Source organism: Xyrauchen texanus, chromosome 27 (assembly GCF_025860055.1).
Source record: "Xyrauchen texanus isolate HMW12.3.18 chromosome 27, RBS_HiC_50CHRs, whole genome shotgun sequence".
NCBI lineage: Eukaryota > Metazoa > Chordata > Actinopteri > Cypriniformes > Catostomidae > Xyrauchen > Xyrauchen texanus.
In genome coordinates this window covers 1595755-1709552 of record NC_068302.1, presented here as the reverse complement: position 1 = coordinate 1709552, position 113798 = coordinate 1595755, and the positions used below count along the sequence as shown (strand labels likewise).

At 39.0% G+C, this 113798-nt stretch overlaps 2 protein-coding genes across 5 annotated transcripts; both read right to left on the bottom strand.

The window, feature by feature from the left end:
- Window positions 1-3364: 3364 nt before the first annotated feature.
- Window positions 3365-43224, bottom strand: LOC127620637 (interleukin-17 receptor E-like). The gene is made up of 17 exons (XM_052093836.1): window positions 43061-43224; window positions 20897-20912; window positions 16461-16547; window positions 15948-16039; window positions 14313-14402; window positions 14112-14229; window positions 13837-13985; window positions 10183-10251; window positions 9990-10056; window positions 7600-7781; window positions 6761-6808; window positions 6634-6676; window positions 6394-6548; window positions 5436-5504; window positions 5286-5337; window positions 5089-5196; window positions 3365-4965 (listed from the first exon to the last, which is right to left on the bottom strand). The coding sequence occupies exons 1-17, from the start codon at window positions 43160-43162 to the stop codon at window positions 4097-4099; spliced, it is 2316 nt and encodes a 771-aa protein (XP_051949796.1). The 5' UTR covers window positions 43163-43224; the 3' UTR covers window positions 3365-4096.
- Window positions 43225-50684: 7460 nt separating this feature from the next.
- Window positions 50685-112321, bottom strand: LOC127620633 (peregrin-like). 4 transcript variants are annotated; one of them, XM_052093823.1, is made up of 16 exons: window positions 112183-112321; window positions 109842-110605; window positions 107699-107888; window positions 103222-103509; window positions 93415-93929; window positions 77750-77924; window positions 77533-77664; window positions 72817-72945; window positions 67345-67678; window positions 66582-66863; window positions 65984-66256; window positions 64964-65111; window positions 63118-63245; window positions 62882-62997; window positions 61740-61894; window positions 50685-52561 (listed from the first exon to the last, which is right to left on the bottom strand). In XM_052093823.1, exons 2-16 carry the CDS (start codon window positions 110558-110560, stop codon window positions 52378-52380), a joined length of 3768 nt encoding a protein of 1255 aa, XP_051949783.1. In that variant the 5' UTR covers window positions 110561-110605; window positions 112183-112321; the 3' UTR covers window positions 50685-52377. The 4 variants fall into 4 exon arrangements, with proteins under 4 accessions (XP_051949783.1, XP_051949784.1, XP_051949785.1 ...); XM_052093824.1 differs by having other exon boundaries at window positions 62882-62994; XM_052093825.1 differs by having other exon boundaries at window positions 63133-63245.
- Window positions 112322-113798: the final 1477 nt, after the last annotated feature.

Sequence of the window (113798 nt, the reverse complement as noted above, 5' to 3'; positions counted from 1 at the left end):
AGTGAATAAAACACACAGTTGATGTAGTGTCTTGTGTTCATTTCACCAGGGAACTGCAGCTAAACATGGAACATGGCATGTAGAAGTCAGTTTACAAAAATGTAGTTATAGTAACATTCATTCTATGAGACTAGGTTGTTTTTAAAAGAGTAACTTGAGTGTAGTTGAAGTTGAGTAGCTTGTAGCTTCGGAAGATACAGTTTTCCAACACTGATCTGGAATGCCTTGAATACAGACACACGGAATGACACAAAAATAGTCCCAGTGCTGTTATACTAAATATTAACACTCTTGGAACATTTCCTGGCTAATCACATTTGAGTACAAGAACTAACTATTGTATAAAGATACAGATATACATGCATGCATCCATTCAGTGCTTGAAATTGTTGGATACTATTTACCATGGAGCCCTTAGGTTCATCACAAACTTTAGAGCACTTACCCATCATTGCTCTCTGTATGATCGTGTTGGTTGGTCAGCATTGTCCACCCGTAGGCATAATCACTGGCATATTCTTATTTATAAAGGTATTCTTGGTCTGCTTCCCCCATACCTTCAATCTTATATTAAAAAGAAAGGCACAGGACGATATTGTCTTCGTTCTGAGGACTTATTGTTGTTGTCCGTCCCTCATGTCCGGACTGTAATGGGAAAAGGGTCATTTATGTATGCGGCCCCAGCGCATGGAATCAACTGCAAAATGTCTTAAATCTTCAGGAACCAGTTTCACTGGCTGCTTTTAACTTACTTTTAAATGATATAGAGGCTACACATACTGGCTGTAGTTGTTATGATTAATTATTTGGATGATCCTTGCTTCTATGTTTTATGTTTATGCTATATGTTATATGTTTTTTTTTTTTTTATGTCTGCAACTTTGTTATTTGTGCTGCTGCCTGTCTTGGCCAGGACACTCTTGGAAAAGAGATTTTTAATCTCAACGAGTTTTCTTCTGGTTAAATAAAGGTATATATATATATATAGAATATCCACCATGGAAATGTAAAGGAATATTACTATGTTTTACAGTAGAAGTAAGAGTTAGTCTGTTGCAGTCACTGAAGAAGTCTCTGTTCAAACAAAACATGGGAGTTTAATGTCTGGCCATTTGTTGTGTGTGGCTGAATGAAGTTTTTGGATATTTTGCATAATCTCAAGCTTCGCATTATCTGCATGATCGCTCTAAAGGGCAGGTGCCATAATGCTCTGCGAGCATGTGTAATGTGAGTTATCTAAAAGAAAGCCAGGCCATTAAAAAAAGAAAAAACTGTTCAGTAACATGTCACATAGCAGTTGTGCACCAAACATTTATGATTGCAACATACATAGCTGTAGGGGCAAAATAGCTTTCTGTCAGCAGGACGAGTATACACACCCATACATACTGTGAACCGCTTCAAATCACTGAGTTTGAATGAGCTTGAAATTAGCGCATCATGATTTCTCGTATCTCTCAAATATGGGCTGAATTCTGTTAGGGAACACATAAAAAAAGTTTTCTTCCCGTCTCATGGAGACATTTGCATACATTTTACTGTGGTAAAATGTTTATTGGTCTAAGCTGGTTCCTGATTGTTAAAAAAAAAAAAAAAAGAGCTAACTGAAAAATATAACACCATTATGCACAGATGAAAACACTTTTACATATAACATTTTTATTTGTTTGACATATATGTCTGCTAGAAAACAACTGTATGTAGGTTATAATACAGTTTTTGTAAAGATATAAATCTGGTTTCATTTGATGGTGTGTGGTCAAATAAAATCAGTGTATAAATTAGAATTTGAACATTTCTACCACAGTATTGTGGAATACTTGCTTCTGATTGGTTGACAAATGTTCCAGCTGCTCAATATCAGAAGTGGCGTAACTACAAGCAGTCCAGTGTGTGATGGAGAAGAAATTGGGCGATGAACATAACTGAGAGGAAAGTTCTTTGTTAACTTTTGCTACTTAAAAGCTGCATAAAAAAATGACCTGTCAAAATGCACATTAAAGTCCCCATGAATTAAAAATTTACCATACTTAATTTGTTTGCCTAAATTGATCGTTTTGTGGTGAACAATTCATCCATGCAAGTCAATCCACACAAAAAAATGTTTTGGCTTCGTAATCTTTAATCAAAATCTGAAAATTCCCCGCCCCTCTGCATTAGAGGACCTTGCCTGATGACGTAGGTTGGACGGTTTAGGTGTCTCCTTAACATCCGTAACCACGCCCCTCCAACTGACAGTAGACAGGCTGCCTGTGTGTTTGCGAGCTTTGACAGCGTGTGAAAGGAGAGATGGCGAGGAGGTGCATTTTTGGTTGTGACACTCACGAAACACTTTTTACCATTCGAACCCTCCGCATGTAACGGCTCAAACATGTAAGGTCTGATTCCCCCATGACGAAATGATCCTCCGTGTGTTCCTGTTCTTCATCTTCCTCCTCCTCCTGCTGCAGGAAGGGGACTGCTGGCGGTGTTTCAGGCGGCGAGTAATCCTCAACAACCGATTGTAAACTTGCGTTAAGATCTGCCCCCATTTCTGAATGAAATACCTACTTTTTTAGATCCAATCAGGTGCTAGTTGGAAAAAAAAGCCACGCCCACTATTTTGCCTCATTTAGTATTCCGTTTCCCTCGGAAATACGTCACAACACTGGAGAAAAGTCGTTTGCAACTTCCGGTTCACGGGGACTTTAAGGTGATGGAAACAGTTTATTTGCAAAACAATGATGTGTTTTGACCATTCATGCACTTGTATGAGTGTGTGATGGCTTGATGTGACTGACCCAATGAAAGGTTCCACGTTGGCACACAATTCTTGAAGCATAGTCCTTGACATTTGGAAGTGTTTAACCCACAGCTGGTCCTCATAATCCACCAGAACAGTTTTGAGACAGGCGTTCCCTGGTATACAGAGGCAGGCGGTGTATGGGCATATCCACCATTTCAGGTCTCATTATATGAGATATTGTGCTCTATTTTCATTAGTGCACAAAGCGCTACACACAGCGACCGTGTGCAACATCTCATCCAATTTTCGCTAATTCTAAGTGCACATTTTCGTGTAAGCGCAAAGCGCAACTGGGTGTGGGTGGTAGTGTTTGCGTTACTGTGGGTGTATTGTATGTAAATTAAGTGGTGATAAGCACAATTTGCTATTTTTCTGATAAATAGGTCATAACAGGCCTCATATCTCATCGCAGAGTTCAAATTCAGTTCCTATATTTGCAGTTTGGAGTTTTCACCAGCAGGTGGTAATAAAGTTCAAACTCTTAAAATAAAGTGGAACATCAAATGATGTCAATGATGATCACTGATGTATCCTTATAGAACAAATAATTATGAGATTTGTGTTAAACTAACTTATGGTCATAGTTTATTTTTCAATTATACATCACATTTTCTGGCAAGAACATACGCTGATATGAGTTAAAACACTGGAGACCAGAAAACTTCTGTTGTGAATCGTGAAAAACGTCCACATTCAGGAAAATAATGTGAAATAATTTACACTCTGCTGTTCCTTAATGCATTTGGTCATTTTTTGTCAATTGTGTGGTACAGTATAGCTGTTATAGGTACAAATACAAGTCCACTCATGCAAACTGTCATATATATATATATATATATATATATACATACATACACACACATATACATATACACATACACATATACATATACACACACACACACACACACACTTCAGAATATTTACATATATTATTCTGCTGATTTTTGTTTTGTCCTTTTTGAAGCTTGGCAGTAAAAATGAATGACACATTTATGTCCACTTTGAAATGTATGGAAAACATTAGCTCAGCTTTCTACATAATACCTCCTTCACAGAAGATATAAAGCCATTCGGGTTTGGAACGACCTGTGGTGAGTTAATGATGACCAAATTGTCATTTTTGGGTGAACCATTCCTTTATACCCAAACTCCTCCTCCAACCAAACCTGGTTTCCTGCGAGTCATTTTCAGGGAATTCTGTGCTTTAAAAATATTAAATTAGAAATGTTTACATATATTATTAAAATTAGAATTGGCTTCAGTTTACTCAATTTTAAGGAGCAGGCCGTTTGATGTTGCTGCCCCCTGTTAGACACATTTCAACTCGCCAGTTGTGGATAAACTCGTTTGTCGTTTCTTATGCTTCAGTGTCTTTCCTTTTGTGCCGCTCTTTAATTTCCGTGAGAACTTCGGAATGATCTTTGAGCTCCGCCTGCCTGGCACAGGCAGTCCCACCTCAAGTCTGGGCGCGAGCTGGCGTGACGCTAAGAATGACCGTGCTTTTGACACAAGACATGACCAGCATCGCCAACTTCCTTTTGTTTTTCCCATTCCATCTATCGAGCTGCCTAGGTCGTGTATTAAAGAGGGCAGATTTCTCGGGAGACAGTATTTTCGGATACATCTCAGATGCTTTGGGATGTCACTGTTATTGTTAAGACCCTGGAAACAAACCAATCCAAATCCCCGGCCGTGATCGCCGCTGTGTATTCCCGCCCAAAGACAGGCCAGGGCGGCGTTGAACACGGGAGCGGTGATGGAAGTAGTAAGTTGTCGTTGCTCCATCCATTCTTCATCGTAGCACATCTTCTCGTCTTCACAGAGATCATCAACACCATCATTCATGCTGGCCTTACAGAGTTTGGACGCGCAATTTCCCAACGCTACAGAATCATTCTTTCGCCATCTCAGATAGGACTGATTGGCATCAGGGCTCCAGGCGATCAGGACGACACCGCCTGCTTTCTGCACGGCATGACACTGACCGCACAGCCACGGCACGGGTCCCAGCTGAGCCAGAGAGGCCTGAGATCGACACTGCACCCACTGCGCCAGCCTTACGTCCATGAACAGCTCCTCCTGCAGGCCGGATGCCAAAGAACACACGGAAGTAACGTGGGCGGTATTGTCAGACGAGCACACAAGCAGCACGGGTCTCCTTTCAGCAGAGCGCCACACTGTAGAAAAGCAAAGACAGACTTTCATTTTTCTAATGACTTTATTCTCACTAACAGGGTCAGAAATGTACCAGGACTAGTTGCAAAAATGCCACCAAAATGGATTATTTAGCCTGATCTCACCTGATGTGCTTCTTTTGAGCAGGTAGCATGTGATGCAGACCAGCACTGTCACTGTGACCATGAGGGTGAACGCAGCACCAATGATGAGCCCCCATCTCCTGTGAGTGTCTGTGAAGAGTTAAGAGTTCAAAGTGAGTATGTGTGTGTTTATGATCATCTATCAGCAAACTCTTATGATTACAAAACTCTCCACTTACAATCAGGACAAATGATTCGTCTGCCATGGAGGAATGGATCCAAGCGCCACACCTACAGACAGATAGTCAACAAACAAACAAACAAACAAACATGTGACGAACGCATTCAGACAGACATGAAACAGGTAATGAATGCATCTCTCTTGTTACCTGTACACACAGTTCTGATGAGAGGAAGGGAAACAGCACGCGCAACTCAGACTCTGTGGCGCCCCCGTCCTGAGAACAGTGGTATAAAAACATAATTATACAAATGCAAGTTGTGCCTGAGTTTACATTTCTTTACTAAACAAAAAACTATATATATATATATATATATATATATATATCAACCACTGCCCATATATATATATATATATATGTATGTATATATATATATATATATGTATGTAGACATCAGGCAGTTATTGACTCAGAAGGTCAGGGGTTCAAGCCCCAGCACCAGGCCAAGATGTCACATGTTGGGCCCTTGAGCAAGGCACTTAACTCCAGGTTGCTCCGGGGGGATTGTCCCTGTAATAACTGCACTGTAAGTCGCTTTGGATAAAAGCGTCTGCCAAATGCATAAATGTAAATGTAAATATATGATATGATTTAACATGAAATGGAGTGAACACAAGTGTCCAGCACACATGAGAACTCCTTCAATATGGTTTCAAAAGTGTCTCAGGATGAAGCAACTCATGAAGTTGCTTAAGAGAATGATCAGAGTGTGCAGAGCTGCAATCTACACGGACAAGCTCAAATATTGATTGAACATTTGTTTTAGTCACTGCATTTCCATTAATTCATTTGTGCAATGTGTTACTGTGAATGAAACCAACGACACAACCCTCTAATCTCACACAAATATGGAGGTAAAAGAATCCATTTTGAACTACACTAAACTCTTTTACAATGTAGTTTTATTTTCATTTGAGCAGCCCAGCCAGCCCAACACAGCAACACTGGCTCAACAAATAGCCTGAGTTTGGAGAATGTTTGGGAAACCATTACTTTAGCTAGTGTATTAATATACTGTATGTTGCCAGTGTCCATATGAATGCATGCGAGTATTCAATGCGTTTTCGCCAATGAAAAGACCTTGGACAAGAACAACACTACTAACCACTCGGCATGAGATGACTGGTCCATCAGACACACACTGGTCTCGGTCTCTGACACACAGCTGAGCAGCAAAAGAAGCTGTGGTGGTAGAGGTGAGTCGAACATGCAGATGCAGAGATCCAGGAACAACCATCACACTCCATTCAGACTTTCCATCTGAGAAAACCACAGCAAATTACAGTCAGAGAGCAAGATAGCAACAGTAGCGTTACTCATGACGTTGCATTCTGTACAGTCTTACCTGACACAAAGGGGCAGAAGACTTGACTGCCATTAAGAGAAAACTGTAAAGCAAACAAATACACATGGAAAATGCAGAACACATTTTTCTGTCAGTGTCTATTAATGTGTGTTTGGGTGTGTATTACCTTTACACACATCTGAGGGTGTTTATCAACAGCAGACACATTATATTTCTGTTGAAAAAGCAGAGAACAATTTGTTATCTTTAAATAGCAGATTGTCACACTATTCTAACCATTTCTGCTTTATTTAGTGTGTATACTGTGTGCCGAACGTACATTTCCAACCAAAATCTTGTTCTTGACTCATTATTGTGTTAAGAAGTTTTTACAGTGAAAAAACAAACAAAAAAAACCCCACCAAAAACGCAAAAAACAAGTTTTTCACTTACAACAAAGTAACAAAGGTACCTGCACTGACAAGCCACAATATTAAAACCACTGACAGGTGAAGTGAATAACATTGATTATCGTTACAATGGCACCTGTCAATGGGTGGGATATATTAGGCAGCAAGTGAACAGTTAGATCTGGTGTTGGACAGTATGTTTTAGTTCAAACTGTAGTCACGATGCATCTTTATCATCTCGTCTTCATTATCTTTGACACTGACAAAAAAACTTTATCAACAAACATTTTCATCAGCAATTAGTTGACGAGATTAACACTGTTGCATACTGATTCACATACCATAGTAGTGAGTATACAGTATATTCTGCACAGTATGCAGTGTGTGTGTGTGGTGAGCTAACATTTCATTCTAATATTGCAAATACATCATCTCAGTTCATCACCTACCAGTGGTTCTCAATTTATTTTGGTCATGTCAAAACTTGTGTGGAAAGCTGCATGCGCAGGACATGCTATGGTGGCAGGGGAAATATAAATAAGGTAGAAGAAAAGGTGGAGGAAAAGAAATTGCAGACGGGTCAGTCTTCTGCACCCTCTAAGAACCACTGACCTACCAGATGCTGTGTGCTGTACAGGGTGGAGTTGGGGGCGGGGACACAGTAAGAGCTCCGCTGCTCATGAATAAGCCAGCACAGGGAGACAGAGGGATTTGACCGCTCGGAGGGGCAGACAGGCTTCCAAAGCAGAAAAGTGCCGATAACTCTTGCTGAACTCGAAGACAAGATTTCACCTGCCTCTGCAAGAGTCGGACAGAGATTAGAGGGCTGATCAAACGCACAATTAAAAAATACACTATATGGCACAAACTAGACCAACACTGACAAAGGCACATCACACGTTCCTCTCTGGGGAACCGATCTAATCTGAGAAAGAAATAAAAAATTAGGCTCTGTCCACAGTGGCGGAGCGAGGGGGAGCTACCCCATTGGCCACCCCACTCGCAATTGCTGTTTTCGAAATTTCTTTGGTCATTTTTTGGCACAATTTAGTTTTTTAGAGTTGAAATCATCTCTGTACAAACTTGACATATGCGCACACCAAGGTTGCCACACCTCTCCGTCCCAGGTGTCATTGTACCCCCCAACAGTCTGATGATACAAATATTCTGCCCGAACATTTCTGTGCCACCACAGACTGGTAGCTTGCCCCTGCCTGGTCACCCCTTTGAAAAACTCCTGGCTCCACCCCTGTCTGTCCCAAAACTTTGTGACCTTGCTATCTACTGCCAACATAGGCAAGTAACATCTAAGGCAGCATCCAAACTGAAGTGGAACCTCATAAATAGGCCTACATGAAATCTGTGCTGGCAGAAAACTGCAGATTTTGAACACACGTAATTCAAAATTTGGGTTATTCTGTCACCTCAACCAGAGGTCCCTGACTTAATTTATTTATTTTACTGGTAAAAGATGATGAAAAAAGCCAAAATATGAAATGCCATGGATCAATATTTACGGAGTAATCCATTATTATGAAGAGGGGAGTAAAAATGATAATTTTTGTCTGTGATTTTGGAATAAAACTACAGGTGAACAAAATACCCTTAGAAAGGTGTCAGCGTCATGATTTTATTCTCTTTACATCTATTACTATAATCAGTTGACTTCAGCACCTCTTGTTGCATTATATGCCAATGGTGTGAGTCCAAAAATGGGATAAAACACATTATTTTGTGTTGTTTTTCAAAACTTGGAGTGTCAATAACTCCAGAAGTATTAAAGATATCTTAATATACTTTTAGATTGTGGTTCAGAACTAACTTTTCTTTTTTAAGGCCCAATATAGTTAAATCACCAAGATATGGGGCTCTCGATGTGGCTACATCCGTAAATTGTTACATTTCACCCATTTTAGTAAAAACACCCTACCTATCGCTATGTAAAAATAAACTGATGACGCAGCCCATTTTAAGTTTATTTTCTGACCTGTAGCTTTGCTCAAAAATCGTATGTGAAAATTGTCATTTTGACCCCTCTTCAGAAAAAAGTATTAACAGAAAAACATTTTCAGCCATTCCTGCAATTTGATTTAATCTATGCATTCTGAAATGTTCTTTTATTTATTTGTTAATTTGTATAGGGACAGTACAAAAACTTGAATTCATCACAAACACTAACAAAGATGCATTGTACATCGAGATATAGCACATATAGCTAATTTGCATTTCAGGTCCCTAGACAGGCTTTTTAAAATAAAAAACGACATAAATCAAGCATTGTAAACTAATCGTATACAAAAATAAATAAATAGCTAAACCAATATTAAGACAGATTTTATGTCTTTTATTGATTTTATTTCAGATGGTAGCATGTTCCAGAGTAGGGAACCCTTCACAGAAAAAGCGCTTTACCCTGGAGTTGTTTTGCGATTGTCAACCCTACACTTACCATCGGGGTTGGGAGGGTTACTTTTGAAATGTATTCCACTACAGATTACAGAATACATGCTGTAAAATGTCATTTGTAATGTATTCCGTTAGATTACTCAAGGTCAGTAACGTATTGTAAATACTTTGGATAGAAACTCTTTTTCTGATGTTAAAGTGAGGTGGGTATTTTGAAGCCATTGAGATACTGTATTCTCTCCTGGTTGGGATTTAAAATCTCAGCTGCCTTTGCTGGTGACATAGCTGATGTATAAAAAATGGTGTTGTCAGCATAAAGCTGACACTTAATATCTGGGCAGCAAATAACAAGCAATGGACTTAAAATTTAACCTTGGGTTATTCCTAGTTTATTGTTAATAAAAGATGATTTTTTTCTGCTCAATGATTGCCTCATCCATGACAGACAAATACAAAGTTATCTTAGAAGGCTACAGATAGACACACACACATAGCAAAGATTGGTAGAAGAAATTTATGATAAACACATTTGTGAAAGAATTTCAGATAGAAACCATCATGCCAACATGCCAACTATATAAACACACATGATTTACTCACGTGGCACTATGGTCTCTTTTAAGGGACAAACTGTGTTTCTTCTTCTGTCAATTCCTGTAAACCACAGCTGTGAATACACAATAATCCATGCTATACATTACTGAGTCAGCGAGAAGTTCATGAAGAATCTGTAGTGCAGTAAAATGATGTAGTAATGGATGTAATTGATAAAGAGTTTGGATGAAGTGCACACCTGCACACAGACACATGGAACCAGGTGAGAGATGTTCAGATTAACTATCGGGTTATCCTTCGGGTCAATCTGAAACACAAACACTTTTTGAGAGTCACAGCTGAAAGAGCTTTATTGCCACGTGTGATCCCGTAAACAAGGAATTTTTTGGGGGGTTATAGGAGAAACAAGCAAGAGTATACAGAATATAAAACAAGGTAAGAGTATAAATAGACATACAAATAAAAAGGATATATATAACATAGAATGCCGTATGTACATGCGCAAGTGGTAATATATGCGCACGGTAGTGGTACGTACAGTTATTTAATAAAATAGGAGTGAATTTACATGAGGTTATGTATTTAAATAATTGCACTATGGGGGAGTCCTGAAGGCAGTTTCATTGTTCATGAGGAAAATGGCCTTCGGGTAAAAACGGTTTTGTGCCTGGTTGTTCTAGCGCTGTGTGCTCTTTATGGCTGGCCAGAGGGCACCAGTTCAAAAAGGGAGTGGGCAGGGTGTGTGGGGTTCAAAGTGATTCTAATTGCACATTTCCACACTCTGAAGTCCACTATCATCTCCACTCTTTTGAGCGTGTTTAGCTCAAGTTTGTTGTGACAGCACCAGACAGCCAGCTGTTCAAACACCTGTCTGTATGCAGACTCGTCACCATCGCGGATGAGGTCAATGGCTGTGGTGTCATCTGAAAACTTCAGTAGATTTACAGAGGGGTCCTTTGCAGTGCAATCATTGGTTTACAGGAAGAGTAGTAGAGAGAGAAAGCATTCCTGAGGAGCACCATTGGTAATAGTGAGGCTCCCGGATGTGATTTTTCCCAGTCTAACTAGCTACTGCCTATCTGTCAGAAAGCTGTTGATCCACTGACAGATTGTGGTTGGCATGGAGAGTTGGGTCAGTTTGGTTGAGAGAAGATCAGGCATGATGGTATTGAAGGTTGGACTGAAGACCACAAATAGGATCCTTGCACAAGTCCCAGGTATGTCGAGGTGTTGCAGGATGTAATACAGTCTTGTTTTGACAGCATCATCCACAGACCTGTTTGCTCGGTAAGCAAACTGTAGGGGGTCTAGCAGGCCTAGACGTGAGAGCAACAGGTCTGTAGTCATTAAGTCCTGTGATTTTGGTTTTTTTGGGGACCGGAATGATGGAGGAGGCTTTTACCTACTCTGATTTCCTTGGTGAGTTTCTGGCCTGGTTGTACAATATTTTAACCCACTTCTTTAAGCATTTTCTTTGGCATGACGAAGCTATCGGAGTTTTCCTGCAAACCATGATTTATCACTATTGAATGATAAAAATGTCCTAGCAAGGATGCACACATTCTCACAGAAAATGATATATGATGTCACATTATCTATGAGCTTGTCCAGGTCTGTGGCTCCAGCTTCAAAAACACTCCAATCAGTGCTGTCAAAACAGGCATGTAGTTCCAGCTCTCATTCATTAGTACATCTTTACAGTCTTTACTACAGGCTTAGCTGATTTAATTTCTGCATGTAGTTCAGGAGAAGATGAACCAGACAGTGATCTGAGAATCCTAAAGCTGCACGTGTAACAGAGTGATAAGCATCCTTACAGTGGTGTAGCAGTCGTCAATTGCATTTCTTTCTCTGGTGGGGCATGTGATGTGTTGTTTGTATTTTGGAAGTTAACGGGTGCGGTTAGCTTTATTAAAATCTTTGATAATTTAAAAAGTCATATATTCATCTATGCAAACTATGTGCATCTAGAGCGAAACTGTGCATGGGTGAATCTCACAAAAACATGTCAATGTCATATATTAAACCAAAATCAAAGAAAGAAAAAAATTATAATATATATATATATATATATATATACACACACACACCACAGTTAGTTCCGGTCCTCGAATCTGTTTGGACGAGAGACATTTCATGAGTACTGATGGTGTGACAGCATAAGCACTCCGTTGCTTCACTGTGTGTATCACTCTGCTTGTGTTCGTGCTGTTCTAAACTAAAGTGTAAGCGTAGTGCAAATGTGTAATGAGTTACCACCTTTTTTTTTTTAATTACACATGTTAGCCAGGAGGTGGTGGCAAAAGATCATTTTTGTGTGTAATATGAGCCAGTTGGTGATGTAAAGTGAATCCGTTATTCATTGTTTACATAGAATAGCGCTTCCATACTGGATACATGCTGTTTAAAATGGCGGAGGATATCGCTGTTTCTATAGTGATTGACTTTTGCGCACCGGCTGACCTTCAGAAAGCTGTAAGCATCTCTGATTGGGTGTGGCAACAGGTGATCGCACACGCTCCATTTCCTCTCTCTCTCTCTCTCACACACACACACACACACACACACACACACACACATCCGTCTATCCTTGTTTATCCAATGATGTGTTAGAAACAGCAGAAGCCGTGATACTATTTCTGAAGTGAACATTTTGAATTATTAATGGAGGTTTGGAAGCATCATTTGTTTTGAACCAGCAATGGCAGATTCTGATCGGTCACGTAATAAAGCAGTTCCATGCACAAATGCGTTTTTATGACTGTACTCCTAATTTTTAAAAATGTATTTAATGAAATGTTGTATATAAGCAATATCACACTAGCAATCGTGCTATATGGCCCTACATCGTGCTATATGGCCCTACATCGGCACTCGGCCTGTGGCCTTGTGCCTGTGGCCGAATTACAGCAGTGCTGATGTAGGGCCATATCGCACTCTTAAATATATTGCACACAGAAAATGAAGACCACAATTGTGACAGTATTTTGATGAAAAACACATTCCCCTCACATTTTTATGCATCCAGATGCTCTCATTATTGTCAATTATCATTACTGTACTGTTTTTACAGACATGATCTAAACCAGCCTAAAGGTAGCACAACAAATACTCTCAAATCAGAAAAAAGCTCACACACTTACTAAGTACTCCAAAAAATATATCATTAATAAGTAACTGTGGTTAATGTTTTGAAACGTTAACTACATGGTTACTTACTAGGGGCAAATTCCCAAAGAGGCTAGCCCCTATTGTATCGTTAGTCATATTATAATTATTCTGGCTGGTAGTCTATGGCAACTCTATAAACCATCCATTGGAAAATTATAACATTTGGCACACTTCTAGGGATGGGCATGAATAGCCCCAATATCAGATTTGGAGTGTCTAGATCATACTCTATAGCGCCAACACCAGTTAAAAAATAAAATTTTCTTTTGCATGTATCTTTTGAACCATGTGTCCTAGAGACACAATACCGACGTTTACGGTTTAAACATTTCACGTCCTTCAAACTTTGTCTGATTTATTCAAACGATGGCTTAAAATAATCTCAACACGAGCTACACAGGACTGACCAGAAATAATTTTAATTTGTGCTACCATTCAGAAAGTTAACAAGGTCGATGTGAAAATGGATATGAGGCTGTATATCTCAGCAATGGTTTGTCCTATTGAAACTAAATTTGGTATGCTTCATCAAGACAATGATTCAAGGTAACAAGTTTGATGACAGTGCCACATATGGGTCAAGAAATGTCAAAATTGGATATTTTTGCCCATCATTTTTGAACCATTTGTCCTAAAATTATGAGTTTGCCATTTTTGAACTTCATTATCATTCTTTATGAAGTCTAAACGCACACAAACAAACATGCATATATTCACCCACCTGATTAGAATAGATTGATTCACACTCTCCATATAAATGCATGTAACACAGGCTGATCTTCACAATGAGGTCTGTTTCCAACGTAACAATGAATCGTTTAGCATGTTTATCCACTGTGACACTGAATTCAGGCATTAGGTCTTCATTGTCTGGTTAAAGACATAGTCAAAACACACATAATACAGCAACTTTTAATTTTTTACTGCCTGCATTTTTAATTTAATGCAAACTCTGGGCATTTTTGGAGTATAAGAGCAAGTGAGAGAGATAGATACCTGTTTTGATGAGCTCTATATTATAAGATGCACTGATAAGCATATCATTGTTGCTGTAAACAGACACGCTGAACTCAGAGCCAGACTGAGCCAGGAAACAATCATAATGCAGGATCCACTAGAGAGAAACAGTATGATTGTAAAAAGACTGCACTCGCAGTACAGTGTAACACACATAAAGGAACACAAGTGCTCACTCACATATGTCTGATTGGATGTCGTGGTCGTATCGTGTGTCTGAACATTAACTTTGTGAGGCTGAAACAACAGCTCCCCATTAGTGCTGTTCCACTGGAGAGGAAGAAAATATAATCATTATTATAAAATGTGTAGTTATTCTGAACAGAAGACTGACTGAATGAGCCGCATTCAAAGCTGTTAAATATCAATAAACACACAACTGTTGATTCACGTGATGCCATGCAAGGTTCGGACGTTTGAATGGCGAGCTCTGCACACTTTGCTATTTTTAATACATTTATGTCATAAACCTGTGAGATTCGATACACACTGATCCTTAACTGTTCTAGGAGGACAATATGTAAAAGAATTGCCTAGAGAATTTAGAGGTGTTGCCACATATGGAGAAAAAGAAATCATATAGTTGGTGCTTTAATGTATACCTTTTGCAAAATCCTGAAAGGTGGAGGAGTTTGGAGGAAGGTGGAGTTTTGGCTATTCAGGGCAACAGTCATACTTTGCGTTGGGGGATAAAGCAGGGAAGCTTTTGGCTTGATATATAAAGCAGAGTGTCTTTTTCTATCATTCCCTCTACCATGAAATCTGCTGGTGGGGAAATATTTACCTTGGACATAGACATTAATAATGCTTTTAAAGAAATCTATCTTGATCTCTATAGTTCCATGTCTTCGTCTACTGATGAAGATATTAGACACTTTGTGGCACCATTAGATCTCCCAAAAACTGATGACTGAGCAAAACAATTCTCTTTATTCTGAGATAAACTTGGAGGAGCTTGGCAAGGTAATTAATGCCTTTCCCACAGGCAAGGCTCTGGGGCCAGACGGCTTTGCCACTGAATTGTTTAGATCTTGTGCTTGAACTGGCTCCACTTTTTTAGAAGTTTATAAGGAATCATTAAAGAATAGGAAAGCTTCTGCCAACCATGACACAAGACCAGATCAGTCTGATTCTTAAAAAGGACAAAGCTTTGGCTCTGACAGCATACTGCCCAGCAACGGCTTTTCTGCCAGGCGCCATGTATAGAATTTTAAAATACCCACCTCACTTTAACATCAGAAAAAGAGTTTCTATCCAAAGTATTTACAATACGTTACTGACCTTGAGTAATCTAACGGAATACATTACAAATGACATTTTACAGCATGTATTCTGTAATCTGTATTTTTTTGTTATGTTTATTTATTTTATGAATGGAATCAAAACAAATTCTGAATAACAATAAACACTCACCTGTGATCAAACATTCTATATTAATGTGACAAGTCTTGTTTGACAACTGAAAAACAGCCTACAGAAATTGTTTATTTTGATCATTAAGATTAGTGCATTTAACTATTTATTGAAAATGTTTGTCTTCACTTCTTATTTAATGCTAGTTGCTTAACAGTCATTGTAAAAATTGAGTCAGAAAAATTAAGTTAGTTTTGAGAAAAACAAGAACAGCATTTGTTTCCAGATTGTCTAATTCAATGACATTTACACATTTTGAAGAGTGACCGGAACATCCAAATACTTTTTGTTTTTAATACAACTGTCACAACACATATTCCGAAGTAGATTTAGAGACCTGTGATGAAACAAAGCATACTTCTTTATTGTTCTGAAAGAAAGGTCGGTACACTACAACCATACCAAAAGAGATCCGTTTCTGTTCCAGATTAGAAGTGTGTGGGAGTCAACCGTTTCTGTGTCACTGAAGTCTATCTTCAGGCCTTCATTATCCACTACAAAACACAAATAATTCAAGAAATATTTCACCTAAAAATGATTTCACAAAGGAGAAATTTCTAAAAATGCATCTACTTATTGCTTTTTTTTATTGGGGAAGAGAGCTTTTAACTTCAAATAGGACACAAAATCAATGTTAAAGTGCTCAATACAACTTGCATTCTATACTAAAAGTAATTCAAGCTTGGGGTAAGAAACAGAAGATTTAAGTTGTTATTCACTGTAAATCTGGACATCTGCCCTAGCTATACTTGGCACATTTGTGTTTCAAGGAAGAAAGAAAGTCAAACGGTTCAGAAAAACATGAGTGTGAGTCAATGATGACAGAAAATTCATTTCTGGGAACTATTTCTTGAACTTTAGTTCTGAATGTGTTGTCGTCATCAGTGATGTGGTTCATTGTGATCTTATACTTACGCAGAGGTTCCACAGAAAGCTGCATGCTGACACACGCATCCTGTCCATGTAGAGCTGTGAAGAGTTTCAGCTGAGGCAGGTGGTGCTCTTTCATGCCAACATACAAGAAACATACAAACAAACAAATAGCAAATAATTTATACATGATAATGATCTGCATTGGTCATATATCTGATTGATTTTTATCTCTGCTCTGCTGAATTTCAACGTAAATTAAATGTGCGGATCTATATAAAGTGGCAATGAAAGAGAAATCCAAATTTAAGTCAACATGAAACAGTATTCTCAACCTATTTTACTTCCATAATGTGATTATGTGAAGTGGATATTCATTAAGAAAAAAAAAATGTAGGCCAAGACTTGGTTTTACCCATAAAGGACTGATTGGATGGTAAAAAGCGAGCATTCTGTGGGGTTTTGAACCCACACAATGCAACGGAGTAAAATTAGACTGTTACAAATGCTTAGAATGCATTTGTTTCAGTTAATAAAGGTGGTACTTTAGTGACCTAGAATTTAAACACAATACAACTCTTACTTTGATCAATGAATTAATTACAACTCGCATGTATATTTGTTCTCTTGGAGCTGGGCTAAATGAGCAAGCGTTAGCCCTCTAACAATTGCTAGTTAAAGTATTCAACTCATAGTTGATAATTTTTTTGTAGTGAAGAAATACATAAATGAAAGCCAAAATATGAAATGCCATTGATCAATATTTATGGAGTTATCCTTTATTTTGTAGAGGGGAGTCAATATGACAATTTTCATCTATGATTTTGAAACAAAAATACAAGTCAAATCACAACTGTAGAAAGGTGTCAGCATCATGATTTTATTTTTGATAAGTAGATATACAGTGCATTTGTAATGTATTCAGACCCCTTCATTTTCTTCATATTTTATGTTGCAGCCTTACGGTACAGGAGCAGCACGCGCTATAGTGCTTTCAAATATGCTGCGTTTGCAGTGCGCTACTGACAGTTTCTGTGTGCCACAAAATCAAAAATGTGTAAGTAATTTTGATTTTAAATCCAAACGTTAACTTTGACATTGTTCAAGACATTGAAACAGTATGAAAATTAATTTTAATCATTGTGATATTTTGTTTTACATGTAGTTCGAGTTGTTGACAGAAGAAAATCATATATGATGGCATTTTGCAACTTTTGGGACTATAATCATACTTTTTTGTTTTTCTTGACCCTGTAATTTAGTAACTGTAGAACACATTAACTGTAAATATGCGTATATGATTAAATTATTACAGTTTCTTGACAATCTATGTCTATTTTAATGTGAACAATGTGCTGCCACTTTAATTCAGTGCGGTGCAGCACAGCAAAAATAGACTCGGTCCGTAAACCATCGCTGCACTGCTGTATACGCACCGCAACTGGAACGGATCGACGGACTGCATCCGCGTACAGTGTAAAAGCTCTAACCTGTTAACAGGGTACGGAAAAAAATACGCACCGCATACGCACCACATACGCACTGCAAACGGAGTATGTGTGAAACGGGCATTATGCTAAAATGCTTTAAATTATTAAAAAATGTTCACATCAATCTACACTTCCTACCCCATAATGACAAAGCAAAAGCCAGATCATTGATAACTTTGCAAATTCATTAAAAAGAACAAAAATGTATATCACACATACAAACATATTCAGACCCTTTGCTATGATACTTGAAATTTAGCTCAGGTGCATCCCATTTCTCTGGATCATCTTTGAGATGTTTCTATACTTTGATTGGAGTCCACCGGTGACAAATTCAATTGGTTGGACATGATTTGAAAAGGCACACACCAGTCTATATAAGGTCTCACAGCTGAAAATGCATATCAGAGCAAAAACCAAGCCATGAGGTCAAAGGAACTGCCTGCAGAGCCCAGAGACCGGATTGTGTCGAGGCACAGATCTGGCGAAGGTTACACAAGAATTTTGGCTGAATTGAATGTTCCCAAGAGCACAGTGGCCTCCATAATTCTTAAATGTAAGAATTTTGGAACAACCGGGACTCTTAGAGCTGGCCGACTGGCCAAACTGAGCAATCGGGGGAGAAGGACCTTGGTAAGAGGGGTAACCAAGAACCTGATGGTCACTCTGGTTGAGCTCCAGAGATCACGTGTGGAGATGGGAGAAACTTACAGAAGGTCAACCATCCACCGATCTGGGCTTTATGGCAGAGTGTCCAGACAGAAGCCTCTCCTCAGTGCAAGACACACAAAAAAGCACATGAAAGACTCTCAGACTGTGAGAAACAAGATTCTCTGGTCTGATGAAACTGTTTGGCCACAATTCCAAGTGTCATGTCTGGAGGAAACTGGGCACCTCTCATCACCTGCGCAATACCAACCCAACGGTGAAGCATGGTGGTGACATGCTGTATGGGTGTTTTTCAGCAGCAGGTACTGGGGGACTGGTCAGGATTGAAGGAAAGCTGAACACTGCAAAATAAAAGAGATATCCTTAATGAAAACCTGGTCCAGAGCAATCAGGACCTCAGGACAATGACCCTAAGCACACAGCCAAGACAACACAAGAGTGGCTTTGGGAAAACTCTGAATGTACTTGAGTGGCCCAGCCAGAGCCCGGACATCAACCCAATCGAACATCTCTGGAGAAACCTGAAAATGGCTGTCCACTGATGGTCCCCATCCAACCTGACAGAGCTTGAGAGCATCTGCAGACAAGAATGGCAGAAAATCGCCAAATCCAGCTGTGCAATGCTTGTCGCATCATACCCAAAAAGACTTGAGGTTGTGATCGCTGCCAAACGTGCTTCAACTAAGTACTGAGATAAGTCTCTGAATATTTGTGTCAATGTGATATTTTAGTTATTTCTTTTTAATAAATTGGAAAAGTTATCAAAAAGGGGCAGGACACTTTCGCTTGTGTTGTTTTTCCAAAGTTGGAGTGCCTATAACTCCAGAAGTATTAAAGATATCTTCATAAACTTTTTGTTTCTCATTCAGAACAAACTTACCTTTTTGTATTTAAATTTTTAAAGCCCTATTTACAATGGTCGAAAACCAAATGTGGTCACATGGTGTGAAGTAGAGATTTTGCTATATTGTGTATATCGCGATACGTAAATATCCATGTGTGCTGCGTGTGTGTGTGTGTATTGATCAGAGGGCAGGACATCACGTGAGACTGACAGAATTGAAGAAACATGGAGAGTTTTTATGGCATTAAAACTATTTTGGCAGCTATCCAAGTAAATTCAATGACAATCATCCTGCGTTCAGCTTGTCATAAGCGCTTAATATGCTTCATTTCTGACACGTGCATCTGTGTTTAATGTGTGTCGTGCGCACCATCTCTGGAGCATGCAAGTGCACGTGAATCCAACAGGCTTCCTGATATTTACAGGAGAGCGCAAAGCGGAATCACTCACGCAACTCGATCTTTTTTGACAGAAATAACCCGAAAAAACATGACCACAGAATAGGACAGTAATCAGGATAGTAAACCATAAATGAAAATTCAGTCATTGTTTACTCACCTATGTATTATAACTGATAATATGATTTTCTTTCTTTTCTGAACACAAAGGGAGAAATTGTGAAAGAAATTTGTGCTCAGTGATGTCATACAATGGCAGTTTATGGTGACTACCTCTTCAAGCTTCAAAAGAATGCAAAAGTATAATTCAGAAGTGAATTATTAATATAAATTATTGTATGTGACTCATGCCTTTTTCTGAAGGAATATGATTAGGAAACAAACCTAAATCTAATGTATTATTTTGACTGACCGTTGATCCGCTGTGTGTATTCATGACAGGGCACAAGAGCAACAGTTCACGCAGCCCCCACTCTCGAGATGGGGGTTCATGTGAAAACTAGTTCTGTTTATCTAAAAACAGATCCGCAACAGTGACAACAGAAAACAACACAGCTGCATACAAAACTGAGAACAGAACGTACTAAACATGTCTGAAGAGTTTGAAGTCAAAGAATGAATGCATTTCTATGCCCAGCCTTATTTTTATCATGCAGACTCATGAACGCGCAAAGGAGATCAACAGACAGTGAATATTTGCACTAAATAATATATTAGATTTCGGTTTGTTTCACACCAAACCTTATTATATGCTTTCATAACATTTCTAATCATGAGTCTCATGGAAAAATGTATTCAACTTCTTGCATCCTTTTGAAGCTTGAAGAGGTGGTCTTCATAAACTGTCATTGAATGACATCACTGAACACAACATTTATTCATAATTTCTCCCTTTGTGTTAAGAACAAGAAACAAAGTCAACAAAGTCAAATAGGGTTATAACAACATGAAGTAAACAATGATTGAATTTTCATAACAACAACTAAAATCTATATGGGGGAAATTTCTGGAATTTGTTTGATTTGACATGGAATAACACTATTACAGTTTGATGAAATGGTGTATTGTATAATAACTTACCAGCGCCACAACGTTCCTTTAGATAGAACAAAGGGAGAGAAAGAGAGAGATTTTTTTAGCTCATGTTAAAACAATATGATACTTGAGCATTGCTTTAATAGAAAGTAATTTATGTATTACATTACTTATTAGAATGTAATAACAATGCATGTAATGCTAACCTAATCTTGAAAATGTTCATACAGTGTTTTCCTATGTAATGCATGTTTCTCCTATTTCATTTTTTTAAATGAATTAATAATAACAATAATATAAAGCATAATAAAATGTTAACTGTGCTTAACTATAGTAGCAATATACTGTATAGAGTGACAACATATATATATTGTAAACAAATAGGCATGGCTAAAAGGCATTTTTATGTCTTACCCTATAGTATTTAAACCCTTTTGAGGTGAATCAGATCTTGCTCAACCAGGAAGGGCAGATCATTTTCAGAAAGGTAATTTTCATAACATATATTAAGCAATTTATTGACTGACTCTCAGCTGAATGTATATTAATGATTCAGAACGTTCACCATTTACCATTTTATTTTACATTCTAATCTACACTCCATAATGATGCAACAAGAACAAGATTTTTGATAACTTTGCTAAATTATTTAAAAGAAAATACTGAAATCGCATTTACATACAGTTGTAGTCAGACGTTTTACATACACTTAGGTTGAAGTCATTAAAAAAAAAAAAATGAACTACTCCACAGACAAGTTTTGCAAAAAAAAAAAAAACATGACAAGTAATTTTTCCAACAATTTTTTACAGATTGTTTCATTTTTAATAGAATATAATCACAATTCCAGTGGGTCAGAAGTTTACATACAAGAAGTTAACTGTGCCTTCAAGCAGTTTGGAAAATTATGTCTTTAGACAATTAGCTTCTGATAGGAGGTGTACTGAATTGGAAGTGTACTTGTAGATGTATTTTAAGGCCTACCTTCAAACTCAGTGCCTCTTTGCTTGACATCATAGGAAATTCTAAAGAAATCAGTAAAGACCTCTGAAAAAAAATGTGGGGCTCCTCAAGTCTGGTTCATCCTTGGGAGCAATTTTCAAATGACTGAAGGTACCACATTCATCTGTACAAACAATCGTACACAAGTATAAACACAATAGGACCACACGGCCATCATACGGCCCAGGAAGGTGACACATTCGGTCTCCTAGAGATGAATGTAGTTTAGTGCGAAAAGTGCAAATCAATCCCAGAACAACAGCAAAGGACCTTGTGAATATGCTGGAGGAACAAGCTTTATACATATAAATATTTTTTTCTAAGATACTTTAGACAAGAATCTATATCCACAGTAAAATTAGTCCTATATCGACATAACCTAAAAGGCTGCTCAGCAAGGAAGCCAATGCTCCAAAACCACCATAAAAAGCGAGACTACGGTTTGCAATTGCACAGATCTTACTTTTTGAAAAATAATTATCTGGTCTCATGAAACAAAAATGTAACTTTTTGGCCATAATGACCCTCATTATTTTTGGAGGAAAAAGGGTGAGGCTTGCAAGCCGAAGAACACCATCCCAACCGTGAAGCATGGGGGTGGCAGCATCATGTTGTGGGGGTGCTTTGCTGCAAGAGGGACTGGTGCACTTCACAAAATAGATGGCATTATGAAGAAGGAAAATTATGCTGATAAGCAACATCACAAGACATAAGCCAGGAAGTTAAAGCTCGGTTACAAATGGGTCTTCCAAATGGACAATGTCCACAAGCATATCTCCAATGTTGTGGCAAAATGACTTTAGGACAACAAAGTCAAGATATTGGAGTGGCCATCACAAAGCCCTGACCTCAATCTGACAGAACATTTGTGGGCAGAACTGAAAAAGCGTGTACAAGCAAGATCTCAGCTACACCAGTTCTGTCAGGAGGAATGGGCAAAAATTCCAGCAACTTATTGTGAGAAGCTTGTGGAAGGCTACCCACAACATCTGACCCAAGTTAAACCATTTAAAAGGCAATAATACCAAATACTAACAAATTGTATGTAAACTTCTGACCCACTGGAAATGTGATGAAAAAAATAAAAGCTGAAATAAATAATTCTCTCTATATTATTCTGACATTTCACATTATTAAAATATAGTAGTGATCCTAACTGACCTAAGACAAAGAAAGTTTTCTACGATTAAATTTCAGGAATTGTGAAAAACAGAGTTTAAATGTATTTGACTAAGATGTATGTAAACTTCTGACTTCAACTATAAGTATTCAGACCCTTAACTCAGTACTTAGTTGAAGCATCTTTGGCAGCAATTACAGCCTAAAGTATTTTTGGGTATGATGTGACAAGTTTTGCACACCTGGATTTGGGGATTTTCTGCCATCCTTCTTTGCAGATCATTTCAAGCTCTGTCAGGTTGGATGGGGACCATCGGTGGACAGTCATTTTAAGGTCTCTGCAGAGATGTTCGACTGGGTTCAAGTCGGGGCTCTGGCTGGGCCACTCAAGTACATTCACAGAGTTGTCCCCAATCTCTCTTGCGTTGTCTTGGCTGTGTTCTTAGGGTCATTGTCCTGTTGGAAGTTGATCATTCAGTACAGTCTGAGGTCCTGAGCGCTCTGGACAGGTTTTCATTAAGGATAACTCTGTATTTTGCTGCGCTCATCTTTCCTTCAATCCTAATAGTCCCCCTGTCCCTGCCGCTGAAAAACACCCATACAGCATGATACTACCACCACCATGCTTCACTACTGGGATGGTATTACGCAGGTTATGAGCATTGCCTGGTTTACTACAGACATGATGCTTGAAATTGAGGCCAAACAGTTCAACCTTTGCTTCAACAGACCAGAGTATCTTGTTTCTCACAATCTGAGAGTCCTTTAGGCGCTTTTTTTATGTGTCTTACACTGAGGAGAGACTTCCGTCTGCCGTAAAGCCCAGATCGGTGGAGTGTTGCAGTGTTGGTTGTCCCTCTGCAAGTTAATCTCATCTCCACACATGATCTCTGTAGGTCAACCAGAGTGACAATCAGGTTCTTGGTCACCTCTCTTACCAAGGCCCTTCTCCCCTGATTGCTCAGCGTAGTCAAGCAGCTAGCTCTAGGAAGAGTCCTGGTTGTTCCAAAATTCTTCCACTCAACAATTGTGGAGGCCACTATGCTCTTGCGAACCTTCAATGCAGCTGAAATTTTTTGTAGACTTCCCCAGACTTGTGCCTTAACTCAATCCTGTCTCTGAGCTCTACAGGCAGTTCCTTGGTTTTTGCTCTGATATGCACAAGTGAATGCCTTTCCAAACCATGTCCAATCAAATGAATTTGCCACAGGTGGACTCAAATCAAAGTGTAGAAACATCTCAAAGATGATCCAGAGAAATAGGATGACCCTGAGCTAAATTTCAAGTGTCATAGCAAAGGGTCTGAATACTTACATCAATATGATGTTGGTTTTTCTTTTTAATAAATTTGCAAGGTTATCAAAAATCTGGTTTTGCTTTGCCATTATGGAGTATTAAAAATCTAGTATAAAACAGATCAAGTTCATAGAAATCTATATAAACTCAGCAAAAAAGAAACTTCCCTTTTTCAGGACACTGTACTTTAAAGAATTTTTTAAAAATCCAAATAACTTCACAGATCTTTATTGTAAAGGGTTTAAACAATGTTTTCCATGCTTCTTCAATGAACCACCAATAAACAAGCACCTGTGGAACGGTCATTAAGACACTAACAGCTTATAGGCGGTGGGCCGGACCTCGAAATTATGAATTTAATACTTACCTCACAGCTGTGTAAGTCTTTTTTTGCTGAGGTCATGTAATAAAATCGTATAAGTACTACAGACATTGTTTCCAACTTTGTTGTTTGCACATTTGACGCAAAATGTCCTTACAAACTCTTACTTTTTTAAACCGGCAAATAAGCAGGAGTACTAATCATAACGTTAGAAAACCTCCCGTTTCCTTGACAACCAATGTAAATAATGAACACAGATGACCAGGAAGCTGCGTTCTTGAAATTACAATTTTGCTGTAAATCATTAAAAATGTAAATTTAGTTCTGTAGTTCAGTAATACTGAGGTAAAAATGAGGTGTTTTATCCATTTAGCCTCAAATGTAAAAAGCCCTCTGTAACCCCCCTTTCCAAGACAAGTTGGGCAAAGATTGTTCAATGTACAAATTTATGGGTGAACCTGCAAACCACAGAGAGTACAGTAGCTGAAAAAGCCGTATTGGCATTTAACTGAAATTCGAAGACGTCCAAGATGTGCCGGCTAATGTTGGATTTCACAGAGAATGCTACATGCTCTTCACCAACAAAGAACACATAAGAAGAGCACGTAAGAAGATAGAAAATGCAGCTAACAACAGTGAAGGTTTGTATCAAATGTATAATTTTTATATAAAACGTTTCATTTATATACATTTAACCCCTTACTAGTCAGCCGCAATTTTGGCAAGTGATGCATTCATGACATCCCCAAAATAAAAAGGTTGCTGCTCAGAAGTCATTCTGAATATACACATAACCAACATATATTTAGAAAGCCAACCCTTGAGAGTTTACATTTCAAGACTCAAAATTAACCAGACTGTTATTAATATTGAGATATGTAAGCTCAAACATAGAAACAAAAACAACAAATATAAAGAATATATTAATAAAATGTATAAAAATATTATGTGAATTTAGGATTGCAACTTATAACCACAACTAAAACATGGGGATTTTTTAAAGACAATCATCCCGCATATCCTATTCAATATTCTATAATAAAATAAACTTATCGAATATTCGAAAATCGTGACTCATCCCTAATTAATATAGTATTTCAGTGCAAGTGGATGACATGACAAGTAGCAAAAGGCAGTGCAATATGTGTGTAAGTGGGGTCAAATGTTCATAGCAAATTTAAAAATAAAAAAAATAAACCAATGTAGCAGCATCATAGTGTAAACTAAGGTTATTTGTGCAAGAGTCAATCAGCTGCCCTTAGGTTATTGGAGGGTGGGGGTGGAAGGAAGAGGCTCTCTACGATTCCCCTATAGAAAGTTAAGAGGATGGATTTGTGGGAGATGAGCCTTCCTCAACTGTGGGAGGAAGTGCAGAGGTTTTTGGACTTTCTTGGCCAGGTTCTGTTGGTGGTGTCGATAGATCAAGATGGGTCATCTGTGATGTGGATACTAAGCAACTCCGTGATCTTGACCTGCTCCATTCATGGTGCTGTTGATGTGATGATTGTCAACGATCACCTCTGTAGTCATTTGGGTGTGGAGAGATATGATGTTGTCCTGTCCGTGTCTGTGTGTTAGATAAACAACTGAATTATATTCAGATAAATAAACACAGAAAGCACACATTACTAGATAATTTTAAATCACATTTTTCATCTTGACATTTGTATTAAGATGCTAACCATCTTAAACGAGCTTGACAAGACTACTGCAATTCTGACCACAAATAATTTTGTTAAATAGCTCAAAAACAGCCATCTTTAAATAAAATATTTTTTCAACCATATTCCATCTTATACCTGTTCTGTTATGTAGGTGAAGCCCAACCACTGACAGATGTAGCTGAACCACTGCCTCATTGTATAAACTGTGACAATCAACCATAAATGGCTTATATAACTCCATGACTACCACTATAAAGTTGTATGTTTGTTTTGCTTTGCACTCTTTTTAGCTGATAATTAGTCTAGCTTACTTGTAGCCTAGGTAGCTTGCTATAAACCAATCCAACCTGGACATACCTGTCAAATTATTTCCTACTGTCTTCCTGTTTAAATATTTAACCGTAATTATCCCGTATTTGAATACTCTTTGCTTAGTTCATTGTGTATGTACCGAATGATTTGGATTAGCCTAAGCAACATACCGTTAGACCTAGCTTTACTGCTCCACTACCAACATTCTTTCGTGGCTACTGTTCTCATCAACGACAACGCATATATTCACGACGAAGTATAGCTTGCAGTCTTAAATACAACTTATATGAAAAGCATTAAGATATAGGGGTGTATAATCATTGTAAAACAAATCTTACCTTGACGTTGTCTTGCCGAGACACACCGGTCTCTCCAGGTTGGGTTGTAGACTCATTTGGCTTCAGACTGACGCGAGTCACGCGACGCCGGTTCAACGAATAACGTGATTGGCCAAATCAATTCAACAAGGTAACAACACAAGCGTTGATTGGATCTCACTCCGCCAACGCTTGTGATCAGCTAGCGAAATTAAATCTATTTTTATACTTTAATGTGCAACAATTGGCGTTGGAAACAATCGGTAATCTTTTTGTGAATTATTCATACAGACAAATAAAAAAAATGAGCCAGACAGCTGCTGGGTAACTATCAAATCAAAAACTAAACGAGATAGACGGACTCGGCCCACCGCCTATTACAGATTGTAGGCAATTAAGCTCACAGTTATAAAAACTTAGGACACTAAAGAGATCTTTCAACTGACTCTGTAAAACAACAAAAGGAAGATGCCCAGGGATCTGCTCATCTGCGTGAACGTGCCTTAGGCATGCTGCATGGAGGCATGAGGACTGCAGATGTGGCCAGGGCAATAAATTGTAATGTTAGTACCATGAGATGCCTAAGACAGCGCTACAGGGAGACAGGAAGGACAGCTGATCCTCCTTACAGTGGCAGACCACGTGAAACAACTCCTGCACAGGATCTGTACATCCGAATATCACACCTGGGGGACAGGTATAGGATGGCAACAACAACTGCCCAAGTTACACCAGGAACACACAATCCCTCCATCAGTGCTCAGAGAGGGTGGACTGAGGGCTTGTAGGCCTGTTGTAAGGCAGGTCCTTACCAGACATCACAGGCAACAACGTCGTCTATGGGCACAAGCCCACCTTCGCTGGTCCAGACCGGTCCAAAAAACTGGTATAATGTGCTCTTCACTGATGAGTTGCAGAAATGATTGTTACACCGAGGCATGTACACGTGACGTTCTCCCCGGCAACTCATCTAATCAGCACGGGGTCCAAGGAGTGGGTCCGGCAGCACGGCAACTCGTCTGAACTCTACCAGATCTGGTCCTGGGCGTGCGAGGATGTCAGTGTGTGCACACATGGAGATTTGAAGCCGGCTCCCCGAGAAGAGTTGTGCTCTACATTTTAAAGACAGCTGTGTTGTTCATTTGTTGGCATGATTTACATCAGATGTGCTTCATCCACCACTGTCATAACGAGGCTTATTAATTATGCACCACTTCTCGCTCTCCTGCCAAACTACCGTTGTGAGCCTGGCAGAAGGGCGGCCCTAAGAGGCTGGGCGACACTATATAGAGCATAGACTGTAAAAAAAGATGGACGACGCCCCTTCACTCTTTTCCATTGGTGAGAACTGAAGACGCCAGTGTCCCAATATGGCGCTGACATCTTGGGACTTGAGTCTGCACAGTTGCGATTTCGGGACCAGACCTGCGCAGTAGTGAGCAGGAAGTAAAGCCGCGAAATCAAGGCCCCGCCCTCAATCGCAAGCACATGCCCCTGCACTTTTGACGGTGTGAAATAATTAAATATAGAAATTCAGATATTAAATTTAAAGCTCCAATCTCCTCAGTCCTCCGAAGATCCCGAAAAAAAGTCAGTTGGTACTTCAGTGACTACTTCGCTCAGAGAACCTGTCAATCACAGCTGTCAATCATGATGTCACAGCACCGTTTTTATAGCATCAAATAACTAACTAAAAACAAACTTATTTTGAAAACAAACACTTGAAATGACATCAACGTGATAGAAACGACAGTAAATTACAGAAACTATCTTTGGAAAAAAGATATGTGAAGTGTAATTTAATTGTTTAGTTGGTCTCACGTCCCATTGAATAACATGGGGAGGCGGGTTTATGACCTATACTAGGACCAGTCACCGGGGGGCGATCGAGACGTTTTGGCTTGTGCGGCACACTTGAGATAGATAGATAGATAGATAGATAGATAGATAGATAGATACATAGATAGATAGATAGATAGATAGATAGATAGATAGATAGATAGATAGATAGATAGATAGATAGATAGATAGATACTAGGGATGTATCGATTGGATACCTGGATCGGATTTGGCTCCGATACTGAATCTTTTAGACGCATCGGTCAGACGAGCCCCAATCCAAATCCGATACTGGGTGTTAGTCATGTTTATTACTGTGAAGCTCAAAAAAATGACATAAAAGAACCATTAAAGTAGTTCATATGACATTTATTCAGTCACTTTAAAAAAGTACGATATATCTGTGAATCACAAAAGGCTGTGTTTAATAAGTAAAAATATAGTATGCACAACTCCAGCGCATTATTGAATGGCACTGCTCTGTTTACACACACACACACACACACACACACACACACACACACACACGGCTGTTTTTAGCCTTCACATGTTGCGCAACATCTGATCGCTACTCATGAACAACATCTCAGATGTAGATGCTCAATAGTTCGGTTCACTTATAATATGCATTTAGAATGGCACCGGAGGTGCATTTTACCAGAATTTGAATAAGAAGCAAATTAAACTACTGTGAACTTGCCTACAAATAGACACATACAGGACTTCCTGGAGATTTCAGAATGTCAACATAAAAGTGTGAGGGTTTAAAAGTTAAAGGTGCATGATTGAGATATTATATATATATATATAAATATTATAATATATTTTTATTTGTTTACTAATGATAATAATTTTTACATTGAAGGGGTTCCAAAAAATAACTAAAAAAAATTTAACAAAAAAAGAGATCTGAATCCTTTAAAGTCCAGATGTAAGTTGAAATAAAAAAAAAAAAGTAAAAAAAAACCTGGTTTCTTTTCTACTGAATACTGGAATTATTGTTAATTTTGCTGCTACATTATCCAGTATACTAGTTAACAATAAAGTGTTTCTTAATAAGCTATACATTTATATTGAAATAATGTGTAGTTAGAGGTTTGTGTTCCTTTACATATTAAAGAGTACACCCAATTAGTTCCACACATATATACACATATATTATATATATATATATATATATATATATATATATATAACACACACACACACACACACACACACAGTACTGTGCAACAGTTCCCCTTCTGTCACTCACTCGACGTTGTGTCGAATAAAGTGACACAAGGGGTCTTCCTTGGGAGCCTCGCGTACCTCTGAACTTGAGAAAAGGCCAATAAGAAATTGGCAGATGGTCCGCCCACGGACATACGGGTATAAATGGAAGCGGGCGTGTGCCTGTCAGTCAGATTTTTTCTTCGGAGCAGAGCGGTTGTGCAGAAGCAAGCTGAAGTCTCACCACGGTTCCACTCACCTCTGTTGGCAAGAACCACTACTGTTGGATCCTACGGCGCTTTTCCAGCTGCGTTCTCTCTCTGCACACTGTGCGGTCCACGCCCCTGGGCGCTTCGATAGTGCTTTCTGTCTAAAAGAGTGTTTTCCGCTCCTAAAAGAGATTGATTTCTCTGAAAGAGTTTATTTTCACTCGTAAAAGACCAATACACGAGCAGGCATTGAACGTCCTTTTAGGACGCGTCTTTTTAAAGATGCCTTTACGCCTCTGTGTAGTTCCTGGATGCGGTAGATATCTCTCCAAGACCGATGGTCATAGATGCTGCCTCGTGTGCCTGGGCAGCAATCACACTGAGGCAGAGTTTGTGGATGGTTCATGTACTCATTGCGAGAACATGATCATGGCAGCGTTGCAGTCGAGGTTTCCCACGGGATTGAGGACAACCCGTCTGGCAAAGGAGGCGACTTGGTGATCGCAGGGGGCTCGGTTACGCTGAGTAAATCCCCATGAACCACCCGCCCCCCGGCACGCTCGCTTGCTTCCGTCCGGGTTGGAATGAGTGCGGCTCAACCTGCGTTCTCCCTTGAGCCCCTGGAATGAGGATGTCACCGCTGCATCGGAGAGCATTCAGGTGTCTGACGCAGAGGACTCTACTGAGCTGCCACCTCCGGGTCAGCTCGCCCATTCTGAGGCCGACGCTCAGATAGCCGACATGTTTGCCCAGGCTACTATGAGCGTGGACTTGGACTGGAACCCTCCGTCCTCACCACAGCCTTCTCTTGATTGGTACCTCGGGTCAGAGCGCCGCTCCAGCCACGCACCACCCCCCCGGTACCTTTCTTCCTGGAGGTGCATGAGGAGTTGACGAGGTGGTGGATGGAACCAAACCCTCACTCGTCCGCTCTCACTATCCTTGGGGTGGCCCACGGGTACACGGCGGTCCCCCAGGTTGATAGAGTGGCTGCAATCCACTGGTGTCCCAAAAACGGCACCAACTGGCGGTATCAACTGGTACTCCCCTCCAAGGCCTGTAGGGTGATGTCGTCGCTGACTTCGAAAGCCTACAGCGCCACTTGACAGGCCGCCTCCACCCTGCACGCCATCCACCAAAACAAGGCACTCAAAAGAACTGCACCTGGGTAGTCCTAACCCCGATGTGCTGCAGGAACAGCGCTCTGCTACAGACCTCCGAGGACATCCCCCTGCGCCTAAACAACAGGCAGCTCTGCCTCAACCCGGGCCCAGCTCTCGGCCCCAGCAGCGAGCGCCCCACAGGCGGCGTACACCCCCCGTCTCCAGGACCCCCTCTAGGAGCCGTAAAGCTCCCAAGCGCTTCTGAGACGGAAGACATGGGCAGTCAGATGTTTGCTGCCGGGGGTGTGGAGGTAAGTGCTTTGAATCTTTTTTCAGCACCAAAGCCTCGGGACACACTTTTGTCTCCCCATGCATTATTACCTGCTCCCCACGCAGCGAAGCCCCACCCAGTATATCAAAAATTATTGTCCCTTTAGTGCCCTTCTTGACTTGGCTATGCGATTCAATTCGCCTGGCTCCCGCCTCGTTTCAGTGGTATTCGCTCCATCTCTGTATGGGGTGAAAAAGCCAGCTTCCCAATCTGAAGAGTTCGATCAGAGCTCTCATTCCAATAAGAGAGGCTGGAGGGGAGGCTGTCCCCCTCCACCTTGACGGTGTATGTAGCTGCTATCGCGCCCCACCACGACGCAGTGGACGGCAAGTCCTTGGGTAAGCACGACTTGATTATCGGGTTCCTTAGAGGCCCCCGGATACTGAATCCTCCCCGGCCAAGCCTGTTCCCCTCCTGTGATCTCTCAGTGGGCCTTTCAGGCCTTCAGAGATCCCCCTTTGACTTAGTTGAGCTCAAGGCCCTCTCCTTGAAGACGGCCCTCCTGATAGCGCTAGCTTCCATCAAGAGGGTTGGGGACCTGCAAGCGTTCTCTGTCAGCGACACTTCAAGTTAATCCAGTGTGCCTTCTCTCCCAGGTTAGCCACTAAGCTTTGCTTCCTGTATGTTCTTCATCCTACAGTGGAGAAATTTGCGACCAGGGCTCCACAGGCTTATTTTCCTCTTCGGGCAACTCCCTGTGATGCATTTTTCGCTGTACAGTCCCCCTGTTGGCAGATCCGCGTCTACCTTGAGCAGTCCCAATGTCCCTGGTCGCTGTGTTTGTCGAGCTCCTCCCTCATCAGGTAGGACCTACCACCACGCCGCTCCCACGTGTGGCTTGACAACCCATGTGGTGTAAACCACATATCACCTTCCCCAAATCTGGGCAGGACGTGGCCTCCGCAGGGTCTTTTCCCCTTGAAAGAATAGGATCGGGGAAGAATGCCTTCCCCGACGCATTTCATAGTGTTACGCTAGCCCCTGCCACTTCACACTCTATGCGAGAAACAGAGAGAGAAAAGGCCACGGCTACCAGGCTTGCTCCATGCTGGTCATGTAGCACCAGTTCCCCCCTCAGGGGTGCTGGGAACCTAAGGTCTATATATGACACTTTTTCTGGGGGCGTTGGGGAGGGTTACGTGCGGCTGATACAGTTGCATCTAGCACGCAACAGCCTGCTTGCACCTGTGTCAGCAGTTCACATAACCTGGTCTAGTGCATGGTGCTTTTGAACGGGACCCCTTGTGTCACTTCATTCGACACACCGTCGAGTGAGTGAGTGACAGAAGGGGAAGGTCACGGTTATTGTTGTAATCTCCATTCCCTGAGGGAGGGAACAAGACGTTGTGTCCCTGCTGCCACGACACTATACCTACCACTTTAAGCGGCCATACCTTATTCTTGGCTTCTCAGTGCAAAAACCTGAATGACAGACACACGTCTGCTTCCATTTATACCCGTATATCTGGAGGCGGGACATGCAAATTCTGTCTGCCAATTTCTCATTGGCCTTTTCTCAAGTTCAGAGGTACGCGAGGCTCCCAAGGAAGACACCTTGTGTCACTTCAATCGACACAAAGTCTCATTCCCTCCCTCAGGGAACAGAGGTTACAACAGTAACCGTGACATTTTAGGCACTTAAGATGTTTCACAAAAATATCTTTGCTTAAGATGGTTATTTTATATCTTCAGAAAAGATAAGAATAGAAGATCAGGAATCCCTAAAACAGATGTCATGACCCCCACAGAGACCCCCACTGAACATCTTGTCAGTCTGAGATGACAAAGAAACTAGATAGAAGAACTGTGGTGAATTCTCAAAGATGCTTGGAACATCCTATCTGCCAACAACCAAGAGAAACTGTGTGCAGGTGTACGTAGGAGAATTGGTGCCATTTTAAAGGCAAAGGTAGGCACACCATATATTGATTTAGCTTTTTTAAACTGTATGACATTAAGTGATAAATGAAAACTATTTATGTCATTATTTTTGAAGACATCCTCACTATGCAACATTTTTGTTTTAGCAAGTGCCTAAAACTTTTGCACAGTATTGTATATATTTTAAAAATGTATTTTATTTTCGCAGGTTGCCTTTGTTTTTGTTTTTTTTTTGTTTTTTATCTCATTTGAAGATCTCAAACAATTTATTAAGGATACACAAAAATAGAAGAAATCAGGAAGGGGGCAAATACATTTTCACATCACTATATGACACATGATTCACTTTGATGGTACAACAACCCTCAGGATTTTACCAACATTAAGACAAGGATGCAGTATATCTCAAATGTATTCTAGGAAGAGCTGCAGAGACTTTGGCAAAGTGATGAAACTCTTTACACATCAATTATGTATTTTTCCAGATAAAGCTCACACCAAAGGACAGAGAATTATGTCCCCCAGAAGACTGAATACGGAAGTCATCCTGGTGTAACAGTGCTCAAACCAGCATATGAATTAACATAGTTAACTAAACTGCTGAATAAACACCTTCTGCTGTCTCCAGAAAGCTGCAGTTTGAGAAACCATTTACATTACAAAAAAACATGTGAAGCATGTTGCAAATCCTGGCATATCTCTCTCTTTAATCATATTTTCCTAAAATAAGAGATTCATGGATAATCCCCTTTAAATGTAGTAGTAGTATGTTTTATTTAATGCCATGTCAGCGATCAAAGCTATTTTCATGGCAAGAATTCAATTACAAAAAACAAATATCATATACATACAATAAAAACAAAACAAATATAAATAGCAAGTCATATTATACAATATTTTTTTAAGATTAATATATGATAAGAAATCCAAAACCTTTTCAGGCACAATCTCATTAAATAAGTCCTTTAACGAGGTAACTTCATAAAAGAGCATTCTACTTGTGTTAAGACCAGGACAATCTAGTAAAATATGTTTGACAGATAAGGGAATATTACAAAACATACATAGGGTTGGGTCTTCACCTTTAAGCAAAAGGCATGGGTCAGATTTATGTGACCTATACGGCATCTGGTGTAGACCACTTGATCAAATCTTGTTTTAAAATTGATAAAAAGTCTGTTTGAAATTTCCGGATGAATTACATACAACTTATTGTTCTTGCACATATTCCACTCTTCTTGCCACTTATTTAAAATATATCGGTTAATAATCGGTCTGATATCTGAGGGAGGGATTTGACATTCATTAACTTCCTGATTAAGAGCTTCCTTAGCAGCTGCATCAGCTTGTTCATTTCCTGCAAGACCAACATGTCCTGGAACCCAGCAAAAGATAATGCTGAAAAACTGATTTAGTAGATAATCCACTTTGGTTAAGATGCAGTCCACTAAAGGATGGTCAATTTTTAAAGTGTCCATTGCTTGAAGGCAGGATTTAGAGTCAGTAAAAATTATAAAAAATTTTGCAGAGAATTTTCAATGTGCTCCAAAGCTAAAAGTAAAGCACGAGCCTCAGCAGAGAAAATTGAGCACTGTTTTGGAATACGAATTCCATAGCGTTGATTTCCAGTCACCATTGCTGCCGTTACACTGTGTTTCATCTTCGAGCCATCTGTGAATATAGGTACATGGGAGGGGAATTGGTTTCTTATTTCCAAATATTGCTGTCTATATACATTTGGATGGGTCACTCCTTTCTTCTGATGAGTCAAATCCAAATTAATATTAGGCTTCTTTAGTTTCCAGGGAGATATAGAATTGAATTGTATTTGGGTTAGAATGTTCAAATTTATATTCAAGTTCTCCAAATGAGGTTTAATACTGAATACCAAAGGATCTGATACTTTTAGGTTTGCTCTCATACAAAGGAGTAAATTGTGGGTTGAAGATTGAAGAATAAGCGGGGTTGGTTTTATTTGCCTTTATTTTGTTAGCATATTGGAGTGAGAGCTTCAATCGTCTGTTTTGAAGTGAAGGTTCATTGGCTTCGATGTACAAGCTTTGCATCGGTGAAGTTCTAAATGCTCCCAAGGCGAGTCGTAAGCCCTGATGATGTACTGAGTCCAACATCCGCTTATATGATTCTCTGGCAGAGTCATAAATTATGCTTCCATAGTCCAGCCGGGAACGAATTAGTGTTCTATAGAGTCTCAAAAGAACCATGTAATCTGCTCCCCATTTTGTTTTTGCCAGTACTTTCATTATATTCATGGCTTTAAGACACCTGTTTTTAAGTGCTTTCAAATGAGGAATGAAAGTCATTTTGTTGTCAAGAAGGAGTCCTAAGAACTTAATTTCTTTAACAACATTAATCGGTTCTCTATTAATGAAGAGTTCTGGGTCAAGATGAAGGGATCGCTGGATACAGAAGTGGGTACAGACTGTTTTTGATTTAGAGAATTTGAATCCATTTTCAACTGACCACTGATATATTTTGTGAATGCATAACTGCAGTTGTCTTTCAATTGTACTCATGTTCTTCCCTCTATAGCAGATGCAGATGTCGTCCAGATATAAGCTGCAGAATATATTAGATCCAATGATACTCTCAATGCTGTTTATTTTAATACTGAAGAGAGTGACAGAAAGAATGCTTCCCTGAGGAACTCCAATTTCTTGTTTGTGAATATCCGACAAGGTGTTTCCTACTTGGACTTTGAAATATCTGCTGGTCAAAAAATTGGAAATAAAGATGGGTAATCGTCCTCTAAAACCCATGTGGTAAAGATCTTTCAAAATCCCATATCTCCATGTTGTATCATATGCTTTTTCCAAGTCAAAAAGACGGCAACAACATGTTCTTTTCTAATGAAACCATCTCTAATATAAGTTTCCAGTCGGATTAATTGATCCAAGGTGCACTTTCCACGTCTAAAGCCACATTGATAGTCACTTATTTGTTTCTTCGACTCCAGAGTCCAAACAAGCCGATTATTTACCATTCTCTCCATCGTTTTACAGAGGCAACTGGTAAGAGCGATTGGTCGGTAGTTATTTGGATCTGAATGGTCTTTTCCTGGTTTAGGTATAGGAATTACGGTTGCTTCTTTCCAGGAGGGTGGTATTTGTCCAGAAGACCAGACAGAGTTAAAATGATCTAAAAGAAGAGATAATATGCTTTGGGGTAAGTGCTTTAAGAATTGATAGTGAATTTGGTCTGGCCCTACAGCAGTGTCATGGGAACATTTTAAAGAGTGTATTAATTCATCCATCTTGAAAGGTTGATTATATACTTCTTCGTTATCAGAACAGAAGTTCAATTTTTCCCTTTCCTGCTGTATTCGAATTAACTGGAACTCAGGGAGGCAGTTTTCTATTGACGAATTCTTTTCAAAAGATTCTGCTAATGTGTTTGCTATATCCATTTCCTTTGTCTGGAGAATATCTAGTTTTTTAATATGTTGGATATTAAATCCATTTCCAATGTTCTTCATTTTGCGAATCATGTTCCAGATCCTCTTCATGGGAGTATAGCATGTTAAACTTGATACAAATTGTCTCCAGCTTTGCTTTTTTGCTTCATTTAAAATTCTGCGAGCTTGAGCTCTACAAATTTTAAAAGATATAAAATTAGCCGTTGAAGGCTGTTTATTAAAAAGTCTTTCTTCCTTTTTCCGTGCCCCGATAGCTTTTTTACACTGCTCGTTAAACCAGGGGTTAGCTTTACAGTGCGATTTAGAGAATGTCTTTGGAATTGTTTCATTTGCAATATCAATTAACTGTTCAGTAAAAGTTTCTATAGAGTTCTGATTGTCTTGAGTTGCTGAAATAAATTTTTCATAACACATAATTTCGAAAGAAGGCCAATTTGCTTTTTTAAGTTGCCATCTTGAAGGTCTTTGTTGGACATCCGATTGAGGGAATGAGGTAATAAGTGGAAAGTGGTCACTCCCACATAAATCGTCCCAGACCCGCCATGTACAATCTAAAAAGATTTCAGCACTGCATATAGTCAAATCAATTGCAGAATATGTGCCATGACCTGGATGAAGGTAGGTTTTGGTTCCATCATTTAGTAAACACAAGTCATTTTTATGTATAAAATCCTCCATTCTCTTTCCTTTAGCATCACATCGATCTTCTCCCCATAAAGGATTATGGCTATTAAAATCACCCATAAGTATAAATGGAGTCGGCAATTGTGCTACGAGTTTGTCCAATTCTTTCAGTGTAATAACTTTGCTGGGAGGTATGTAGATAGAGCATAATGTAATGACTCTATGAAAGGTGATACGTACTGCTACTGCCTGTATTTGGGTATCCAGTACAATGTGACTGTGAATAATATCCTTTTTAACCAAGACAGCTGATCCACCAGAAGGTCTTTGTGCATTTGGTCCATAGACATTAAACAGTCTAAAATTTTTAACAGTCAGGGGATCATTTGGAGATAAGTGAGTCTCTTGAATACAATAGGCAAGGGGTTCAAAACAGAAGTTAAACGTTGCAGCTCTGCAAAATTAGCTTTTAGACCCCGACAATTCCACTGGATTAAAAGATTACTCATCTTCAAGTGGGAAGGATAGGTACAAATCCTTTATTCTTACACTTAGGGGAAAGACTACGACTTCGACTAGTCGTAGGTTCTGACATTTCGACATCTTTTGGGTTGTCATGTTTTGAAGTTCTGTTTTTATCTTGGTTTGGTAGTCGAGTTACTGTATTTTGAGGTTTCCTTTTCTCTCTGGGTTCTCTTTGTTCCAACTGGGTATCTTGAGTCGGGTTGGTTTGGATACATACATTCTTGCTTTTTTGTGAAGATGAATTCTTAATATTACTAATAACTTGAGGTTTGTCTGTAGAAATCCAAGTCAGTTCCGTCTGAGTACTAATTTCTCGTATATTTGGTTTGACCACAGCAGAGTAGGATCTATTCAGCGTGAAGGCAGGGAGACCTTCAACAAGTTTTCGGGCTTCAGGATAGCTCACCTTCTTTGTGTGTTTAATTTTTTGTATTTCCTTCTCTTTAATCCAAGCAGGGCATTTCTTTGATGAGGCTGCATGGTCACCAAGACAGTTTTTACATTTAGCGGAATTAGTACAGTTTGTTTCATGGTCATCCTTACCACAATTGTGGCAAACAGCCTTATTTTTGCATCCAGCAGAACCATGACCAAATTTCTGACATTTAAAACATCTCAATGGGTTTGGTATGTAGATATCTACAGTGACACTTAGGTATCCTATTTGAATTCTCTCTGGCGGGAGAGGTCTGTTAAAAGTCAGAATGTATGTTCCTGTTGGAATTACTTGTCCATCTTTTTTGATACTTATTCTTTTGACATCAATCACACCTAGATGATTCAGTTCTGCGGTTATGTCAGCTTCATCCATGTCTTGCAATTCTCTGGTGCGGATCATTCCTTTGCTGTTATTCAGAGAAGGGTGACAGAATGCTCTCATAGTGACTCCAGCCAGATTTGTTGCTCGTAATAAGTTCTCGGAGTTTGCTTTCCGAGCGCACTCCACCAAAATTTGTCCCGATTGCAGCTTTTTAATATCCTTGACTGTTCCTGCTATTCCTTTCTGAATAGCAAAAGGAGACAGTTTAGTGAGAGGGCTGTCAATTGATAGAGACTCAAGTAAAATAAATCTTTGCCAATTTCCTTCTTTTGAAGAAAAAATGTTAGTGGTTAGTTCGACTTCCAAGTCTTGTTCCAGTATCCGTTTTTTGGTGTTTTGTTTATTTGCCATGTTTAGAAAGAATAGATTCATCATCTCTGCTCCTCACCCACCTCGGAGTCCTACAAGGGGATGTACAGTGCCGCGGGATTCCACCGGATGTACACCAAGGATACAGTTATGATATACTTGAGCATATATATACAAGATTTATACTACTCAATTGACCCTACGCCAGTGCCTAGGGTCAATTGAGTAGTATAAAAGTGGAAGAGGTGAAAACTAAATAGTTGGTTGTAATTCTGAACCAAGTCCAGGGCAAATCCAGACAAGCCGATTGATTGGAATGGGCCATTCCAACCCCTCGTCTGAATGAAGTAGGAGCCAAAGTGATGTGTTAGATATATGGCGGCCGCAGCAGGCCACAATCCTCAAGCACCAGGATCTCTTCCTCCACTGACACGAGTCGCAACTCACGGCGTACAAGTTGCCCCATTTGTCGCCTCTTACGATCAGCAAAGGGGTGCTAGGGACCTATTCTACCCCGGGTCCCCACGGGGCCCCCTTTAAATGTGAAAAATAGTGGACCCATAGCAATGTGAACCTGAAATATTGATATAGTTATCAGTGCAAGAGGAGTTTGATGGACCATTAATCAGTGTTCGTGTCATGTGGACTATGGATTTTTGTTTTCTTTGTCACAGAGATGTTTTGCCTTTCACAGATATATGGTATCGGTGTATATGAACAGATATGAAAACTTTTTTTTCAGAACATATAATGCAGAAAACAATGCTTGGGGTGATTTAGAATTGGTGTCATAACATAGTTTGTCCAGCAGAGATTGTTCCGTCTACACTGTTTACAGAGCTGAGCTGAAGGTGGTTCTGCAGACAGTGCAGAGTTAAGTGGTGCAGAGTTAAGCGGTGTCGTCATGGTAAGCTGCTAACTAGTTTATGAAATACATACTGGAAAGTTAATAAACAAGGACCCCTTCATTTTCCATTTTTAAAATAATGTTAACCCTGTCCCTATCAACCATGTCACTCGTGTTTATCACATCTGTTCCCTGTTAGCCAGCTATAGTTTGTCAGTATATTATAGTGCAGTCAGTAATGTAGCAGATTGAAAGATAAATATCAGAGCATCTTTTTGCAGCTCAGCAGACAACAGTTCTGTGGTGGATTGTGTCTGTTGAGTGTTGATTTCACGCTACGCTGGTACCTAGTTGGTGAGTTGCAATGCTGGTCCATCTTTTACTCTCCATGACAACGTTTACTCTCCATGACAACAAGCTTATAGCTAACCACGTAGCGTACTTTCAATGCTTGTCAGCTGAGTGGAAGCTAATGTGTAATCCTGTATCCACCAAATTGTTTTGTTCAGGATTCACAGTTTGGTGACCCCTTCAACCGAACAACTCCAGTCATTGCATTTATAAAATGTAATATTTAAAAGTCTGGTTTTCCACCGTTGAAAGTTTCCCCTGAACTTGTATAGCAGAATACGGTGTAACACCGCTGCTTTTCTCTTGACTCGGCAGGTGTAGATGCTTCTTGTTTTACAACCTGACAATAATTGACTGGCAGTATTAATATAGTAAGCATTTGACTGATACTAAACAGTACTGATGTTTATTTAGCCATTTATTTTATTTTTATTTATTCTTTATTTCCTCAGTGTTCATTTCTAAAATTTGTTGACAGTGTTTAATAATAATAATAATGTCAAATATTCTTTGATAGAAAATATTTATTTAAGAAAGCAGCCTTTCGAGTACCTTTGCATAGTATCAGTTTTCATTTCAGCTCAAAAATGAACTATATCAGCCACCATATCAGTTATCTGTGAATTTCCCCCCTCTAAAAATCGCTATTGTATCGGCCTCAAATCCCAAATCAGTCTGGCTCTACTGGTTACACTTTGCAAGTTAACTCAAGAGCAAAAACAGGAAATTTGTGAAAGGTATGAAAATAAGGGCAGGGGGAAAACCTCCTCTTAATTTTCCTCTCCAAGTTAGGGGAGAGCAGGGCACAACCTAACACTTTTTGGTTTTCTTATGTTTGTGTAAATGTACTTGGGGTTCGATGTATTTCTCTTTTTTCACATTAACTTCACATGTGTCTATTACACATATGTGGGGTCTTGTTTCTTATATATCATATAAGAGCTTAAAACCCCCACTATCAACTGTATCTGAGCTCATTAAAAAGCCTTGAAGATAAACTACATTTTCATGTCAATAGAATCAGAAAAAGCTTTATTGCCAAGTAAGTTTTTTACACATACAAGGAATTTGTTTTGGTGTTGTAGGTGCGTTCACACAATCGCTAAATGAAACAAGAATTAAAATATAAGCAATATAAATATGTCCACGCAGTATCAATTAAAAGTAAGCATAAAATAAAAGAGAGCAGAGTAGTGCAGTGGAATGTAGAGCCAGAGGTGGAGTGTGGAGAGTGTCAGGGTGGGTACCGGGCATTGTTGATAAGGCAAGTGTCAATTGTGGAGTCACAGAGGATGATGGGGGCAGGTGCAGGTGAGGCTGAGCTCTTCCTGAAGTCCACAACCATCTCCACTGTCTTTAGAGTGTTGAGCTCAAGGTTGTTTTGGTTGCACCAGGTGGTCAACCTCCCACCTGTAGGCGGACTCGTCACCATCAGAGATGAGTCCGATGAGGGAGGTGTTGTCCGCAAACTTCAGAAGCTTGACGGACTGGTGACTGGACTGGAGGTGCAACTGTTAGTGTACAGGGAGAAGAGCAGATGAGAAAGAACGCAGCCCTGGGGGGGATCCAGTGCTAATGGTCTGTGAGTAGGAGACATGTTTCCCCAGCCTCACATGCTGCTTCCTGTCAGACAGGAAGTCAGTGATCCACCTGCAGGTGGAATCAGGCACACTTAGCTGGGAGAGCTTCTCCTGGAGCAGAGCCGGGATGATGGTGTTAAAAGCAGAGCTGAAATCAACAAGCAGGACCCTGGCGTAGGTTCCTGCGGAGTCCAGGTGCAGGAGGATGTAGTGGAGGGCCAAGTTGACTTTCATCTCTGGTGAAAGAGCTCCCGGTACCGACACAAAAAACAGAGTTAAAACACAAAACCGCACGCACGCACACACGCACGCACACACACACACACACCGAGGCGGCCGTCTGTGGCGCCATCTCATTACACAATAAAAGCCATTTATTAACGTTACAATAATTTTGACACTTGAAAATAAATACACAACAAAGCCACAGCACTGACCGAAATAATGCATGGATTGATGACAACACACACATTTACATTAAGGAGTATCATGTAAATGACATATCTGACTGCATGGAATTGCATATATTTTTTGGGAATTGGGGCACATTGTAAGACAATGTTACAACTGGATTTTAAACCATTTTAATTTGAGAATTAAAAAGACTACGTAAGATGCTAAAATATTGGAAATTAAAATGATACCAAGTTTGCCTCATTTTAAATAAACAGTAAAAACAGAGTTGACAATTTACTTTCATGTGAATTTTTACTTTTGCTACTTTAAAATGAAATGTTGGCAATATCTTCCGAAGTTTTTTCCCGCGCAATTCTTTTCTCTACACAGTGTTGATTTGGCAACACACAAACAAATATTTCGTCTTACCAGCGTGTGTGGAAACATTTAAACCACATGTGTGACAACTAACTCTCCCCTACTCGTTCACTGCATGCTTATTTGACTGACTTGTTTGAAGTTCAGTTCGTTAACATTAAAGGTTTTGATCGTGTTTCACCTCCAAGTGTTCAAAGTGTGAGAATTACAGACCTGTAAAAGACCTACTTAATAACCAACACTCAAATATATAACATTGAAACACCGATGACGTAAAAGTATTTTAAAGTATTCCGTGTATTGTTATTTAGGCCATACAGAAGGTAAAATCACACTCACCTGTCTGACTTTGAGAATGTCCCGTCGGTGGATGTGTACTGCGCACAGTGACATTTCAAACAAAACAAACAGCAAAACTGCACACACTACAATTCTGTACATGGTCGCAAAAGAACAATATCAAGCAGAAATTGCGCGATACATAGTCCGGTGAAGACAGTCAGCACTGACAGACTCGCGAGAAAAGGTGAAGTTGCGATCTCGTGCTGGAGGCGGGTGAATGTTTTTGAGTGACGTGTGAGCTCCGCCTCTCACCGGAATTCCGCCGCTCCGCTCTAAAGGTCACGGGAGTCTGCATTCCTCAAAAGTCAAAGCTGAATGTTGATTGAAAGCCTCTTTGCTCTACTAATATAAGGACGAATATATGATGAGATACTAAAAGATACTGCAAGATATGAAACAGAGAAGAAACAGCTCTAGAACTGGTATATAGAAGAAGACATTAGCAATAGATTCATCTAATAAATGTGCATTTCTCCATTTTAGCTGTGTGTTTTGAACACACTAAATTAACCACTTTAAAATGGGGTAATATCTTATTCAAATGCATCCTATGTACACATGAGATTCATCAATATATCCACAACATTTGTGGATCAACTTACACCTGCACAACGAAACAAATAAACGTGTGAACTTTAATTAAATTATGCACTAGTTTCAGAATAATCGCAATTTGTGTTGCGTAACTTGCATTGTGAATACACTGTTTCCATAAGAAACACTCTACATGCAATGTATGCTTTCATGGAAAATGAATAAGTCTCTAAAGTATGAAGAATTCAGAGTACTGTGGGCTAACTTCTAAAAAGTAGCTAATTCTTCAGTCTATACATTATTATTTCAGGACAGTAGGTCTATGTACATTTATACTGTATGTTTGATACATGTTTACATTCATGTTTGAATATTTGATTAGTTTGGTCTGTTATGATTCTCTGTATGTGTTTTGACCTGTTCTCCGTCGAGTTAAAATGACTGTAGTTCATTAATGTGACCTATTACATCTAAATGATGTTGGGTCTAATGAAACAAACTTATCCAGAATGAAAGTTGTTAAAATTAAAGGTTTTAAAAACATAAAATTAGGTGTTAAAACTTCTATTTACTAAGGTTTATGACATTTTTTGTGTACAGAACATATGCACAGCATATTATTTCTTTCTTTTTATTTTATTGCCTTAAACATAAAGAGTCAATTAAGCCATTTAAGAGCAAGATATGAGAGAAACTAAAACTCTTCTGAAATGATGGCTTACTCCACCAAAAACGATTTATTTATTTTATCATTATTAAAGGGTAAGTTCACCCAAAAATGAAAACTATGCCATAACTGACTCACCCTCAAGCCATCCTAGATGTATATGACTTTCTGCTTTCAGCCAAACACAATCAGAGTTATATAAAAAATATCCCAGCTCTTCCAAGCTTTATAATGGGAGTGAATGGTGCCTTAGATTTTGAAGCCCAAAAAAGCACATCCATCCATCAAAAAGTAATCTATACATCTCCAGGGGTTTAATAAAGGCCTTCTGACATGAAGCGATGTGTTTTTGTAAGAAAAATATCCATATTTATAACTTTATAAACTATAATCACTGGCTTCCTGTAACGGCCGTCCGTGTGTTCATGAGAGAGTCATGTTTCGGCGTATGACGTAGGCGTAGCATAAGCTCCAGTGAGAAGAGACGAACGCGGATGCGCGCGTTGTTTACAGCAAAGGAAAACGGTGAAAAGAAGTGAGTTGTTTTAGTTATACTGTGGATTTGTATTAGTCTTAAAATGGTGTGCGAGTGCATCTATCCAGTCATTCCAATCGTCCATTCATGGCAGCAGACACTCTCAGCCTCTGTTGGCATTTCCTGCATTTCTCTCGTACTCTCCGTCTACCAGATTCTTTCATTTGTGCCGCTGCTGCAGCCTCCTCCATCTCCCAGAGTTCCTGCTCGTTGTACTCCGGTTCAAACAAATAGGGCTGCGCAAAAAACTCAATCTCCTCTTCTCTTATATTTTCCGCATCTGTCACTTCTCAGCTAATACTTTGGCTGAAAGAAGAAAGTCATAAACACCTATAGGATGGCTTGAGGGTGAGTAAATTATGGGATAATTTTCATTTTTGGGTGAACTAACTCTTTAAGCATGCAGCTTTTTTAGTGTAATATTAATTGAGAGTGTCAAAGGAACATTTGTAATTAAAAACAAATTGAACCGCGGGAGCTTTTAAATGAAATGATTAAATTCAGGCATGAAACTGTGAATGGCACAAGCTTAATCTTGTCTGTTAGCCAATCAGCTTGCTCACATGTGACATGTCAGGCCAATCAGCTCATATGTCATAAGTTGATCAGTCCTTTGATGTGTAATTTGGTAGTCAATCAACTTGTGTCTCTCTCTTTGTCGAACATTTACATTTGCAAGTAAGCAGGTTTCACTGCACTAAAATAATTTTTTCTGAAACCCTCCTCTTCCCCAGATTCAAGTGTCTAGATCTGCTACATGGGGATTGTATTTATGTCTAACTGTGCAGCAGCAGTATGTCCAAATGCTTAACTCAGTATGTCTGTGTATGTTCTAGCAGTAGCAAGTCTCTGTACATCCTCAGCAGCAGAAGCATAACAGATCTGGCCTGTCAAGACCAATAATGTCAATATGGCATACCCACATTAACATGCTAAATCTACCCGAGAGCTGTCACGACTGAACTACTGTGTAGTAAAGTCAAAAAGGGGATTAAAAATGGAGCAAAGTCAGTTACCCACATATCAAGTGTTTGGTACTCATAATTATGATGAAGTGTTTGTGCAGTGAGGAGCATGTACATAAAAACCACTTTCAAGATTCTGCAGACATAAACACTGAACACTTCAAAGTGTGCCACAGCGGCGAATGGCAGGAAAAGAGCTGAGCTGCAAGCACAATGTTTTTGCCATTTATCTCCAGATCTTTCTGAGGTCAGCAGCTGCTCTGATGCACTCAAACACAATGGATATCGTACAAATAAAGTTGTATCGTAGGACGCAGGTGTGATTATCTCACCACAATTACTGTCTGAATGTAATCTTGGTTAGACCATTAGATTTTAATCATCATTGAGGATTGTAAAGAGTCTTCTCATAATCCAAATGTCTGTTTACATGTTGCCTCATTCCCTCAAACAACACTGTAACAAATATAAGCAGTTTGTCACACTACAAAATGAATGTTCTTTATCAGGCTTGTTTTCCAGTTTTATGTATCTAACACAATGTGGCCAAGAGGGTAAGAAAAAAGCTCAGTTCAAATGGAAAACAAGTGGGTGGAATGTGGAAATGTGATTCACAGTCTTCTTCATCATATCATGGCACACTCTGACTAATCGTGGCCCAATTTCACCGCTGGCCCACAGTCCCAGTTCTCCTGATGGCCAGTCCTGTGGTAAGATGATTGTTGGAAGACTTCTCTTGAATGGGAGAACTCTTCTCCAAAGACTTGGTGTTATTTAACTTTATTGGAAATCCCCTGACAGACTATTCCTGTGTAACGGGAGCCAGCTGATAGATAGCTGTGCAGTGTGTAAACCTCATTCTCCTGACCTCAAAAGGTGCACTAGTGACTGACGCTAGAGGCTGTAGCCTTTAGCCTCCTTGTTAGCCCACACGCCTCCCACACCGGTTTGAGTCCCGTTTGGAGCGGGGCGATCAGGACCGGTTAAACCTGTGAACGTGATCAGAATATTCCAGATAAACTAATGCTGCCTTTGTGTGCTATCATAATTATAATAATAATTAGTTTCCCACTCAGTAGTTGTACATGAATGACCCCACATGTCGTAATTGTATATTCATCATTTTGATACCTGAGTTTCCGAGATGTGAGACGTCGAAAACTTTCAACATGGTGGAGGAGAGTACAGTTTCTTTAGTGAATGACAGGTCATGTTAATTTTTCCAAATACAGCTAATTGTTAACGCTTACAGATTTGGTCATATTAATTTATGAATATCAGAAAATATTTGATGCATGTTGTAAATTTTTACACCGTGAAAATTGCTCATATTTGACCACAATTCCATCATCATCTGCAGGCTAACTGAGTTATATTTATTATGGTGTCCAAATATAAGTTCCTCAAGAAATATGTATGAATGAACTTGGCGTCGTGAACACAATGTACTCATAATTACCACTTCAGAAGTGGGAAGAATGAACATGAACATATGAAGGTTACAGTTAAGGGGTAGTTCTCCCCAAAATGATCCATCCTCAATGTCTTCTGGAGCGATCCAGTTGGTTTTGGGTGAGAACAGACCAAAATGTCACTCCTTTTGCACTGTGCATCTCGACATTGCAGTCTCTAGGCACGATCATGATTTCAAGCCTGATTACACTTCCTAGTGCTTGATGTATATGCGGAGCGCTAGATGGCACTGAAGAAAGTGTAATATAACTTGAAATCATGATCGCCAAGGAGACTGCTGTCAAGATTTACAGTGCAAGAAAAGAGTTACATTTTGGTCAGTTATATCTGGGATGGCATGAGGGTATGTAAATTATCAGAAAATGTGTATTTTTCGGTGAAACCTTTAAAACAGAACTGGAAACTTTTCTCCAGGACTTCATCATTTTTCTTTATCACAGTTGTGACATAATTTCCAACACATCAAACAATTTTTCCCATAATAACGTTTTATCAAATGTTATTGTAATTGTTAACCAAGTGGACAAACATGTCAGTGAAGAGCATTGAGATGAAATATATATGGGAGAAAGAGAGAAAGAGAGAGAGAGAGAGAGAGAGAGAGAGAGAGAGAGAAAGAAGATGGCCCATCTGACCAGTCAGCGTGCCCATGGTGAACCCTGTCCACCATCCAAAGCACCTACAATGGACATGCGAGCGTCGGAACTGGACCTTGACACAGTGGAAGAAGGTCGCCTGGTCCAATGAGTCTTGTTTTCTTTTATATCACATGGACGGCCGTGTACATGTGCACTGTTTACCTGTTGAAGTGATGGCATCAGGATGCACTGTGGGAAGACAACAAGCATGTGGAGGGAGTGTGATGCTCTGGGCAATGTTCTGCTGGTAATCCCTGAGTCCGGCTATTCATGTGGACATCAATTTTACACATACCACCTACCTACACACTGTTGCAGACCAGGTACACCCTTCATAGCAATGGCATTCCCTGATGCCAGTGGCTTCTTTCAGCAGGATAATGTGGCCTGCCACACTGCACACATTGTTCGGGAATGGTTTGAGGAACATGAGATTTGAGGAAAATTCCCCAAATCTCAATCCGATTGAGCATCTGTGTGATGTACTGGACCATCAAGTCTAATCCATGGCGGCTCCACCTCGCAACTTACAGGTCTTGAAGGATCTGCTGCTAATGTCTTGGTGCCAGGTACCACAGGACTCTTGTAGAGTCCATGCCTCTGTGGGTCGGCACTGTTTTGGGAGCATGCGGAGGACCAACAGCATATTAGGCAGATGGTCAAAATGTTTGGGCTCATCAGCGTATATTATAAAAAAAAAATTATGCAATCAGAATCATGATTTTCACCTGGTCAATGATAAAATGTGTGAAACCCCCCCATAGATTTACAATGAAGGATGTACCTCAGGAGCACAGTGGACTATTTTAAGAAATATTTTTGCATTTCCTCACAATACCTTTATCCTTCCCCTTATGAAAACGTTGAATTGGTATCTGAAGTAAAACCATAGTAAACAGAAGTTATTACACCAGTAACTCTAGTTCTACTATGGCATTTATAGTAAAACCATAACCTGACATTTTAGCATGCTTTTACTACAGTAACTATATTTGAATTCTGATAAAGTAAAAGATTAATATTAATACAAGGAAACCAAATCACTGTAATAAAAATCTAATTATTGAATTTTTATTTTTTTTATATTGCAAGTTGTTGCACCATGTTTTTAAAAACCATGGTGCATACACCCCACAAATGAACCATGGGTGTTACTGTAATGTAGTAAAATGTTTTTTTTTTGCCAGGATTTTTTTTTACCATAGTTAAGTTTTGTGTTATTACTACAGTTTTACCACAAATGTCATAAATGTCAAATATGGTAACTGTAGTAAAACCAGGTTATGCTTTTAAAAAATTAATTATGGTTTTGATATAGTACCATGGTATGTGGTAAAACATAACCACAAGATTAAGCAGTTACTACAGTAATGGTTACTATATGGACACTACAGTATTACTGTATAAAAACCATGGATAATTGTATCCAAACCATGGTTTCTGTCATGTTTATTCTGTTGGTTCCTGTTTTTCACGTCTCTTATTTTGAAAAGTTCATGTCATGTGATGTCCTGTTTTCCCTCCATGTTCATGTGTCTTGTTTTCATTGTTTGATTATCTTGTTATTAGTTCTAGTTTGTAATTGGTTTAAGGATATTAGTCTTGTTATCTTGTTTAGTGTTCTGTTTGATCAAAGGTTTATCTTCCCCCATGTCTGTGTATTTAAGCCCTCATGTTTGACATTGTCTGGTGTCTAGTACTGATGTTTGTTTGGTAGCACTTTCAAAATTCATGTCATGTTTAAGTCATGCCACGTTTATGTTTAGCCATGTTTTAGTCATGCTAAGTCTAGTTTAGGTCAGGCCACATTTATGTTTAGCCATGTTTTAGTCATGTTTAGTTCTCATATAAAGTTAGGGTTTTGGATTTCACGTTTATTTAATAAAACTGCACTTGTGTTCTACACATTATCTTCGACATTGCCAGCTACAACGTTACAGTTTCCACCAAAAAAAAAAATGGACTACAGTATAATTAACTATTTATTGTGAGTGGATGCAACAGTATTTCAGAAAATAACTTTCTCTCTTACAGCCTTTCCTTGCAGTTATCATCTAAATAAAGGTGCACGCAAGAATGTTTTGAATACGTCGTGTTGGACACTGACACCTAGTGGTGTGGATGCAGTATGATTGAGTGGTGGTGGTGTAGTGGCTAAAGCACAGGGCTGTTAATCAGAAGGTCGCAGGTTCTAACCCCACGGCCACCACCATTGTGTCCTTGAGTAAGGCACTTAACTCCAGGTTGCTCCGGGGGGATTGTCCCTGTAATAAGGGCTCTGTAAGTCGCTTTGGATAAAAGCGTCTGCCAAATGCATAAGTAAATGTAATTTAAAATCAACAGTTTTCAGTTTCTGATGTCATTGTACAAATGTATTATTCACAGTCAGTCACGATTACTTTAACCCATGAGTGACGTGTCCAATAACAGGACAGTTACTGAGATTAAGTGAATAGTATTCGGCTGGTCATGTGATTCTAACATGGCCGCCCCCATGAGGAGACCCTCTCCATGTAGAATAAAACAGATTTTATAAGGTTACTGATCTGACTGCTGTCTTCATCTCATGAAGATAAATTATGAATCACTTCAGGAGTAACATTTGAGTAAAAAATTTCAGAGTGCACCTTTACTTGTTTAAATCCTACTTATTGATTAAACTGATGATATAATTATGTAACAGATTACTTACAACAGATTTGAATTTAAATCCTCTCATTTCACACCCTTTACAAACAGACATAATGATTCTGCACTAACAAAAATCACTCACGAAACAGATGTAAAAAAACTCAAACCTTTTATTAAAGTCTATTGCATGTATTTAATAATATATATAAAAGTTCTACAGTAACAGAACTGGCACATGATCAGACAACAGTTAGTTATCAATGCATTCATCCATTCATTCAAGAAACGACACATGTACAAACACCGACAGATACACTGATTTACGAGGTGAGGGTGTGTGTGTGTTTATGGGAAGAGGAGGGTTTGTCTCATTTGGAAGAACAAATAAATACATTACCAATTTCTTTTAAAACGTTTTGCATCCTCTGCATAAAATGTGCTGCATGCTCTTCATTTCAGCTGCATTTAACGGAACACGAATTATCACTCATGTGTATACACACACACACACACACACACACACACACACACACACACACACACACACACACACACACACACACGAACAGCAGAGCAGAGTGGTTTAGATGTGCTAAATTTGGGGTCGTGGTTTCACACGAATTGTAAAAATCACAATTCATGCATTTTTTAGTGGTAAGCAGAGGTCTATCAAATAATTCATCAAATATTGAATACTGGCTGTAGTGTGAGGTACATGGACTGTGTGTTTGTCCTTTAATATTGGCTGCACCTGAAAAAGTCACATTTAACACGTGAACACGTTCAGACACACATCCTGAGGACACGTCTTTTAACATCAGGCCTGAAGCAGTTTAGCACCAGAGCATTACAGTGTGTGTGTGTCTTTCAGTACAAATACATCTTTGTTAATAGTTCCACACACTGCACAAATATTTTCTTACACTTTTTTGTTTGTTTTCCAGTTAAAATATCTAAGCATCCTTGAAACAAGATGATAGTATACAAATTTAAATTCTATCACTTCTTTTGCCAGTGGAGTGAGAAAAAGAAATGTATTTCTATTAAAACAAGTCTTAATAGAATGCAATTTTGCTTCTCAAGTAAATTCATCTTATTTAAAAGAAATATTCCGGCTCAATAAAAGTTCAGCTCAATTGACAGAATTTGTGGCATAATGTTGATTAACACAAAAATACATTTTGATTCATCTTGCCTTTAATTTTTTTTAAAACGGAGGTTACAGTGACACACTTAATATGGAAGTCAATGGGGACAATTTCTGAAGTATTTAGAAGGCAAATATGTGAAACTTGTAATTTTATAAAAGCACACATTCATCTTCTGAAACAACTCATGTATTATGTATTATTACATTTGTTTCTATCGCTGTTTTATGGTCATTTAAGTGATTTTAACACACTTAAATCATGTTAACACTCATATTGTTTATGTCTTGTGTGTATACTTTTGAAACAGAGTATTTAACGTTTACGGATTGACTCCATTGACTTCCATCGTAAAGAAAAAGAGGGATGAGTCGAAATAATTTTTTGTGGTAATGAACATTATGGCACAAAAACTGTAAATTGAGCTTCACTTGTGTTGAACCAAGAATATTCCTTTTCAGGGAATTTCTCTTGAATGAAGTATACTTTTCTTACCCGATTAGAAAATCATTTTTTTTTCTTGGTTTAAGCATAAACCTCACTAAAATTTGTTAGATATTTGCTTACAACAAGAAATAATAATAATAATAATTGTAATAAATAAATAAATGTACCTTGCTTTATGGATGCTCATATATTTTAAGAAAATGATTTTGTGCTATACTTCAGTGTGAATGCTTAACTGTATGTAGTTCTTCCGGTTGGATGTGTATGTGTGTGTGTTCAGTCACTGTCACTGGTATCACTGCTGGGGTCACCCTGGACTTTGTTGCGGTGCTGCATGGCGCGGTGGTACGCCACCTGAACAGACTTCCTGATGTTTGACTTCCTACCCTCCAGCATCTTCTCCTTGTCCAGATCCTGATTGACACCAAGAGGAACCAGTTTGGAGCGTGGCAGCCATTGCCTGTACAAACAATCACACACCCATTTATACAGGACTCATTTTGTTCCTTACATCATGTTCTCTGGCAAGGATTAACAATAAGGATTGTGGCCCGGGGTCAGTGTGAGCGAGTTTCAGGCCAGTTGATTGAACTATTGTACATCTTATATTTATTTATCATACAGTATACTGTACATGTGATTCTACACCTTAAACTAAAACATTTGGTTTTGTGTGATGTATTGAACATTGTTGTTGCAAATAGAGTACGACAGTCTGGTTCTGGAACTAAAAATCACATACATTTTCTCCATAGGTGAATTGATTTATAGAGAATTTAATTAATGATAACCTTTAACCTCCTGAGACCCAAGAGTGAGTGCTGTGTGCATTTTCCATTTCCCTTTTTGATTTGTAACTAGTAGCACCTAATACAATTTTTTTGAGCAAATTGTTTTCCTAAAACTGTATGTCCACATATGTTGTGAAATTATAAATAACACCAAGCTATAGAAAATCAGATTATTTGCATCAAATTGTTTATTATGTTTCCAGCAGTGTTGATTATTCATGCCTTCAAACTCCGTGCCTCTTTGCTTGACATCATGGGAAAATAAAAAATAAATCAGCCAAGATCTCAGAAAAATAAAACAACAAGAGCAAAGGACCTTGTGAAGATGCTGGAGGAAACAGGTAGACAAGTATCTATATCCACAGTAAAACAAGTCCTATTTCAACATAACCTGAAAGGCTGCTCCAAAACCACCATAAAGCCAGACTACAGTTTGCAAGTGCACATGGGGACAAAGATCTTACTTTTTGTAGAAATGTCCTCTGGTCTGATGAAACAAATATTTAACTGTTTGGTCATTGTTATGTTTGGAGGAAAAAGGGCAAGGCTTGCAAGCCAAAGAACATCATCCAAAACATGAAACATGGGGGTGGCAGCATCATGTTGTGGGGGTGCTTTGCTGCAGGAGGGACTGGTGACATCATGAAGAAGGAAAACTATGTGGATATATTGAAGCAACATCTCAAGACATCAGCCAGGAAGTTAAAGCTCTGTCGCAAATGGGTCTTCCAAATGGACAATGACCCCAAGCATACCTCCAAAGTTGTGGCAAAATGTCTTAAGAACAACAAAGTCAAGGTATTGGAGTGTCCATCACAAACCCCTGACCTCAATCCGAATTTGTGGTCAGAACTGAAAAAGTGTGCGCGAGCAAGGAGGCCTACAAACCTGACTCACTTACACCAGTTCAGTCTGGAGGAATGGGACAAAATTCCAGCAACTTATTGTGAGAAGCTTGTGGAAGGATCCCCAAAACATTTGACCAAAGTTAAACAATTTAAAGGCAATGTTACCAAATACTAACAAATCCTAGAGCTTGTGAGCTCTGAAGTTATTAATTGATGGAATATGTTTCTGTTGAAGACATCATTTCATGTTATTCCAACTTAATATTTTAGAAATTGTGTATAATAACAATTTCTGGTGAAGAACTATATTACCAATGATTCTGAGGGGAAAATCCACCAATCACAGGATCACAGAAAAAGAGCTCTGCAGCTCCTCCCACTCCCATAATGTACGGTGTCACTCTCCATATACTCTCATATTACTAATATATTTGCAAATATTCCATACTTCTAATCAATAACTTTAAATCAGTTTTTGTATATGTTTCAATAGTTTGTAAGTAGTTTACGTCATTTGCAATGCTTCATGAGATTTTAGTTTATTCCCTCATTAAAGATGTTAAGTACACAGTCTTGCATCTTTGTCCTTTTGTTTAATTTTCAAATATATTTTTGCTTCAAATCAATGTTTGGGATTCACATCGGAACTGCTTGGTTTGGTTGATGACTTCAACTCTTTTATGAAGGATTTTATGAAATCTCATGCAAAAATTAATGAGAAAAATACTTCCAGAACAAGATGGCTGTAAAAATGGGTGGGCACTGTTGCACTGATTTAAAAACGTCACACATGTGACTTGTGATAGTCTTGGAACTGTCAAACAAATACATTTTGCAGCATATGCCTTTGTTTCCATGGAGTTACATAAAAGTTATTCTACTTTACTGCAAATTAGAGAACCAATAAATGATCTACACTTATAACCTTAGTGGTTTTCAAAGCGCTTTACACTGTGACTCATTCACACACACACACACACACACACACACACACACACACACACACACACACACACACACACACACACACACACACACACACGTTGTGTTTCCATGTTTTATGGGGACTTTCCATAGACATAATGGTTTTTATACTGTGCAAACTTTATATTCTATCCCCTAAACCTAACCCTACCCCTAAACCTAACCCTCACAGAAAACTTTCTGCATTTTTACATTTTCACAAAACCTAATTTAGTATGATTTATAAGCTGTTTTCCTCATGGGGACCGACAAAATGTCCCCACAAGGTCAAACATTTCGGGTTTTACTATCCTTATGGGGACATTTGGTCCCCACAAAGTGATAAATACACGCTCACACACACACACACACACACACACACACACACACACACGTTGTGTTTCCATGTTTTATGGGGACTTTCCATAGACATAATGTTTTTTATACTGTACAAACTTTATATTCTATCCCCTAAACCTAACCCTACCCCTAAACCTCACAGAAAACTTTCTGCATTTTTAGATTTTCAAAAAACATAATTTAGTATGATTTATAAGCTGTTTTCCTCATGGGGACCGACAAAATGTCCCCACAAAGTGATAAATACACGCACACACACACACACACACACACACACACACACACACACACACACACACACACAAATGAAGGCAAAGATGCCATGCAAGGCGCTGGCCTGCCATTGGGAGCAACTTGGGGTTCAGTGTCTTGCCCAAGGACACTTCGGCATGTGGAGTCATGTGGGCCAGGAATCGAACAGCCAACCCTGCGATTAGTGGCCAACCCACTCTACCACCGGAGCCACAGCCGTTATCGTATACTGTGGCAAGGCCACGGTTTAGAGTCTGTCTGGGGAGAGGGGAAGCGGTAAGATTGGGTGATAATTAAGTCTAACAGCTGTTACTTTCTGGGTAATCCAGGGAGAGGGATAAGAGGAGCCCAAGCCAGTGTCCAGAGAGAGAGAGAGAGAGAGAGAGAGCATGATACACAGGAGTGCGATGCGTTAAGAGCGTTTCATTTGTGAATAAAGCTTTTGGAAGATACCTGAACCTCGCTTCCTCATTCCCATTCCAACCAGTCCCATTACAGTGGTGCCAAAACCCGGGATCTTGAGGAAGATAATATATTGTCATGGAGTCCTTGCCACTGGCCGAAGTCATCAAATCTCTCGCCAGCATGCACCAGGCTCAACACCAGGCCCTGCTTGAGCTACATCTAGACCAAGACCAGTGTTTCCAGGTGATTCTCAGGTGTTCTGGAGCTTCATACACTAGGAGCAATTCTCAGCCATGACCCTTGACCCAACAGCTTCCATGCCCCCGCTCACCCATATGAAAATGGGCCCACAAGACGAACCAGAGGCATTTATAGAGTTGTCCGAGCATATGGCAGAGCTGTGGAAATGGCCAAAGTCACAGTGGGTGGCCAGGGCACTTCCAGGACCAATGCTCCGTGATGGAACTGGAAGCATTGGTCCGGGTCCCTGAAACCCAATGGGATGCTCCCGATCGAGCTGGAATGTACCACATAACTGTGAGTATCAGAGGAAGTACATACAGTGCATCAGTCCAGCTGTTGTAAATTCAGTTGATTGGACATGATTTGGAAAGGCACACACCTGTCTATATAAGGTCCCACAGTTAACAGTGCATGTCAGAGCACAAACCAAGCCATGGAAGTCCAAGGAATTGTCTGTAGACCTCCGAGTCTGGATTGTATTGAGGCACAGATCTGGGGAAGGGTACAGAACAATTTCTGCAGCATTGAAGGTTCCAATGAGCACAGTGGCCTCCATCATCCATAAATGGAAGAAGTTTGGAACCACCAGGACTCTTCCTAGAGCTGGCCGCCCGGCCAAACTGAGCAATCGGGGGAGAAGGGCCTTAGACAGGGAGATGACCAAGAACCCGATGGTCACTCTGACAGAGCTCCAGTGTTTCTCTGTGGAGAGAGGAGAACCTTCCAGAAGAACAACCATCTCTGCAGCACTCCACCAATCAGGCCTGTATGGTAGAGTGGCCGGATGGAAGCCACTCCTCAGTAAAAGGCACATGACAGCCCGTCTGGAGTTTGCCAAAAGGCACCTGAAGGACTCTCAAACCATGAGAAACAAAATTCTCTGGTCTGATGAAACAAAGATTGAGTTAATTGGCCTGAATGGCAAGCATCATATCTGGAGGAAACCAGGCACCGCTCATCACCTGGCCAATACCATCCCTACAGTGAAGCATGGTGGTGGCAGCATCATGCTGTGGGGATGTTTTTCAGCGGCAGGAACTGGGAGACTAGTCAGGATTGAGGGAAAGATGAATGCAACAATGTACAGAGACAGCCTTAATGAAAACCTGCTCTAGAGTACTCTGGACCTCAGACTGGGGTGAAGGTTCATCTTCCAACAGAACCCTAAGCACACAGCAAAGATAACAAAGGAGTGGCTACGGGACAACTCTGTGAATGTCCTTGAGTGGCCCAGCAAGAGCCCAGACTTGAACCCGATTGAACATCTCAGGAGAGATCTAAAAATGGCTGTGCACCAACGCTCCCCATCCAACCTGATGGAGCTTGAGAGGTCCTGCAAAGAAGAATGGGAGAAACTGCCCAAAAATATAGTGTGCCAAGATTGTAGCATCATACAAAAAAAGACTTGAGGCTGTAATTGGTGCCAAAGGTGCTTCAACAAAGTATTGAACAAAGGCTGTGTTTTGTAAAATTTTCAAACAATCTTCTTTCACATTGTCATTATGGGGTATTGTTTGTCGAATTTTGAGGAAAATAATTAATTTAATCCATTTTGGAATAAGGCTGTAACATAACAAAATGTGGAAAAAGTGAAGCCTGTGAATACTTTCCGGATGCACTGTATCAAGCCTTGGTGGATACCGGTTGTAATCAAACCACTATCCACCAATGTTTGGTTCAAGACGAGGCTTTGGGCACAGGGCCGAGGGTGTATGTGAGGTGTATGCAGCATGGAGATATTCAAAGTTACCAATAGTGACAGTCACTATTCAATTTCGGGGACAAAAACATAGTGTTGAGGCTGCAGTTAATTCCCGCCTCACCAATCCACTAATTCTGGGAATTAATTGGCTGGCATTTACAACTTTATTGAGGGGAATGTGTGTGGATATGTCCTGCAACAAAGCGTATCGGTGTGTGTGGTGTGACTTGCTGGCTGGGGAGCCGGAGCCAGGGCAGTCGATGAGCTCCATGTCAGGATGACGTAACAGAGGGGAGAAGTCTCGGCTTTCCCATCCCTTAGAGGGTTCCCTGCAGGGGATTTCCCTCTGAAGCAGTCACGAGATGAGTCCCTTAAGAATGCTTTTAATCAAAGGAAAGTGACTGTTGGTCAATGCCTCCAGCCAGACGTTGTAATCGCATATCTTTATTTTTCAATTATTACAAATAGGTTGTCTCAAGTGATGCAGTGCGCTCAGAGGATACAAAAGAACCCAACCCAATTGTTGATACAGAAAAGCCATCAGAGAATGCTATTCCAGATGGCTCATCATAATCCGATGGCGGGTCACTTAGGACAAGAAATAATACTAAACTGTCTAATGGCCCATTTCTATTGGCCGGGCATTCATGAGGATGTCCGCAGGTGGTGTGCAGCATGCCATGAATGTCAGCTGGTGAATCCGCCGGCTGCCCCAAAAGAGTAACTGCGCCGCTTCCATTAATCAAGGTCCCCTTCAAAAGAATTGGCATGGACCTTGATGGGCCATTAGAAAGGACTGTACAGGGGCATCGCTTTGTGTTAGATCTGGTGGATTACGCAACACGATACATGGAAGCATTGCCTCTGCGCATCATCTCAGCACATAGTTATCTCATAGTAGACTCTTCAAAATTATGAAATTAAGCCACGTGGAGTGCTCAACGTCATGTGGGAAGCTTGGGAGGAGGGACCTTCAAACAGTAAAAACTAAATTCAGTACGTTCTAAATCTTACAGTAAAACTCCAGACTTTGGGTCGACTAACACAGGAGAATTTGCACCAAGCTCAAAAACATCAAAGCCGACTGTATGATGGGGCTACGGGAATTTGCACCGGGAGACAAAGTGTTGTATTACTCCCAACATCGAGTTCCAGATTACTCACCAAATGGCAAGGGCCCTTTGAGGTGACACAATGAGTCGGAGATCTCGTTTATGAGGTAAAACGAACAGATAGAGGTGATGCACATCAAATATACCATCTCAACCTCCTGAAATAATGGGGGAGACAGTCCCTGTGATGTTGGCAACGGTGGTTCCAGAGAGGGTGGAGCTTGGGCCTGAGGTGAACATAAAAGCCAATCATCTCCCCCGAGTAACTTGGAGACAACCTCTCGCCATCTCAACTCACAGAGGTTGCTACGCCCAGGGGTAGTGGTAAATACTCCTCCCTACCGGTTTCACGAGCACAAGAAAAATATGGCAAGATAAGAATTGGATGCAATGCTTGAGATGGGAGTAATAGAGGAATCCCAAATTTAATGGTCCAGCCTGGTGGTGCTGGTTCCTAAGAGCAACGGGTTGGTCTGGTTCTGCAATTATCGGAAAGTAAACGAGTTGTCTAAATTTGATGCATATCCAATGCCTCGTATTGATGTACTGCTTGATCGGTTAGGCACAGCTCATTTTTATTCGAAACTGCTTCATTTAATGAACCAAATAGCTTTCAACTGTGTTTGATATGACAAGTGATTTTCTGTACCAAATTAGCAATTAGCATGATTACTCATGGATAAGATGTTGGAGTGATGGCTGCTGGAAATGGGGCCTGTCTACATTTGATAAAAAATGTCCTGAATATACTTTGTGATCTGCTGAATGCCACTTTGGTGAATTAAAGTACAAATTTCCTTCCGAAACAGCAAAATCTGTACATTATTCCAAACGTTCCACCGCCACATATACATATATATGGGTGATCTTGTTTCATGTTCATATATTACCTCGACCAGGTCTTTTTTCAAGCAATAATTTCTGAGTAGCATGCTAATGTTGTTTCCTCTGCCCTATTTCACTGTGTCTGCCAGCACAGGATGTTCAGTGATGCTGCAGCTGTAAAACTCTCTTGAGGAAGTCAAAGTGGGTCATGAGAATGTGACAATAATCATCTCAATATAGAAACCTTCTTGTATTGACAAGGTCAGTCAATTACAGGGTCTGAATTTAACACTCGTCAAGCACCAAATGCAAGTTCAAATGGGCTTTATTGAGTCAATAAAACAGTTACTTAGAACTGCAACATTACACGGTTTATATCACAATGTAAAATGATAACGACTCTCACTGATGTTCATTAACAGTCAAAAGTTTGGACACTAGGACTGGGCGATAGGATGATGTAATCGGATATCGATGATGTCGTAAAAAGATCCCAGTGCCGATTACGAACAGATGATGATCGACAATATTGGGAAATGGCAAAACCATGGATCTGGGAAGTCACCAAATTTTTCACATTAATTCAATTCTCAACTTGGATAGAAGTATAGCTACTGCTTGTGTCTGATTAGCTGTTTGTTCAGAGGTGTGGAACAAGCGCATGTAAAGAGTTTTCACTCTTTTGCTTTCTGTTTCATTCATTAAAAAACTGTTTGCAAGAATACTGTCATCTGTGAGAATGCTGCAAATTATCTGATCATCTCAGGAGGTGCTGTGAGTTTAGTTCGCTTTATTTCCATGTGGTTGGCATGCATTGTGAACGCAACTCTACAGGTTCAGTAATATATATCTTTGTATTAAAGAAACAAAGATGAAAGTGATTAAATCATAAAGTAATACAAGACACATTCACCTTGAACCTAAAATTTTGTTTCATTTTATTTTCTATAGGCAGCATAAACAGTATTACCAAAACGCAATACAAACACAAATTTGATAAGAACACACATTTGACAGTATTATTTTGGGTCTTATTTATTTAGATTATTATTGTCTTTACATATTTAATTGTCTTTAGTTCTTAATCTGTAGGCTATTAGCAATTTTCCACCTGTTGTCATTGACGGATGCTTGCATGATGGCAAATGGAGCCGTTGGAGACGGTAATTGTTTGGATTTGGGGAGGTGGTTAAATAAGATTTTTTGATCACTGTTATTTTAATGCTTTTTTCATTTAGTTTAAAGTGAAATTTGAATTTAGAAATGTACTTTAAGTTTTTGTGTTTCAATCAATTAATAAAATCTTTAAAGCAAAATCAATAAAGCAAAAAACTTCACCGACCCTCAGCAGGGGGGTTGACGATGTATTGGGATATCACAATATTTTTTAAGGCAATTATCCCTAAAATATTTATTTTTTTAAATATCGCCCAGCCCTATTGGACACTACTCACTCTATATTATTATCATTATAAAGTCATCAAAACTATGAAATAACACAAATGGAAGTATAGCAACTCTAAACTCCCCATGTACAGTCACTTAATTTCTACAATTAATAATAATAATAAAAAAACTATTTCAGCTTTATAAAGAAATTAAGATGTAGGAACAATTAATATGTCTATAAAACTAATTTCAAGCAGAGGCCTTGTGATCAAAATGCAACTTAAATTCAGTCAGTGTGTCCAAACTTTTAACTGATAGTGTGAGAGACACGAGGAAAAGAATATAAACCATCTACTAAAAACAAAAACAATTGTTGTGACACTCGACATCGTCTTTTACCGCAGTGGAAAATTTTACCTCTGGAACTTCATGTTTCATTCAACACATGGAATATTCCCCACACAAAGAAGAACACAAGTGTTTGTGCATGTGTAGATATATATACTTTGGGGAAAAAATTAGCCCCCAGAAGTGAGCAAAATATGACAAAATTCTCCTTTGAGGACATTTAGAAAATCCTAATTTGTTAAAATGATACATAACTGAAGAACAAATGCAAAAAGTCTTCTATTAGGCTTGAGATTAAACTATATTAATTATAATCAGACATACATATATAAAAGCACAAGAAGTTTATGGTTTGTCCCTAAACATGCTAATTAAAAGTGCATGTGTATGCGAGACTAACCAGGTCCTCTTGTTATCGAAGAAGAGCACTAGGAAGAGATGTTCTCGCGCCTCCTGTGTCATCTGCTCTCCCAGTTTGAGCACCTCTAGAGGTGGGACAGGGATTGGGACACCCCTGTGGAACACACCCTCTCGTGGCATCTTAGGATCAATGATCTGAGGGGAGAATATAACGGGTCAAAACTAGAGGTCGACTGATAGTGGATTCTGCAAATACCATTAACTATGGTGGTGGAAAAGGCAGATATCCAATTAATTGGTCAGTAATAAAAAAAACAAAAAAACAAAATGAAATTCTTAGTCTTTCCACACTATAATGGACATTATGAGGTGACGAGTCCAAATTGAATAAAATCCCAGATGCAGTTTATTGATGAACCAAAATCCCCAAAATAACCTAAATAAATGTATACTATAAACAAGCCCAAAACACACTGGGGACTCTTATTTTGAAATGACGAAGGGTTTTGTATACATATTTCTCCAGATGAGGTTTAATGGAAATAAGGTTTAATATTATTCACAATATATGAAGTTGTAGATGGTGATGTGTGCTGATGGGGCAGGTTTCCATTTAGTCACATTTTTCTTTGCATGCCCTCACTTCAATTTAAAACACTTGATTACCTAATCATAATAAGACAATATGCATAGAAGTATAATTTTTTTAAATGACTTATTTCACCTCTAAAATCCACTGTTAAGTATAAACAAGACGTTTTAACTGAAGACTCCTCCAGTGCCAACATAGCGCTGATTAATCGATATATCGGTCTTCCTCTAGTCAAAACTGATGATCACAATTAGTCACACATGGACTGAAGCACCCTCTGCTGGTCGGAGACAGTAACAGCACTTCTTCATGTTACAGTATTTATGGGCTTTTACAAATGTATATTGACAGTAGGGAGAGCACAATACATTTTTGTTATGCAGTGATTTGGGACATGATGCAGACTAGATTCAAATCTGCATCTCGCCCATGACCATCACCAGCTCATCTGGTTTAACACAATGAAGCGCAGTACTGAGATCTGTTTTATTAGCAATAAACTACTGCTAAAAACTAAACTTAACTAACATAAACAAATGACCATGCTCAGAATGTCACAATATTTATACACTCAGTAGTATGCAACTCACCAGAGCGGGGTAAGAGGGGTATCCTCTGCACTTGGCCCATACCAGATCAAGAGCGTCCAGAGAACTATAGTCATCTGAGCTCATCCAGCACCCAGAGCGCCCCCTGCCTCGACCTACTGCGTGCATGCACACACACACACACACACACACACACACACACACACACACACACACACGTCAGCCCATGAACATGTCACATGTAGGATCGTATGAAGAGTCTGTGTTGCTGTACACACAGTGTGAGACTCGACCTCCACCCAATGAGTAGGAGTCATTTTCTGTTCCAGACGTCTCCTCACTGCTGTCCTCCTGAAATGCGGAGCGAGAGAACGATGCTTTGCCATGGCCTTGTTTAGAGGGAGTGCTGTAAAAACACAGTGAAAGCATCAGCAATGCATTGTACTTGTATTCCTCGGTGTTAAATGCAGATGTGCTACTATTACAGTCCTGATTCACTGACAAATGATTCTATTAAACCAGTTGTTTTTATTGATTTGATCAAACAGATTAGCAAAGCATTTGTAAATCACTGGACTGCAACAACACTTTGGGATTAAAGCTATTCATAATGAACTGATGTATGATTTTGCTGGAAGTATAAAAGCTAGTGTTTTATTAGTGCCTCAATCTTCAATAGCAAAGACATTAAAGATGCATTAAAGGAGGTACATTTGATACATCAGCTTCATGAATCAGTTCAAACTGTCCGTTTCAAATTCGAGATTCATGTCATTTGCATCACTGCTAATAAATGTCTCTATGTGGCATTTTTCATGTATTAAAATGTTTGTCACTAAATATGGCAGTTTATTACTTAAGTCTTTTTTTTATTGGTGCATGTAAATATAAACGATCAAATATCACAACTTCTGATTAAAACAGATTTTTATATATGGGTGTTTTTCACTGTGGATATCAAGAAAGTAAAATCCAGCCTAAACATTTTTCACACCCTGAAGTTTATTTAATGATTGTTTATTAGCAATGCCCAACAGTGTTTGTACAGTACATGCATCACAGGAGATTTATGTCATTTTTGTCTTGAAAATATTCGAAGTTGTCCTAGGCCATTCGCCCAATAGGAACCAAACAAGTGCAAAAAGATTCTCTGAAGTCCCAATATCAATAGTTATAATAGTGCAATAAGGGGGCGTGGCCACTTTTACTTCACTGGACACAACTCTTAATTGAAAAGAGATATTTTCACCAAATTTGGGACACTTATCAATCTGAGGACACGTTTTAAAAACTGCACACCTTTGCCACTTGATGGCGCTATACAAATTCTAAACATAAAAATAGCTTTAACTATGGAACCGTTTGTCCGAATCGACTTGAAATGTTGCATGCAGTGTCTTTGTCCAAGTTGCCATCAAGATGTATGGAACATTCGCAGATCTCGAAAAACATGGCCGCCATCGACCAAACAAAGTTTAGCAGCTATTAAACAAGGTTAACAAAGGCCAATCAGAACGAAATGCAGTAGGCCTATTTGTCTCTTGGCCCAAGAGGTCTGTGCAAAATATGAAAATAATTGGCCACCAGGAGGCGCTATCACGTTTTACATGCGTGTAAATGGTTGTATATTTAGTGTCAAATTATAGCACATCTCAAATTCTCTATTGCGTTCAATATTATTCTGTGCTGGAAATTACACTATGACATTTTTATGTTTAAAAATATAATAATAATAATAACCAACTCCTTTGTCTTGCTAATTTCATAGCTAACATTATGTATCCTAAATACATGATCATATTTTCACACTTTTTACATAATTTGGCAAAATTACATCTTAACTAGAAATTATGCCCAATAAAAATATTCTGCGCACAAGTGATATTTCCCTTGATTTTTCTTGGTCTTGTCTCATCGCAAGCATGCTCTTCACTAACACTTTAGTCCACTTGGAAAGTGCTAATAGCCGTACAGTGATGGCAATGATGAAGAGACAGTATTCCCTTTGTGTGTGTTTTCGTGAATGAATGCCCAGGATTATTAACACAGGGTAATATATGAACATGAAACAAGATCACCCAGGATTCCATTTAACAATATCAAGTGTGAAAATCTCTTGTGTACCTGGTTCTGTCTGATGCTGCGCTGCTGCTGCTGCTACTGGTGGATTCAGAATCAGAGCTGGAGCGCGGCAGACTGCGCTCGTTCCTGTACACCAGAAAACTCTCTGTCACCGGCTGACTGCTGCCACCGAAACCATTACTGTGAAGATCTGACAGAAGAATACAGCAACAAAATAAACATCGATAACTCTTAATCTTAGTCCTAACAAACTCCATAAAAGTAGTCCATACCACTGTTGCATTTCAACAATATACATTACAAGTCATCTGAAGTCACTCTTGTTTCAAGTCGCTATTCACTTAAAATCTTGTCCTCCACTCTTCAATGTCATTTGCGTTTGCATGCAGATTTAAAAAAATGGCTCCTCGACGCTTCACGTCAGGTTTAATGTCATTGTGTTTGCATGCACTTACACCTTTTAAATTTTTTGGAAATCAGGGTATGGTCATAAATGTTTTAAGCATAATCCGACTGAATTCGCTCTGCATGTACACACCTTTACTGCTGTTCTTCCTGGCTTACCCAATGAGAGCAAGTGTTGTGAGCATTTTGACGTAAAACTCTGATGATTTCAAACGTTATGTAAACACGGTTTTCTTGCGCGGTCTAATTTTTTAATAAGCTGATTTTTGGTTGTTATCAGCCCTCATTGACAATAAACATCCCTGGATGTTGCATGAGCAACATGCTAACTCTATTGGAATTAACTGTGTGTTGATTATTTACTTTAGAGTGCTTCATGTGAGGAGCAATAGTTATATCATATGTTAAATTGCTGCCTACATAGTGCTCAAAATAAGTTACTTATGAGGTTGCATGTCAGTTACGATGCTGCTTTTGAAGATAGTGAACCTACGCAGGCAGTAGATAGTATGTAAATTCACTAGGTTTAACGGTGTGCTCACTTCATGTCAGAATTACTGTAATTACGAGATTCCGACTTGTAAAAATTGCTCTATGATCATGACGTCATGTAAGAAGAACCAAAATTGGGTTTAGGGGTGAGGGTCAGGGGCGTACTCCGCAAGAGGTGATCGAGTTCGCTGTCGGACTCTGAACTGGAGCTGGACTGGGGACTGTGTAGTCTTTTGCGTGACTGGGCGAGGGAAGGCAGCTGCGGTGGGCCCACAGAACTGGAAGTCAGTACTCCTGTGCAATGAAGGGCTTCTCGGATCTTAGGGGGTCGACCTGGGCGCTTGGGAGGCCCCGCAGCTTTAGGGTTCTTTTTGGAGAAGAGGACAGATGTACGACGGCCCACCTCAGGGGCCAGCACAGATGAGGAGGTTCTGAGATCTACAGAAAAAAGAGAAAAAAAACTCAATACGCTCATTAATTTGCTTATTTAAAAATGTAATTCTTCGAGGTTATTTTATTTGCCATAATAATAACATGTATCATTAAATATCATAATTCTTGAATAGTAAAATGTAAAAATGATCTGTCAATCACTCCTGTTCAGAATGCTATTACAGATATCTAGAATTCATTTCTTACTAGTTGAAATTCAACACTGCCCTTCTTACTAGTACAAATAGTTCATTTTTATATCAATATTTACACTGTTACTAGCACAAATATTTATTTATCATAATAACTAGTGAACTAGTGCTTTATTCACCTTTCCCGCCGATCTCGTGGCTGCTGCTCTCTTCCTCATCGTGTCTTGTGCTCACTGAGCCGCGCTCCAGTGACACGGCCGACACGTGGTTGCCCATACCACAGCCGCCCTCACGCTGATGGGCCATCTTCCGTTTAATCACAGTCATCTCCTTCTTCAAGGCTTTCGCTCGCCTGGATTGACTAATACTGGGCTTGCCTGACATGACCTCATCATAGTGCGCCTGCAGGATCTGTAGATGCTCGTCTAGAGGCAAACAGTGCCGTGTATCCGACAGTAGATCTGTGAAAGGAGATGAGATTACACTTCAAACCTTACCAAAAGAATTGGTCAAAAGTCTATTGTTTTCAGTAAAAGCAGTACATTCAGTAATGTTGCTTAAAATGATCATCGTCAACTTTAAATCAACAGATATATATTTTTCCATAATAGTTAAAACAATTATGTCATTTGCAATGCTTCATGGGATTGTAGTTCATTCCCTCATTAAAAGACATTAGGTGCACAGTCTTGTACTTTTGTCTTTTTCTGATTTTCAAAGTTTATAATGTGATTCACCTCAGAGCTAGTCAATTTGGTTCATGTTAACAACTCTATGATTTTATGCAAACCATATGGGAAAAAAAAAAAAATGGGGAAAAGGCTTTTGGACACATCTTATACTTCATTACAAGTTAATAAATAAAAGGGTATTGTGCCCCTAATGCTTAAAAAAATACAATGATGGGACATCAAAGACAAGAAGTGGAGAAACCCAACTTACCATCTTCAGCGATTAATGCTGCTCTGTCTCTCTCTCGTTCATGAGGTGATTCTGGGCTCGGCTCTCGAGGAAGATGCATACCCGTCTCATAATCGAAGCCAATTCTCTCAGCCTGCCTGCGAGCTTGCCGCAAAACAGTGCCACCTGTTTCTCGTAATCGTTGCGCAGCCCGATAGAAGATGGTGTCTTTGGCGTTGTACTTCAAACAGTTGTTGACGATGAGCAGAAAGTCACCCTCAAAAGATTCAAAGCTGAGATAACGATGTGATTCTAAACAATTCCACATTGTCTGGAAGTCCATCGGACGGTCAATGTGGTCCAGGTAATCTGGGACCTGGAGAAACACAAAGAAATACAATGATAAAAGTCCTGTTGCCACAATCCTGCATATTTGACTTTTTCCTATATGTCAGAAATCTGTTAACTCGGGGTGGGTGACATGACCAAAATCTTATATTCATTATATCTTTACATATATAAACAGAAAATATATATTAGGGATTTCAATTTAACATGTTAATTTAGTGTGATAAATCGGTTTGAAAAATACCATGTTAAAAATTTTTAAGCAATTAATCATGCCCCCAGACCCATATGAAAATTCTGTTCAAAAGTATGTATTAGATATATATCGGTTTTACCAATTAATCGGTACCGATAGATTTTCTGGAACTATCAGTTATTCCACTGAAAAAATTATTTTTTTTAAATTGCGGCAGGAGAAATCCAGCAGCAACTGGTGGACATGTCTGTGATGCTGATAAAAGTTGCTGCTGACTTAGAGGATCTTTCTCTAATATGTCAATCGATTACTGCGATGGAAACGAAATTCTCTGAGTTGGTTACAAGAATCGAGGACATCGAGAGACGGATCGATTATCTGGAGTCATCTGAGAGGGAATTAGCTGCTAATCCACTAGCGACCAAAGGAGATTTGCAATGCGTTTTGGAGATCATCCGAGGAATCTGAGCTCCTTTCTTGTTCCGCCTGTTGGCTGGGGTTTGTTTTGTGGAGTATATTTTGCAGGACATTGGAATGATTAGGTAATCTCCAGCACTCACAAAACAGACGGCTCACTGAACATTCTAGTGGCTGGAATTTGTTTTGTGGAGGAGCACACCTTCGAGACAGTTTTGTGAATGAATCTACATGTCCTTTGAGTTCATTCTGCCTATTGGCGGGAGTTTGTTTTATAGATTATTTCTGTTATGTAAATCTGACTTGAGCAATCCGACAGCAAGCTTGTCATGGACTGTTTGAGTTTAGAGGGATGGACGCCGGTTGGCATTGTCATGTGCGGGGTTAATGCGCATGTTTTTCTTTTTTCTGTTCGTTTGGTTCTGGGGGAAGTTCGAGGTTTGACTGTGGCACTAATGTTGGAATGTGGTCTTTACAATTTTATTTTTTGACACACAATACATTTTTTCTAATAAGTCAAAATGTCAAATGTTAATATGATTGGATTATCTCTCTCCACATGGAATGTTAATGGGTTAGGGCACCCCATAAAAAGAAGGAAGATTATTTATTTTCTTAAATGAAAGAAATATGATTATTCAAGAAATATTTCTTCAAGAAATGCCTCTTTCCCAGCAGGCAGCTGAAAATTGTTTGGAAGACATGGGGTGTTGTGTTGGCTCAAATAAGAGCATGGGAGTCATTACATTGATAAGTAAACATCTACATTTCAAATGTCTCAAACTGATTGAAGATAAATTAGGAAGAGTCTTCATTGTTTTAGCAGAAATTCAGGGGCAAAGGTTGATTTTGGCTAATATTTACGCACCTAACACTGATGATCAAGGCTTTTTTATAGATCTTGAAGGGATGTTGCAAACCGCAGGCACCCCTCATGATATAATACTGGGAGGAGACTTTAACTTTTGATGGATTCAGTCCTTGATCATAATGAAGCGGGATTCCAGATTTAGTTTTATTATTATGCATTCGGTCTCAGACATTTGACTCATTGGTCGCTTCCATCTGAGAGAGCTCCTCCCTGGTTTTGTATCGAACAGAAAATTCTTGCCCCTATTTTGGCATTGCAAAGCCTAACTATTAAACTAACTGGCGAATTTAAGTCACACCCCGTTATCTTGCATTTGCACGCAGTATGGAGAAAAGTGTCCAGAGTGTTTAATTCGGACATTTATTTAAATGTTGCCTCGAGCATAAGGCGGAACTGAAAATTATATAGAAATAAGTCCCCTTTCTGCTGGTCAGATTGTATTGTGAGGAGGGTTACTACACTCGGTGACCTATATGAGAGTGGAATGTTGATATCTTTTGAAAACATGGTTCAACATATTAGGATTCCCAGACCTCAGTTCTTTAGGTATTTACAGCTGCGCAACCTGCTCTGTACTATTTTTGGGAGCAGCATACACACCTCTAAAGCGGCAGGTACTCTTGAAGTGGTGATTAGTGCTTTTGGAAAAGGTCAAAAGGGTCAGTTAACTTTTGACCACTGGAGTGCTTGTTTGTGTCAGGTGGGGGTTGGGGATTTAATGTTCGGGGGCAAAAGTTATGATATCATGTGGTTTGCTGTTGCATTTTCTGTTATGTCTATGTGATTTGCGCTTCATGTAATCAATAAAAATTGTTAATAACAACAGAATTGCTCGATTTAGATTGCTGTTCAGAAACAAGATAGAAAGCCAAAGAAAAGACAGCTGATAACTCATTTATCAGAGATTTAACAGTATATACACTGATCAGCCACAACATTAAAGCCACCCGCCTAATATTGTGTAGGTCCCCCTTGTACCACCAAAACAGTGCCAACCCGCATCTCAGAATAGCATTCTGAGATGCTATTCTTCTCAGAATTATTGTTTTTTTATTTTGACACCATTCTGAGTAAATTCTAGAGACTATTGTGTGTGAAAATCCTAGGTGATCAGCAGTTACAGAAATACTCAAACCACCCCATCTGGCACCAACAATCATGCCACGGACCAAATCACTGTGATCACATTTTTCTCCATTCTGATGGATGATGTGAACATTAACTGAAGCTCCTGACCCGTATCTGCATGATTTTTAAGCACTACACTGCTGCCACACAATTGGCTGATAAGATACTTGCATGGATGATTGTATATAATTGTATATATTGCATATAATTGAATGAAATCCCAGATACAGTTTATTGTGCTACTCCAATCCCAATCAATAACTACCGGAAGAAGAAAATACTGGTACACAATACGGTGTACCAGTACTTTTAATTATAAAGAAGCCCAAAATACACATTGGACTCTTATTTTGAAATGTCCGCGCTCCCAATTGTGAACACTCTGGCGGATGATTCACTGAGAAAGTGAATCTGATTCAAACTGTTAACATGACCTCCTGAGTTGACACCCTCAGTTCTTTTTGGGTGATTCATTACAAAGACCCGGTTCAGAAGATTCATTTGTTCACAACTCTCTCACGCTGGGTTTGTTGTTGCGTGCAGTTTAGCGAGCTCATCACAACAGAAAGGGTGAAAAGGATCTCGAGAAACACTGGTGGTGTGCACCCTAAAGATGTATTCAATAACTCACAAGATGACATCTGACAAAGCCGCATATGAACGCACACAATCCGACTGTCGCCAATGGCGGCTAGATTTTTTAATTATTTGCGCAACCAAATATTTTTGGTCGCATTTGTAACCATTTTAGTCACAGTTTGGAGCCCTTTGATGGGTGCAAAAAACAAAACAAAATAAGATCATTAATAACAAATGAATGATAAGAAAACAGCTTCACATTGTCACACTTGTTCTAAAAACAGACTTAAAAGACTCAAAATAATAAAACCGTATAATTCATATTATAATACGATATACTAATATTATAAAACGGATAGTTCCGACTCTAAATTCGGACTAGATAAAATACATTCAATGCAGTTATAAAATACACACACAAATATATGCCCTTATTGTGGTATAAATAGTACATTTAAAAGTAAACATTTTACAACCATTTTTCCTGCCAGTGGTACTACATTTTATAAGAGGTCGCACTGGCAGGAAAATGGTCCTGAGAATACCGTGTGACTACAAAGTTGTCCAACTCTCTTTAATGCCGCGTCGTTCTCCGATACTGTACATCTAACCATGGTAGTGAGGAGCCATGCATGATTTATTACAAGAAACACTGTTTAAACTATGGATCCTATGGAAGAACTATATGTTCAATTTTCATAAAAGTGAAGTAAAAGCAAGGACTTTAAAGCATCTGACTTTGTCCTTTGAAATCTGTTCTAATCCTCTGTGATTGGAGGAAAAGAGTAACAGGCTTCATCTTCAGATGACTGTATTTTAATCAGTAAGATCTTAGTGTGTGTCATCCGGTCTGCAGAGAATGTGATTGGCTGCAATCTGCCGCCGCTCCAGGACCTGTACGACTCCAGGACACTGAAGCGTGCTGGAAAGATTGTGGCTGATCTCTCCCACCCTGGCCACAATCTCTTTGAATCACTCCCCTCCGGCAGAAGGCTGAGGTCCATCAGGACAAAAACCTCACACCACAAGAACGGTTTCTTCCCATCCGCCACTTGCCTTATCAACAATGCCCGGTACCCACCCTGACACTCTCCACACTCCACCTCTGGCTCTACATTCCACTGCACTAATCTGCTCTCTTTTATTTTATACTTACTTTTAATTGATACTGCGGGGACATATTTATATTGCTTTATTTTTATTCTTGTTCATATATTTAGAGACTGTGTAAACGCACCTACAACACCACAACAAATTCCTTGTATGCATAAAAAACGTACTTGGCAATAAAGCTTTTTCTGATTCTGATGAAACTGTTAAGGAGTACCAACTCATTCCCACTGTCAGAATTCTTTAATTCAGGCCAATATAAATAAGGAGTTAAAGATGCTGTAAATGATTTTTTCATGGAAAGGTATGCAAAAAATCCCTGAAAGACTTGACTGAAATAAGTGTACTGAGATATCTCACCAGTCTGAAAGATCTTGACTCACAAAAATGTGTTCTGGCCACGGTCTCATGATGCTTTCGACCTGCCAATCATTTTACTCATAGTATTGCAGTTGCAGTGAATTATTGAGACTTACTGCCATTTTTATGCCATGCTGCTCTTAACAGTTGCCAGTTGATGGTGCTATGTTGCTGCTGTTGTTATTAACAACCATTTCTGCATGATGTCGGTCACAATAAAGCTGATTTGGTCTCTTTGGAGTGTAAGGTTTTGCAAAGAGGGGCATGGCTAATTCAACGGCTAAGTCTCAGCACTTTTAACAATGATGACATCAGTAAATTTACAACTGCATCCCAACACAAAATCAATGCTTTACTGTTGAGAGGGAATTTCGATGGGACAAAACATGAAATATTACTGGTAACTGTACTTAGTTGTGCAATCCAATAGTCACTATCACAAAAACTATTTGTTTTTGTCCTTATTTTAGAATCCTGCAGTGTGTGTGTGTGTGTGTTTGTGTACCTCACTTAAAGGAACAGGCTCAGTAAAGAAGTTACTGGTGTCACGTTCCTGCAATTGTTCCAGAGTGCTGCGCAACAAAACCAGGAATGGAGACAACTGCATCTCCAGTGCCAGCTCCTGAATCTTCATCTAAACACACATGGATGACACAGCAGTTGAAACGTATGAAAGATGAAAATATATTACACAGAGAAAACAAATACAGCTCATTCCTTCTATGCATTAAATTTTCATGTGCTCATCATAGATATCATAATGTATTGGATGAAATACAAAACTCACAATTGCTAAAACTGGAAATCATTTTAGTTCATTTCCTTTTGTAGCAATATCACAACTAATTGAGCACAAAGGTGGATTTTAAATAATTTCACAACTCTGGATTAAGCAGATGTCCTAGATTAAGCTTCTAGTCCACTCAGAGGCCGAGATCTTTGACGAAAAATGCGTAGGATCACAAAATAGACAATGTCTATGGATGAACACATGGCAAGTATTCACCTGCATTACAGCACCACCTGTATTTCATATCTGTATATTGACATAGGTGATTGATACAGAATTTCTTTTTTTCTTGTGCTTACTGCCACCTAGTGGAGTGAAATAGCACTTTAAACAGGGACACAAAGCAAACAGAGCCTGAATCTCAGGCTTTCAAAGACAGAATAAGAAAGTAAATAAAAAATACATGGTCATTATAAGATTGTAAAAAAATACAATATTTTTTATGGATTATTGCAATCTGGATTAATGCGTGTGTGCATGACACCAATATTTAGCAATTAGCCCAGTATATGTGTGTAAGGTGAGCTTTTAAATTTGGGTGTGAAAAATTGCAAGCGGCAGCCAAAATAGGAAGGTTTAAAAACTATTCTAGATGTTTCTATCTCTTATAGAAGAATAAGTAAATAAATAAGTAAATATTCACGCCCTATTTATTTATTTGAACTCACCATTCATGATACTTTTAATTATTGATTGCAACATTTCATAATGTATTTAATTATTCCTTGACATATTTATTTTATTTAACATTTCCCTTATTTATGCCCATATTTCAAAGTATTTATATTTGAATGCAACATTTCCTGATGTATTTAATTATTGCATGATATATTTATCTAATTTAGCCTGTTATTTCCTTCAAAATGAACAAAACATGTTTTTTTTGGGAATATTGTTCTAATTGATAATTATTTTAAGTTTTTTTCCTGCATCAGAGGTCTTCAACCATTTTCCGGCCAAGGACCACTTGGTGGGTAGAGAGACGAGCCATGACCCCTGTTCCATATTGTATAAAATTGAGTGTTGCTTTTTCTGCCTTTAAAAGCGTGTATGGTAGGCTACTATATTATTGTATGTTCATACTTCATGATGTTTACATTGCAAAGCCACTGAAATAATAATTAAATGCTTAAGGGGTTTTGAACACTTTTTTTTAGCTGGTCATGCTGATCTTAGCAGGTCAGGGTGGTCTTAGCTGGACAGCCTGACCAGCTAAAGGATGTTCAAAACCTCTCTGAAACAGCAAATGGACCAAACAGCCATCCAGCTCAGCCTGGTTTTAGCTGGTCTTCCAGCAGGGGTCTGCAACATTTTTTATATTAATTGACATTTTTAATATACCTTTATAATCACTGTGCTAAAAACCTCCTCCAAAAAGAAAGAAAAAGACAGACAGACAGAAAAACAAACGGGTTAATAAATAACCCGTTTAAAATAATATAAGGTTACTAAAATTGAGTTTTTATCTCATGATTGGTCGATTTTATACATATTTTAAAATGACTGTTAATTTACTGTTTGTCTGTGCTGTGCGCTTTTGCTGCCTAGTGCAGTTTAGTCACATTTTTAGATATGACATGCAGGTGTGAGGGAATTTTAACATGCCGATGGATTCAAATACATTCTCTCTCTCTCTCTCTCGTGAGATTATTACAAATGCTAATGGTGGATCAAACAATTATCAAAATCTTTAAACTAACAAAAGTTCCTTAATGACATCATTTTTGGTGGGAAAACAACACAAACATCAGTAAGTATGGACACCTTTTCACAGACGGTGATGACGTGTTTCCATGTTATTTAGAAGCAGAAAATCAAGAAAACGTTTTTATAACACAGCTGTTGAAAGAGTGACAGTAAATCTGACATCTTTCTCTCTTCTAAATGCTGTAATTCATCCTTCTCTCATTATTTCCTCTCATGGACAGTCATGAAAGCATACTAGCCTATATTTTTCCCTCATTATTGTACACACAGCACCCCATATTGACAGAAAAACACAGAATTGTTGACATTTTTGCACATTTATTAAAAAAGAAAAACTGAAATATCACATGGTCCTAAGTATTCAGACCCTTTGCTGTGACACTCATATATTTAACTCAGGTGCTGTCCATTTCTTCTGATCATCCTTGAGATGGTTCTACACCTTCAATTGAGTCCAGCTGTGTTTGATTATACTGATTGGACTTGATTAGGAAAGCCACACACCTGTCTATATAAGACCTTACAGCTCACAGTGCATGTCAGAGCAAATGAGAATCATGAGGTCAAAGGAACTGCCTGAAGAGCTCAGAGACAGAATTGTGGCAAGGCACAGATCTGGCCAAGGTTACAAAAACATGTCTGCTGCCCTTAAGGTTCATAAGAGCACAGTGGCCTCCATAATCCTTAAATGGAAGACGTTTGGGACGACCAGAACCCTTCCTAGAGCTGGCCGTCCGGCCAAACTGAGCTATCGGGGGAGAAGAGCCTTGGTGAGAGAGGTAAAGAAGAACCCAAAGATCACTGTGGCTGAGCTCCAGAGATACAGTCGGGAGATGGGAGAAAGTTGTAGTAAGTCAACCATCACTGCAGCCATCCACCAGTCGGGGAAGCCTCTCCTCAGTGCAAGACACATGAAAGCCCGCATGGAGTTTGCTAAAAAACACCTGAAGGACTCCAAGATGGTGATAAATAAGATTCTCTGGTCTGATGAGACCAAGATAGAACTTTTTGGCCTTAATTCTAAGCGGTATGTGTGGAGAAAACCAGGCACTGCTCATCACCTGTCCAATACAGTCTCAACAGTGAAGCATGGTGGTGGCAGCATCATGCTGTGGGGGTGTTGGTCAGCTGCAGGGACAGGACGACTGGTTGCAATCTAGGGAAAGATGAATGCGGCCAAGTACAGGGATATCCTGGACGAAAACCTTCTCCATAGTGCTCTGGACCTCAGACTGGGCCGAAGGTTCACCTTCCAACAAGACAATGACCCTAAGCACACCACTAACATAACGAAGGAGTGGCTTCACAACAACTCTGTGACTGTTCTTGAATGGCCCAGCCAGAGCCCTGACTTAAACCCAATTGAGCATCTCTGGAGAGACCTGAAAATGGCTGTCCACCAACGTTTACCATCCAACCTGACAGAACTGGAGAGGATCTGCAAGGAGGAATGGCAGAGGATACCCAAATCCAGATGTGAAAAACTTGTTGCATCTTTCCCATTTTTTTGGCTGTATTAGATCAAAAGGGTGCTTCTACTAAATACTGAACAAAGGGTCTGAATACTTAGGACCATGTGCTATTTCAGTTTTTCTTTTTTAATAAATGTGCAAAAATGTCAACAATTCTGTGTTTTTCTGTCAATACGGGGTGCTGTGTGTGCAATAATGAGGAAAAAAAATGAACTTAAATGATTTTAGCAAATGGCTGCAATATAACAAAGAGTGAAAAATTTAAGGGGGTCTGAATACTTTCCGTACCCACTGTATATATATATATATATTTATACTGTGTGTGTTTCACCCAGCTTGAGTTCGTGCCATTCTAAACTAAATTGTAAGAGCAGTGCAGATGTGTTAATAGCTTTTGTCATTTTTTTTGGACATTACATATGTTAGCCAGCAGGTTATGGTAAAAGATTATTTGTATGTGTAATATGAGCCAGTAGGGTGATGAGAAGTGAATCTGTCAGCCAATGTTTACATGAAACAGCTCTTCGTGATCGCTTGTATTGCTACTACACTACTAAAGTTAATCTACTAAATATCTTCAAACTGCTTTTAAACAAACATTCAGCATTATGGCTCATCACCGATGAGAGACACAACAGACTGATTAATTACACAATGCGTGCCATTTAAAATGGCGGAGAAGATTGCGGTTTCTGTAATGAAAGACTTCTGTGCACCAGCTACCGCGAAATAGGGAGAAATACCCCTGCATGGACACTTTTTTCCACTGAGAAAGCTGATCTTCAGAAAGCTGACAGCATCTCTGCTTGGGAGTGGCAACATGCGATCGCACACGCTCCATCTCTCCATCTCTCTCTCTCACTCACTCTCATAAACACTCACACACATCCATCCTTGTTTATCCAATAACTTGTTCGAAACAGCACAAGCCGTGATACTATTCCTGAAGTGACATTTTTTAATTACTAATGGAGGCTTGGATGCAAGGAAAAGTTCACCCAGAAATGATAATAAAGAAAATTCTTTCCGTGGGGTAATTGTGACCGGCAATTAGCGATGTCTTTTGTGAATTCAGCACACTCCATATAATAAGCTGAATTTAGACATAATTGAGGTGTGTTTGTGCTTAAAAGATTTTCAAAGATTTAATCAGCATGGCACAGTGCTGTTCCATGTGCAAAAGTTGTACATGTGTTTAGTGAATCACCCCTTAGGGTGAGATGAACCATCTGTAGGACAGTATAAGTCTTACAGTCTCTCTCTTGAGTTTCTCCCTCTTGCGGATGAGTTCCACCAGCAGTCGAGCTCTCTCCAGGTCATGTCTGAGCCGCTGCCATGCTTTCAACTGCTCCTTCAACATGGAGGGCTTCTCTTCATAGTCCATCTGTGAAGACACACCAACATAATGTAAAAAACAACAAATTATGCACACATTCCTCCCCAATAAATCAATGTCCTTATGTACTAACTGCAGCCACAGTCGGGAGAGGTTCAGCATTGCGTTGTGACTGTAGGTGTGTCTGGAGTCGTCGCAGGAGTGGAACACCATTGCGGCTCTGTCTCTTTAAAGTCCAATAGCTGTGTAGTCTCTGCATGAACTGACTCTTTCTCTGCACCAACAGGTTACTGGTAATCTTACTCAACCTAAAACACCAGATGACACAGTTTGAGCTACTATAATCAATTGCAAACAGTAATCAATATTAATAAACAGTTTGCTATTATTTTAAGCAACATTATAAATATCACAATGATTTTAATGCACTTTTATGTGACCATTTATTTCTATTTATACACAAACACACACACACACCAAACAGCCACAACATTAAAACCACCTGCCTAATATTGTGTAGGTCCCCTTCATTCTGCCAAAACTACACCAACCTGTATCTCGAAATAGCATTCTAAGATGATATTCTTCTCATCACAATTGTACAGAGTGGTTATCTGAGTTACCATAGACTTTGTCAGTTCATACCAGTCTGGTCATTCTCTGTTGACCTCTCTCATCAACAAGGCATTTCCATCCACAGAACTGCTGATCACTGGATGATTTTTGCTTTTGACCAGAGACTTTTGTGCATGAAAATCCTGGAGATCATCAGTTACAGAAATACTCAAACCAACCCATTTGTCTCTAGAATTTACTCAGAATGGTGCCAAAAACCAAAAAGCGCTAATGAGCGTCAGCTCTGCGGATGGTAACCCCTTGTTGATGAGGTCAACACAGAATGGCCAGACTGGTTTGAACTGACAAAGTCTATGGTAACTCAGATTACTGCTCTGAACAATTGTGGTGAGTAGAATAGACTTGATCCAGCCGAGGATACAATTTCGGACGAGTCAGTAATTTAGTTTTCATTAGTTGACATGCCATTTTACATAAACATGTACATATTTTACTAGTGGGACTGTTTCCAGACTTGCCAGCCAGGTTTCAGAGTATTGAAATTTTAAATAGGACTCCTAATAAGCAAGTTTTAGGTACATTTTTAAATGCTGTTTCTGCTAAAGCAGGTATTTAAATTGTATGCTGTATGATATAAATATGATATGTAATATGATGTAAAATTATAAGAATGTTTAGAATATATTTTATCTAGTGTTTATTAGGGCTGTCAAAATTGCTCAAAAATGACATTCGAATATTCCCTCTAAAAAAAACACATATATTCGAACTATTCGAATATCTGGTTGCGCATTTGGTCAATGACGCGCATTACGTCAATAACAGGACAAATTAATACAAAGAGACATAACTATTTGTATAGGTAGTTTATTTAAGTTTAAACATATTTGACAACGTATTACCTACACAAAAACAAGTAAATCAACTAATGGCCAAGACCTCACTCTGCTTCGCACGCGCAGAGCACTCTTTCTCTCTCTCTCGCCCTCACGCTCTCTGCGCATAACGGTTTAAAAGAACAACAACAATAAACAAATGTTGAGTGCTGATCAAGAGTTTTGTGCAAGCAATATAAGGTCGCGACTCTTGTCCCAAATATAGCAGGCTTCATTCAGTGATTAAAACAAATTATTAACATTAATTGAAGTTTTACAGTATATAGAACCGACATTGAACGCTCCGAAGCGAGCTGTGCTGTGGTAAACATGGAACTTTTCCTTGACATGAAACGGTAAATAATCAAACCAGTGGAAGCCTGCAGTGCATGAAACTGCTGTATCTAACCTACCTTATTCATGCAACATCTATTCAGTCAGTACAGTAGCCTTACATTTTAGTCATGTTTCTGTTTAACGTTAAATAAAACGAGGCACACAATTCCGAGAAATGTGACAACAAAGACCCCTCAGGCAGCACGCCCACTCGCAAAGCAGACAGCCGCACATCTGCTACCGCGGGCGCGTTTTTTTTTTCCACATTCGAATATTAATTTTCACCTTCGAATTTCTGTTTTTTAAAACTATTCGAATATATATTCGAATTTAGAATATTCGTTGACAGCCCTAGTGTTTATGCTGCCTCATTATCATCAACAAAGCTTGTGCTTTCAAATATGGGTTCAATATACAATATACATATGGGTGTAAATGAGTAAAATGCACTTTAAATATGCCCATATTAGAAAATCACCAAATTATAATGATTTCTGAAGTATCATGTGACCCTAAAGACTGCAGTAATGATGCTAAAAATTCAGCTTTGATCACAAATTGCATTTTACAATATATTTAAATAGAAAACTGTTCTTTTAAATTGTAAAGAGAGTTCAAAATATCAATGTTTTTACTGTATTTTCGATCAAATAAATGCAGGTGAGCAGAAGAGACGTCTTTTAAATGGTAGTGTAGGTCTAAAATTAAGTAAAGTCTTTATGTAAAAATATGTATAGTAAGATTACTTCTTTTAACTTAAAACTTGATTTTGATCATTAAGTCTTTGTCCCATTCCTCATTGATAGGCCCAGGGGAGGGGTCTTTTTTCTCCTCAGGTGTGAATTACAATCCATATTCATGAAAGTTCACACATCCTCGCATATGACCTTTCTAGCACTAAAAGCGTCTTACAAAAGTTAAATTAGTATATTGTTTTGTATGAATGAGTGAACAGGATGGTTTTCACATAATTTTGTAGCAAACATTTTAGGCTACAAGATCCAGTTCTCAAAAGGCTTGTGGACAAATGTTTAGTATGTGTTATATGGCCTTATTTTAATGACTTAAAATTTTGTTTTTTCAAAAACCATGTATAAATGTTATTTTCTCAAAAATACAAACATGTACACACATGTTTCTCACATATTATTGTAGCCCAGTTTGTGTTTAATACAGTGTTATCAGACTTTAGCCATTGATATGTTTTTAATTAACTGAAAAATGCACAAATGTCAAGGCATGTCAAAACTTCTCCAGGGCCCAAAACATCCTCAGACCCCAGAGGGTTAAGCCATTTTGCCACAACTTTGGAGGTATGCTTGGGGTAATTGTCCATTTGGAAGACCCATTTGCGATCGAGCTTGAGATGTTGCTTCAATATATCCATATAACTTTCCTTCCTCATGATGCCATCTATTTTGTGAAGCACCCCCATAACATGAAGCTGCCACCCCCATGCTTCTCGGTTTGGATGGTGTTCTTCTGCTTTTAAGCCTTTTTCCTCCAAAAATAACGATGGTCATTATGGCCAAAAAGTTCAATGTTTGTTTCATTAGATCAGAGGACATTTCCACAAAAAGTAAGATCTTTGTCCCCATGTGCACTTGCAAATATATATACACTCACCTAAAGGATTATTAGGAACACCTGTTCAATTTCTCATTAATGAAATTATCCAATCAACCAATCACATGGCAGTTGCTTCAATGCATTTAGGGGTGTGGTCCTGGTCAAGACAATCTCCTGAACTCCAAATTGAATGTCAGAATGTGAAAGAAAGGTGATTTAAGCAATTTTGAGCGTGGCATGGTTGTTGGTGCCAGACGGGCCGGTCTGAGTATTTCACAATCTGCTCAGTTACTGGGATTTTCACGCACAACCATTTCTAGGATTTACAAAGAATGGTGTGAAAAGGGAAAAACATCCAGTACGCGGCAGTCCTGTGGGCGAAAATGCCTTGTTGATGCTAGAGGTCAGAGGATAATGGGCCGACTGATTCAAGCTGATAGAAGAGCAACTTTGTCTGAAATAACCACTCGTTACAACCGAGGTATGCAGCAAAGCATTTGTGAAGCCACAACACGCACAACCTTGAGGCGGATGGGCTACAACAGCAGAAGACCCCACCGGGTACTACTCATCTCCACTACAAATAGGAAAAAGAGGCTACAATTGGCAAGAGCTCACCAAAATTGGACAGTTGAAGACTGGAAAAATGTTGCCTGGTCTGATGAGTCTCGATTTCTGTCGAGACATTCAGATGGTAGAGTCAGAATTTGGCGTAAACAGAATGAGAACATGGATCCATCATGCCTTGTTACCACTGTGCAGGCTAGTGGTGGTGGTGTAATGGTGTGGGGGATGTTTTCTTGGCACACTTTAGGCCCCTTAGTGCCAATTGGGCATCGTTTAAATGCCACGGCCTACCTGAGCATTGTTTCTGATCATGTCCATCCCTTTATGGCCACCATGTACCCATCCTCTGATGGCTACTTCCAGCAGGATAATGCACCATGTCACAAAGCTCGAATCATTTCAAATTGGTTTCTTGAACATGACAATGAGTTCACTGTACTAAAATAGCCCCCACAGTCACCAGATCTCAACCCAATAGAGCATCTTTGGGATGTGGTGGAACGAGACTTCGTGCCCTGGATGTGCATCCCACAAATCTCCATCAACTGCAAGATGCTATCCTATCAATATGGGCCAACATTTCTAAAGAATGCTTTCAGCACCTTGTTGAATCAATGCCACGTAGAATTAAGGCAGTTCTGAAGGCTGAAAGGGGTCAAACACAGTATTAGTATGGTGTTCCTAATAATTCTTTAGGTGAGTGTATATATATATATATATATATATAAATAATCATACTCAAAGCTATACTACACTACTCTCTCCATGCCCCACCCAAGAGCCCTCCAAAAACTGTTCCCATTTCTGGACAACCAAATCTAAGTCACCCCGTCTTCCCAATGAAACCTCCTCAAAAGCAGCCACTCTTCCCATCTCCGTACACCACTTCGGACATGGAGGCGCACCAGCTGACCTCCATCCCCTCAAAATAACCTACCTGGCGATCATCATACAGGTCAGAACCCAATTCTCTATATGACTATCCCTCACATCGATGACCACCCCATCGCCCAGAAGGCAAAGCCTGGGGCAAAACGAAACCAGAGTGCCTACCACGTCACACACAAAATTGTGAACATTCAACCTGAATTTCTGGATCTTAACACACCACCAAAAAACATGGGCCATGTCTCCATCCTCTGCAGGTGGGTGTGTCTTTCAGACCAAGCCTATACAATCCAGAGGGGGTCCAATAAAATCTTTGCAAAATGTTTAATTGCATAAGATGCACCCTTGCATGTCTAGATGCAGACTTAATGTTTTTAAGAGTCCTAGCCCACAAACCCTCCTCCAATACCAAGTTAAATTTTTCTCCCATACTCTCTTAAGTTAAAACTCCATCCCCCCGACTATGAATTAACAGGGAGTAATACACTGATGCCTCATGACCTTTTCCAAAAGCAGTAATTACCTCTCCTAGAGTATCTGCTGATACTCTAGGAGAGGTAATTACTAGAGTGGGGGTTGCTACTTCCTAAAACAGTACAAAGAAGGTAGCACAGTTGTAAATGCCTGTAAATCTGAGATGAGGATCCCAAAATGTTGAACAAAATTTTCAAACGATCTCAACACTCCACTCTCACATAGGTTACGGAGTGTAGCATCCCCCTCACAATCCAATTTTGGGTTCTGCTATATACTCGAGGCAACATTTCAATAAATGTCTGAATTAAACACTCTGAACACGGACTTCCGGTATAGCCATGAAGGTGTGAGGTCAAAAGAAGACAGGCTCCCGACCTACATTGTCAAACTAAACTTGTTACACGCCATATAGCGTCATTCATTGTTGATATACGCGTTTAGAGCACCGCTGGTTGAATTATGAGTAACTCTAAGCAGAAGCAACCGCACCCTTCAGTGCCACCGACCACGAGAGCTACTGCTAGCATTGCCGGTAAGCTGGCAGCCATTGCCGCCACCCCCAATCTCGAAAAACAGGCCATGACAGAAACTTTTGAAACTGTCTCCATGGACCAGTTGATTTCTGAATTAACTAAACAGCGCATTAGTATCAGGGAAGATATCTCCGACTTGATTCGGGAATCTATCGGTCCTTTACAAAGCTCTGTAAATGCACTGAGAGAGACTGTGGATGGCTTTCAAAGCAGTTTAGCCACGACAGTATCTCTAGTTGGGGAGAATTTTGAAAAGCTGACAGTGGCCGACAATACTATAAAAACTTTGCAAACGCAGAACACATCTCTCCTTGACCGCATTAAGATTTGGAGAATAGATCGCGAAGGGCTAACCTGAGGATTGTGAACGTTCCGTAAGGGAGCGAAAACGGTCATGATCCCGTTATTTTCATTGCTGAGATGTTGCTAGAGATGACGGGCACGGAGGTCTTCGACAAGCCAACTGACGGCCGTAAACCACGTCCATTTGCGGTGTGCTTTCACAGGTTCCAAGAAAAGGAGCAATTACTGTGATGGGCAAGGCGGCATGAGGCTAAATACAAGGGGAATCCAGTCAGAATCTACCCAGATCTCAGCGCTATCCTTTCAAGGAAACGCGCGTCTTACAATGGCATCAAGCAATCACTCTACCAGAAGAACATTCGATTTCAACTGCTCTACCCGGCTCGTCTGAGAGTGACTTTTAATGAAGAAACTTTCATATTCAACACACCGGAGGAGGCGAAACAGTTCTACGATCAACGTATCAATGTTTAGGATTTCCAGGATTATTTTACTTGTTTATTTTACGCTCAAAGTTTCCCTTTGAGGGGTGTTTTTTTTCTGTTTCTTTTTTTTTTTTTTCTTGAGACGGATCATTTAAAAAAGGTATAAACACTTTACGACCAATTCTTTTATTTATCTGATTTCTGGTAATTATTATTTCTTTTTTTTGTGTGGCTTCGCAAATAGTTTGTTGTTCTAAACTTAACTAAAGATGGTTCTGTGACATAGACATTAACTCTACTGAGTTAAGACTTTATTCACAAAGGTGTTTTAATGCACTGAGAATGAATCTTAAGGTTAAAGGTTGGGTTGCTCCTTAGAGGTTGGGATGGTTTTAAGTCAGTTGAGGGATTACTGGGGGTTTGACAATGGGGGCCTGCAATTTGTCTCTGTTCTTGAGGCAAATATAGGAAAAGTTCAGTTTCTTCAGGGTGGGGAGGGTAACCGCCTTTTTTTTCTTCTTTCCTTTTTTTATTAATTGTTTTTATTATTTTTTCTTTTCTTTACCTTTCTCTTACTTGCTTGTCATGCGTTGGAGACGTGGTCGTCATATTCATTTAACCTAACGATTGATTAATGTGTGATTCAAATAGTACAGGAGGGTCTTCAATTCGGTTCACTAGCTAGAACGTTAAAGGTATGAATGGGCCAAATAAAAGAGCTTGTATCTTTGCTCATCTTAAAAAATTGAATACTGAAACAGTATTTCTACAAGAAACACATCTACTGGTAACAGATCATATGAGACTCAAAAAACCCTGGATTGGTCAAGTTTTTCATTCTCACTTCAACAGTAAAGCAAGAGGAACAGCAATTCTAATTCATAAGAAAGTACAGTTTCATACTTCCAAATGTGTTTCAGACCCCCAGGGATGTTTTGTCATTGTGACAGGTCATTTATTTCACACCCCTGTTGCCCTGGTATGTGTTTACGCCCCTAATTGGGATGATGTTAATTTCATTTATAAAATTATTTCACTTTTACCCAACTTAAACTCACATCAATTAATTTTTGGTGGGGATCTGAATTGTGTTATTAACCCAATCCTAGATCGTTTGAATCCGAAAACTACATTCCAGTCTAAAATGTCCCAAGCTCTCTCTACTTTCATGGCACAAATGGGTTGTCTGGATCCGTGGAGATTTTTATTCCCGCAAAAGAAAGAATTCTCTTATTTTTCCAATGTCCATTCTTCATACTCAAGAATAGACAATTTTTTTATAGATAAGACACTACTTCCTTCAGTGGAAAATACTCAATATTCAGCAATTATAATATCAGATCATGCACCATTGCTCCTTGATCCACGTTTTATTCAGCATTGTACCCAACGCCCTACTTGGCGATTCAACTCTACCCTGTTGGCAGATAAAAATGTCCACAGACATATATCAGTGGCGATGGATAACTTCTTGCTCACAAGTGCTTCAGAAACGGTATCACCACTGATTTTATGGGAGACATTTAAAGTTGTCATCAGAGGTGAAATTATATCTTATTCTGTATCCAGTAATAAAAAGAAAAATGCAAAACTACAACAATTAATTCATTTGACAGAAAAATTAGATCAACAACTCTCTCTATCCCCTTCTGAAGAACTGCTCAAAAAAAGAGTGGAAATTAAAGCACAATACGATCAGATATCAATTGAAAAAACTCAACCAAATCTGCTTTGGTCTAAAGGGAATTTTTATGAACATGGGGAAAAAGCGGGCCGTTTATTATCACATCAGATAAAGTGTCAATCAGCTTCCAGGTTAATTCCACAGATTCGCAACGCATCACAACAATTGACAGTGGATCCTAAAGAAATTAATGAAACTTTTCAAAAAATTTATTCAAATTTATATACTTCAGAATTTCCCGGGGATATATCAGGTATGTCAACCTTTTTGAATGACCTGAATATCCAGACAATTAATCCAGATTATAAAGAAAGATTAGAACAGCCAATTGAGCTGCAAGAGATTTTAGATTCTATTAATGCAATGCAAAATGGCAAAACCCCTGGCCCAGACGGTTATCCTGTTGAATTTTATAAAGCTTTTGCTCCCAAATTAGCCCCGCTTCTCCTGAAAATGTTTGAGAATTCTTTAAACAGTACAGAATTGCCACAGTCCCTCACAGAAGCATTTCTTACACTCATTTTGAAGCCTGGAAAAGATCCACTAGAGTGCAACTCCTACAGACCAATCTCTTTGTTAAATGTTGATGTTAAAATTCTTGCCAAATCGTTGGCCTCTAGAATAGATACTGTTATAACAGAAATAATATCCCCAGATCAGACAGGCTTTATTAGGGGTCACCACTCATTTACCAACTTAAGGAGGCTTCTTAGTATTTTGTATTCTCCTGCGTCCAGGGATGGTGCCCCAGAGGTGGTGGTATCCCTGGACGCAGAGAAGGCATTTGATAGAGTGGAGTGGAGCTATCTATTCGCAGTATTGGAGAGATTTGGTTTTGGGCCAAAATTTATATCCTGGGTCAAATTATTGTATTCTAACCCTAAAGTATCTGTTATAACAAACAAAATACGTTCACAGTTTTTTCCAATATTAAGGGGCACAAGACAGGGTTGCCCTTTAAGCCCTCTTCTTTTTGCATTAGAGATAGAGCCACTTTCCATTATGCTTAAATCCTTGCAGTCTATACAGGGTGTTGATCGAATGGGGATGGAACATAGGGTTTCTTTGTATGCTGATGACCTTTTGTTATACATTTCAAATCCAGTTGAAAACGTCCCAAAAATAGTGCAGAAGCTATCTGTTTTTGGCAGTTTTTCAGGATACAAACTTAACCTTTCTAAAAGTGAATGTTTCCTTATTAACCCTCTTGCTTTACAAACTAAGGCTGCATCCCTCCCATTTCACATCTCTCAATCTGGTTTTAAATATTTGGGAGTTCATATTACTCGTACTTTCTCAGGTTTATATGCAAACAATTTTTTACCACTCATAAGTAATATTAAGTCTGATCTTCAGAGATGGGATGCATTACATTTGTCTCTAGCAGGCAGAGTAAATTGTATAAAAATGAATATCTTACCTAGATTCTTATACTTATTTCGTTCACTTCCAGTTTTTCTCCCAAAAACATTTTTCCGTTCAGTAAATAAACCCATATTATCATTCTTGTGGGGGGGAAAGAACCCTAGAATTCGTAAGGAACTCCTCGAAAGGCAAAGGCCCCAGGGAGGCTTAGCTCTTCCTAATCTTATGGGCTACTACTGGGCCGCAAATCTTCAAAAAATTATTTGTTGGTATACTTCCCCTGAGGTTGATTGGTGTAAGGCGGAGGCAAATACTTGTATTTCTACATCGCTTTCTGCTCTAATAACAATGAAGCTACCATTCTCTCCCTCTAAATACTCTTCAAGCCCAGTAGTACGCTCTACACTTAAAATATGGTCACAGTTTAGACAAAGGCATAAACTCTCTCTGTAATAACCATTTGTTTCCTGCTGGTAAAATAGATCTCACGTATGCACAATGGCAAAGGATAGGCTTGGCCAGGTGTAGTGATTTTTATATAAACAGCACTTTTGCCAGTTTCAATGACCTCTCAGAGAAATTCCATTTGTCACAGTCCAACCTATTTCGTTACTTTCAAGTCCGACATTTTGTTCAATCTCAGAGCTCAACTTTCCCTGACCTGCCACCTACTTCACTATTGGATAAAATTCTATTGTCACCTACTTTTCTTAAGGGTCAAATTGCAGCAATATATAAGATGGTTATGTCCTCAAATGACGTTTTAATTGACAGAATACGAGGTGAGTGGGTAAAGGACATAGGAAGTGAAATACATGACGAAGTTTGGGATGAGGCTCTTAATAGAGTAAATGGATCAACCTCTTGTGCACGCCTCAGCCTTATACAACTTCAAGTCCTCCACCGTGCCTATTACACAAAATGTAGACTTTCAAAAATGTATCCAAATGTTGATGACTTGTGTGATCGATGCAAAGATGACAAGGTAGACTTTTTTCATATGTTTTGGGCTTGTCAAAAGCTGAGTGACTATTGGACATTCATATTTAAAACATTAAATGATGCCTTTAGCTTGGATATAAAACCCAGTGTTGAAGTTGCTATTTTTGGAGTACCAGAACATGGAGTATCATTGACAAATAAAGTAAAAAATTTTATTGCTTTTGCCACCTTATTAGCGAGAAGGAGAATATTATTGGAGTGGAAGTAAACAAACCCGCCTAAAGCCTCAATGTGGTTATGTGATCTAGTATCATACTTAAAATTAGAGAAAATTAAATATTTAATGAAAGGATCTGTTGAGAATTTTTATAAGACATGGCAACCCATGATTTCATATTTTGAGAAGATGAAGACTCTCCCACTTATTGATCAATGTTAAATATGATCACCAATTGGGGTTTTGTTTTATAACTATGTACGGACCACGGACCAATAATTTTATTTTTGGCTATTTATGTATATATCTTTTATTTATTTATTTACTTATTTATTTTTATTTTCTTTAAAAAAAAAATCTTCAAATTATTATTACTATTGTTGTCTTAACTTGTATGTAATGTATGGTTAATTATTGTGGCGGAATGGGTTATAATGGGGGGAAAAGCTCTAACTTTAATTGTATTTCTTTTCTGTTAATGCTTCAAAAAAGTTCATAAATAAATGTAAAAAAAAAAAAAAAAAACACACTCTAAGCACTTTTGTCCATACCAAGTCCAAATGAGAGATAACGGTGTGTAACTTAACTTCTCTGATTAGTTTGATAGAGAGGCTTTGCAATGGCAAAATAGGGGCAAGCACTTAAAGTTCAATACCAAACCAGGGAGGGGCTCTCAAGGATGTGACCAATGAGCCAAATGTCTGAGACTGAACGCATAGTAATAAAACAAAATCTTGGGTAGGCCTAGCCCACATTTGTCAATCGGCCTATGTAACTTATTGAAATGCAATCTGGAACGTTTACCATTCCAAATGAAAGACTTCACTATGCTATCAAATTGTTTGGAATAAGAGAGGGGGACATCTACAGGGAGAGATTGTAGCAGGTAGTTCAATTTTGGAATACAATTCATTTTAATAACATTAACCATCCCAATCACAGATATATGTAATGAAGCCCACCTGTCCCATCACTCAAAAACCTTTTTAAAGGGTCAAAATTAACTAAATCAGACAAATTTGCAGACAAAAATCCCAAATACTTAATGCCCTGTTTGGGCCACTGGAAGGCACCCGGCTGGAAAGCGGTTACTGAGAAGTACGCTGTCAGAGCCAAAGCTTCAGATTTAGAACAATTGACTTTGTATCCTGAGAACTTGGAAAAGGAATTAATAATTCTGTGGAGGCAAGGCATAGATCTAGTGGGTCGGATACGAATGATAAAATATCATCTGCATAAAGCAGAAGCTTATGCGCCATGCCTCCCACCGTCACCCCTGGAAAATCTTCCTCCTTTATTATCGGGCTGCTAATGGTTCCAGTGCAAGACAGAACAATAATGGAGAAAGAGGGCAACCATGTCAAGAGCCCCTATCCAGAGTCAAATAATCTGAAATTAATCCATTTGTTTGTACCACTGCTACAGGGTGTCTATAAAGTAACTTAATCCAAACAATAAATGTACTCCCGAACACATACATTTCCAAAATCTTAAAAAGTTAATCCCATTCTACCATATCAAATGCCTTTTCGGCGTCAAGTGACCGGAGACTGATCATTCACCACTGACCACATGATATTGATGAAACATCTTATGTTATCAGAAGAGCTACAGCTCCAAATAAACCCCACCTGATGTATAAGAGATGTCATAACTTTACTTTAGTCAGTTAGCCAACATTGTTGACAAAACTAGCTGGATCAGGAAAATTGGATGATAACTTTTACACTCACTTGGATCTTTGTCCTTTTTAAGAATCAGACTGACCCGGATCAGTGTCATGATTGGGGGAAGCTTTCCATTCTTTAATGATTCCGTATGAACTTCTAACAAAATTGGAGCCAGTACTGTAGCTTAAGATCTAAGACCTTTAGGCAAGGATTTAATTACCTCGTCAAGCTCCTCCAAGGTTATCTCAGAGTCAAGAGAATTTTTTGGCTCAGTCATCAATTTAGGGAGTTCTAATGGTTCCACAAAATGTCTAATATCTTCATCAGTAGACGAAAACGTGGAACTATAGAGATCAAGATAGAATTGTTTAAAAGCATTACTAATATCCATGGCCGAGGTAAACATTTCACCACCAGCAGATTTCACTAAGAGAATGGTAGAAAAAGACTCTCTCTGCTTTATATATCTAGCCAAAAGCTTCCCTGCTTAGTCAGGTAAATTCTCGGAGGCCATCAGACGACATTCTGTGCTTCAGCTCGGCCTCTGCACTTTTAATATTCACTTCCAACTCTGCGAGTTCTCGTGCTTTGGATTTTTGATGAATGAGGCATACTGTATGATCCGACCCCTAAGAACCACCTTAAGTGCCTCCCAAGCCATGCCCATAGAGGATACGGAGGACCAGTTGATCTGCATATAAACATTGATTTCAGCCTTTAACATTTGTTGGAAATCAGGATTTTGTAAAAGTATACATTAAAGTGCAAACTATATGATTTATTTTTCTCCGTATGTGGCAACACTTCTAAACTCACCAGGGTGTGAGACTAAGATGTTTCCAATTGTGCAATCCACTACAGACGAAATGAGGGACTTAGATATAAAAATAAAAAAATCTATTCTAAAATAAATTTTTGGACTGATGAAAAAAATGTATAGTCCCTACCAGATGGGTTCAAAAGTCGCCAAATATCTGCAAGACCAAGATATTTACACATCCTGTGAAGCATCAATGTTACTCCTTCCAATATTATATCGTAAGGGGTGCCAGCGGCTTGCAGCAATCTTGAATTGTAGATGTTTACCTATCAATGGAGCAATGTCTCTTGCTCTTACTTGAGCCAGAACAAAAGAAAATATGTCCACCCCATATCTTCCCAAATTTTTCAGCTTCCTGCAGGGAAAGACTTGAAGAAACACTATCTCACATTTCTTACCCTTAAAAAAATAAATAACCTTCCTTGTTATGGGGTTCCCCAACCCATTCACATTCCATGTGGAAAAAGATAACCAACTTATATTAACATGCTTGCATGGGACACGTAAATACTTTGCGGCCATCCTTCGCATCTATTCTCAGTTTGGCCAGAAACATCAGTGAAAAAGCGATCTTCCGTTGATGTAAGAGTTTCTTACACTCCTTGAATCGATCACGTTTCTCTCGTCGAATTGCAAAGTCCGGGAATAAGCAAATATTGTGATTCTTCCAAGAAAGCTTTCCTTTGCTCCTTGCCTCGCACAACACGAGATCTTTATCGGATGATCTCAGAAATTTGGGCAGAATTGATCGGGGCCTGTCACCCTCAGCAGATCTGTGAGCCAGGACTCTGTGAGCTAGCTCGATTTCCAGCTTATGGCCTGTTTTGTCGAGCACACTCAGGAAGAGCTCGTCTAGGAATTTCACCATATCTCTGCCTTCTTCGTGCTCAGGAATTCCAACAATCCGTATGTTATTTCTTTGGCTCCTATTTAGGAGATTATCCAGTTTTTCCAAAATGTTTTCCAGGTCTATTTTGGTCACGAGCGGATTAACGGATAATTCCCTTTCCGATGACACCAGATAATCAATCTAATCAATCAACTAACTCTTAGTTTTTTAGAAATGTTGTTTCCATCGCCATAATCGTTCGACGTACTACAGTGAGATCCTCCAAGTCAGCATCACAAACATGTTGGACAGTTGACGCTGGTTTTCTTCTCCTGCCACGCCATTCAAATCGAATCCCCGGTCTGCAGGCCCTTCAGAGTTTTCAGCTTGATCACGTAAGTGTCTTTTAATGTCCGAGTCTGAGGATTTTGACTTCTTTGCCATGTTTACCTCAAAGAACAAATATGTAACTAGGTGTATCGAATCTCACCAGATTATAACATGAAAATTATTAAAAAACTAGCCAAGTGTGCAGAGCTCGTCCCTCGCACGTCTGCTCCTCGCATGGTGTCAAATGACCTGCCCCTTGGCTGATTTATTTTGATTTTCCCATGATGTCAAGCAAAGAGGCACTGAGTTTGAAGGAAGGCCTTAAAATACATCCACAGATACACCTCCAATTCAGTACTCCTCCCATCAGAAGCTAATTGGCTAAAATTGTGCTTAATGGCACAGTTAACTTAGTGTATGTGAACTTCTGAACCAATGGAATTGTGATATAGTCAGTTAAAAGTGAAACAATCTGTCTGTAAACAATTGTTGGAAAAATGACTTGTGTCATGAACAAAGTAGATGTCCTAAACAACTTGCCAAAACTACAACTTGCTAATATGAAATCTGTGGAGTGGTTAAACATTTCAAGAAAAAGTGTACGTAAATTTCTGATTTTAAGATTAATTAGTAGATTATTAATTCACATTAGAAATTAGATATATCATCTAAAATATACATACAATTTTTATAGATATTTACATATTTACATGATATATTATAACTGAAATATTTATAAAGTTCTATATATATATATATATATATATATATATATATATATATATATATATATATATATATATATATATATATATATATATATAAGAAATTTGATATATTTTCTCAAATATATACAAGCTTTACAGAAATGTAGCATATAAAATGTGTATTATTAATTTACATATGTTAGAAATAAGATATAATATTATGTAAAATATATGCATTCATATATTTCTAATTTTGTATAAATTACCATAATTGACAATAATCTCACTGTCCTTATTGTAATGCAAAAAAACAAACAAACAAAAAAGAAAACACAATGACATAGATGAAATTAAGTATTAAATCATGGTAGTATTTGTTATACTGCCTTTGATTTATGCTGACTTAAAATAATCAATAAAATCCTCATTTAAATCAAATCAATGCATTACACTAATATTAGTATATTCATTTATTACAGTAATGAGAATCCCCATTACAATAAAACATTTTTATTTTCTACTTTTTAATTTTAGGGTGAAATAGGACTTCATCCAGCAATATTCTGAATGGATGTAAATATTATGTAATGAAATGTAAAGAGACTTATAGATAAATTAAGGCAAAAACAACTGGCAACACGAAGCATGATCTTGTCTAAACATGTAAAAATTTCTGCTTGCGTACTTGTGAGGTGGTATACAGGGCACAGATACCACTGGTGCAGCCGCTCTCCTCTCGGCCAGTATCTTCCTCGCTCTCTTCATCTTCAGACGGGACTTTGCTTTCGCTCTCTTTGCTCGCTCTGAGCTCCACCCTTTCCCCTCCTCCTCACCAACTGGCACATCATCCTCATCCTCTGCATCGCCCTCGCTGTGGGAGGAGCCCATGCTAGCCCCTCCCACTCCTCCCAGTGGGTGGGAGGAGCCTGGTGGGGTGTGAATGTCACAGTAGGCTGTCTTGCGTACACTGAAGGAAGTTCCATTGGCGCCGGTTTCTCGTACAGGCTCCATCTTCATGTAGAGCCCGGCCTGTTGGGCGCAGGTGACGTGGAAGGCGGTGTAGCAGTTAGCTTTGTGGCACTGTATACATGCACCAGAGCCGCGCTGTTTGCAGATGTAACAGGTGAGCTTCCAGCGCGCGGGGGGGATGTGCTCAATGCTGTCGATGGGCTCCAGGAAGACAGTATTGGCAAAACACACCTGTACAGATAGCAGGGAAGAGTTATGAGATGAAATAAATAGAACAGGGGTGGGCGATATGACCAAAATCATATATCATGGTACGAGTAATTTTATATCAAGATAATGCAATTTGATTTTTCACTTCCTCTGTTGCACTCTAACTTAGTAGAATTAAAATGAGTCAGTTAAGTTTTGTGGTTTGTGCCGCATTATCGAGAGAACCCGTTTTGAGCTGCACAAACAGGATCTGTGATCAGTGCGAGACAATCATGTGAAGTCAAGCGTGCATGGCAGATGAGCTATTACAGAGACAGGTGAGATCTTACAACACTTATTTCAGTGATATCTCTCAGGGAGTAGGACATTTTTTTGCATACCTTTCCATGAACAAATCGCTTACTACACCTTTAACAACACTGTTATTTGGTAACACACATATATATATATATATATATATATATATATATATTTTTTTTAACAAAGTACCATTCATTTTTGAAATATTGTGAATGTGTTATCTACACACTGTCATATGAACATTTTGGTCAGTAATGTATCTCACAGTCCTCAAGTAACAGTCTTTTTGAGATAGAAAAGAGTTGGAAAATAATGACTCGATGAATGGAGCAATGACTTGTTGACATGCTTGTAAGAAAACGGTTTATTCAAGGGATTTGCAGAAAGCAGCATTCTGAAACGTCATGTAAATGAGAATGGCCATTTCCTTAACACACCCAGGTGTCTCCTGGAGACAGAGTAAACACATAAAATGTGTATTATCTATACAAGCCTCACAGGGGAATGACATTGCTGTAGAGAATGCTGCTTACTGACCAAGCCGCATATATAAAGTAAACAGTGCGCCATTTATACAGTGCATATAAACCGGAAGGATGCTTTCTTGCAATAACCCACTTTTGGTGTCCATGTAAACGTAGTGATTGAGTGAGTCATTAGATCATTAGAGTCATTCATTCAGTTGGACTACACAAGATGCACTGTATATTTCTTGTGGCATGAAACTAGTGTGGACAGCGTAATAGATAGATGTGTTTTCTGTTTTTGTCTATGTATTATTTCCAAGAGCGCAGTGTTTTTCTCTTTAATACAATCGCAAACTCTGTAGATTCAGAATCGGCACAGGAAACACAGTGTATTTTAATATGGTCCTCCATCTTGAACTGTTAACGGAAATGAATACATAAAAACCATTTCAGTGGATTCACTTGCATTAATTAACCATTTTTTACTACAGTAAACATATTTTTACCATGATATTCATAGTAAAACCAAAGTAATAATACAGTCATGCTGCCTTCACGTGCAATAATTAATTGGAATTATTGTTAATACAAGTTTCCCACTCGAAAGTTGCACATGAATGACCCCTCAAGTTGTAATTTACTACTAGGAAAGTCTAAGATAATTTTGATACCTGAGTTTCCGAAATAATAAACTTTCTACATGTCAGAGAAGACTACGGTTTCTGTAGTGAATGACAGGTTGTATTCATTTTTCTAAAATTCATTTTATGTTGCAGCCTTATGCTAAAATGCTTTAAATTAATTTATTTTTTCCACATCAATCTGCATTTCCTACCCCATAATGACAAAGCAAAAACCAGATTTTTGTATTAAAAAGACTAAACTGAAATATCACATTGACATAAATATTCAGAGACTTATCTCAGTACTTAGTTGAAGCACATTTGGCAGCGATCACAGCCTCAAGACTTTTTGGGTATGATGCGACAAGCATTGCACAGCTGGATTTGGGGATTTTCTACCATTCTTGTCTGCAGATCCTCTCAAGCTCTGTCAGGTTGGATGGGACCATCGGTGGAGGTTTCTCCAGAGATATTTGTTTGGACTCAAGTCCGGGCTCTGGTTGGGCCACTCAAGGATATTCACAGAGTTTTCACGAAGCCACACTTACATTGTCTTGGCTATCTGCTTAGGGTCATTGTCCTGTTGGAAGGTGAACCGTCGGACCAGTCTGAGGTCCTGAGCGTTTTCATTAAGGACATTTCTGTATATTGCTTAGTTTAGTTTCCTTCAACCCTGACCAGTCCCCCAGTCCCTGACACTGAAAAACACCCATACAGCATGATACTACCACCACCATGCTTCACCGTTGGAATGGTATTGTGCAGGTGATGAGTGGTGCCTGGTTTCCTCCAGATATGATGCTTGAAATTAAGGCCAAACAGTTCAGTCTTTGTTTCATCAGAGCAGAGAATCTTGTTTCACACAGTCTGAGTCCTTTAGGTATTTTTTTATTTTATTTCTTGCACTGAGGAGAGGCTTCCGTCAGGCCACTCTGCCATAAATCCCAGATCGGTGGAGTGTTGCAGTGATGGTCTCTGGAGCTCAAACATAGTGACCACTGGGTTCTTGGTCACCTCTCTTACGAAGGCCCTTATCCCCAGGGTGAAATTAATAAATTTGCAGTTATCAAAAATCTGGTTTTAATTTGTCATTATGTGGTATGGAGTAAGGCTGCCCCCGATCAAAGATTTTCCTATTCGACTAGCATCTAGGGGGACATCAGAAAATGGTTTGAGTTCCAGGGCTGAGATAGAATGCAATAAGTAACATTGCTATCACTGTTTTACATTACAGAGAAATACCAAACCGTAATAATGAGCCTTTAAAATATAAATTTTACAAGTGCACAAATGAAGCGAGCCACAGCCACATCTGCAAAAGCTGTAATGATTCTGAATATGTTCTGATTCTGAATATGCCTGTAGACAAACAGACACGCGCTTGATGAAAAACACTTTATTAAATTATTAAGAACAGATGGCGGAAAACCCGTCATTGAGCATATTTATACGGAGGGGTGCAGTCTCGTGGAACACGCGTATGTAAAATGTTCTCACTTTTTCTTTGTTTCTGTTTTCTGATTTTTTTTTTTTCCAAGAACAGTATCGTCTAGGAGTGCTGCAAATAACCTCAGACATCCCAGTTCAGGAGGTGCTTTGAGTTCAGTTCACTTTATTTCCACAGAGCAGTTGTGACCACCCATACATCTGTGATTAAAACATATAATAATACAAAACACATTCACCTCGAACCATGATTTATATCAGTGATTATTATCATCATAATTATTATTTTTACATTTGCCTGACGGTAAATGTCCCGAAGCAAGTTCAAAAGAATTGATAATTGGAGTGTGCAAAACTATAGTGCAGAATTATAACAAATTGAGTTTATAAATAATTTATAATTTTATAAATAATATACTATAATCTACCACTTCTAATTTTTGGAAATTTGTTTCCAAAAATTATGACCAAAATATTATTTTAAAATTAATTTCTTCATAATTGGCATGCAACTCATTTACATTTTTAAATGTGGTTTAAAGTGTCTTTTATTTGTACTTCCAGAATGCCCAGTCCTCGATTCCTCTTGTAGCTCACAAACTGACACACTATGACTGTCCTCTGAGACAGTGCTGGACCAAGTTCCAAGAGACATCGATTTGATGAGACTTTTGAGGCAAAACAGGCGATTCTGATCAAATTCATCATTTACCAGCTGGGTTGTTTTTCAGTATAGATATACAAATTTGTATATTATGAAAGCATTACAACACATGTATTTTTTTATTATTATAGTTTGTCAATGGAATTTTGGAGGAAAAGACAGGTGGACCTGCGATTTTGGCTTAATATAAAGAACATGGCAAACTCACAGACTCAACACGGCGACACTTTGTCAGTTATGTAAGCAACTACAGTATTGACTAAGAACACATAAGCCACAGTTAAATCTAACAAGTACATTTCTGTCATTTTAGTGAATAAGTTAATGTTGTAACTCATCCCACATGTTCTTCACAAAGCTGTGTCCCTTCCAAAGAAACTTTGGGAACATTATTGTAACACTATTCCCATCACTGAAGGATCCATACTCAACAACTGGATATGTAAATAGTGAACGCTTTTCTAATTGTGCTAAAATACTTAAATGGGAGAATTTAAAATAGAGTTTTGAGGGGGTGCCTGTGTAGCTCAGAGAGTATTGATGCTGACTATCACACCTGGAGTCGTAAGTTCAAATCCAGGCAGTCAGGTCTCCAAAGCAACCAAATTGGCCCAGTTGCTAGGGAGGGTAGAGTCACATGGGGTAACCTCGGTGGTCACTATAATGTGAATCTCGCTCTCGGTGGGATGTGTGGCGATTTATGCGTGGATGCCGAGGAGAACAGCGTGAAGCCTCCACACATGCTACATCTTTGCGGTAACGCGCTTAACAAACCACATGATAAGATGTGCGGATTGACGGTCAAAGACGCTGAGGCAACTGAGATTCATCCTCTGCCACCTAGATTGAGGCGAGGCAATACGCCACCACAAGGAATTATAGCGCATTGGGCATTCCAGATTGGGAAGAAGAAAAAAAAATATGTTTTGATCTTTGAGAAACCAGCAAAGACTCTTGTCACTGTTGCTATAAGTCTACTATATTCTGTACAAGCATTTGCTCACTAATGCCTAGCATATTTAAAAGTTCAGATTTTTTAAATGTTTGGATTGATTTCATCTACAATCTTTTTGCTTTTTTGTAAAGGAACATTCCTATGACACCAAGAGCAATCAAGGATACATATCCTGGTGGCTGAAAACGGTCTCACGGCAAAGCAAACACCACAGCAAACAGCACGACAGGAAGCGATACTGAATGCAAGGAAGCGATATCTCTTATGAATCATTGAACTGACAAGGATTTTTGAGATGATGCAAGTAACATACAAGCACAGCCAGCAGTTTACTCATGATGCCGTAAAGTCAAACACGGTGCTTGCATTTTTTCCATGATTTCTTGACTAAAGGATCGGTATGATATAGTTAATATCATATTGTGAAGAGAAAAATGAGATAATGTGGGAAGGGCATGGTGTATAGGATCAGTAATGCTGATTCATATTTTTACAAGTACTTCAAGACTTTGATCAAATTTGGCACAGAAACAGCTTCCAAACTTCTTGAACAATGGGACGGTCTAAACCACAAGATCATCTCCGAAGCAAAACACTTACTTCCGCCTTACATCTCAACAGGGCAACGGACAAAACAACGAACCTGAATGGCAAGGTAAAGGATTTTTTTTACTTGTAAAGATAAAGTGTTTTTTTTTTGTCTATAAGATTGTTGCCATTTGCTGTTGATCTACATGCCTTTTTTTTCATGCTTTTTTTTTTTTTTTACATTCTCCATTTTACTCCTGGCCTACCTTTTGACACCTTCAGCTGGTGGTAGGAACAAATCCACAGAGATAATTGTGCAAGCAAGCACTTGTAAGCTGTTATTCAGCATGTGTTGGATTACTTCTTTCCAAAGTTTTTTCTCTCATTTCAGTCTTGCCGCAGTCTAATTGATCACACTGATCAAGGCTGAGGGCCTTCAACCACATTGCAGTTGGATCGGCAACGAACACAATCCATGATTTCTATATCGTGTTGGATGGATAACTCATCCCATGTCATGTAAAGTTTTCCCTGGCTGCTTCTGATGTACTTTTTAAAGCGTGTCATACCCCCACTGCTTAAATGCCACATATACGTTCATCCAGACAACAATCTACAAGATTGATATTGGCACAGTTTGTGAAACCCCAAGGGTTAAGGACCTACGATCAAAACTTTTGAACTAGTTCAACTGCCTGGCACTGAAATGTTTCACTGTTTTGCAAAGTGGTGGAGACATTGACCAGTCAGATTTAAATGATCACATTGAACTAGCAGAGACATCGCCTAATGATAAAAGAAACGTGACTGAGACTTAAGAAATGTGTGCATCCATTATCGCTGATTGCAAAATAGTGGAGTAGCAACCAATGTTCTAACATCTTTAGTATCGGATATGGAAGAACTGGCCCGTGAAATACATTCAAATATCAAAAATAATGTGATGAATTTACTTCCTACAGATGATTTTGCAACAGCATCCAAAATAGATGACTGTTTTAATAACCTTGATAATAAGTTCACAAACTCGAGTACAGAAAACAAACAGAAAAATATTTCAAAAGAGAAATGGGCTGTTGTTGACCCTACAGAGATCAAGTTAGGGGTAAGATTTGATAGTAGATTGAACCAGATGACACGCACATACGATCAAGTCCCTGTCACTGACAAATTCATTTACCGTACATTCCCCTGTTAGACAATTAGCATTTTATATTTAGGAATTCAGAGTTATGCAAACATATGTCAAATCCAAGTGAGTGTAGCACTGTCTATAAAGATTTTTGTGATGAAAAGCCACCCACATAAAAAACGAAATGCACTTCAGATACAGTTATTTTATGATGAATTTGTATCTGCTAATCCCCTGGGCTCTAAGCAAGGCATCCACAAAATCTGAGCCATTTACTTTATTCTCAGGAACTTTCCACCAAAGATGAATTCAAGTTTAATGAATATCCATTTACTGTCATTACTCCATGCACAAGATATTAAGGATTACGGATTTGATGCAATTTTGCAGCCCCTTGTTGACGATTTGATAGTCCTTGAAAGTTCAGGAATTCAAGTTCCTTTCTCCAAAGAGCCATTGTTTGGCACAATTGCCCAGGTTACGGGGATAATTTAGGGATGCACACACTTCTTGAATTCATGGAATCTTTCAGTGCCCATTACTTCTGTTGGTTCTGTTTAGTAGACAAGAAAACAATCGCAGTCAGTTTTCAGTGAAGATGACACTATTATTATATTACGAAACAAAGCTTTACAAGAACAGCACTATGCAGACCACTGCATCTTTCGGCATTAAACACCCATGTCTGCTCAATGACTTGCAATATTTTCATATTTGTGACAATTATGCTCCAGATTTAATGCAAGATATCCTTGAGGGCGTTGGACAATATGAGATAAAGTTACTTCTTGAATATCTCTCTGGCATTATATCGAGACAAGAGATTAAATCTAAAGCAGGCAGGGAATGGTATTGGACTGAATGCCATTCAGACATTTGGTTTAATTCTGAATATTCCTCTGATTTTTGGAGACATTGTTGATGAGGGAAACAAACACTAGCACTTACTACTTTTGTTACTGCAGACCATTAACAGTGTTTTCTCCTGTAGTAACAGAAGGTATGACCTACCATCTCAAACACCTTATTGTAGATCATCATAATCTCTTCAGAGATATATCCACACAAGAATTGAAATCCAAAACACTATTACATGTTACATTATCCGCATTGCATACGCAAGATTGGTCCATTAGTACATGTATGGGCTTTGAAGATAAACACAATATTTTTAAAAACAGTATAAAAATTTTAAAAAACATCACAAAGTCTCTTGCGTTAAAACACCAGTATGCAATTGCGTATCGCTGGGAAAGTGTGCCTGTTAGAAATGTTGAATATGGGCTCTTGAAAACTGTAGAGGTTGAGGATTTGCCATACCATGACATTATTCTTGAAAAATATCCAAATTTTTGGGATGGTGAAATCACAGTAGCTTCATGGTTAAGACATTTTGGAACTGAATATCATGACCTACTGATGTGCAATAAAATGGAGAATGACCTACCAGTTCTCAGTAAAATCACTGAAATTGTTCTAATAGATGACCAAAATATTTTGGTGACTAAAGACTTTGAAACTGTTGGTTTTGTTGAGCACCTTCATGCTTACCATGTCAGAGAACAGAATGTTTTTGGTCCATCAAGAGCAGAGGATCTTCCTTTTTTCAGACCATTTGATTTGCAAGCATCATATGGTTTTGAAGAACCATGTTTGTATATTGTTCCAGTTCATCATTTTGTGCTTTTCTTTAGATCTGTAATCTTCATGCACCAATTTCTGATTGGTTGCAGAGCAGATAAGCTAAAAATATAATTTTTCCCATGAATGTAAAATGTAATTATAAATTCAATCCAATGGAATGGACACTTGACTGCTTTTATTTGTCAAAGAATAGTATTGATGCTTTTATAAGGGCATGTTCATGCTTACCATGTTTGAGAATGTTTTTCTCTGTTAAAAGAGTGGATAAGCTGCCCTTTTTCAGATAATCTTAGCTATGAGTTAAAACATGTTTAATGATTTGTTTTTTATTTTTGATATTGTGCAGTTTTTATATACGTTTTATTTTCTTGTCAGAACAGAAGTTATGGATTCAAATGTTTGTTTGCAAATTGTTGAATGTATTCCTTTTCTCTCGGAAAGCAAATTTGACTTTTCATAAATAAAATAACTTTTTTTTTTTCTACAAATGTTTTCATCTTATTTCATCGTTGTTACTTAATACACAAATTAATAATATAATAATCAAAAGTCATTAATAATAAGTAATAATAACAAAAGTCATTGTTGATATATTAGCACACTGGAGGTGTGTATTTAATTCTACAAGGTTGTTTATTTGAACACTAGTAAGGGAAGATAACGCTTTGAAGGGTTAGACTTACACTGCTGTTGGGTGTATGAATAAACTCTCACAGTGTTAAAATGTACTCTGTGAGTAATGTGCATATTTGACACTTTTAAAGGTGTTATTATAACTCCAAAATGGGAGTCGTTTTTACATTTCAGGACTGTTAAATTGGACTCGAATTGACTGGCTTTTTTGCTGTGTTGTAACATGCTCTAGAGATCAGTTTTTGTTCCAAGGAGCTAGGACCATCCTGAGCTGTGATATGGAGGTTTCCGCAAACATCTGTAAAAACTAAATTTGCCAAATGCCATGACACAAAGATGGCCGCCGTGGTTAAACTAAGTAAAATAAAAAACTGGTGGTTTCACAATACCAATACATAGAGGTAATCACTCAAAAAAACTATTTAGGAAACTTTTAATTGGTCAAGCAACCTATGTTGGACCACTTCAGATGGATTAACCCAAAAGTGTTTAATGTGTGTCCTGTGAAAAAGATTAAATCGAGCCAGAGCGATGTACATAATTCAGTAAAATACCTTTTAAATATTATCTATACAAAATACTATATACAAAAATGTGATTTTGTATTTTACTTCCATTAAATGGAGATTTGGGAGACACCATCTTTGTAATACAACCTCTTGAATGAACTTGCACGGCAGATGAACGGGTTGCACACCGGTCTGTAACAATTGTGACATCGCTGTTAGATTTACCCACCCCTACACGTGACGTTGAAGAAAACGAACTGTGATTGGTTGCTTCAGATGGCCTCTTCCTGACTAAATGGGTGGTCCTTAGCCAACTGAAGCTGGTATAGACGTCAAATGGTATTGCGTGGCCAAAGCCATTACATTCAATACCTGCAACCCCTTATCAAACACACTCACACATCACACTCACCTCTGGGATCCAGAGTGCACACACTACATGTGCCCAGCGGGCATCATCGGTCTGTTTGAAAGCCCCACCCTTATTGGGGCACAGGGCACAGTCCACAGCTCTGGAGGGTGACTGCAGGCAGCGTCGACACAGCCACTGGCCCTCTGGGATGTAAGGAACCCCATAACACTCCTGATGCACTGCCAAATTACACATGTCACAGAACAGGATGACATTACTGTTCTGACACTCTCCATCGTTACAGATACAGCACACGGCATCTTCATCAATCAGAGAGCTCGGGTCACTCTGAAGAGGGAGAGAGAGAGAGATGGCTGATTATTATTGTCAATCAAAGGCCTGTGTATAATGCCTACGATATCAGTCACTTCTTTGGACGATTTGTTTGTGCGTATACCAGTTTCACTAATGAATGCATTTTATATCATGGGGTGGTTACAGTTATGATGTTCTGACATTAAATGAAAGTATAAAACAATCAGAATCACTTTAAATTATTCAGTTTTTTTAAAACAATTTTAGGGCAGTCAATCAAATTAATTACATGACAATTAATTAATAAAAATGTAAATCGCAATTTATCGCATATATCAATATTTGCTGATAAAGGCCGCCAAATAAAGATAATGCATTTAACTACACAATGATTCCAATAATTAAAATTGTTGAGGTCCACTGACTGCCCTCTGCTGACAAGGCTCGTAAAAACACAAAGTTACATTTACTTCAAGCTTAAGCTGCTCTGATGCTAGGGAAATACTTACCTTTACTACAGAATTTTTGTGCCTGTTAGGATTAATTCTTTACACGTTGTTTTTAATTTAATTAATTACACTACATCATAGGTGTCAAACTCAGTTCCTGAGGGCCACAGTCCAGCACAATTTAGCTCTAACCCTAATTAAACACACCTGAAGCAGATAATTAAGGTCTTCAGGAGTGCTTAAAAGGAGGCATGTTAGTACAAGGCTGGAGCTAAACTCTACAGGAATAGAAACCAATTAAATTGACAGTCATAACTCTTTTTTGCATTTAAAACTGGATATGTAAATTTTCTGTGGAAACTATGAGTGCCGTTTGCCTGTGCAAAACTTGCCTCCACAATGCGGTACTGTTGTCAGCGCGAATGTTTGGCTCATTTTGAATCAAAACAATAGATATCTAGTGAGCCATTCTCACCTGGAACGAAGAGTTGTGGCGAATCGCGCTGTGAAAAAAGTTATTTTGTTTTTATGGTGAGTTTGTTGATTTGTTTTTTTCCTTCACCATTGCAGTTACCAGATCCAAACAAACTGATGGTTAACCTAATAACTAAAGCTGTTTTAACCATCAACATTAAACACTGAAGTAACTCGAGGAAGAAATCCTGAACCAGCAGTCACGATGTTTATTTCATTTGTATCAAATGTCTTAAAACTGAAAGATTTTGTTTTCATATGGGTTCTCTTAACATGTAACTAATATTGCTGCATCACTCCCTTGCATGCCCTTTAAAAATGATCTGATCTTATGTAGATTGTCTTCGTAATTTATTCCATTTTGCTGCAATGTTTGGCCTTTGTGTTTAATTTTACTTGAGTTCTCTTAAATCTCTTAAAATAATATTTATCGGGCCATCTTTCCCTTTGTATCACTTTTTATTTAAACAACTTTACGGATCATAAGTATTTTTCTTGGGCAAATATTAATAATAATAATAATAATAACAAATGCTGTGACTTGCAGTGCACTGTATGCCTTTGAATACCAAAAACAAAAGTGTTATTGCTGTGCTCATTTTAATAGTCGTTAGCAGTATTAAAGTACCTAATCATGGGTCGTACTGAAGATGGGTTTTGTGGGGTGAGATCTGTGTTTTATTGCTTCCACTCTTGGTGCTGTTGGAAACAGGAGACTCGTGTAAAGCTTCAGCAGGATTCTTTATTGTAGAAGATCAGGAGCATCAGTCTTGCGCTGCAGTCACCAAGCCCAATACAATGTGCATCACTATAGTTTTTTCATGTGATGTTACATGAAAGACAGTAGGCCACCTGATCTTATAGTTACACTTAAATTTGCAATCCCACAGAGAGTCTAAATTTCATCATATTTAAAAAGTAACTTGCAGGGTTTTGAGCAAATATAACAAGTAGGTGTACATGGCAATAAGATTGTTTGTTTTAAACATTGTTTTAACAGTCAATATATGACTGTGCATTATGCAGTGATTTTAATCAAATGCACTTAACACAAGTATAAACAGATTCCAAATGATAACACGTTTTAACCGTTAAACCATTTTTACACTCGATTCTTTTGAATCACCCCTCAGACTGTGTCTACATGACAATACTGTCAGTCAACTGGTCCAGCAGGTGAACTGAAATAGTTTGTGAAGTGTCTAAAAGATGTCTTTCTCGTTGAGCAAATCAACAACACACTCGTCATCGCTGATGCAGCTTGTAAAGAAATCAGTTTTATTTTTTCAATCTGCTCACTAGAGAATCGCTTGCTTTTCTTGTTTGTTTAGCAAACTTGTCAAATGGTTTCTTCTTCTTCTCACCCGGTGATGGGCAGATCAGCTGAAGGTGCGTTGAGCCACCTACCATACCGGATAAAATATATATATATATATATATATATATATATAATATACAGGTGAAACTCGAGAAATTAGAATATCGTGCAAAAGTTCATTAATTTCAGTAATTCAACTTAAAAGATGAAACTAATATATTATATAGATTCATTACAAGCAAAGTAAGATATTTCAAGCCTTTATTTGATATAATTTTGATGATTATGGCTTACAGCTTATGAAAACCCCAAATTCAGAATCTCAGAAAATTAGAATATTGTGAAAAGGTTCAGTATTGTAGGCTCAAAGTGTCACACTCTAATCAGCTAAACACCTGCAAAGGGTTCCTGAGCCTTTAAATGGTCTCTCAGTCTGGTTCAGTTGAATTCACAATCATGAGGAAGACTGCTGACCTGACAGTTGTGCAGAAAACCATCATTGACACCCTCCACAAGGAGGGAAAGCCTCAAAAGGTAATTGCAAAAGAAGTTGGATGTTCTCAAAGTGCTGTATCAAAGCACATTAACAGAAAGTTAAGTGGAAGGGAAAAGTGTGGAAGAAAAAGGTGCACAAGCAGCAGGGATGACCGTAGCCTGGAGAGGATTGTCAGGAAAAGGCCATTCAAATGTGTGGGGAGCTTCACAAGGAGTGGACTGAGGCTGGAGTTACTGCATCAAGAGCCACCACACACAGACGGGTCCTGGACATGGGCTTCAAATGTCAAACGTCTTACCTGGGCTAAAGAAAAAAGAACTGGTCTGTTGCTCAGTGGTCCAAAGTCCTCTTTTCTGATGAGAGCAAATTTTGCATCTCATTTGGAAACCAAGGTCCCAGAGTCTGGAGGAAGAGATGGAGAGGCACACAATCCAAGATGCTTGAAGTCCAGTGTGAAGTTTCCACAGTCTGTGTTGGTTTGGGGAGCCATGTCATCGGCTGGTGTTGGTCCACTGTGCTTTATTAAGTCCAGAGTCAACGCAGCCGTCTACCGGACATTTTAGAGCACTTCATGCTTCCTTCAGCAGACAAGCTTTATGGAGATGCTGACTTCATTTTCCAGCAGGACTTGGCACCTGCCCACACTGCCAAAAGTACCAAAACCTGGTTCAATGACCATGGTATTACTGTGCTTGATTGGCCAGCAAACTCGCTTAACCTGAACCCCATAGAGAATCTATGGGGCATTGCCAAGAGAAAGATGAGAGACATGAGACCAAACAATGCAGAAGAGCTGAAGGCCGCTATTGAAGCATCTTGGTCTTCCATAACACCTCAGCAGTGCCACAGGCTGATAGCATCCATGCCACGCAGCATTGAGGCAGTAATTAATGCAAAAGGGGCCCAAACCAAGTACTGAGTACATATGCATGATTATACTTTTCAGAGGGCCGACATTTCTGTATTTAAAATCCTTTTTTTTATTATTGATTTCATGTAATATTCTAATTTTCTGAGATTCTGAATTTGGGGTTTTCATAAGCTGTAAGCCATAATCATAAAAATTATATCAAATAAAGGCTTGAAATATCTTACTTTGCTTGTAATGAGTCTATACAATATATTAGTTTCACCTTTTAAGTTGAATTACTGAAATTAATGAACTTTTGCACGATATTCTAATTTTTCGAGTTTCACCTGTATATATACACCGTACCATTCAGTACGACACGGGTCCTTCCTTTAATGTAAGTCTATGAGAATAACCCATTTCATCATTCACCAGGCAACAATCTTACGTTTAATTGCTAAAAAAGTAACAGCGCACCTCTCAACAAGCGATTTGAGGCATCATTTATGTCTGTTGCACAAACAGTGTGGGCACTGTTTGGTCAGCTGAAGTTTAATATTTATGGTTGGTCGTTTGTTCAATTCACTAACAGTGACGATTGACTTAAAGAACAGCACTCATCCGACTCCTCTCACCTTGTTGTGGCTCTCAAAGTAAGACTCTTTTTCCAGTCGGTCCATCAGATACTCAAACACCTCCTGTGGGATGGGTGCCACACCGTCAGATCGACGCCTGTCATTCATGATGTCCAGCCAGATGTAGTCTTCCTCATCGATATCATACTCCACCTCCTCATCCAACTCCTCAGCAGACTTATCAATGTACCTGACAGGAAGTCAAGGAGATATCAAGTCACAACTAAACTGTGTTCACAAGCCATTTTATTTCCATAATGACTTGGTGTTCCTTACTTTTGACGAGGTTGTTTGACCAAGACATGAAAGGTAAAAATGTGCTCTACAAAGCATATCTGTGTTTCTCAATTATTACCATAACCTTTATTATGTTAACCAGCATTAAATTACAGCATTAACTATTGTCAAGATTTTTAGAAAAGTTGCAGTTGTTACATTTTTTTCTCTTCAAATCATTGGGACCCAAATTGTAGCATGAACTTCTGAGAGTCAGCTTTAAGTAATTTGTAGGCTGATTTCCCTCAAACGTGTAAACACTAAAACACATAACCAATACTGGCTCTACCAATGCCGTGAGTTTGGGATGGGACTATCTTCTTGTAAACCAATGGAAGATGGGATTTGTTTGAAAACAGTGCTTGAAAACAGCTGTTGACTGCGCCCATATATCCATTGTGGCATGGTCATGTGTCTGTCTACAGACAAGGAGGTGGCGAGAACTGGCTGAACAGTAAACATAAGGTTTAATTTAACTTAAAACCAACATAAACACATGTGCAGTGCGGCCACATGCGTTGCTCTTTCACACTGACGCTCTAGCGTGCCTTATCAGGTCTCCCTCCGCCATCATTATAATGAGAGACAGGTGTTAGAGTACTCACACCCCAGCTGACGAGAATTACCGCTCTCCCTCTCCTACTGACAGACACATGACCACGCCCCACCCATGCCACATCCATATTTCCCTACTATATAGTATGCCAAAAACAGTATGCCAATGGAGTAGTACTTCCGAATCCTCAGTGTTCATAAAACAATAAGAGATAAATACCCAGATGACCTACTATTACGGAGAGATTCTGAAGCGCAGATCAACTGGACACTTTACGATCCCATAATCCCTTGGGAGCTGAGATGATATAACTTGGGATATTTATCATGTTATAAACAATTGTAAAACTGACTGCATTCACTATTCACCCCTACATTTAGATTTTTCACAAACATTTCAAAAATACTGTATCTGTATGGCCATTCTGTCAACTCAACAAGCGGTCTCTGGCTAAATATGTTGTATTTGATTTTTTTTTTTTTACTATCAAATCAGTTGACTTCAGCACCACTTGTTGCATTATATGCCAATTAAGTGAGTCCAAAAATGGGAAAAAACACTTACGTTTCATTGTTTTTCCAAAGTTGGAGTACCTATAACTTCAGAAGTATTAAAGATATCATAAAAATACTTTTAGACTGAGGCTCTGAACAAACTTTCCTTATTTTTTGTTCATTTTTAAGGCCCTATATGGTTAAATCCCAGAGATATAGGGCACTAAATGTGGCTCCATCAAAAAAAAAAAAAAAAGATACCATTTACATAGATTAAAAACCAAATGTGGGTCACATGATATGAAGCTATTTTTCTTGTCAAACAAAACAAAAGGTCAAAATTTCAAATAATGTTTAAATTAGAAATGTACCTTTATCTATTTGCATGAGAACAATAATGTCAAAATCTAATTTTTCAAGAAGTGACAGATGTGGCTCTTCAGTTAGTATAATGGCTATATATAGATTTCAGAAATGTATATCAGCAAAGCCCTGGAATGCATCATTAGGTGTCTAAATTTGTCTTTGTACTGATTTTCTTATTCTTTTTCTGCCCTAAATCCTACCATAAGAATCCCAAACCCCCCCACCACCACCACTCAAGAATGCACACGAACATCCATCTTCCATTAATAACTCTTTGAATTCTATGGGCTAGAATCATGTACCTTTTTTCAGAAAAACTATTAAGAAAATCAAAAATGTCAGTCAGGGAATTATCTGAAATTTGGTTGATTTGACATGGAATAACCTAGTTGTACTTTTACTACAGTGTAATTTTTCTAGTAATCAATATCTTATGCAAACAGACCCGTACCTGTAGTAAGATGTGGGTCGAGGGGGGGCGTCGGGTCTGTCCTGATCCAGCTCTCTAAACACCACCTCAGGCAGCTTGACGGCCGGCCCGCTCGTGTTCATGTGAGGATGTGAGCTGCTGTCCTTCTTCTTCTCTTTATTCTTGTGTTTGCCTGTTTTCTGAGGCCCTTTCTCCCCATTGGCTGCAGAAGCATCTAGTCTGTCCTTACCAATCCCCCCACCCTCACTGCCGCCTCCGTTACACACAGTCGAGCCGCCCATTCCAGAGGACGGGGCTTCTTCAGCTCCGCTGTCCTCCTCCGAAAGTACATCCAGGTTCTCGAAAATGCTGATGCGATGGACTCGCCCGCGGATCTCCAGTTCCACCATCCGCTGGGCCTCTGCGTATGTCATCGTCTCTTTCACGGGCGAGTGAGAACGTTCAGAGCACTCAGCTGGGCTACCCGGCATCGTCCCTTGCCCGGTAATCCCAGAGCACATACTGGAATCGGGGCCATCGCCCAAACCTATCAAGAAGGCCCGTGGTGGGCGACCTTTTCGCTTCTTCTGAGGGGTGCTCTGGGGTGGAGGTGGGTTATCATGGTCGTAATGGTACAGGTGGTATTCAATGCCGCTGTAGCTTTTGTAGACTTTACGGCAGCTCTCCACTGGGCACTCGTAGGGGGGTTTGGTTGCCCGCAAGTTGTGGCAGAATGTCTTGACATTAAAGTCCAGCCCCATGCTGTCTGAGGACACTACAGGGACAGGAAGTGATCCAGCTTACATCTGTGAAGACAGCAAAAAAGAGAGTGCATATATTATACAACAGTTACTTCTGGTCCACTAATCTGGATGAGAGGAGTTCCAAAGAGTGCTGACATTTAGTATATTCATTGTTTTTAAGAAAAAAAGTGTGGTTTTTTTTAACCTAAAATATGTTTGAAAACTTTTTTTTTAAATGAATAATTAAGTTGTGTTCACTCATGTACTCAAGGTGCAAGGAAAGATGACGATGGTTACACAACATGACAGTTTATAGTCATAAAATATAAAACAATGCAATAAATGTATGAAATGAACTCACACGTGTGATTTAAACTGAATTTTTTAAAGATTTTTCATTTTCATTCTCTTATTTGTCAGCGACCAAGAACAGTTGTTGTGGTCAACTAATTTGGATTTTTCTTCTATGCGTTTTCTTTCAATCAGTTTGGGTGTGAACAGATCAAAATAGAACTCCTTTTCACTGTACATCTTGACATTGCAGTCTCTGGTTGGAATGATCATGATTTCAAGCTTGATTACACTTCCTAGTGCTTGATGCATGCAAAATTCCAAATCTTCTTGGCTGCTAAATGTTACTCTCCATATCTAAAGTAACCTCATCACACACTTCACATGTAGTTAAAATTGAGTTCTGACTGGCATCAGCACTCTTAGACTATGGTCTGTCCTGTGACATATGAGTTTGGCTCAAAAAGTTTCAGAATATTTTATATTCTTATGACTGGACAATCAAAACACTTTAAATCCATTTTACTGTTTCAATGTTGCTGTAGTTACTGTGCTTTGCCTTTGCAGTTCAGTTGAGATGTTTTACAAACAACTGGTTAACAAGTAGGAGGAGCTTTTGACAGCTTTATTGATAATCTGTCATGTCCTTCCTTAGAAATTAAACCAGAAATAGGTTTGCTCCTGCATGTACAGTTTATCACTCACCAAAGTAAAAAAAATACACTTTGCCACAATTGCAAAGGAACTGCACCATATATGAAAGATTGTGAAAATCATCTATGTAATGAGCTGGAAGAAATCAGTGTTATGAAGTGAAAATGAACTTTAACTGTCATCACTCATGTGTTGTAAAGTTGAACCTGAGGTCAGAGTCCCGGTCAAGTCAATAAAGATGAGAATTCTTCAGTCAACCATGATGGGGCTCGAACCTACAACCGTTCAGTTGCCAGCTCATGTTACAATAACTATGCCACAGCATCCCTTAATATTAGCTTTAATGACTGAAGAACCTTCAAACTAACTTACAGTATGTCAAACACTGTTGCTCAGAGGATCAAATGCACCATGATGGCACTTTGACACACACACACACACACACACACACACACACACACACACACACACGCCATATTACTAAATGACTACCACATGCTATTCAAAGTATAGCATTACATTACCATAGTAACCGCGGTATTACCATGGTACTAGTGTTTGTTAGTGGCTGGCTGTAACCAAACCCGCTATTTCTCTTCAAATATGAAATAATAAAAATATGATCGTGCAGAATCACAAGTAAATAACACACAGATCTCTAACAGGTGAAAGTATGTTTCATCATAAACACTTACTACTCCAGACTCCACGCCAGATCTCATGCGCACTCCGACACTGAGTATAATTCCGATCAGACGAGAAATGTGAGTTGTATCAGCGGATCATGTGTGAATTCTGTTCATGACACACACTGAATAACATCAGGAACCGAAGACGAACAAAAGGAGCCACGGCACGAGCATAGTCGGCACATTCGCCAAACCATCTTCCTGGGAACGCTTTTGAATATATTCACACAAATTACTTGGAGTGAAATTCTGAATATTTTTATGTGAACCGTGTCAGAAATCGCCATATCTTATGTATTAGTATTTGTTATCTTACCATTATGCTGCATTAACTGACGAATCAACCGATGGGTTTCACATGTTGCACGCTGCTGCCTGCTTCTATTTATTTATATACTAATGTTGAAGTAATGTGGTGTGTAGGCGTAATATCTAGAGAGTTTTTATAGAATAACGCAATGTCCCAGCATCTTATGGACATTACATGCTTGTGAGCATGATTGTAGTGGGCGTGTGTATGTTTCGCAGCAGATTTATGAATGTGTCGCATGAGTGCAGTGGACAGTGAGTACAGACCTGCAGAGGGCGCCAGATCAGCGCAATGAGGGCGGGAAAATAAACGGAGGTCGGAGCATCTCCTACAAATGGGCAGGGCAGCCTCAAGTGGGCGGGACTACAGCTCCAAGTGGGCTGTACATATGGGTGAAGGCGTCTGATTGGTTGTAGTAGTTTGTCCCAACCACTGATCTATATATATATATATATATATATATATATAGATAGATCTATATATATATATATATATATATATATATATATATATATATATATATATATATATATATATATATATATATATATATACTGATATATATATACTGATATATATATACTGATATATATACTGATATATATATATCTATATATATATATATAGATAGATCAGTGGTCCCCAACAGAGAAATAGTCCGATTTGATCTTCCGCGGCAGTTAATTAAGATTGCTTTATTCATATTTTACATAAATTAAATATTTAAGGATCACATTTGTGAAGAAAGCTTTTGGTTTTTAGTGTTAAATAATTTGATTTGAAGTGTCAATTATAGTTTTCAGTGACGGAGTGAACTGAACATCGGATTTCTGTAAATCCAGTAAAGTTGCACTGTAATAATCCCACATATTTATGATCACAGTCCCTACTTATATTAACAGTGTTTATTTAAAGGGTAACTAAACCCCTGCTCAGAGTCTGACTCCACCCACTAGCAATATTTGAAAAATGCTCGAAAAGTGGGCAGACCCCAGCGGGGATAGAGGGGACGAACCGAGGGCGGGGCACCTGAGACCCGTAGTGACAGATTAATTGACAGCTGCTGTCAGACTCTAAAATGGAGAGTGACTGGAGTGACGCAAGTAGCTTTGCCACGGAGCGGTCTTTTGAAGTCGAGGACCTTTCTCCCCCACCTTCACCTGAAGTGGAGGAGGGTGAATTGTCTGTGGACACAGGGCCGGAGCCATATCAATTCAAGCCGCTTGCTCAAACTGCGGTTTTAACTCCCTGTTGAGTATCCGAGTGCGCATTCACCTTCACTCACGTGCAGGAAAAACAAACGAAACGCTGT

What these genes read in the sequence shown, in the direction of transcription:
- LOC127620637 (XM_052093836.1), bottom strand. Translation starts at nt 43,162, where the DNA reads ATGTACAGAATTGTAGTGTGTGCAGTTTTGCTGTTTGTTTTGTTTGAA. An exon ending in AAAAGAGACCATAGTGCCAC is followed by an intron (nt 7,782 to 9,989) that starts GTGAGTAAATCA and finishes CGACTCTTGCAG; the next exon opens with AGGCAGGTGAAATCTTGTCT. An exon ending in ACCCTCAGATGTGTGTAAAG is followed by an intron (nt 6,677 to 6,760) that starts GTAATACACACC and finishes TTTGCTTTACAG; the next exon opens with TTTTCTCTTAATGGCAGTCA.
- LOC127620633 (XM_052093823.1), bottom strand. Translation starts at nt 110,560, where the DNA reads ATGGGGCTGGACTTTAATGTCAAGACATTCTGCCACAACTTGCGGGCA. An exon ending in CCCTGTATACCACCTCACAA is followed by an intron (nt 77,925 to 93,414) that starts GTACGCAAGCAG and finishes CTGGTGTTTTAG; the next exon opens with GTTGAGTAAGATTACCAGTA. An exon ending in ACCCCTCTTACCCCGCTCTG is followed by an intron (nt 61,895 to 62,881) that starts GTGAGTTGCATA and finishes TTCTCCCCTCAG; the next exon opens with ATCATTGATCCTAAGATGCC.